The sequence below is a fragment of the Xyrauchen texanus genome, chromosome 18, assembly GCF_025860055.1.
Source record: "Xyrauchen texanus isolate HMW12.3.18 chromosome 18, RBS_HiC_50CHRs, whole genome shotgun sequence".
Classification (NCBI taxonomy): domain Eukaryota; kingdom Metazoa; phylum Chordata; class Actinopteri; order Cypriniformes; family Catostomidae; genus Xyrauchen; species Xyrauchen texanus.
This window is the reverse complement of record NC_068293.1, coordinates 3,690,198-3,834,376: the sequence shown is the minus strand read 5'-3', so window position 1 is coordinate 3,834,376 and position 144,179 is coordinate 3,690,198. Positions and strand designations below refer to the sequence as shown.

Here is a 144,179-nt window from a genome sequence, read left to right as displayed (position 1 = left end):
CAACTTTTTTGGAGTATATTACAATCCTTTGATTTGAAATTACTGTACATTAAAAAATACACATGGACACACAAACACACACACAAACACACACTTGCGAGAAACAGAGCCCTCATGGCAGCGCACCCCTGGTGGTGTTGTAAACGGTTGCAACCTAAAAGCTATATAGTTAATGGCGACATAACCACACTGCTGAGAAGTATACTGTAATGAGGAGGAGGTGTGGCCGGGCATGGCCGGTGCTGAACCAGCTGATCAGTGGTAAAGCGAGATAAGGGGCAGATGGAGACACCAATTGGAGAGAGAGAGAGAGAGAGATGCACATGGCCAAACCCTCTTCCTCGTCACACTCCTCCCCCGCCTGATTCAGGCCGGGGTGCCACCGTCTGACTAACTACCCCATCTCTGGAGGGGAGACGCTGCACTCCCGGCCATTCTGTCAGCCGGTGGTCCACTCCACCTCCTGCAAACCTGGGGGAGAGAAGAGGAGGGGTGTGGGGAGAGGGAAAGGGTAAGGGTAAGCGGAGACACACAGGGAGAGAGGAGAGAGAGAGAAGAATTTGCTTGCTGTCTCATGGACACGCTGTTGCATGGTCTTCAACTGCTCCTCCGTTGGCGGACATCAATTCGATCCTCCACTGGTGGACAGCAGCGAATACTCCGGCCCCTGGTGGATGGAACCACTCCTTCCCCTCTCGGCAGATGGACGCTGTTCCTCTAGCTCTCGGCGGCAGGCAGTGACCCCTCCATCCCCAGGCAGATGGCCGCGACTGCTCCCCAGGCGGATGGCAGCGGTGAGGACTCCACAACAGCGCATCCCGGATTTCGGCACCACTGTAACAGGTAAAGGATGGGCAAGGAGGAGGAAGGAACCGGCTGAACAGTAAACATAAGTTTAATGTAAAACTCAACTTAAAACAACATAAAACCTAAGACAAACAGACACACACAATGTGGCCACGCGCATCACTATCTCAGTGTAATTCAGCTGATTACTGATTCAGCTGATCAGCTGATTCAGCATTGGCTGTGCTACATCACGTCCTGGCCACACCCTCCTACTTGTCACATATGCTTAAACTTACATCTTGGCAATTTGAAGAAATGTTACTGCTGACCACAGCCAATGCAAACAAAGTTAATCCCACGTGCCATCTCTCTCAGTTTCTCTCTTCCGCTATGCACACCGGCTGTGCGTCTTGGCCTCATTACACCTGTGTGCATTATTTTTCTCGCATTATCCATTCTTCAATTATGGAGGGTGGGGTCAGACTTTGAGTGTGCACGCCTGGGCCACAATTGGGCTAATCAGCCAAGGAGAAGGGTAAAGACGAGCCAGATTCGGGAGAGAAGAGCAACACCCAGTTGCCGTGTTTATGTTCGTGTCTTTTTGTTTAAGTTTTCATTAAATATTACTTTGATGGTTCATCCAGTTCCCACCTCCTCCTTTCCCATTTTAAACCTTTGGTGCCGAAACCTGGGAAGGAGGAGGGATGCACTGTCGTGGAGTCCTCACCACTGTCATCCTCCCAAAGGAGCAGCCATGGCTGTCTGCTGGGAGACAGAGGAGTCATTGCTGGCTGCTTGGACACGGAGGAATGGCCGCTGTCCGCAAGGGGAGGAGGGGCTTACTGCTGGCTACCTAGAGTGGTGGAGCCGCTGCCACGGGCTTGCTACCAGCTGCCAGAATGCAGAGGGGTGTTCCATCCACCAGGGGTTGGAGGACCCGCTGCTGTCCGCCTGGGGAGGAGCAGCTGTTGACTGCCAGAGGGTGGAGGAGTGGTCGAGGACCAGGTGACGCTGTGTCTGGGAACCGGCAAGCAATTGTTTTTGTCTGTCTCTCTCTCTCTCTCTCTCTCTCTCTCTCTCTCTCTCTCTCTCTCTCACTGTTGCTCTGCCTCACTCAGGCTCAGCCAGAATGGCAAATTTACTTTAAGGGCAACATTATATAACCAATCAGGTCTGAGTAAACTGGTCAACATACACCTGATTTGATTGGTGATATGAAGCAGGTAGACCACCTTCCTCCTTGCACTAGCAAAATGTTTTTGAGAGAGAAGGTCATGCCAAAAGTGCTAGCACTTGGAATAGCAGATGGAACAATTTATATGGAATTATACAAACACGTCATTTACACTTTTGCAATAGTTTATTTTTACACATACAAACTGATTGTGTTGGGTCAAATAATTTTGCTGTTCATGACACCCTTTCTTTGCTTCCATATACTGCAACTGTTTGCTGGTTTACTATATTTTTGGCCCTATTTAGGTGGGAAAAAAACTGTGTTAAAAGTGTAAGCGCAAAAGAAAATTCTGAAAAATAAAGATCACATACAGATTCACAACACATGAATTACACATTCAAATATTGCAAATAATTTTTTCCTTACTCTTACAGCTTGATTTACACCTTTACAAATCTTACTGTGTACATTCAAATCTTTCAATCATGCTTGTAGATTTGTTTACACTTTTACAAATATTACAAATCTTACTGGTCACATGCAAATCTTTATGGCACTAAAAGATTTTAGTAGTTTTTGCCTCTTGATAAATATTTCTCAGCACAACTTTGGTCAGATGTGAGCTGCAGGGGAATTTAAAGGTGGTCGCACATTGGACGCGTCTGGTTGTGATGTCAATTTGTAGGTGAACATGGAATACTAATTTATGAAGGTTAATTAGTGACTAATACTAATTTGCCATGGGTTCCCTCTGGATTGTTCTATCGGGTTTTATAATGGGAGTTTTGGATTTATGAGTAAAATAAGATTTGTGGTCAACATTACATAATGATACTTGGACATTACACCAGTTTCATACACTCACCTGCAAACTCATCAATGTCACTTTGTTCATCTTTGAAGAAGTACATAATGTATGGTGTACAACTTTATTGTATGGTGACTATATTTTGCTAGAATTAGATTTGGACTGCACCCTGCACCGCAGCAACATGCCCTGTGCAATAATTGTGCCTTGTCCTTGTTCTAGTATTAAGTACAAATATGTTGTGGACTCCCAAAGCTGTTACACCAGACAGATTACATTAAACGGAAGGCCAACTGACAGTGAATTAGAAAGCACACAAATTGGGCTTCTAATTTAAATTATTAAATTATTATGTTAATATATCGATGCCTCAAAAACATCCAGAAAATAACATTGTAACAGGTTCTTTAACTCTCTCTGAAATGAGGAAGCAGAGACCAGACGAATTTCCACCTTCTCTTGTCTTATTATTGTGCAAATCACTTTTCAGTGTCACAGCAATCTTAACACACACAGTCACTCTCCCGCCTCTGTGGCTCTCATCTTCCCTTTCCCTTGTTCCCTCAGTGCAACACATAACAGTTGTTAGTAAATTACCCACAGGTGTAACCCCTTACCGCTCTGGTCTCCCAATCTTGCTCTCCATTCACAAATCGCTGCTTGATGACGCCCCCACCTCCACATACTCCCATCACCCATCCGGCCTGCAACCCCCCTTCTAAAGAGGAAGTCCGCAACAGCCATCTGCGCCCCTGGTCTGTGGACCACTTTGAAATTAAATGGCTGAAGAGCCAGATAACAATGTGTGATCTGCGCATTGGTATCCTTCATGTGATGGAGCCATTGGAGCAGGGCATGGTCCGAACAGAGGGTGAAAGCCCATCCCAGGTGGTAGTACTGAAGGGTAAGTACCGCCTACTTGACTTTCCTTCTCAATGGTGCTGTACTTTGAATGTCTTACCGAGAGCTTCCCGCTGATATAGAGCTCCCGTAGCTGGGGTCCCAAACAAACCGAATGGAAGGGTCACAAATTTTATAATCCAAATTGAGTGGAATATGCCGTTTTTTCACGGGACATGGGAGTCAAAGGGAATCTGCCAATATCCCTTTGTCAAATCCAGTGTTAAATAAAAGTGTTTCGCACCTAGCCGATCTAGCAGTTTGTCAATACACTTCAAATTTAGACACTGTGTTGACTTTTTGAAAATCCACACAGAAGCGAACCGACCCATCGGAGCTGGACCAGTCATTGTTGGATTCCTCTATTAGTCACATATTAAGCATGGTCTTAATTTCTTCCAGTTTCTTGTGTTCGGGCAACCTACAGGGGCGAGTGTGCACTACCACCTCTGGGGTTGTTTCAATTTGGTGTTCTATGAGATTTGTACAACCAGGGAGGGGCAAAAACAAATCAGAAAAATCTGCTTGCAACTTAGCAACCTTTATGACTTGGGACGGAGAGAGGTGGCCGCCACACGGGATCAGGGTAATTTGATTGGCAATTTTACTAGTCACCTCCGGCCCCATCTTCTCCCTCTCTGGAACCACCATTGCCAACAACACAGGGACCTCCTCTTTCCAAAGTTTCAGTAGATTAAGTTGGCATATATGCCTTGCTCTATGCGTTTATATTACCTCAACATCCCCGACCTGTCGTGTTACCTCAAAGGGCCCTTGCCACTTAGCGAGTAATTTAGAGCTCATTTTGAGTAACTTATATCTCTGTGTCAATTAGCGAAGCCGAGCACCCCTATTGTACTGCCGGGATTGATGTTCTTGGGCCTGGAGGAAATTCTCCTATGTTACTCGTCTCAGTGTTTGGAGTTTTGCACTCAGGTCAAGAACATACTAGATTTTGTTTTTACTCTTTGGAGGACCATCCTCCCAGTTTTCGTCAAGGTGTCTAAGACGTCTGCGGCCGTACATTAATTCAAAAGGGGAAACACTGTGAACAATAGTGGTTTGATTTATACCAGTTTCTCACATCCTCGTGAACGAACTTATGAATCATGTTTTTAAGGGTCTGATTAAATCACTCGACCAGGCCATCCATCTTGGGATTGTAAATACTGTGAATTGATTTAATTCGTACAGTTTGTGAAGTGTACGTGACATAAATGTAGTGCCTTGGCCAATTATGATCTCTTTCGGGATCCCAACTCAGGAGATCATTTTAAAGAGTGCTTCCGCAACACTTCATGCTGAAATGTTGCGCAGGGGCGCTGCTTCAGGGTATCGCTTGCATAATCCACCAAGACTAGTACAAAGTGATGCCCCTGTGCCATCTGTTCTAATGGCATGACGAGGTCCATGGCAGTTTTTTCTAAGGGGACCTCGATCAACGGAAGAGGGCTCAATGGTGCTTTTGGAGTGGCTGGTGGATTTACCAACTGACATTCGTGACCTGCAGCACTCCACCAGTGTACATCCCTGCAAATGCCCGGCCAATAAAAATATACATCCCTGCTCGATTGGGGGAAGCCTGTGGCACATCAGGGAACTCCATCGCCGGGCATTGGTCCCAATAATGCACCACAGCGCCAGCAGACTGGCCCAGGCTTTCCCCACAATGGAGTCACCAACCTGTGAGGGAGGCTAGAGAGAGAGAGGGGAAACCAGCGGGTTAGGGAAACCCCTAGAATGGGGCAGTGGTTTTGGAAAACTGCAACCTGTTTCTGAGGTGCAGGGACAGGAAAAGGGAGAGAAGGGGGAAGGGCGAGAGGAGAGTGAAGAGAGAGTGAGAGACGGGGGCTCACTGGCCCTCAGGTACGCCGACAAATGGTCCTCAGCCAGCTGGATTGCCTCCATCAGTGATGCCATGCAGTGGCACTGGACCCACTCAGCCATTCTTTTTGGTAGCCAGCCAACGAACAACACAAGATCGATGACAGGGGTCGCAATCCTCTGCCAGCAGCCACCTCTGACAGGCTGTAGGGCAAGGGCAAACATTCGCCGTATGGCAGCATCCGAATGTCTTGAAAGTCACTTTTCAGTGTTACAGCAATCTTAACACACACACAGCACACACAGCAAGCGTGTGTCACTCTCCCCCCTCTGTGGCTCTCATTTTTCCTTTTATCTCTATGTCGCCTCTCAATGCAAATTGGCACTCGACCACGGCCCCACCTCCACAAAAATGTCTATTTCATAAAATCAATATTTTATGACATTCCTAGTGATGAGTGTGTAATGTTAATGTGATGTGTGTACTGTACATGGTGTTATTCATGTGTGTAATGTCAGCTCTGTCTCAGATAACTGGAGCTTTTACATAACACTGAGTATATGTGTGAGTGAGTGAATGCATATTAATGGTGTTTGCTAAAGCAAGCATCATTGTTACTATTGGTTATAGGGTTTGTAAAAACCACTTCAAATCACCCAAATTTTTTACCAACCATATAGCAATGCCCTGCCTGCTTAAAAATCTAGACATATGTGGCCTCTATGACCTGACATTCTCTTTTCATATCAAGTCATTTATTACACATGTATGCCTCTTTGTAGAGTATGTGATGTTGTCTGTGCTATATGTCATTTGTGATTGGAGTATTTTTGTCTTTCAGAAGTATCGTCATTGTATGACTGGATTACTGGTTCCTCCCTATGGTGTTATGGAGAGTGTACTAAACACTGATAGTAAGTAAAAATACCCTCTGCTCAATTTTTAAAAGAACGGTTAACCCAACAATAAATGAGGGGCCATTTCAATTGTTATTCACTGATAATCTTCCCCTCAAAGCTTTCATGTATTCAAACTGCAACTGCTCACATGAAACACAAGAATGACGGTCTGCATTATTGACATCAAACCATCTTCATGTGCCAAATTTCTAATATATATTCAAAATAAATTAGCATTTGAAAGCATTTGAGAATAATTTTTTTTTTTTTTTTTTTTTTTTTTTAGATCTGAAGCAACTACACTGTAAAAAATTTTTTTGTTGTAATTTCTTATGGGTGACATCAAGTAAAAATAGATCTATGAGGTATAAAGGCAGATTAGCACTTTTTTCAGTGTCATATGCTCTGAAAATATGCAGAGATGCTCTGAATTTTAAAAACTAAACAAAAAACCAAGTGTTTTACAGCCTGATGCTGTAGGGGAAATTGAAGTGCCTAGGTTCGGTAAAATACTACGGCTTCACTTTTCAATCAACAATTGATACCTAGATATATTACACTGATCTAAATTCAGTGCCACATGTTGTTTGTATTTATAGAGGGGGATGGATGTGGTGCTTTATGTGAGATAAGGGCATTCCAGGACCATAGTCTAAACAGGATGTTGTTCCTAAAGGAGAACTCTTTTGTGTAGTGGGTCGTAACCCAGGCCTGCTCCCTGCGGCCCCTCAGGACCCATTACTGAAGATTACACATGATGCCTTAAACACGCTGTATTTAATCCTCTTCCTTCAGTGTTTCTGATAATCAATAATGTCTGAAGGTTGATATGCGACAATATTTTACTCTCCTCCTGACTTGATTAAATGATTAATGTTAAAATGATTGAAAACACAAAGACATTTTTTTTACAGTATGCTCTTCACTTAATTAATTTATTTTCCTTAGGAATGCCTGACAAAGAAAATCTGAGAAACAATTCCCCAGGATCATCGTCCAAACACTTCAATAAGGTTTGTTTTTACCCACAAATACAAGCTTCCATGTTTTAAATCTTCCATTGTTCAAAATGACTTTCCAAAGCCACATGTAAACTGTTCTGTCCAGGGTCATGACATCTGATGACAGTCTCTGTGATTGTCTTCTTATATTCTGATGTCCATTCGAAGTCTAAATACAATAGTTCACTTTCCCAAAATCATTTACTCACCCTCATATCATTCCAAACTGATTTTACTTTCTTTCTTCTGTTGAATATTTGTGTGTACTACTATTATTTTCTGATGTTTTTTTGTCATTTTTGGAGCTCAAAAGCCCCAGTCCCCTTTTACTATATGGAAAAATAGCCAAAAAGAGACTTTTTGCAGAATATAATATACTCTGATAAACTTCCTTTTTGTGTTCCACTGAAGAAAGAAAGTCATACGGGGTTTGAAATAGGGATGCATCGATTCGATACATATCAGCTCTGATACTGAAGCTTTTAGATGGATCGTGTATTGGTCCGACGAGCCCGATCCGAATCTGATACTGTGTGTTAGTCATGATCGTTACTGTCAAGCTCCAAAAATGCCATAAAAGAACCATTAAAACATCATTAAAGTAGTTCATATGACTCATGTTTTTTTTCCAAAGCCACTTGAAGACGTGCGATAGCTCTGAATCACAAAAGGCTGTTTAATAAGTAAATATATAAAATACAAGTGCAGCTCCAGCGCGTCAGTGAATGGTGCTGCTCTGTTTACACACCTGCGTGGCTATTTTTAGCCTTCACGCAGTGCGCAATATTTGAGCGCTACTCACTAACAACATCTCAGATGTAGATGCTCAATAGTTCGGTTCACTTATAATATGCATTTAGAACGGCACCAGAGGTGCATTTGACCAGAATTTGAATAAGAAGCGAAGTCCTACAAACAGACACTTACAGGACTTCCTGGAGAGTTCAGAATGTCAAAATAAAAGCGTGAGGGTTTAAAAGTTAAATGTGTGTGATTGAGATATATTACAATAGATTACTATTATAATATATTATTATTATTATTATTATAATTTGTTTACAAATTATAATAATTTTCAAGTTGAATGGGTTCCAAAAAATAACTGTGAATGAAAAGTGAGCTGATATCTTACAACTTAACTGAACAAAAAAGAGATCTGAATCCTTAAAAGTCCAGATACAAGTTGAAAAAATGACTTACACAATACTGATGACATATACTTTGGAATTACTGTTACATTATCCAGTATACTAGTTAACAATAATGTGTTTCTTAATAAGCTATACATTAATATTGAAATAATGTGTAGTCAGAGGTTTGTGTTTCTTTACATATTAAAGAGCACACCCAAATTGTAACTACATTGTAAATGAATTAACAGTTAACAAAAGCCTTCATCAGCCACAACCTAAGGACAATGCATCTACAGTATGTGTAATTCCTAAGATAATATGAGATGACTTTTAACACTAAAATTATAGTTCATATAAAATAATTTTGTTTAACCATTGACCCACAACACTTACTAGTTTACTAATTTTAACCGCTAGTTTTAAATATAGATAATAGTGGCATTATATTCATTCATTTTCTGTTATAGATATATATATATATATATATATATATATATATATATATATATATATATATATATATATATATAATGAATGTACAGCTGCTTTAACACAACGCCTGTTGTGAAATGCGCTGTACAAATAAATTTGACTTGACTCTTTTGAAAAAGTAGTTAGCTACACTACAATTACTATCAAAAAGTAGATATATAGCTACATTGAAGCTACTTAATGAGGCATTTTTTTACAATGTTACTATCAAACCAATAATAAAAAAAATAATAAAAAAATTTACACTAATAACCTTTATTACAATTTTTTTCAGGTCCTCTTAGGACATGTCCGGGAAAAAGAGGACATTCTGTATGTTCACCATATAATGGATAGTCGCATAATAATACAAGTCATACTAAATTATTTATTTTACCAGTAATTTTATTTATTTAACATGAAAATAATAGTTAATTAAATATTAAGAAATTGTGAAAATTATAAATGATCAATTGTGTTAAAAAATAGTTAATGCATGACAGGAATTATTTATCTCGCTGCTCCAAATAACACACAGATAATGAGAAATGAAATAAACATATTCAGAACAGAAAATAAATCCCTCAAAAGGCAATAATAAATTAAAAGTTAAATGTCCTGTCATTTTGTCTATTAACAACAAGGTGTCCAAAACATTCTTTGTTTCATAGAATAGAATGATTTTCTTTGGTTATTTTAAGATATACCCGCCCCTGTATCAATCAATATCAATCAATATTTATTTACAAGCACATAAATAAACAAGGTTGACCTAAATACTGTACAGTCAAAAGTGTGCAAACCAAACAAGCAAACATTAAGATGCACTCACAGGGAACAGAAAAGATACAAGGAAGGATAAAAGAGTTTTAAGTCGAGTTTTAAAAATCGAAATAGAAGGGGCAGTTCTAATATGAGTCGGGAGACTGTTCCAGAGCTTGGGACCGGCTATTGCAAATGGTCTGGAACTAGGGATAGTAAGCAGGTCAAGACCACTAGATCTAAGAGACCTAGATGGTCTGTAAGGGTGCAACAACTCAGAAAGATATTGTGAGGCCAGATAGTTTAGGGATTTGAACACAAATCAATCCTATATTTGATGGGGTACCAATGCAATGAATTCATGACTGGTGTAATGTGGTCAAATGTACATTTCCCCTTTAAGAGTCTGGCAGCTGTGCTTTGGACTAATTGTAGATGGCAAAGGGAAGAATGGGAGATTCCAAAATAAAGCGGGTACACAATAATCCAGTGTGATGAAACAAAGGCAAGAATCACGGTTTCGAAATTGCTCATGGACAGAAAGGACTTAACTTTCGTCAGAAGACGAAGATAATAAAACACGATTTAACTACAACGCTTTATTGTTTTTATTGTTTATTGCTTTATAAATTTGTTTATCCAATTTTAGGATAATGTCAAACAGTACACTTAGCACGCTAAGTATTGTGTGGAACAATAGAGCCTAGGTCAAAGTCAAGATCGCTGTTTTCATTCAGTCCAAAAAACATAATTTCAAAAGTTTTTCTCTCATTAAGGTTTAAAAAATTGTGTGCAAGCCATGATTTAAGTTCTTCTAAGCAAGCTAAGAGCGGCTGTATGGCATGCTTGTCATTATGCTTTAGAGGGAAATAGATTTGGGTGTTGTTTGCATAACAATGGAAGGACACTCAGTATTTGTTGAAAATGGAGCCTAAGGGGAGCATATACTGTATAGAGAAAACAATAAAGGACCGAGAATTGAGCCCTGTGGTACGCCACAACAGAGATGCGCTACAGAAGATGAGTGAGGTCCAAGACAGACAGTGAATTTCCTATTAGTTAAGTATGAACAAAACCATTTCAGGACCTCGAATGCCCAAACATGACTCCAGGCGGGACATAAGGATGTTATGATAAATCAAATCAAAGGCTGAGCTAAGGTCTAACAAGACCAAAGCCATAGCTTTCCCAGAATCCGTAGCAAGTAAAATGTCATTAGAAACTCTTAGGAGAGCAGATTCAGTGTTATGACGTGCTTTAAAGCCTGATTGAAATTAGAGACTGGAGTTGAACTAGCACCACTCTCTCCAAGATTTCGAGACGAAAGGCAGATTGGAGGTAGGGCAAAAATTTGTCAGGGAAGTGGGGTCCAGATTAGGTTTCTTAAGATAATGCGTCACAGTGGCAAATTTAAGGCAATCAGGGACAGTACCAGTGTTTAGGCATTTGTTGATGACAGACTGAAGCCCTGGTCCAACAGTATCAATTATTAACTTAAAGAAGCGTGGAGGAATGGCATCTTGGGGACACATGGTGGGCTTTAGGTGGTCAATAATGTCTTTACATGATTGCAAAGAAATGGGCTCAAAAACAGACCATGTTGAAAAACAGGATGGACATCGGTTGAGGCATACACAGAAGGAATCATCTGAGATCTTATAGTAATAATCTTATCAGCAAAAACCTCAAGAAGCTTTCACAGAGACAGACAGATGTTTCAGGGAAAACATATACAGTCACGTTTAAAACAGAGTCAATAGTGTAAAAATAATTTTTTATGATTGTTGTATTTTGTGACAGTTTTGTGTGATTAACTCAGAAAGGTATTTGCACTTTGCAGACTTGGCAGCTTTCTGAAAAGCAGAAAGTGAGTCCCTCAGGATTTCACAAGAGACCTGTAATCTATCATTTTTCCATTTACGCTCAGCTCTTCTACAGGCCTGTTTGAGGGAGCGAGTGATATCATTATGCCAAGGCACTGGGTTAGGTTTTTTTATGTTTATACTTCATTGGTGCAATAGAATCTAAAATGCTTACGCAGGTGGATTTAAACAAACTTAGATGTTCGTCAGCATCTAAGTTGTGTAGTGAGAATTCCAAGTTCAATGAATAACAGACCTCCTGGAGCAGGACGTGAATGTACAAGTCCACCGTGCCAAGAGTGTTGTTAGTTTGTCCAGAAAGAGGCCCCGAAAACAGTACAGGCATATGATCAGAAAAATTAGAACTACTGATTTCAATATCAGAGGCAGATAACCCATATGTTAAAATCAGGTCTAGGGTATGACTCTCTGTGTGTGTGGGGCCATTCACACATTTTACAAAACAAAAGAAGTCAATAAGATTTGAAAACTCCTTGGATAGTGGCTTTGAGTTACAGCATACATGAATATTAATATCCCCCAACATTAATCCTATCAACTGTGTGGTATCAATTTCCAGCGAGCTCCAAAGAGCACAGCATACATAGACTAGCTTAAATCCCTAAAAAAAAAGGGAAAGCACACCATCCGCTCGCAATGCAGCGAAACAGTGGTGCATGTAAAAGTAAACAAACTGTGGTTGGTTGCTTTACATAACCATCGGCAGTCTCTTCTTTTTTGCCTAATTTAACAGTAGATGGCAGTAATGCACAATTTTAGTTTGTGATCTGTAATTACAAAAGAAGAAGAAAGATGCAGCCTGATTCTGAGCAGCGGCCAGAATATGTTGCTAGTTCATCAGATGTTTTGGATTCTAAGCAATAAAAAAGGCTATTAGTTATAATCTGACCAAAACATGATGCAGCATTTGGTCGCGCTACACCACTACTTGCTGGTAGTTTGCTACTGGAAAAGCTACCCTACAAACGCTTCAGCTGTTCTACTCTGCACCTGGTTAGCGAGAAGATCTACTCTTCTCCCTTGCATGCTACAGCAGAAGTAGCGTACAAAACACTTTTGTGTTTTCACAGCGGTGTATTTCTGCCTGTTTCTGGCAAGCCAGAAGCTTAAGGCACATTAAGATGGAAATGTTTTGCTAGTGTTTTCACTAATATTCCTTGTTTGCTCCAGAGGGACCGTATGAGGGAGACTTGGAATGAAGGTGATGTTGAGTGCTTATTTGAGGAGGGTTTTTGCAGGCTCAAGCCTTGTGTGCCTCTTTTCTCTGTATTAAGCAATGTGGCTGTTCAGTATGAGTGCTGTATATTGATTGGGCTGGAATCCTCGTTAAGACCTCTCCTCTTGCTAACGGTCCTCTGCAGCTCCCGAGGGACAGTCTGCCGGCAGATAGATCTGGGAGGGGACAAGGGGAGGGAAACAAAACTATAACAATAATATTTAAATAGAGAGGGAAAGGTCAACACAGAGCAATAGTGGGAGAGAGAGAGGAGAGAAAAAACAATTTTACTTGCCGTTTCTCTGATATGTCGTAGCTTGGTTCTCGGCCACACCTCCACCATCAAGTGGATGATAGCTGCTCCTCCACAGGTGGATCGGAGGTAGTCCTCCTGCCCCTGGCAGACGAAATGCCCTGTCGTGTTTTTTGGTGGATGGAAGGGGTCTCCCCCACCCCTGACTGCGGCTGTCCCACTGCAGGCGATCGGCCAGGAGCCCCTCCTCCCCTCGTGTCCCAGCGGATGGTCGCAGCTGCTCCGATTTCGGTGAACGGTAGTGGCTATGACTCTACTATGGCATATACATCCTCCTTCCCGGGCTTCGGCACCAGTGTAACAAGCGAAAAGGGAAAGGAGGAGTCGAGAACCAGCTTAACAATATAAATAATATTTAATGGTTTAATTAAACATAAACACAAACACATACAGGGCAGCTGCTTCTCTGCTAACTCTCTCTCTCTCTAGCTGCCACCTCCGGTCACCTTTATCCCTGTCTGGCTTGATCAGCTTGATTAGGAGCCAGGTGTGCAGCATCATGGCCCGGCCCCGCCCTCCACCTTCCCACATCTGCTATGCCTCAGTGTGAATGACAGACCTCGTATAGACTGCACAAGACACAAATATGTTCTAAGACAGTGGTCGGCAACCCAAAACATTGAAAGAGCCATATTGGACAAAAAAAAATAAATAAAAATCTGTCTGGAGCCGCAAAAAATTAAAAGCCTTATATAACCCTTATAATGAATGCAACACATGCTGTAAGTGTTATATTAGCTTTGTTTGCCACCTAGTATCAAAATGATAAGTAGGCTACAAATACATAATGAGCATTCATGATTAAATGTTTATGTTCCCTGCAGAGCATCCTGGAGAGAATGACGCACCAAGTGACTAATCTACTGTACGGTGGTGCTTTAAGTTTCACTTCCATTATAATTTTAATGTTTTATGTTTCCTTGCATTTATGAAATTAAAGAAATACAATAAAGAAATCAGATTTTTGATGTCATTTTTACTTTAGTATTCGAAACAACAACAAAATGTGCAACGTGCATAGGCCACCTGTAATTTCAGACCTCCCCATGGAAATAAAATGCAGTCCTCTTCAATCCTCAATAATACAATAAGCTACAATACAATCCTCTTCTCTTTCCCCTCTTATCTGGGCAACAGACAGTGCAATAAAACAGCAGCCTTTTGAAACGAACTGGAAAAGTCTTTAAAACATGCATTAAAACAGTGTAAAACGCACTAAAAACATAAAAGCAGCCCAGTCATGCCCTTGACAAAAATAATACAGTCTAACTTCGATTTCTGTGCATTGTCCCCATCTCTTTAGCAAATGCCACGGAGTTTGGAGATGCAATCCACTTCTTAAATTTATCTTTGCGCTCCTCTAATTTCTCCAGAAGTAATGCAATCGCACTTTTTCTCTCACTCCCAACTGGGTACTTGACTGCAAATGTAGCATGCTTTCCCTGGAAATGTCTTTCCACATTACTCTTTTGTTATTTGACAACTTATCATTACAAAGCAAACATGCAGGCAATCCCTCCGCATTGGCAATGAAAGCAAATGATTCGGTCCAAGAACTGTTGAATCCTCTGTTCTCCTCAGCTATCTTTCTCTTTTTTCCCTTGGGATCCATGGCCCATGACACACCCGCCGGTTTGTTTGTTTGTTTGTCACGCCGATCTGACAGAAACGTGTGTCGCAGTCTATGACGTAAATTCTTCGTTGACAGAAATGTTGAAATTAAATATTTATTACACAAATTTTTACAACGTTGAAAAACTTTAAGAATGTTTGTCATGTTTTTCCTCCTGCAGAAATTCTATTAAAACAATTTGTTTTCCATTTTCATATTTTTGAAAAAGCTCCAGGGAGCCACTAGGGCAGCGCTTAAGAGCCGCATGCGGCTCTAGAGCCGCGGGTTGCCGACCTATGTTCTAAGAGAACAGACATCCAACTGAGCAGTGTCAAACGTTCCCCCCTTGATGGGCAGTTGTGTTCTACTTCTGCCGGCCTTACAATGAGCACAGTTGAACATGGATGTGTGCTTCAGTTCGTAAGGTGACCGGCTAACCTCAGTAGCTTTGTGTTCTCCACCGTACGGTGCGGGACTTGCCAATTTTATGCTCAGAGGTACAATACCACCTCGCCAGGATGAGCAAGAGGAAGTATCAGCATACAAGGCACAGAACTGCTTCTACAGCAATTAAATTTATGGTTGTCAAGTAGAACAGAGGGCTGTGGCCCGTGCTGTACTTGAAGTGCTTTAATTGGACCAAGTTACCATTCAATGTAGTGACAGATTTGTCTCATGTCCGTCCAATGGACTGGTTGTGATTGGCAGATGCATATATGTAATTCCCCTTGCTACAGGCCATTCTTTAGATTTACCTTCAAGGGAAATACATTCCAGTTCAAGGTCCTACCTTTTGGTTTGTTTTTAGCACTTCGCACCTCTACGAAGGCTGAAGCCAAGTTACATCCATGTTACCTCAACAATTGGTTGTGATAGCTCAAATGAAAGTACAAGTATACAATTACAGAAAACCTTTTACTAGAGCATAGAGGGCATGTGAGTGCCCAGTCAGTAAGTTTCCTTCTTAGGAATGAAACTCATCTCGCCACAAGTCCGACAAATGTTTTCTGTCCATTCTCCTACACTTGACGAGGTTCAAGACTGTGTAGAACCCTTTCTTTGTGTCATTACCAGCGAGTGCTGGGCTTGATGGCCACACAGTCACCCTGCTAGGCTTGATACGGATGAGACCTCTCCAGTGCTGGTTCAGCCTGAGGGTCCCTCATCATGCTTGGCAACACGGTCACCTTCACTTCATAACGAGGATAGCTAAGTTTATTGGAAGGTGTGACACTCGCTAAGAGAGCTAGATGCATAGTTGTCACAACGTACATGTCCAGTGCAGGCTGGGGAGTACTGTGCAGTGGACGTTTGGTATTTTTACCTAGAAAGTGTGTGGCACATAATCGCCAGTATTTGTAGAAAATCATGTCTCCTACATGGGAAGCATGCCCCTGATCACCTTAACAGAATAGCAGGTTAAACAAGCTTCAGGATGCAACAAAAATTCCTTCAGCTTGCTACATTAAGTATTGTGCAAGATATGGGTAAACAAGAAAATTGTGTTTCTGGTGGCACCAACAGTTGTTGGTCCCAAATGTGGCAGAGCTGCAAGATGCTCCCCCATGGCAAATTCCTTTAAGGTATTATCTGTTCCTTGATCTGGTATCCTCTGTCAGAGCTGTGGAGACTGCATGTCTGGCCTATGAACGGGCCTTTTCTGTCACAGAGTTGTCGCAGTTGGTGTTGAACACTATGCTTTGACAGCATTTATATCATGGTCTGTTCGAATACTCGATTCTGATTGGTTGGAATGCATGCGTTAAAACGTTTCATGCACAGGTAGATCCGGTCAGTTTCACTGTTCTATATTAATCAAGAGTTTTTACTCACCCAAAGTGCTTGTGAAAAAAGTATGATTTGATATTCAGCTGTTGTGCACAGTGGAGCAGAGAAGGTAACAGAGACTCTTGAAATGTTTGTTTCGCTGTGCTGCAAGATGATTTATATTTTAATATGAAAAATTAATCTAAAATTGCTGACCTGCTCAACATGTGCCTCTAGAGCTAACAGCTACAGGGTGCCCCGCAATCACACATTGCATACTGAAGCTCTAACAATGCAGTTTCAATGCAGCCTTTTGCTGTTTTGTAATAATCTAAGGCCACATCACAATTGAAGTCTTAATTCAATCAATTGTGCAGCCTTAATGTATACCATATGAATTTTATGAATGTCAAAGTGGTCAAACTATACAGGTTTGGAGCGTTTTGGATGATTTTCTTCTCATCATTTACAGTACGTGCAACTTTTACAACTGTCCTCTCAGCAATGCCGGTTCATGGTTTCATTAATGTGAAAATGACAAAGAAGAGGATTTAGATGTAATGTATTCTGAGGAGTGACAAACCTTCGACATTATGTAGTAAATATTATTTCAGAAATGACTATTTCGATTCACAGTTTTTAAAGGGTGTTTGGTCTCCAACAAACTGTGATATTATCGCACTACTTTATCTATGTGACTGATTTAGAAAGGGCAGAACTCTAGATCAATCAACCCGTAGATAAAGGTAACCATTATTGGTATTCTTCCAAAATTTGCTGTAAAAATCAATAACAGCTGTAACTAATCAATGCTGTCAAGTGACCATGGTATAAGCTGGATAATCTATGGCTAGGTGAGGGTTAAACAATTAGAATGCACTTCATGACTGTGGTTCTTCCCCTCCATTGTGCATTAAAATGGTTTAATGCTCACCCAGCAGTGGACTGTTAGCTGCCAGGGACGGAGGAGTCCCCTACCAGCCGCTGAAACGCAGTGGGGTCTGAGACTATCCCTTACTGAGATTATCCCTTACTTGTTAATCTGTGTTCATGTTCATTTCAACGTATACTAATTCATTTTTTAATCAAAAGTTGTATATTTTAACATTAGTTAATGCACTATGAACTAACATGAACTAACACTGAACAATTGCAATTTTATTAACTAAAAAGAACAAAGATTAATAAATGCTGTTAGAAAAATGTTGTTCGTTGTTTGTTCATGTTAAGAATGGAACCTTATTTTAAAGTGTTAACGGGATACATCTACCTCTGTATATGTCTGTGCATATTCTTTTGACAACATTATAATGCGGACACATGAAAAATGTCTGAAACTGTGTTCTGAAAAGAAATAATTTTTCCTCCTAAAAAGTTTATTGTCTGTTGTGTCAGATGAACTTAGCTTACTTGATGAAGAGAGAGAGAGAGATTGATTCTTTTCTTTCCTTCTGTTTGCGTCATGTCTGATGAAACGTCATCCTTCCTTCCAAATGTCTTCTCAACAGAACACAAGAACACAACATATTTTTAAAATGTTAATATAAACTAGGGAGGTCAGGCATCCTCTCTTTTCAATTTTGGTGTGTGTGTGTGTAGCTCCTGAGTCCTGTTCCTTTTGACCTCTCAGGTCATTTCCTGTCCAGTGGTCAACAGTCTATCACACCTCCACTGTGCGTTTACGGTCTCAAGTCCTTTGTTTGTTTTTTCTTATTCTTGTTGTGCTTTGTCAGAATTCATCCAAATGTACATGCAGTATTAGATACAATAGAGTTTGTGTGCTTTGCAAGATGTTGTTGTATTTTCATTATTTTTGTTTACAGTGCATTTGTGGCTTTAGATAACACAAGGCAGAACCAGTCTTGCAGAATGTTCCATTGTTATGTAATGCAAGAACACAGTTCCTTCAAGACATACTTCATATATACAGTATAGACTGCTCCAGAGAATCTGTTGTTATAGATGTTAATGCTAGTATGGCATTAATCTTAGCTTCAGATGATACATTTAAGAACCATTCACAGTCCATTCACTTTTTCTATCTGCCATTTATTTCTTTAATCTGATAAGTAAGGACACACAGGTTTTTCTTTTTCTGTTTTAGGTTGTCATGTTTACAAGATTGAAATAATCACTGGATTTGCCATTTTAATAGCATTAAATCAGAGATTCGTTGGATACCTTGTAGGACGTAAACTAGATATTCCCAAGCATAAACTAGATATCCACAAAATTTCTTCCTGTCTAAGTGGGCGGCTCTTGGCCAGAATATGCTGTAATGTGGTCCAGACCTTTGACCGTTGGTCATGTACCGTGTTCCAGACTAGTGTAGCATGGCTGGAATGCAGAATTAAGGACATCTCATGAATGTTAGCGTTTGCCTGCATTTCCCCTGCTGTCCTCTTAAAATGTTAGTTGAGGGTTTTTTTGTGTCAATTTAGTTTTCCATGATATTTTCAACCCTGACTCTCAGTAGAATGGAATGGTCTTTTTGCTGCAGTACTATGAAAAGACTTGTATGTAAATACCCTTTGTTATGATTGATTAACCTCTTGACTTGTGAAATGAGTAGCAACGTTTATTTACAAGCTGCAGGTTTTCTGTCATGTCTAATATATTTGGCACTATGTCCCATCCATTAAATCCAGAGGCTCTTTGATTGGGGGTCATGTGCTGTTGTAGATGTACAGCCTGTGTGAGGATGCTTATGAATAATTAAAAAGGTTTGGTTTAAAATTCAGCACACTGGACTGAGCCCAGAGCTATTCCTCCAGGGTGACAGGAGGCCTGATGCACAAAGCGTGATTCTTGGGTTGTATATTACTCGTTCATAAAGATTGCAGTATGACATGAGTCCTACTTTATTATGTTTTTAGGGCAGAAATGAATAGCTGGACATTGAAATTCTGCAATGTGTTTTTGTTGCAACGTGATCATGCATGCTCATTGTAAAACAGAGCTCATGAATATTATAATGGAAACACTTTACATTAATTCTCATTTTGTAAGGGATTATAAAGGGATTCATTAATGAATAATAATTCATTTACAAATGCATTATTAATCATTGAAATTATGTGGTTATAACACAATGCGTTAAAAGGGTTACTTTCATGCAATACTTGCCAAAGATTGAGCCATATTACCTCACATGTTATAAATGCTTAATAACACTTATTCAACAGGAGTAACCTATGAAATTGTATATTAATGTAACGTGTACACATATGAAGCATTTACTAAGAGTTGCAAACTTTAGTAACTGTTGTACATAAGTTCAGTATGATTTAATGGTCATCAGGCTTTATTATATGATGTATGCCGTGAATAAGCATGATGAGCTGGAAAGTGTTTTTGCTGAGGACTTTAGGTCATTAGGACTAGTTATTATCATTATTTTGACATAAATGTGACAAGAAAAGTTAAATCACAAGTGAGACAAGACATTACAGTCATTAATATAAATACAGAATGACATAATCCCCTTTATAATATCTCTATAATAGTCTATTTTTTTGCTGCATTGTAATATAAATCATGAATTAGTGCATTTTATGCTTATATAGATGTTTAAAGTGTATTAATAAACATGTTACAACATAGTTTTTAGTAAGTTAAAATGCTCACAATTTGGTAAGTATTGGTTGAAAGTCACCATTTTTATGCATGTTGCTACAACAGCATGTGGGTGGTTTATAATGCATTTGTAACTGACATATTAATCATTAATGAACCACTTTATAAAACCTTAATAAAGAGAACATTAATGTAAAGTGTTACTATTAATGTACTATTATGATAAGATCAGAACAGTTCCAACACATTTAATTTGAATCAGACATAAACAGTGAAAGTAGTTATGTGAGAGAGTCAAGATGTTATGGATGATTTGTAAGCTCTTGTGGGAAAATGTAATGATACACTGTCAGCCAAAAACACATACAACAACACTGTCTGGGAATCTGTGAATATATATTGCTAAAGCAAAAAGACCCATCCATTCATTTTCCTTCTTGTCTGGCATTTCCATGTTGAATGTGTTTGTGTTTTGTTTTCCAGAAATCATTCACGCAAAGTCCCATCAAACTTCATCACAAATCTTTTACACAGGTATTACAGGCACCCAGTTTTTAGACTGAGAGGTGTCAGTCAAAGCGGTGAACAGTGTGATAGTATGTCTTATCTCTGTCCCTGTCTCAGGTGGCATCAGAGAAGATCTTACAGGCAGGTAAAGTGTTACGAAACACCATCCTGTCCCGTGCACCTCACATGATCAGAGACAGGAAGTACCACCTGAAAACATACAGGTGAGTAGGTCAGGGAGGCGCAGAACTCTTAAAATGTATTTGAATGTCTTCAATATTTAAATACAACAGATATAAATGGTCCATTCTATATATTTCTATTATTTAAATGAAAAATATATAGTATATATTATTTTCCACCCTTTCTCTGACCCAATTAAACAGTACTGTGCCTTTAAAAAACACCCTTTTGCATGTGAGATAAGCAACAGCACTTTGCCCCATTCTGACCTGACAGCTGTGGGTTAGCTGTCAGTTTTCCGATATAGTCCAATATAGTATTTTGTTTAACTACACCATCTTTTAATAACAGTCCCTTTGCAAAATCTGCATTATATTACATTATATTATTCTGTAACGGAGGAGGAGGAGGCGAGAACCGGCTTGGCAATATAAATAATATTTATTGATTAACTTAAACAAAATGAACCGGCCCTGCCCTCCGCCCTGCCACATTCCTCCCTCTATCTCTCAGGCTGAGGAAGCCCCCAGCATGATGTACACCCCCCTTTCCCTGGGGAGGGCCGTGCCTTTCGCCCTGTCTGCCGGCAGGTCATCCCCGTCTACCTGGATGAGGGAGGGGACAAGTGGAGGGAATAATAAAAATGGGGGCTACTTCCTGTAACAGTGTAGTACCCCCCAAAAAAATCACTGTAAAATTTAAACGAGAGGGAAAAGGCCAACGCGGAGCGGCAGTGAGAGAGAGAGAGAGAGAGAGAGAGATGAAAAAAAACACTTACTCGCCAGTTCTCTGATATGCCGTAGCTTGTTCCTTGGCCACTCCTCCACCCTCTAACGGACGACAGCCGCGCCTCTCCGGGCGGATCGGAGGCAGTCCTCCAGCCCCTGGCAGACGGAATGCCCCGCCGCGTTCTCGGGGAACAGAAGGGGTCTCCCCCTAGATCAGACTAAGATCATACTTTTTAGAGATCAGACTGTTTTAAGATCAGACTGTTTAAAGATCAGACTGTTTAAAGATCAGTCTGTTTTAAGATCAGACTGTTTAAAGATCAGACTGTTTTAAGATCAGACTGTTTAAAGATCAGTCTGTTTTAAGATCAGACTGTTTTAAGATCAGACTGTTTAAAGATCAGACTGTTTTAAGATCAGACTGTTTAAAGATCAGTCTGTTTTAAGATCAGACTGTTTTAAGATCAGTCTGTTTTAAGATCAGACTGTTTAAAGATCAGACTGCTTTAAGATCAGACTGTTTAAAGATCAGTCTGTTTTAAGATCAGACTGTTTAAAGATCAGTCTGTTTTAAGATCAGTCTGTTTTAAGATCATACTGTTTAAAGATCAGACTGTTTTAAGATCAGACTGTTTAAAGATCAGTCTGTTTTAAGATCAGACTGTTTAAAGATCAGACTGTTTTAAGATCAGACTGTTTAAAGATCAGTCTGTTTTAAGATCAGACTGTTTAAAGATCAGACTGTTTAAAGATCAGTCTGTTTTAAGATCAGACTGTTTAAAGATCAGACTGTTTTAAGATCAGACTGTTTAAAGATCAGACTGTTTTAAGATCAGACTGTTTAAAGATCAGTCTGTTTTAAGATCAGACTGTTTAAAGATCAGACTGTTTTAAGATCAGACTGTTTAAAGATCAGTCTGTTTTAAGATCAGTCTGTTTTAAGATCAGACTGTTTACAGATCAGTCTGTTTTAAGATCAGTCTGTTTTAAGATCAGACTGTTTTAAGATCAGACTGTTTTAAGATCAGTCTGTTTTAAGATCATACTGGAATGATCAGCGATCTTGTCAAAAAATAAACTTCAACCGCTGGTATTCTTCAGAAGGAACTGCAGAGCAGCAGGTGCTCCATACAACCAGGAACAGCACAAACTTTGACTGACTTTTTCTCATTTTACCCTGATACAGTGAGTTCTTCTGGTGTTTAGGAATAGTATTGTGTATATTGTGCTTTCTGCTTATTAATTTGCCATGACTGGACAAGCCAAGTTTCTTATCACCCAACAGGCTTCACCCAACAAAGTTGCGGAAGTTCAGGAGTTTTTTTTTCTCACTTAATTTCAGAGTGCTCTTTTTGCACTGAGGAAGTTTAATAATCTAAAAGTTACAGAAAGTTACACGTTTTTGAAGTACAGTGAACTGTTTATCTCAAAGGTTTATAAAAAATGTTATTAAAAAGCATTAAAGATTATTATAATAATAGTAATAATTATAATAACTATTATTAGTAGTATTATGTATAATTTATTCATCATCTCAAAAATAATATATTAATTCATCTATTGTTTTTATTATTTTCTAGAATTTATTAAATACATTTTACTTATTACTTTTTGTTTATTCTAAAAAATGTTGTTGACATTGACTAATTAATACTGATTATATACTGGTTCATTCATTGAGTAAGATACTCAAAGAAAGTAATCCACTACAAATAACAATAATATACTATACTTTGTTATTTTATACCTTAAAATTGTAATAAAGATTACTTTACTGATTACATCATCAAAAGTAATCACATTACTAATTACTTTTCTCAGGAAAGTTTTTTTTTCTGCTCTCCACGTGGACATACAGTATGAATATATTTAATGTTTAAAGGAATATTCCGCGTTCAATACAAGTTAAGCTCAATTGACAGCATTTGTGGCATAATGTAGATTACCACAAAAATTTATTTTTACAAAGATTTGTTGACATCGTTATGGTAACGATGTCTTTACACAGAAAGGGTTAATAAGTGATTTTATCACACTAAAATCATGCTTTCACACATATTGTTTATGTCTTGTGACTATACTTTTGAAACAGTGAGTATTTTAATGTTTACAGATTGGCCCCATTTACTTTACCAGATTTGTGCTTTTTTAAAGAAAAGGAGGGACGAGTCAAAATAATTTTTTTGTGGTAATCAATATTATGCCACAAGTGCTGTCGATTCAGCTTAAATTGGATTGAACCTGGAATATTCCTTTACATTTTTTAAACATAAATTATATTGTTTTAGAACTATGTGTAACCCAAGTAATGTTCTTCATAGTTATTAACTTAAGTAAAAGTCAATAACTGTAATCTGATTACAATGATTGAAAATGACTTCTTTTGATTAACAAAGTAATTAGAATAATTTTTCTTTTGACTCTGTAATCAAATTACACCCAGCATTGCATGTAATGTGTAACTTCTGTTGAGTATTCTGTATATCTGTCTCTGTGTGTTGTAGGCAGTGCTGTATAGGCACAGAGCTTGTTGATTGGCTGTTGCAGCACACGTCCTGTGTTCACTCTCGTGTTCAGGCAGTGGGCATGTGGCAGGTGCTGCTGGAGGACGGAGTGTTAAACCACGGTGAGCATTTCATTAACAAACTAAATTATGGTTACTAGTGTCACCAAATGTTACTGCAAAACATTTTTTTTCTTCAAACTGGTTTTCCGACCACTCCACCGCCCCACTGTTTTGTAATGTATCTTTATTAACTAATAAAACTTACCTGCATGTGCTCTCTAAACAAGCTGATGATGTTCTGTAGTTGACCAGGAGCTGAGTTTCCAAGATAAGTATCTCTTCTATCGCTTCCTGGAGGACGAGATGGAGGATGCTTCCCTCCCCAGTGAGGATGAGAAGAAAGAGAATGATGAAGAGCTGCAGGACACCCTTCTCCTCCTCTCTCAAATCGGACCTGATGCCCATCTGCGAATGATCCTGCGGAAACAGTATGGAACTTCTGGCACACCCAGTTGAATCTCTGTCTCATCTGAGAATCCTCTCAGAGATGGAATGCGTATTTACCTCCATTTGTCTGCTTTCCCACTTCAATGAGAGCCAGAAACTCTCCAAAGAGAGATTAGACTATAACATACACCTTAACAGTGCTTAATATTTGCACCGAATCTAAACTTTTTATTACATTTTATTTAAAATGTCAGAATAAATGTAAAAGTCATCTATATTGGATGACATAACTGTTTTGTCTGCAGGCCTGGACAGAGAACATTAGATGACCTGGAGATCATTTATGAGGAGCTGCTGCATATTAAAGCCTTATCTTATCTCTCCACCACTGTAAGTCCTCTCAAAATGAGCTTACAATTTTGAATAAACCACATTTCATAGTTCTGACATTATTTTCTTATCCACATTTCTAACCTGTAAAATATTTTGTATTCTTTTGTGAAGCATGACGGAAGACGTTTTAAAAAAGAACCAATGATGTTTGATTTCACTAGATGGATTTCATCCACATATTTTTATGTGAATTTTGGGATATTGCATAAAAATGCTGGATGGAAACATACAAGATACGATAATGCTCATTAAAAACATACATGCTCACTTTAGGTGGATACATTTGTTATTCAGTAACAAATGCAAACACATTTAATTAATATATTCCTATATAATCTTCATAGGAATGTAGATGTGAAATGCCAAAGCCTGTCATCAAAATGATTGGCTACAATTACCTCCCAGAACTGTGTGACATGCTTTCACTTCCAGACATACTGTATGGCATCTGCCGCTGACCACTAGCAAAAATGAAGTTTGTCAGAGCATTTTATCTGAGCTCTAAACCACAAGTAATTCATTACCTGTATTAAAAGCACCACAGTGGCTTCAACTTATTATTTTAGCGATAATCTTATTTTGTGCATAAATTAAATCCGTAATTTAAATGCAAACATAATTATTGACATCAAACCTGGTTTGACACTTCGTGACATGCCATATTTGCATATACACAAGCACAAATAAGAGTTGAGAGCCATGGCTGAGGGGTTACCGTTTAAGTGAATATTCATATTATCAGTGAAATATGACTTAAATTTCAATCTTGCATCATAGTACTTTATCGTATAGCTTCAGACGACATGATATATTTTATAGCTTAAGAGTCTTATTACACAGCACTCTGGAATACTTGATTCTGATTACTCAATGGCGCCATCTAGCTGTCTGATTTCTCTGAGTAACAACTGCACATCCGTGTATCAGACTGCTCATCCGGGTATTGCGATCACTGTGCAATCTGTACAAGCTAATAAAATAATTTCAATTTAAATCAATGCTTCATGTCTAGTTATTTGTTTATTTGGCAAGTAGTCTTGTAATAAGCTGGATGATGACCATTCAGATGGTCATTTTCACAAAATAAAAACAACAGAACTCTGATGCAAACTGGAGGTTGATTTCTGATATTCTTCTCACATAATTACATAATTTCAATGCAAATCAATATTTCATGTCCATTTATTTCTTAAGTAGGCCATAGCCTTGTAACTCTGCTTCGCATCGGGGTGCTAATAATCACCCTGTGGGGGTTAACTTTGCGATAAAAACTGTCTGACAGTACATTATCCCTTACTTACTTACTTTTGTTTTTGGATTGTGACAGCCCCAGTCCTCATTTACTTTCATTGGAAAAGAGCTCTCCAAACATTCTGCAAAAACTTCTACTTTTTTGTTCCATAGAAGAATGTAAATCATATGGTTTTGGAATGACTGGCATTATTAATTTAATGCAGAGTTTTTCTACGTGTTTGTTTTGTTTCAAATATCAATTGCTTTCAGATAAAGGTGATTTTTCTTTCTCATATTTACATGGTGACATTGGTTTCATTACTAATAGATTATTCTATTGTCTTTCTCCTCAGGTGAAGAGGGAATTAGCTGGCGTTCTTATATTTGAGTCTCATGCAAAAGCAGGCACAGTGTGTAAGTGTCACAGAAGCTACTGCACATTCATCAAATCAAACCCTACAGAACATGATCATTGATTTAAACGATTACTGAATTTCAGTGTGACAATCCCAGATTATCTGTCTGCTGTTGACTAATCTGCATTCTGTGTGTCTGTGGGATTATAATCAGATTATTTTTGTGTTAAATATTGATTTCTTGTGTCTCTAGTGTTTAATCAAGGAGAGGAGGGGACATCGTGGTACATCATCCTGAAGGGCTCTGTTAATGTCGTGATCTATGGGAAGGTCAGAGTAGTCATTCTTCACTTACACTTTCACATTGGAGAGACAAATTAAACTTTTCATGGGTGGGAATACAAGCCATCGCTTAAGACAATTACTGTACATGCAGAAACTCCAGGAAAGTTTGTGTGTAAATTCAATTATACTGTAAAACACTGTAAAAATATTAATCTACATTAAATTCCTGTAATACTAAGTAAACTTAAAAGTAAATCTTAAAGCCCTATTAATTCTTAATTACAAATATTTGTACATGTATTTTGTACATATAAGGCCCCTAGCATGCCAAATTAATACCCCTGATTAATGCTCAGCCTTATGAATATTTATTACATGGGTCTCTGGAATACTCAATTCTGATTAGTCAATGTCGCCATCTAGTGGTCTAAAATTTCTCAGTAACAGCCGCACCTCCATGTATCAGACAGCTCACCCGGGTATCTAAGTAATCTTTCCTGCTTCTCGGATCACTGTGTGAGCTCTACAAGTAAGCTAATAAAATAATTTCAACTCAAATCAATGTTTCATGCACATTTATTTATCTATCTGGCAAGAAGTCTTGTAATAAGATGGATAATTACAAAATAAACACCAACAGAACGCAAACCGAAGATGTATTTCAGCTGTTCAGCTATTTATTTCTTGTCACAGAGTTACATAATTTCAATGCAAATCATATTTTATGCCCAAGGATTTATTTATTTATTTGGTTAGTAACCATGTAATAAGTGAGATAATGTACAGTTAGACGATTGTGTAGCAAAACAAACCCATTCAGGGTGATACAAGATTCGTCCGCTTCGTGTCAGGGTCCTGATCAACCTGTTGGGGTCTTTTTTGCGATAACAACTGCCTAACTGTACATTAACCCTTACTTAACATCCCACAAATTACTGTTAAATCTTGTAACATTCTGGTAATATTTAACCATGTAGAGCTGGAGTAAGTTAGCCTAATTGCCTTTGCTGTTGGTGTCTCTTTGCAGGGTGTAGTATGCACACTTCATGAGGGTGATGACTTTGGAAAGCTGGCTCTGGTGAATGACGCACCACGGGCGGCATCCATTGTACTGAGAGAGGATAACTGTCACTTCCTGAGAGTGGATAAAGAAGACTTCAACAGAATCCTCAGGGTCAGGGGTCAATGTTCACAATGAAGCATGATGCATTAACATTTTATTACAGGTTTTTGAGGAGTGCATATGTGAGTGAACAGACTGCATATCAAAACAAACATCGTAGGATTGAGCCCAACAAGTTAACACAGTGGAAATAATTCAACATTTTTGGAGCACAGTGGGAAAAGCACAAACACTATAAACTATACCCATTTATACACAGCAATGAAAATATTGACTGTCCCTCACATTTGTGTAAAAAGCACTTGTACAATGTGGTAATCCTGGAGTTTGACGTAAGAGGGAAACCCCACTACTGTAGTGCAATTCAGTTGCAGGCTGCGATAGAAACAAACCCCAACAACTCTGAAATATCTTGAAATAAAGCGTTTATAAGTGTTTTCAAAAAAAAAAAATTTTTTTTTGCTGTAATATGACTGAATCAACTTGATTGATAATATCATAATACTTACCAGTCATATCCACCAGTCAAAGGTTTGGAAAAATTTTTTGATTACATTTGCTGCTCATGATCTTAAAAACTTCTGAATTATAGGCTTATGCTACATGCTTGAAATGAGTTTTGTAGACAAATATAAATGTTTTAACATAAATGCCTTTAGAAAAACTTCAATTATATTTTTTTTAAGTGGATGAGTTGAAGTGGTCAGCGGTGTTGGAGATAAAAGTAGGGATGCTGGTAACTGAACTACTTTGTTTCAGTAGTGTGACAGCAGCACCGCTATTTTCACAATAGTGTAGCTTTTCCAGTAACAAGCTACAGTACATTTTCCAGCGAGTAGCACTGAAGCGTCACAAAACACTACATTTGTTACATTGTATTGCAAATGCAGCAATGGAGCAGATGGAGAAATCCAACACTTCCCAACCTTCACAATCTTCCCAACATTTATATGGGGCCACAGCTCGGCTCGTCGGATGCTACAGCTGCTGCCCTCTGCTACTGCATTTAATACCTCTGCCAAGATCTGCCACTGACCAACTGATACATCACTGAACCATTATACTGCCACTGCTTATTTTTAAAGGGATAATTCACCCAAAAATACAAATATCTCAGCCCTATTGGGCCATACAATGCAAGACAATGGGTACCAAAATTTTGAAACACCAAAAAGCAGATAAAGGCAACATAAAAGTAATCTATATGACTCCAGTGTTTAAATCACATTTTCAGAAGTGATATAATAGGTGTGGGTGAGAAACAGATCAATATTTAATAATTTTCCTACTATAAATCTTCACTTTCACTTTCACATTCTTTATGCATATCGCCACCTACTAGTCAGGGCTGGTAAAAAGTGGAGATTTATAGTAAAAAAGGACTTAAAAATGTATCTGTTTCTCACCCACACATATAAAATCACATGGATTTAAACACTGGAGTCCTTTATCCTGCATTTTTTGTGCTTTTTGGATCTTCAAAGTTTTGGACTGTGTTGACTTGCATTGTGAGGACCTACAGAGATGAGAAATTCTTATAAAAATTTGCATTTGTGTGCTGCAGAAGACAGAAAGTCTTATCTGCATATCTGGTGCAGCATGTGGGTGAGTAAATGAAAAGAGAATTTACATTTTTGCGTGTACTATTTTTATCTTTAAGGCAAATCAAAATATTGCACTTGACCCTGATGTTCTATACAAAACAAGTGACCAAGTGTATTACCGGTATTTGTTATGTTTATGGTAAGGCTGGGACATTAATTAAAATATCAGGGGGTACTTCTAGATATTTGTTGAGATCAGAGGAGTTCAGCTGACAAAGACAGGTTGGGAACCTCTGCACTACCTCATACAAATAGGTAGAAATCTCCCTCTACTGGTGAAGATGTTGAATTACAACAATAATATCTAGTAGTTTCATTGCAGAAAAAAGTTAGACAACACCATCCTTTGTAGCTGTTTAATTCAACATATTTGAAATGATGATTTAAGATTTGTTCTGCTCTGATCACACTCTTAAGTGGTGTTTAAAATGAGGTTAGTGCATACTGCTGCTAAACTGCTGATCTCAACAGCACTAATCCAGCATGCTAAGTACACAGTTTCCCTGTGTGAGGATTTGTTTCCTGTGTGTCTACTTGATTCAGTCTCTTTAGACATTAATAGACTACACAGCAATATTTTATGATTATATACTGTATGAATACAACTAACTGTATGTTTTGTGTGTGTGTGTGTGTGTGTGTGTGCGTGCATGCGTGTTCAGGATGTGGAGGCAAACACAGTGCGTCTGAAGGAGCATGAGGAGGATGTCTTAGTTTTGCAGAGAAGTAACACTAGGAGCTCCAGTTCATCTCCTCTGAAGTACATCTTTCTTCTTCTCTCAATTTAACATCTACTAAGTATTAACAATAAACTATACATCAGTGTCATTCATACACTTTTTAGTGTTACTTAAGTATCCAAATACCATTTGGGACCACTGTATATCAACACCCTGAAACATGAAGCATCCAAACTATTCATCGCTGATATAATCAAAGTATAATATAATCTGATCGTTTGGTCTCATCTGTTCTCAAGGTACACAGTGATGTCAGGAACTCCAGAGAAGATTCTAGAACACCTCCTTGAGACAATTAAACTAGATTTCCAATTCACAGAGTCAGGTACTCTCATAATACCTCAAATCATCATCACTGCTGTTTTATTATTACATTATTACAGAACATACCTCAGCATGTATATCAACTATTTTGGTGTTTAATTTTTCTTGTATCAAAGATAAAATGGGAGTCATTACTTCCACGATGAAATATAATGAGACACTACTGGCTGTCAAACACACATTGAGCTACACATCAGTTACATATTTGTATTTTCTCAGGCACTATTTGCATCTAAATAGATGCACAAATTACATAATTTCAGCTGTGCACTCAAATTACAATAATCAGATAATTATGTTAATGTGTTGCTTGCTATAGTTTAATTTCACGTTGATTCATCTCCAAATATCAATGTCAAATGTAATTTAAGTCAATCACTGAATCATCAGTGCCACCTTGAGTAAGAAAAAGCATGGTGTGCATTAGTGTTCAATAATTCAACGGTCAGTCAAGTGTGTGTGTGTGTGTGTGAGAGAGAGAGAGAGAGCAATAGAGAAACTGAGAGAGATTACCTCTGTTTGCTGCAGTGCTCGTCAGCATTAACATCGCTTCAAATTGCCAAGATGTAAATTTAAGTATACTTCTCATCAGCAGCGAGTGTCGCCATTCTTGTGTATTGACCTGTTTCATGTGATTTATGACCCCGCTGCCATGTTTGTGACCAAAATTCCATATACCTTCAGTCTGCTGCAATGTGGGTTGCAACAAAATCCAGACAAAATGTTATTTCTGTTTATAAGTCTTGAAAAAGTGATACTGCTGTTTATTTACCTGCCAAAATGTAATTTTTCTTTCAACAAAGTTTTGTCTTTCGAGTGACATGGATTAATTTTGCCAAATTCAAGCACCGTTGAAGGGGGAGAACAGTAATTAAAACACTTGTTGGTTTTTGCTCATTTGTTCAGACATCAGTTATCTGTATACGTGTCAATTATATTTATAACAGAAACGAGTCGGATACAGTTAAAGTGGAATTGCACATAATGTTGGACAATGTTAAATTCATAACACTCAGACTGTATATAGGGACATCATAACTTTAACGCATTGTAATAACTAAAAAGCAATATAATATTAATATATAGCATATATTTTATGTGTATATACTGTTAGTCAATAACAACACATAAAAAGATTATGAAGCAGACTTTAATCAAACCACCAGACTACAATGTAAACATCATACAGTATTTACGTATACATATTTACGTCATACAGACTAAAATGTCTCAGTTGCTTTCTGTGTATCCTTCATGAGTTAATAGCACTTCTTACATTCATACAGACGGGATCATCACAGACGTTTTGTAAAATTGTGAACAAATCAGACCAGAAAACAACACAAAAATATTTGTATCTTCTGAATGAGAGATGTTTATGGTGATGAACCGCTGGGCTTGTACTCGCCGGTCACACATCAGACTCATCGCCGTATGGAGATGAATCATGGATAAAATATATTTAAATGTCAGCAGAAGTCAAATTAGGCAGAATTTGTGCTGACTTCAGACCTGTATAAACCTGGATGTTTTTCTTGTTATAGTTTTACGGGTGTTTTTCCATTCACCGCCATTGTTTCCCCCCGCTGACATCACTGAAACAGGTCAATAGTTTTCCATTGCTGAACAACTGTTTACATCCCTACTGAGTCTTAAGGGTGCACTGGCATGAAGGCTCTGTTTGTTGCTCATTTGTGTGTGTATGTCTGTGTGCGAGAGTGTGTGTGAGAGCGAAAGAGAGGCCGATAAAGAGGGAGCACGAGGGTGTTTTCCACAGATATTAAAAGTATTTTTGTTGCGGGGCTGTGTTTACATCAAGGCTCTGTTTGCTGGTCACGACTAGATGTGTGTGTGTGTGTGTGTGTGTGTGTGTGTGTGTGTGTGTGTGTGTGTGTGTGTGTGTGTGTGTGTGTGTGTGCGTATGTACTGTATGTGTGTCAGAGAGAGAGAGAGGGAGCACAAGGGCATTTTTCAACAGAAATGGAAATAAATTAGGATTTCATTGATATTGTTCATCGTTCTTGTACTAAGCCAGTGTCTTTGTTTTAATTGGTTATTTTGTTGTGGTAGCCTGTAGGGCTTTGAAATAACTTAAATAATTTGGAGAAGTGTTATGGAACCGTTATGCGGTCAAGACCTGGATCTACTTCATAGCCGTGTGGAAAGTAACTGGAAAGTAATTGCACAACTTAGAACGTCAACCATGAAAATATGTATAAAAAAAAATGCATCTGAAAATATGTACCTCACAATAAAGTACTAATTGTAAGCATGCCATGTTGTTCTTTAGAAGTATGCTTCTCACAAATAAATGTTTTGATCGGATCAGCAGCAATGTGCTGTGCTAAACATGATGGTGTATATTACTACATTAATTATAGACCTGTTGATTCAGATAATCAAATTCAACAGCGCACTGTCAAACAGTTTAATATTTGGGCTGTAACATGTCATAGAACATTGATGGATGGTATTTTACCAGTGCTAATGGATAGACAGTAATTCCCATATATCTGAAGGAATATTCTGGGGTAAGCTCAAACGTCAACATTTGTGGTTTAATAACGATGTCTACAAAACTGTATTTTACTTGTCTCTCCTTTTCTTTAAAAAAAAAAGCACAAATCTGGGTTCCAGTGAGGCACTTTTAATGGAAGTGAATGTGGAAAATCAGTAAATGTTGAATGTTTCAAAAGTACAGCCACAAGACATAAACAATATGTGAGTAAACAACATGATTTTAGTGTGATGAAATAGTGTACTTACCTTATCTGTGTAAAGTTATAGCACATTTTACAACTTCATTGCCATTGCCAAACTTTACAAATCGAATCATGCGCAAGTTTTAACAGAAGAATTAATGCAAGTACTTTTTTAAAAGTTACATTTTTTACATTTTTACTTTTAAGCCTTTAAATCCCCCAAAGATTGGCCCCATTCACTTCCAAATTTGTAAGTTCCTCACTGTAACCTCTGTTTTTGTCTTTTCTTAATGAAAAGTAATGGTAATGTGGTAATCAACATCATGATATAAATGCTGTCTATAGCTTTATATATATATATATATATATATATATATATATATATATATATATATATATATATATATATATATATAATGTTATAGACAGCATTAAACCAAAAAAAAAACTACAAGTTTTGTGAAAAAAAAATATATATACTGTCAGGTCCATAAATATTGGGACATCGACACAATTCTAATCTTTTTGGCTCTATACACCACTACAATGGATTTGAAATTAAACGAACAAGATGTGCTTTAACTGCAGAGTTTCAGCTTTAATTTGAGGGTATTTACATCCAAATCAGGTGAACGGTGTAGGAATTACAACAGTTTGTATATGTGCCTCCCACTTTTTAAGGGACCAAAAGTAATGGGACAATTGGCTGCTCAGCTGTTCCATGGCCAGGTGTGTGTTATTCCCTCATTATCCCATTTACAAGGAGCAGATTAAAGGTCCAGAGTTCATTTCATGTGTGCTATTTGCATTTGGAATCTGTTGCTGTTAACTCTCAATATGAGATCCAAAGAGCTATCACTATTAGTGAAGCAAGCCATCATTAGGCTGAAAAATCAAAACAAACCCATCAGAGAGATAGCAAAAACATTAGGTGTGGCCAAATCAACATTCTTAAAAAGAAAGAACGCAACAGTGAGCTCAGCAACACCAAAAGACCCGGAAGACCACGGAAAACAACTGTGGTGGATGACCGAAGAATTCTTTCCCTGGTGAAGAAAACACCCTTCACAACAGTTGGCCAGATCAAGAACACTCTCCAGAAGGTAGGTGTATGTGTGTCAAAGTCAACAATCAAGAGAAGACTTCACCAGAGTGAATACAGAGGGTTCACCACAAGATGTAAACCATTGGTGAGCCTCAAAAACAGGAGGGCCAGATTAGAGTTTGCCAAACAACATCTAAAAAAGCCTTCACAGTTCTGGAACAACATCCTATGGACAGATGAGACAAAGATCAACTTGTACCAGAGTGATGGGAAGAGAAGAGTATGGAGAAGGAAAGGAACTGCTCATGACCCAAAGCATACCACCTCATCAGTGAAGCATGGTGGTGGTAGTGTCATGGCGTGGGCATGTATGGCTGCCAATGGAACTGGTACTCTTGTATTTATTGTTGATGTGACTGCTGACAAAAGCAGCAGGATGAATTCTGAAGTGCTTCGGGCAATATTATCTGCTCATATTCAGCCAAATGCTTCAGAACTCATTGGACGGCGCTTCACAGTACAGATGGACAATGACCTGAAGCATACTGTGAAAGCAACCAAAGAGTTTTTTAAGGGAAAGAAGTGGAATGTTATGCAATGGCCAAGTCAATCAAATGACCTGAATCCGATTGAGCATGCATTTCACTTGCTGAAGACAAAACTGAAGGGAAAATGCCCCAAGAACAAGCAGGAACTGAAGACAGTTGTAGTAGAGGCTTGGCAGAGCATCACCAGGGATGAAACCCAGCGTCTGGTGATGTCTATGCGTTCCAGACTTCAGGCTGTAATTGACTGCAAATGATTTGCAACCAAGTATTAAAAAGTGAAAGTTTGATTTATGATTGTAATCTGTCCCATTACTTTTGGTCCCTTAAAAAGTGGGAGGCACATATACAAACTGTTGTAATTCCTACACCATTCACCTGATTTGGATGTAAATACCCTCAAATTAAAGCTGAAACTCTGCAGTTAAAGCACATCTTGTTCGTTTCATTTCAAATCCATTGTGGTGGTGTATAGAGCCAAAAAGATTAGAATTGTGTCGATGTCCCAATATTTATGGACCTGACTGTATAATGTTATAGACAGCATTAAACAAAAAAAAAAAACTACAAGTTTTGTAAAAATATATATATATATATATGTATAGTTTTTTGTTTTGTTTTGTGACAACATTTTTGTCTGCTCTATCTAAACAGACTCACATGCATTGAGTGGACAACTAAACCAGAATTAGCTAAAACTGTACTGTATTGTGTATCATGTTGCTTGTAGCTGCCTTTAACTCACTCACTCACTCACACACTCACTCACTCACTCACTCACTCACTCACTCACTCACTCACTCACTCACACACTCACTCACTCACACACTCACTCACTCACTCACTCACTCACTCACTCACTCACACACTCACTCACTCACTCACTCACTCACTCACTCACTCACTCACTCACTCACTCACACACTAACCAACTAACTAATAAACCAACTAACAACTAACTAATAAACCAACTAACGAACTAACCAGCCAATCAGCTAATGAATGAAACTAACTAACTAACTAACTAACTAACTAACTCTGTTTCTCTCTCTTTGTAGATCCTGTTCTGGATGACTTTTTGCTCATGCACTGTGTTTTTGTCCCTAACGCTCAGCTGTGTCCTCTTCTCATGGCCCAATATCCTTTAAAACACATTCACACACTGCTTATCATTAATGCAGGCTGAAGTGGACAAAGTGGATGTGCCTTTTGTACGTTTCAATTCTTTGCATTCCCAGTAGGTCTATCAGAAGATGTGCATTTGATGAGTTAAAGGAATATTCTGGGGTCGATACAAGTTAAGCTCAATCGACAGTATTTGTGGCGTAATAATGATTATCATTAAATACATTTTGACTCATCCCTCCTTTTCTTTAAAAAAAGCAGAATTCTGGGTTACAGTGAGGCACTAACAATGGAAGTGAATGGGGGCCAAATACTGTTTCAAAAGTATAGCCACAAGACGTAAACAATATGTGTTAACATGATTTTAGTGTAAAAAAAATCACAAAGTGTAAAGTTATATCCAATTTTACAACTTAACGTAAACCCTAAATTGACTGTAAAAACTACGACATAAAGAACTTTCCAGCTAAAATAATACACAATTTTAACAGATGATTGAATGTAATTGCTTTTATAAAAAGCTTCACATTTCTGCCTTTAAACCCTCTAAAAATTGGCCCATTCACTTCCATTGTAAGTGCATCACTGTAACACAGATTTGCTTTTTTTGTAAAGAAAAGGAGGGACGAGTCAACGTACATTTTTGTGGTAATCATCATTATGCCACAAATACTGGCGATTGAGCTTCACTTGTACTGAACCCGCAATATTCCTGTAAACCTACAGGGGTGCAAATGTGTCCAGCTGTTTTTTAGGAATACTGTGGCCAGTTCCAGGAATAGTGCCTGCTTTTGTGTGGGACACAACAATTTGAATAAAATTAACCCCTCATGTTGTTTCAAACCCATAGGACTTTCTTTCTTCTGTGAAACACAAAATGAGATATTATAAGGAATGTTCAGAGTGCTCTTGTCCATGTAAACAAGTGACCAGGGGGTGTCAACATTTAGAAATCTCTTTTTTGTGACACGCGGGTGAGTAAATGTTACTCAACCTACAGAATCACAAAGGTTTTGTTTCAAAGTCCTTAGCTCTGATGCACCTATCACGCTGAGGCGTCTCAGGGCAGTGAACAGGAGCGGATGGATTACAAACTCAATAACAAACGCAGGGTGATTTGTCTGGTGTTACAATGGGCTGCCATCAACACAGACCATCTTCAAGAGGAGGAGAGCTCGTACAACTTTCTGCAGGTCAGGACCTTCACTTGACTCAGGCCTGCTCTGTTCCAATTTTTGTTAGCTTAAATGAGTTATATGATGAGGAATTAAATGTTAATTGGTCTTTAGAGATAGAAGAGTTAATTGTACCATGAAAACATCCTGTAACTTTTAGAACTCAGAACTTCCACTCAGTTCAGACCATTTATTGAAACTAAGCTGCAAAGCAACTCATCAGTTCACCCAAAAATTATTTACTCACCCTCATGCCATCCAAGATTTGTATGACATTCTTTCTTCAGCAGAATACAAATGAAGATTTTTAGATGAATATTTCAGCTGTGTTGGTCCATACAATGCAAGATCACATCAAGGCCGCATGAAAGTAATCCATATGACTACATTTAAATTATGGATAAATGAATGACTTCTTAAGATATATGAACGCTTTGGGTGAGAAACAGATCAATAAAGATAATTAAAGTCCTTTTCACTATAATTGTTTACTTCCAGTTGCTCTCCAATGAGGGGAATCAGTTCATACTGCCTCTCGTGTCACGTTAACGCACTTGTATTTTCAAATGAAAGCAAAACCAATGAAGCTTGTGTTCTCTTAAACTAATGAACTGACTTTTTGGACATTCAAGGTTCTGTTCACCATATATTGTATGGACCTACAGAGCTGAGATATTCTTCAAAAAATATTCATTTGTGTTCAGCAGAAGAAAAAAAGACATATTACACATATGGGATGGCATGAGGGTGAGTAAATGATGAGAATTTTTAAAATTTTGGGTGAATTATTCCTTTAAAGTGACTTTATTTTCAATAAAATATTTCATTAATAGCTTTATAAGGCATGAGCCTCCACATGCTGTCAGTCTCCGCCGTGTCATGCACAACGAGCCACATGATAAGATGCATGCCATAACGAGGATCTACTAAGTAGTGGGATTTGGGCATTCCAAATTGGGAAGAAAAGGGGATAATTTTTAACAATATTTAATTATTAACAAATAATTTCATTAGATCCCAGTGCAGCATTTGACACCATAGATCACAATATCCTCTTAAATCGCATTGATAGTGTTGGCATCAAAGGGCTGGTGTTAAAATGCTTCGACTCCTATCTCAAAGAGAGAACTATGTCTGTCAGCATTGGTGGTTTTTTTCATCCTCTGCACCCATTACATATGGTGTTCCACAGGGTTCCATCTTGGGTCCTCTACTCTTTTCTCTGTATATGCTTCCTCTGGATTCTATGTTTCAAAAATACAATATCTCATATCACTGTTATGCTTACAATTCACAACTCTATCTTCCTGTTAGGTCTACCTTTAGCTGTTCATTAAGTTATAAATCTTCCTGTCTTGAGGATATAAAGTGTTAGATGTCACATTATTTCCTTCAACTTAATGAAAATTAAACTGAAGTGTTTACTATTGGCTCTCCGTTATGCATCTCAAGCATTGGTAACCAGTTAGGTCCTTTATCTTCTAACTTTCATAACAATTTTAAGAACCTTGGTGTCATTTTCGATTCTGCAGTGTTCTTTGATAAGCATGTTAGCGTCGTTGTTAAAGGAAGCTTCTTCCACCTTAGGTCCATTTCTAAATTAAAACCATTCTGGAAATGGTTATTCGTGCCATTATTATTATGGTTCAAAATGCAACAGCAAGATTTTTAACTGGTTCAAGAAAAAGAGACGATATCACACGTGTGCTGGCATCTTTGGACTGGTTACCAGTTCATTTTCAGTTGATTTTAAGATTTTGCTTTTGGTTTTTAAGGCCTTGCATTGCCTTGCCCCGCAATATATTTGTGATCTTCTTCATCCACGTTCTGCTCCAAGATCTCTCCAATTATTTCTCTCCATTCCACATTCTCGCTTAAAATCTTTAAAATGGGCATTTTCAGTGGCTGTCTTCCACTTCATGTTAGGACTTCTCCTTCCCTTGCTATTTTTAAATCTAGTTTAAAGACTCATTTTTACTGATTAGCTTTTGAGGTTGCCTGAGATGTTAACGCATTTGTTTACTTTAGTACTTATTTGTGTTATTATTTTTGTTTTTATTATAATTTTATTTGCTTTTTGACCTTTTACTATTGTACAGTACTTTGGCTCAATGTCAGTTGCTTTTAAATGTGCTTTATAAACTAACTAACTAACTAACTAACTAACTAACTAACTAACTAACTAACTAACTGTCAATATTTCCTTATTTAAATAGCAATAATGTATTTATTGATTTATTTTAGAAGCTACAGACTATAGTTTAGCTGCTTTGAGTTAGAAAAGCTTGTGAAGATTCAGTATCAGTGTAGCTTCCCCAACACTGAATGTATGATATGACCCCTTTAAATCTAGTCAATGCACAACGCTGGACTGCTTGTTTTTAAAAATCTGAGTTTTAGCCCAGTGTAGACATTGTTCTGTTGTCATTCAGAAAGTATGCTTTTTGATGCAGGAGTTCTACAAGGCAGTGTGTGAAGATTCCAGAATCATTCCAGCTCTGACAGATCAGCTGCCCGAACTGGAGAAGATCATCAAGCAAAAGTGAGAAAAGAGTTTTACAGATGAGAGAGATTTTAAATGAAGTGTCACAGAAAGCTATTACTATCACTCACTACCAATCGCATTGCATTTATTCACAGTTCAGATGATGGCAGGCCCTCACAGAAAAAGGTGAAAGGCAATATAACACAAATTCAGTGATTTTACCATTTGTCTTGTGATGGTACTGAATCAGCACTGAATCAATGTCATATGATTTTTTCTCATTTAAGCATAAAATTCTGCTGCGTCAGTTCAGCATGGGGAATGACAGGCTGCAGGAGCGACAGCCAATCAGGAGCACCGATGAGAGTGAGTCATCAGGGTGCACCAGTGTCTATTAAAGGGCACCTATTATGGCATTTAAAATGTTCCTAATATTGTTTTGGGAGTCCCCAACAACAGTTTTACATGCATGCAATGACAAAAAACACTTTTGTTATCTTATAATATGCATTTATGTTTACCTGATTTGCTCACCGACTCACAAATAATTCGTTCAACGACTCATTTTTCCAAACCCCTCCTTTGCGTGCCGCTAATCTGCGGTGATTGGTCAGATGACCCAGTCAGTTGTGATTGGTATACTCTGTGCAGAGATTGTCGGAAACGGAACGCCCATCACCGCTTTGTACTAAAAAATCTAAATCAGAGAAGGAATTTGAGTTGATTTATGTTAGCGATCATAGCCCAAAGTTCGGTGGTAAACACCCAATCAGTTATTGTTTGCCTTAGCCCAACGCATAAACATATTGATAAAGCACTGCATTACTACAAGTTATTGCTCTATTCTTTATGACAACTCCAATAACATCGACAAACATTTCACATATTTCCAAAAAATTGACATTGGAGACCTAGAAGCTGCGCTGAGCGTAACTTACACAACACACACAAATACTTATTAAGCATGCTAAAAAACACATAAAAGCAACAATTATTAATAATAATACTTACAGGTTGTGATTCGGAGGAGGAAGCTGATCCAAATAAACTTGGTACTGAACCTTCCTTCAGTATCAACCGGCTCGCGAATCCACACTTGAAAGCGTTCATGTTCATAAAGCAATCGTCATTAAAATGACGCGAACACAGCACAAGGTTCGGGCTATACTTGTGTGGTATAGTTGTAAATATAAACTCTAGCCACTGATTCTTCACATGCTCGTCCCTGGGCAGTGAAAAAAAGGTCGCTTTTGATATGCACTTCAGAACACAGCGTCTTGTTGTCGACATGATGTTTTCAAGTTTTCCCTGGTGTCTGTGAGTGTCTGTTTGATAATGTTTCGTTTTGACGTCACAACGAAAAGGAAAATGACTCATGGAAAAACGATTCATTACATTGACTCAGAGTCGACTCCTACTTTTGAGAGACAATAACTTTTTTTATGGTGAACTTTCATATATAAAACTTTGCAGGATGATTTTGTTCACTTAAATCTACACTCACCTAAAGGATTATTAGGAACACCATACTAATACTGTGTTTGACCCCCTTTCGCCATTCAGAACTGCCTTAATTCTACGTGGCATTGATTCAACAAGGTGCTGAAAGCATTCTTTAGAAATGTTGGCCCTTATTGATAGGATAGCGTCTTGCAGTTGATGGAGATTTGTGGGATGCACATCCAGGGCACGAAGCTCCCGTTCCACCACATCCCAAAGATGCTCTATTGGGTTGAGATCTGGTGACTGTGGGGGCCATTTTAGTACAGTGAACTCATTGTCATGTTCAAGAAACCAATTTGAAATGATTCGAGCTTTGTGACATGGTGCATTATCCTGTTGGAAGTAGCCATCAGAGGATGGGTACATGGTGGCCATAAAGGGATGGACATGGTCAGAAACAATGCTCAGGTAGGCCGTGGCATTTAAACGATGCCCAATTGGCACTAAGGGGCCTAAAGTGTGCCAAGAAAACATCCCCCACACCATTACACCACCACCACCAGCCTGCACAGTGGTAACAAGGCATGATGGATCCATGTTCTCATTCTGTTTATGCCAATTTCTGACTCTACCATCTGAATGTCTCAACAGAAATCGAGACTCATCAGACCAGGCAACATTTTTCCAGTCTTCAACTGTCCAATTTTGGTGAGCTCTTGCAAATTGTAGCCTCTTTTTCCTATTTGTAGTGGAGATGAGTGGTACCCGGTGGGGTCTTCTGCTGTTGTAGCCCATCCGCCTCAAGGTTGTGCGTGTTGTGGCTTCACAAATGCTTTGCTGCATGCCTCGGTTGTAACGAGTGGTTATTTCAGGCAAAGTTGCTCTTGAATCAGCTTGAATCAGTCGGCCCATTCTCCTCTGACCTCTAGCATCAACAAGGCATTTTCGCCCACTGGACTGCCGCATACTGGATGTTTTTCCCTTTTCACACCATTCTTTGTAAACCCTAGAAATGGTTGTGTGTGAAAATCCCAGTAACTGAGCAGATTGTGAAATACTCAGATTGGCCCGTCTGGCACCAACAACCATGCCACGCTCAAAATTGCTTAAATCACCTTTCTTTCCCATTCTGACATTCAGTTTGGAGTTCAGGAGATTGTCTTGACCAGGACCACACCCCTAAATGCATTGGAGCAACTGCCATGTGATTGGTTGATTAGATAATTGCATTAATGAGAAATTGAACAGGTGTTCCTAATAATCCTTTAGGTGAGTGTATGTTACACACTACATGAAAGGTAATTTTCAAAATTCCATAATAGGTGCCCTTTAACTATGGTTCCCTATCTGTCACTCGAAGTTGTGTCGATGAAGTGACACTAGGGGTCACTCTTGAGAGCCCAGAAACACCTCTGATCTTTGATAAAAGGCCAATGGGAATTGGCGAGTGGTATTTGCATGCCCCTCCCCCGGACATATGGGTATAAAAGGAGGGGACGTGCATTTAAAATCAGCAGTACAATCTGACAACAATGGTATTATAAATTATGCTTCTTTACCTCAGATTATGCTAAAAAAAAACGCTATTGAGTTGATTGACAGGTGATGTCTGTATCTAAAAGGCGATTGGCTCTTTTACCTTTAAGGCAGGACTTCCTTTTCTACATCCGTTGGGCATTGGGCACTAGAGCTCCTTGGTTGGGCATTCCAATTTTTTGCATTGATTTGAATAGAAGTGACCCATCTCTGCTAAATAGTCTCTGGTATTAACAGTGATTGTTTCGAGGGCTGGGGATCGTTCTCCTTTTCTACTGGTCGATTTTGTTTAAATAGTTAAATTAATTGATTGAAATACAAAAAACATAAAGGAGACCAATTATGCCCCATTTTACAAGATGTAATATAAGTCTCAGATATCCCCAGAATGTGTCTGTGAAGTTTCAGCTCAAAATACCCCACAGATCATTTATTATACCATGTTGTACCATGTTGCCTCTTTTTGGGTGGAATCAAAAACACGCTGTTTTCGTGTGTGTCTCTTTAAATGCAAATGAGCTGCTGCTCCCCGCCCCCGACATAACTCTGGTCTCTGTGAATACAATCAGAGACAATGCTAACTTTAGCTGCGTTAGCCGTGGAATCAGCTAACGAGCACATTTGGAAAGGCAATTTGCAAACATTCACAAAATATAAAGTGTGATACTTCTTCAGGATATTAAGCTGGAACATGAACAGTTGGTGCTGATTTTTGTATGTTTTGGGGCACATTTGCTTCAAAAACAAAACTTGTCCACTGCATATTCAGTGGCTCTGATGCCGGGAGTACATGAAGACTCACATTTACAGCTAACAACAGAACACGTATGACGCTTACGAAGCTGAGACGTTATTCTTCTCATTGTATCTGCTTCAGTGCCGAAACAAATGTTGGACTGTGTGTAGATCTCTCAGGGGAAGATCTATGATAATAGGGTGGAGTCTGTCACAGTTGTGGGCGAGGCCTGGTCTAACGTGAGATCACTTTAGAGCAGAAACGAAAACCATTCATCATTTTTGATTAATAGAAATATAAGAGTGAGGAGTGGGTGGACTTTTAACATTGTAGGGTGGTTGTGTACACACAGTGCCGACTCACATTTATGTACAAACACCATGGAAAATTGAATTTTGCATAATATGCCGACTTTAAACCAAAAATCCAAACATTTTAGTCTCTCCAACTTCTTTCACCAGCCCCATGTGCAGTGATTAAAAATCACTCTACGACAACAGGTGGAAAAATACCAGTACAAATTAGACCATAAATACAATTGTAAATATAAACATAATAATAATATAAAATCACATTTAGCAAAATTATTTTTCTCATTGAAAGTCATTGTTGCTGTAAAATCTGAATTTGATAGAAATTCAGACAACATATTAAATTAAAATGTATTTTATTTTCAATTAAAATCATTTAATATTTAACAGTGTAACAGAATAAGTGAACACGCAGAGATGTTGAGCAATCATTAACTTCATTGTGTCATGATTATAATATAATCAGATTATATTATTATATGTATTATTGTTCTGATTAATTGTGTGTTGTAGTCCTCTTTAAAGTGTACTGCAGTGATCACACCTACACCACTATCAGAGTGCCTGTTGCTGCATCTGTCAGAGAGGTCATCTCCGCAGTTACTGATAAACTGGGGTCAGGTGATGACCATCTGCTCATTCACATGAGCTCAGCTGGAGGTGAAAACACACATACACACACTTTCCTTTCTTATTTCTGTATTGACAGGCATTTCCTCTCTTTTCATTTGTGTTTGATTAATTGGTGGTTTGTAGTTCTCTTTGTCCTCTGGCTGACATTCTGAGCTCTGTGTCGCACCCGTCTTAGCAAACATTTCAAATTCTGCATCCCGATGCTGCTGCTGAGTTGGTGTGTGTGTGAATTCACACACATATAATGCACTGTGACCCAATGCTGACCTCACAACACACACAAACACACAGTCACATTTGTGTAGCGGCCCCTAAAAATCTGAGACCACATTCAAAATCTGTAAGTTTCCCCCATTAAACATAAACAAATATAATCAGAAAGTTTAAAGGGATTTTAAGAATTTTTTAAGAAATATATATTAGATTCTACAATTTAGATTAGTTTCTATCACATGAAGCCCATTTTTCTACACATATTTCAAGTGGCCTGTTGGGTATATGAGTGTATGTGTATGCTTGTTTGTGTGTGTGTGTATCTTTGGTATCAGCACATGGTTATTATGCAGATGTATCACTACTGTCACTCTGCATGATGAAGAGGAGGGTGAAGGTTCAGTGTTGGAATATGCACACACACTGTTATGGCAACCAGACACAATAACACACTGCATGACCTTGGTGTCAACTCCAATTGAGGGAAATGTGTGTGTGTGTGTGATGTGCTATTTAAAAGGCAAAAAATATTAGAATGGGAGTTTCAGTGACTGATCCTTTAAACTGATGTTAGTGGCTGCTGGTTAAAACTGATCTCTGAATGTGCAACTAGGTGACAATGGTTGTTTTTTTATATGTGAACGCAAAGTCTAAAGAATAGTATAAGTAATAACATGTGTAATGAGTGTGTGTGTATGCATGTTTGCCAGATAAAGTGCTTTTGAAGCCGTGTGATGTGTCCATCTTCTCTTCACTGAGCATTAATGGCCGTCTTTTCATCTGCCCAAGAGACCAGCTCAACTCTTTGGTGTGTGATAGGTGCTGTACACACACACACACACACACACACACACACACACACACACACATACATGGACCGTTTGGCTGGTTGATTGACTGATTTATTGATTGATTGTTCATGTAGTCTCCACTACCAGAGCAGGAGGGACCGTCTGCAGGATCCATGTCCACGTTTGAGCTCATGAGCTCTAAAGATCTGGCTCATCAGATGACCCTCTATGACTGGGAGCTCTTTGACTGTGTACACGAGGTACATACACACAGTTCTGCATTTTTAGGGACAATTCTGTCCTCATTTACTCATCCTCATGTTGTTCCAAACCTGTATGCCTTTCTTACTCCCAGGAACACAAAATGGAATGCTTTGCAGAATGTTCAGGCAGCTCTTTTGTAGGGCTGTCAACAGGGCTGAGAATCTAAATTCGATTTTTAACTGAAATATAACCAGTATTTCAAATTAAATTAGAATTTTAAAGACATTATTTCAGGTAGGCAAAAAATCTACTAGACAGCTGATTTTTGAATTGACATTGTCTCCGACGTCCACAAGAGGGTGCTATATTTTAATATAAACCATTATTTATTATTTATTGCAAAGAAGACATCTGGCTGTTAACGTGTGCGTAAAGTCAAAAGATTTAGCCAGTTAATTTTCTCAAATATTAAGTAAAAAGTGTTGCATAGTAATCTATACTGATGCAGTACTACTATCGCTGACTCAAGCTTTGTAATACTGCCGATACCACAGTTTCAAGACCAGACACAACCACCAAAGACCTACACCTCTGGGTGATGTTCACTTTGATCACATCTGCCTTTTTCATTATAAGCACACACACTAGACGGACATCTTTGACCATTGTGTTACGTCTCGCTGCTTTTACAATTTCTTGTGCAGTAACGCTTAATTTTGTTAGACATTCTGTCGTTTTTAAAGGAAATTCAACCTTTAAAATACATCTCGAGCAACTCACGTTCTGTTTCATTTGTTGCAATGTGTCTGTCTTAGACCAAGAATGTAAGTCATCATCAGTGCTTGGCATGCATCCAAAATTGCTTTTTCGACAGGTAATCGAATTTCAAATTTTCCAAACTGTAAAAATTTTATGGAACATGTGTTCTTCAATTCTGTTTTAGCACGAGCTGATTTATCACACGTTTGGGCGTCAGCATTTCATGAAGACCACGGCTAATCTGGACCTGTTCTTGAGGCGGTTTAATGAGGTCCAGCTGTGGGTGGTGACAGAGGTGTGTTTGTGTCCCACACTCAGCAAACGAGTCCAACTGCTCAAGAAGTTCATCAAGATCGCTGCACAGTGAGTCTGTGTCATCTCATTAAACCACATAATGTGCACGTGTGTGTAATGAATCATTTTGTTCTGCAGAGGGTTGCTTGATGTGTGTACAAATCTTATGATTTATGTGTTGTGTATTTTAAATGTGTGCTGCGGTAGAGAGTGTGAGATGTGTATTTCAATTTAATGTCATAGTTCACACAAAAACAAAGGAAAAAAAAAATACAAAAGGAGATGTTTAGCCGAATGTGCAAGCTGCTGCTTCCCATACAATGGAAGCACACCAGGGGCTGTCAAGAACCCAAATTGACAAAATAAAAGTGACATAAAATTATCCATATGACTGATTCGCTGTATTCCAAGTCTTTTGAGTATTAATTTAGCTTTGTGTGAGGAACAGGCAGACATCTTATCCTCTACGGGAGCTCTCGAATCTCATTTGCACATACGCATATTCCAGCATGTCAAGACGTGTGAGGTTTGACATCAATGACACCAAACAGCATTTGTTCTTTTGTGTCTAGTAACTAGGGTTGGCAATCGTATTCCTCTTAAATAAACAGGTTCCTTAACGATTCCAGTAAAGATTCCAGTAATTTTTTAGTCCTTTTTTTTAAAGGTTGTTCAGAAACCCTTGTTATTAATGACACCTGTGGCCATTAAGTGAACTGCAGCCAGCTACCTTTTGCTCATGCTCCCGCTCATGCACACACTCCATAGGGACTCGAGTGAGCGAGCATCGACTAAAACAATGATGTAACATACCAAGAAACTGAACGTTTTCACAATGTACCGCTCTCAGACTGCTGAAAACAGGGATTCATGAGCCCTGCGTGTGCACACAGAACAGCACATCACCTGTTCACTCTGAAGCACACACAAATCATGTATTAGTTGTCTTTTGTGGGTTTACTAATCACATATGACCATGTTATTTTGATTGATTGTGAAGCCCTGAAGAGTCGTGAACTTAGAAATAAAACGCTTTTTAATAATAATAATAAGTTTTATTTATATAGCGCCTTTCCAGAGCTCAAGGACGCTTTACAATAGACAAGCAACAATAAAGGCAGAGGACAAAGACAGCAGACAAAACAACAGCAGGTAGATAACAGTGAAGGTACAGAAAATGAGAAGGTTAGGTAGATGGGACAGCACCCAGCGGGAAAAAAAAAAAATAAAAAAACAGTACAACTTAAGAGTTATAACATTCAGCAAATAAGTGAGTTTTGAGCATGGATTTGAATTCAGAGATAGTGTTAACAGAACAGAGTGATCGGGGTAGAGAGTTCCATATTTTGGGTGCTACAACACTGAATGATCTGCCCCCATCGAAACAAGGCGATGCCGAGGGACTGACGAGAAGGCTAGAGTCGGAGGATCGTAGAGAGCGAGTCGGTGCGTAGGGGTGAAGCAGATTACAGAGATAGGAGGGAGCCAAGCCGTGCAGAGATTTAAAAGTGAGAAGGAGAATTTTGAATTTGATACGGTAAACCACAGGAAGCCAGTGAAGATCATGCAAAATTGGGGTGATATGTGCAGAACGCTTGGTGTGGGTGAGTATTCTGGCAGCAGAGTTTTGAATGTATTGCAATTTGGAAATGGAGCTAGCAGGAAGGCCAATAAAAAGTGCATTGCAATAATCGAGACGTGATGTGATAAATGCATGGATGACAGTTTCAGCGTCTGAGATACTGATGAAGGGACGGAGCTGAGCGATGCGACGTAGATGAAAGAATGCTGATTTAGTGATAGAATTAATGTGAGAATGGAAAGATAGAGAGGAGTCAAAGATTACACCAAGACTGTTCTGCAGAGGGCAACGAAGTGGCCAAATTAAATAAAGTTAAAATCAGTGTGATACAGTATACACGATAATTGCTTCATTTTATGTCACCAGCAAAGTGATCATGATTTTATCATGAATATTCAATATATTGCCCAGTCCTACAAAAAAGCACCTTTAACATTCTACAAAACACCTCTTTTTTGAGACAGAAAGTCATACTGTTTTTGAACAACATGAGTGTGAGTTAAAAATACGTGCATTTTCAAAGTATCCCTTTAAATCAACGCAGATACAACAAGTGCTTGTGTTTTAGCGCAGACTGTGTTTAACTGAGTGGTGTGCATTTGCTGTTTTTAAGCTGTAAAGAGTTTAGGAATCTGAACTCATTCTTTGCCATTATCATGGGCCTGGGAAACCCAGCCGTCTGCAGACTCAGTCAGACATGGGAGGTGAGCACTTTTCTATACTGACACATAGACAATACACACCCTTTCAGACAGACACACATACACATCATGAAAAAAATGTAGTTCCTAACCAGTAAATGGCATGGCAAATTTAATATTGATTCAGATCTCTCAATTTCAAAATATTTCAACATGTTGTTCTCTCACAGAAACTGCCCAGCAAGTTCAAGAAGTTTTATGGAGAGTTTGAAAATCTGATGGTAAGTTTAACATGACGAACAGTTTGGTTCCAGAACAAAAAATGCCATTACTTCTCTCCACAGGTAAATGTATTTTTAACGATAACTTATGAAGCTTTAAAGACAGATATACCGGAAGCTCCGAGGTAGATAATCATTCTGCTGAAGCCATCAGTCTATGTAACTTCAACTTCAGAATCATTTTATTAGTAAAATATCTTAGAAGAACTACACTACCCAAGAGAAAGATCCACCAATCAGAGAATCGGTCAACAAAGCGCACCGAAAGAGCTCTGCAGCGACAGCCTAATTTCATGATGCACTGTGAATGATGCAATCGAGTCACTCTTCCTACGCTCTCAAACTTTAAATCAATAATTTTATATTTTTCTAATTTGATTATGTCATTCGCAATTCTCCATGGGGTTGTAGTTCATTGCCTCTGATTTTCAAGTATTTTCTACTACTTTATGTCATCTGTAAAGGAAATCAAAGATCTCTTCTCTTCTCTTCTATTGTAGGATCCTTCCAGGAATCACAGAGCGTATCGACTAACAATGGCCAAGTTAGAACCACCAATCATCCCTTTCATGCCTTTATTAATTAAAGGTGAGCTTTATAATACTACAGTAAACATTGTAAGCCAAGTAAACAAAACTGTAAATCCAGCTGTTTTTACAAATTATTTTGCAGCTTTTAAGCAAAATGTAGTTGGAGTTAATGTTAACATTTGCAATATTGTCAAAGTATTTACAGTATAGTACAGAAATATAGTGTATTTCTATTAGTAAATAAAATTAAGGTGTTGTTATTGTCATGTTCATTGGTGTCTTTTGTCTTCGTGCTTTTATGTTGAAGTTCAGTTTAGTCCCTGTTTCCTGGTTCCTGTTTCCTGTTTGGTTTTTGTAGTCCTTTGTAGTTTGTTATTATGATTGGTGTTCCCTTGATTGTTTCTTCCAGGTGTCCCTCATTCTCTTGTTTGTTCCTTGCTGTATTTAAACCCTGGTTCTTTGTTCAGTCATTGTCGATCGTTGTTGATGTTTATGGATGTTTGTTCTTCGCCTTTCCACCTGTTCTCCCCGTTCGTGGTCCCTTGACATCTTCGTGCTTTTATGTTTATTTTTCCCATCGTGGATGTTTGGTTTGTTCCTGTTCAGTCTGTTTTACTTTATATAAATACATACTGCATTTAGATCCTTGCCCCTCGTCTCCTTCATCTACTCAGCGTTACAGAACGATCGACCAATTAATGGATCTAGCGGTACTTCAGGTGAGCTGTCGCTTGTTGTATCTGAGGCAAGAAAACCGTCCGGTGGAGGACCATGTCTGAGATTTTTTTTGGAGCTGGCATGTGCCACAGACTTTCCTGACTCCTCCCTGGTGGTTTTCTTCCGGGATGGCCTGACCTGTTCGCTCAGGGAGCGGTTGCCACCGGCGACGCGCGGCTGGACGCTCCGCGATTTCGTGGAGGTGACGCTGCTGGCATGCGGCTCGCCGTTCACTGTGGGTGTGGTTGAGAGGGTTCCTGCCTCTTCTCCCACAGTGGTGACCCTCCAGTCGACCTTCCAACAAGCCAACCCCCACACCTGCCCCGTTCTGCGAGCCAGAGCCCACGCCTGCCCGTTCTGCAAGCCAGAGCCCACGCCTGCCACGTTCTGCGAGCCAGAGCCCACGCCTGCCCCGGTCCTGCAAGCCTGCGCCCATGCCTGCCCCGGTCTGCGAGCCTGCGCCCACGCCTGCCCCGGTCAGCAAGCCTGCGCTCTCGTCAGCCACGGTCAGCGAGCCTGAGCCCTCGTCAGCCACGGTCAGTAAGCCAGTGCCTGAGCCCTCGTCAGCCACGGTCAGTGAGCCAGCACCTGTAGCCTCGACCGTCCCTGAGCCAGCGCCTGTAGCCTCGACCGTCCCTGAGCCAGCGCCTGTAGCCTCGACCGTCCCTGAGCCAGCGCCTGTAGCCTCGACCGTCCCTGAGCCAGCGCCTGTAGCCTCGACCGTCCCTGAGCCAGCGCCTGTAGCCTCGACCGTCCCTGAGCCAGCGCCTGTAGCCTCGACCGTCCCTGAGCCAGCGCCTGTAGCCTCGACCGTCCCTGAGCCAGCGCCTGTAGCCTCGACCGTCCCTGAGCCAGCGCCTGTAGCCTCGACCGTCCAAGAGCCACCGCCCCTCGAGCCTCCCAGGGCTCCGCCTCTCAAGTCCCTCGAGCCTTCCAGGGCTCCTCCTCTCGAGCCTCCCAGGGCTCTGCCTCTCAAGTCTCTCGAGTCTTTCAGGGCTCCGTCTCTCAAGTCTCTCGAGCCTCCTAGGGCTCCGCCTCTCCAGTCTATCGAGTCTTCCAGGGCTCCTCCTCCCGAGCCTCCCAGGGCTCTGCCTCTCGATTCTTCCAGGGCTCCTCCTCTCGAGCCTCCCAGGGCTCCACCTCTCAAGTCTCTCGAGCCTTCCAGGGCTCCGCCTCTCGAGCCTCTCGAGCCACCCAGGGCTCTGCCCCCAGGCCTTCCAGGTCTCCGCCTCTGAAGCCTCCTACGGCGCCACCTTCCTCGGCCCCGCCTCCTGAGCCTTCCTCGGCTCAGCCTCCAGAGCCTCCCACGGCTCTGCCTCCTGGGCCTCCCGAGCCATCCTCGGCTCCGCCTTCCTCAACCCTGTCTCCTAGGCCTTCCTCGGCACCGCCTCCTGAGTTACATTTAGCTGTGCCACCTGAACTTCCCTTGGCAACGCCTTCAGAGCCTTCTTCACCCTCGCCTCCCTCGGCTCCGCCTCCTGAACCTCCTTCGGTTCCACCTCCTGAGCCTCCTTCAGTTCCACCTCCCGAGCCTCTTCCGGCTCCGCCTCCTGAGCCTCCTACAGCTCTTCTCCCAGAGACTCCCGAGCCTCCTACGGCTCCGCCTCCGGAGTCTCCCGAGCCTCTCCAGTCCCCGGCTCCGCCTCCAAATCCTCCATCGGCTCCGTCTTCAGAGCCTCCTTCGCCCTCGCCACCTTCGGCTCCGCCTCCCGAACCTCCCTCGGCTCCGCCTCCTGAGCCTCCTTCAGCTCCACCTCCTGAGCCTCCCTCAGCCCTGCCTCAGAAGCCTCCCTCAGCCTCGCCTCCGACGCCTCCAAGGTCCTTCCCGGCTCAGCCTCTCCCGGCTCAGCCTCCGAAGCCTCCCTCGGCTCCGGCACCTTCCCCAGCACCGCCTCCTGAGCCACCCTTGGCCCCGCCTACCACGTCTCGCCTCCTGAGCCTCCCTCGGCTCGCCTCCTGAGCCTCCCTCGGCTCAGAGGCCAGCTCCCAGGTCTCCTGTACCGGCCCCTGCCCAGAGGTCAGCTCCCAGGCCACCCAAACCAGCTCCTGCCCCATGGCCCGCTCCCAGACCTCCTAATCTGGTGCTCGCCTCGTGGCCAGCTCCCGAGCCCCCCAGGCCTATCCCCACATTGTGGCCGCCTTCCAGGCCTCCTGAACCTGTGCCTGCCCAGTTGACGCCCCCCAGGCCACCGGACCCGGCCCCCTTGACACACCCCCTTAGACTGCTTGCCTGCCCTCTCGGCCTCCCTGGTCTGCCAGTCTACCCTCTCGACCTCCCTGGTCTGCCTGCCTCCCGTGGACTGCCTAATTGCCCCCGTGGACTGTCTCAGTGGCCCCGTTGACTGTCTCAGTGCCCCTTGTAACCCCGTGGACTGTCTCTGTGCCCCTTGTGCCCCCTTGAACTGTCTGTTTGCCCCTGGTGCCCTCATTTTGTTTTTTCTTTGTGGGTCTTTTTTGTCTTTTGTTTTTTTTTGATCGTCTGAAATCCGATCCTTTTGAGGGGAGGTTGTGTCATGTTCATTGGTGTCTTTTGTCTTCGTGCTTTTATGTTGAAGTTCAGTTTAGTCCATGTTTCCTGGTTCCTGTTTGGTTTCTGTCATGTTCATTGGTGTCTTTTGTTGTTGTGCTCTTATGTTGAAGTTATTTTAGTTCCTGTTTCCTGTTTGGTTTTTGTAGTCCTTTGTAGTTTGTTATTATGATTGGTGTTCCCTTGATTGTTTCTTCCAGGTGTCCCTCATTCTCTTGTTTGTTCCTTGCTGTATTTAAACCCTGGTTCTTTGTTCAGTCATTGTCGATCGTTGTTGATGTTTATGGATGTTTGTTCTTCGCCTTTCCACCTGTTCTCCCCGTTTGTGGTCCCTTGACGTCTTCGTGCTTTTATGTTTATTTTTCCCATCGTGGATGTTTGGTTTGTTCCTGTTCAGTCTGTTTTACTTTAAATAAATACGTACTGCATTTAGATCCTTGCCCCTCGTCTCCATCTACTCAGCGTTACAGTTATAGTAAAGGAAATTGGTTTAAAAAGAAAAAATAGGTACAAATTAGGTAATGCAAAAATAGAATACAATTTAAATTAATTAAATTACAAAATAAAGTTTAATGTAAATATTCTCTATACATTATATAAATACATACATACAGTTGTAGTCACAAGTTTATATAAACCTTATAAACTTAGTTTCTCCCAATTCCTGACATTTAATCATAGAAAACATTCCCTGTCTTAGGTCAGTTAGGATTACTACTTTATTTTAAGAATGTGAAATGTCAGAATAATAGTTTCAATAATAATTTATTTTAGCTTTTGTTTCATTCATCACATTCCCAGTGGGTCAGAAGTTTACATACACTTTGTTAGTATTTTATAGCATTGCCTTTCAATTGTTTAACGTTTTGGGTAGCCTTCCACACGCTTCTAACAATAAGTTGCTGGAATTTTGTCCCATTCCTTCATACAGAACTTATAAAATTAGTGTAAATTATTCAGGTTTGTAGGCCTCCTTGCTCGCACATGCTTTTTCAGTTCTGTCCACAAATTTTCACATCGAGGTCAGGACTTTGTGATGGCCACTCCAATACCTTGACTTTGTTGTCCTTAAGCCATTTTGCCACAACTTTGGAGGGATGCTTGGGGTCATTGTCAATCTGGAAGAAGGCAGTGGAGTTACTGGAAGAGCAGCAGTCAGAGCCGCTGTAAGAGGAGTCTCTGGGAGAGCGGACGGAGTCATGGAAGACTCTGAGGGAGAAGTCACCATAGTCAGGAGCTCTGGCAGTGACTGGGAAACAACCTCTGTGGTCATGAGCATGGGCAGTGACAGGGGAACGGTCTCCATGGTCGTGAGCACGGGCAGTGCCTGGAGAGTAGGAGCCTTATTCTCTTCCGATTCCAGATGGCCTCGAGCACAGCTATGAGAGACTCGGAAGGCGGAGCCGTGCTAGGCTTGATGAAGGAAGGCAGAGCCATGGGATGCTCGAAGGGCGGAGAGCAATTCCACTAGGGCAGAAGCTGGCCTGCCTTTGGGACTGACGAGGCTACAGATTCTTCAGATGAACATGGTGCCTTCAGGCTTTTGGAAATTGCTCCCAAGGAAGAACCAGACTTGTGGAGGTCCACGATTTTTTTTCTGAGGTCTTGGCTGATTTATTTAGATTTCCCATGATATCAAGCAAAGAGGCACTGAGTTTGAAGGTAGACCACAGCTCCACCTCCAATTCAGTACACCTTCTATCAGAAGCTAATCGGCTAATTGTCTAAAGGCTTGACATCATTTACTGGACTTTTCCAAGCTGCATAAAGGCACAGTTAACTTAAACTTCTGACCCACTGGATTTGTGATATAGTCAATTAAAAGTAAAACAAGTGTCATGCACAAAGTAGATGTCCTAAATGACTTGCCAAAACTATAGTTTGCTAATAAGAAATCTGTAAAGTGTTAAAAAAATTTGTTGTAATGACTTCAACCTAAGTGTATGTAAACTTCTGACTTCAACTGTAGATGACATGACTTGCTAAAGCTAACTGAAACAGTAAAACATTTAAGGAAAAGTATCCCCTGATTTTCTTTACAAAGTGAACCACATATAATTTGAAACAGAGGCTTCAACTGGCTAACATAATTTTGCCCTTTCAGACATGACTTTCACACATGAGGGTAACAAGACGTTTATTGAAAGATTGGTCAACTTTGAGAAAATGGTGAGTTTTCTGAGATTCTCTCTCACCATTTCTATAACTGTTTAAATAAGTTTTATATATAAAATAATTTTTTTTGTCTGTTTTCCAGAGAATGATTGCTAATACAGTCAGAATTGTGAGATACTGCAGAAGCCAGCCTTTCAGTAAGTCAGTTCATAAGTAAAAATTACTTTCTTTCATTCATTGAACACAAAAGGATACATTTTAAAGTGTGTGTTTGTTTATTTAAAGGGGTCATATAATGCCATTTTTGTACAAGTTAATATGAATCTTTAGGGTCTAAATGAAAACTTTGTAATATACTTTTATTAAAAATTCTCATTAGTATTTTAAGAAAACACTAATTTTACCTGCTCAAAAACAGCTCTGTTTTCAGCACGCCGTTTCAGTGCATATGACTTTAAATGATAATGAGCTTTGGTCACCCCGCCCCTCCGTACACAGATTTTAATAACACAATAACCATAACGCGTTGTTCATTATAAACGTGGGATTATGAATTATATTGAGAACGTCGTAACGTTATGGAAAACATGCCGTAATGTACCCTGAGTGTAAACATTAGCCACATTCATTGTGAAGCGTGCAAGCGATTTGCAAAGATTAATATAAAGGTTAATAAAACGTTACACTTACTTCTTCTGGAGGTGCAGAGGGAATATAAATAGTTGGTACCGAATCTTTTTTCAGCAGCATCTTCTTTGCAAAACCAGCTTTATACTGACCCTCGTTTATAAAGCAGTCTGATGAAAAATGATTCGCGCAAACATGAACGCATTGACGTTGCTCGTGGGGAATATTCCCATCGTAAACAAAACTCAGCCACTGCGTCTTCAGCAGTTCAGATTTAGGAACATCAAAATGACTGCTGTGTTCGTTATTTCACCGAAGAACAGAACACCACAATTAAATCCCTTAGGCGCCATTCTGCTCCAGTGTATTTACAATGATGACGGACTATGATTGACAGCTCGCTCACGAGCGAGGGCGGGTCTGTGTTGAAACACTGCTGTCAATCAACAATCCTGGGAGGGGCGTCCGACCGTGTGACGTCACACGTTCGAACGGCTCGATTTGAGGCAGGGGAAAATATATAAGGAGATTAAAACAAAAACACTGGATGGATTTTTATCATAATAGGATGGTTGTGTACAGGCACAGCCAACACACATTTCAGTACAATCAACTTGAAAAAGTGCATGTACCATTATATGACCCCTTTAAAGACGTCTGCAGTCATACAGTTGCTTTGTGTGAGGAAAAAAAGGCTGTTTCATCATTGTCAGTGATCAGACCTACCACCATCGTATCGTCAGCAAACTTATAATGATTGGCATTGGAGCTGATGTGTTGCCACACAGTCATATGTGTACAGGGAATACAGGAGTGTGCTGAGAACACAGCCCTGCGGGGCTCTAGTAATGAGGGTCAGTGATGAGATGTTGCTGCCCATTCTTACCAGGGCATAACATTATGCTCCTCCGCATTCCCGGAAATTTAAAGCGGAGGTCCGTGCATTAAGTGCCGCACGAACATCGCCATTAACCATGGTTTCTGGTTGGGGTAGATCCGTATTGGTTTGTTCGGAACAACGTCTTCTACGCACTTCCTGATGAAACACGTTATGCTATCAGCGTATGCTACGCTATGTCGTCATCAGTGGCAGACCGGAACATCTCCCAGTCCGCGTGATCAAAACAGTCTTGTAGCATAGAGTCTGATTGGTCCGACCAGCACTGGAGTGTTCTGAGGGTGGGTGCTTCCTGTTTCAGTTTCTGCCTATAAGGGGGCAGAAGCAGAACAGAAGAGTGGTCTGATTTGCCAAATGGTAGGCGGGGGAGGGATTTGTAGCCATCCCGGAAAGGAGAATAGCAATGGTCCAAAACCCGGTCCCCGCGTGTGTTGAAGCTGATGTGTTGGTGGTATTTTGGTGTGATTGTTTTAAAATTGGCTTTGTTAAATGAACGGTAACAATGAACGCGGCCTCAGGGTGCACGGTTTCCTGCTCACTTATGCTCCCGTACAGTTCCTTGAGTGCCCGGTCTGTGTCAGCTTGTGGGGGGATGTACACAGCCGTGAAAATGACCGCTGTGAATTCCCTCGGTAGCCAGAATGGTCAACACAGAAGCATGAGATATTCCAGATCAGGAGAGAAGAAAGACTTGATAAAATGTACGTTCACACCATGATTTGTTGTTCATAAAACATATAGCACCACCTCTGCTTTTACCTGAGAGGTCTTTCGCTCTGTCCGCTCGGTGCACGGAGAAACCCATGGGTTCTATGGCTGAGTCTGGAATCTCTGCAGACATCTAGGTTTCTGTAAGGCAGATAACGCAGCAATCCCTCGTCTCTCGTTGGAAAGAGATCCGAGCTCTCATCTCACATAGCTTGTTGTCCAGAGACTGAACATTTGCCAGTGCTGGTTGAATGTCTTACTCCGATGAGAACACCGGCTCTTTTTCCCCTTTTCCTTCTGCATTTCCGTGGCCGGGCAGCCCAGACAAAGGTCTCCGCTGGCGTGTTTGTAAACAGTGGGTCGGCATTGAGGAATTTGAAGTCCGGTTTTCAGTGTGTAATTGCAGAACCAATGTCCACAAGTGTTTGTCTGTCGTATACATTAAGGCAGACAACATCCAAGACAAAAAAACAAAAAACTGTAAACAAAACAAACAATAAACTGCAGTGTTGTGTCGGAGCTCGCAACGCAGCAGCCATACTCGGCGCCATCTTGAGTCAAAACCCAGTACCAGTTTCACCATGGTATTATGTTGTAAATGTACAGTAACCACAAAATGAACCATGGTTACTATATTACCACCATATTACTGTAGTAACATCATGGTTAATTGCCTCAAAACTATGGTTTCTGACAAAAAACATGGTTACTACAATATTAGTAAAACAGTGTGGCAAACACTTCTCTGCAATCCCTGACATTCACAGTGACCAAATCACTGCAATGAAATCAACATTTATATTATTTCAAGTAGCATTAAAGGAAAAATGAAGAGTGGAAACAGGAAATTGGATGGGAAAACGAGTGGGACAGTATGCATATTTGGAACACAGTTACTAGGACAGCAGTACACAGTCACACACTCTTTACACCCCATCTATTAGTTAGTTTCTTTGTCATATATTTCTGTGGTTCCACCAGACTATTGGGGTGAACATAGCTGCACTGTGTGGCAGATGCTATTTACTCTGGGGTGCAAATAGTCTCCAATAAACTTTTTGGGTATACAAGTTGATATTGTTACATTGAGACGTGCAAAAGAGCTTATTTTAAAACCACCAGTGGGAAAAGAAATGATTAAAAATTACATAGAAATTTAAGAGTAAATGTTGTAAAAAAGTACTGTAGAGTTTTGTAGATTTGTAGAAAAAAATGGTTGAAACAATTTGTGGATATTTTCTTTAGATTTTTAACATCTATATAATATAGAATAATTTGATCTCTTTACAAATATGCCTCTGGTAAAGTGGGACACCATATTTAAAGAAGATTTATGAGTTTATTGTTAACTTACATATAAATAATAATGAAAAAAATGGCAGCACAGTGCATAATGCAGTGTATTTACATCAGTGCCTGTCCTACCTTCTTCATCATTGGCAAACGATTAAATACAGATGCAGGTTTTTTTCAATGAGTTGGTAAATATTCACTTCATTCAGTGTTGTTTTTTCTCTGTATTTTAAAGCATCCCGTTACTGTTTTACTTTGTGACAAAGAGCTTCAAACGATTCAGCCTGCACATTAGACAAATTGTGTTCAAATTGTTGATCTGGTCGAATTCAGATCGACCAGATCAACAACTTCCACGGTGCCGCGGGTTCCCCCCGCCAGCAACCATCTCCGGCAGACGTCACGGAGCTGCTGGGCAAATGCAAACGGGCGGTCGTCCTTCCCAAAGCTTAAAGAGTGGAAAAGCTGCCTACTCTGCTCCGGGGTCTGACCGACCCGTTGCTGGATGGCCTTCCTCAGTTGTTTATAATCCAGAAGGCTGGCGGTGGGGAGTTGTTGTGCCGCCAGCTGCACCTCCTCGGAGAGCAGGGGCAACAGACGGGCTGCCCACTGATCAGGAGGCCACCTCCAAACCTAAGAGGTGAGGAAGGCCTCCAGATCGTTATTCGGCCCCATTTTGGTAAGGGCGACCGGTGGATCTCCAAGGAGGTCGCAGCACCGGCCCCCTCTCCGGCGATCAGGCTCCGTAGCATCTGCCGGTCCTCCGCTTGTGCCTGGAGCAGGATTTGGAAATGTTGTTCCTGCTCCCGGTGTATCTCCATGAGGGACTGATGTTAGGACTACTGGATGCTGGTGAGGGTCTTGAAGACTTTGCCTAGCGGTGAAGACTCCATGACAGCATTTCTCAGTAACTGTAACAAAGTCTTTAGTTCGGGCAATGGTGGAGTCAGGAGACAACGAAGCAAGTTCAAGGTCAGTATTCTGGTTTCTTTTCCTCTGCTAGAAAATTATAAATAAACATCAATACAACAAAGACTAGCCCACTCTTGCTGCGGTGCTCTCGGTTCTCTCCCCTTTGATGCTGTGGCGTGGCTCTTAAGTCTCCCTCCGCCATCACTATAATGAGAGACAGGTGTTAAAGATCATTGTGAACCAGGAGACGAGCCTTATCACTCTCTCTCTACCCTAGACCGACACATTACCACGCCCCCATTCCACATATACTTTTAACTATTGGGCCTCATGTGCTCAGTTAGTAGAAAAAGGCAGGTCTTCACAGTCAAAAAGCCTGACTGAAGCCTGTAGGAACACACAAAGCCAAACAGCACCAAAATCAAACAGACATTTTACAGATACAGACTACAGATCCCATCAAACCTTGCTCACTTTCAGTACCGCCGCTCACTATAAGCAGACTATGCAGTCTGAGTAGGGCACCAACTCACTGTGGGGGGAGGGGGCACAATCTTACTCTAGGAGTGCACCATAAAGTCTACCGGCTGCTCTTACTCGCACATTCTACGTTATTCAAGGACCCGGAAGCAGGTGCGGAACACAGACGATTGCTGCGTGCTTCGCTAAATTCTAAAAGATCGATTCGCTCAACTCCTTTTGGAGGAAATGCACGACAGAGCACATCCCTCAACCATGATGTCATCGAGAGTATATATCCTAAGAGATTCCTCCAAAGCCTTGCTACCAGCGGCAGGATTCGCCGCGTCTAGTTGCAGCCCTGCTGTTCCCAGGTATAGCCTCGCTGCCCAAGGAAATAATATACGTACCTGAACTTTGGCCATACAATCTCCATCTTGCTGGACAAGAAAAGATTCTCAGTGTTCCACTGAGGACACTAACGGATATGAAGGAGACCGCTGAGCAATCCATGTCTCACCCCTTTTGCCTGATTTGCTAGATTTTTCTTCCTTCTTCATCCGAGTCGACTTTGCTTATATCTCCACCAACCCACCAAGAATCAGCCGCCGTACCGCCCGCCGACAGAGCGAGGAAATGGCCTCCCGTCATCATCCGAGCTTCAAGGAACCAAGTCTGAGTCAAACGATGGACGAACACACATTCTACCCCGTCCTCATGAGACTCAAGTAAGATGTTTACATCTGGGCAGAGATAGATTATTATAGTGTTATTCTTGTGTATCAAGGTTATTGCTTGTACAGTTTACGGACCGCAGAGCCCGCTCATTGCTGCTAATAATACTCAAGGTATTTAATGTAAATTACTGTTATCATGAATGAGATTTGCCGTGTCGTCGTCCAACCACGTTGGGCTGTTTGTGCATTTCTGCCATCGTGGGTGAGACTGGTGTTGTGTTCATTTACTTATATATTTTAAGAATACTCAAAGTCTTAATGAACATCTTGACTTTTGTTTAATCAGCCACCAGCCATGTCTCATGCTACATTGTACCCTTGCTGTCTTCTTCTGTCGCTTTTATACTTAATATAGAAGCATCAACATTGACATCTAGTGGTAAAAATTGGTACTTATAATAATCTCATATCATTACAACTGGCACACTGAGTTTATCCATTAAAAAAACATTCACCATTGGTTTACGAACTGTTCACCACATCTCTGAGTGATAAAACTAATGGTTGCCGTCTCTCCCTTGATCACTAAACCGACTTCGGTGCCATCACCCTGTTCTCTCTCGTACTAACCGCACACACACAAACAACCTCTCACAAACATATCCGCACACACATTTGGTGAACAGATAACTTGGCAATAGAGCCTAGCTCTGTCCCCAAGTTATCGTACCAGCAGAGACACGTGTTAAATGGACAGACGCCATTAACCAGTCTCTCCGGCCACATTCGTGGCAACATTCTCTGGCCAGAATCTTTGCACGACACACACACACACACACACACACACACACTCTACCTTCCTCTCATGTATCATAGGCTTATCTGTAACCATATCTAATCATGTTACTGTTTAGTTTGTAGTTGGAAGTCGTAAGTTTATCAACTGCATTTTATTAAATATTAATTGATATTACTGTATCAATAAACTTTGTTATACTTTAAAGATAAGTGTTTTGGTATTATTCTACATGCACATCTGCCAAGGGCTGGCAGGGGATATCAGTGCTCGAATTCAAGCCTTCATTGTTTTCCTTTTGAATGTCGATGTTCTCCAGACGTCGACTTTCCTAAGAGAGCAGTCCTATATTGAGACTGCAATACTGTCTGGTTATTAGTCCCTGATTTCAGGGTGGTGCCCACCCGGCAATATTAATCCTTATTAATATACTATTGATTTTGATAATTGATAATTATCTTTGATGATTGTTGATTTGAAGTATTAATAAGCTAATGTTGATTCTAATCAATGCTCTATTGATTTTAATTATTAATAATTATCTTTGCTATTTGAAGCCCCAACATGACAAAGTTATACTGTAAGGCAGTGGTTCCCAACCCTGTTCCTGGAGGCCCCCCAGCACTGCACATTTTGTATATATCCCTTTTCTGACACACCCAATTCAGGTCTTGGAGTCTACACTAACAAGCAGATGAGTTGTTTCAGGTGTGTTTGATTAGGGAGGAACAGGGTTGGGAACCACTGTAAGGTAAGCTTTCTAAATGTATGTCAGGTTACATGGCATTTAGATCTTAATATAAATTGCCAGGAGAAATACAATTTCCAAAATTGTCCCACTTTGCCACTATTCACCATCTACAATTTATAGAATAAAAACAGCTAATCATTAAACTGATTCAGCTGATTCTCAATAAATATATCTCTCTTTTGTCATTACAGATCAAGAAGCACCTCAGGTGACTGGTAAGAACCATCAGGACGTGCGGAGTTATGTGCGTCACATAAGTGTGATTGACAACCAGCGCACCCTATCACAGCTCTCTCATCGGCTGGAGCCGCGCCGGACCTGAGCCGCATTCACATCACTAACTGAACTACACGATTAATGCTGCTTTACCTCTGCCAGTCAATAAGTTATAACCTCCTCCCCTGCAGCGTTTTCACACTACAGACAGATATGCCTAGGCACAAGGTCTTTCCATTGTTTTGGGCTATCAATTGAAGGTGTTGCTTTACAAGCCGATCATTCTCTAGGACAGGGGTTTTAAAATTGGGTGAATGTGAGCCTCCCCCTAAAAAAACTTGGAGACAGCCGTGCCTCCACCCAAAAAAAACCTCCACAACCACTAATTAGGCTATTAATATTGGTACTACTAGGCTACAACTATTAGTAGTAGTAATACTATTTTTAGTTTTACTTAAGGTTATGATCTACTCTAATTGAGTTTCATCAATATACATAATTTTTTTTATTAAGATGAACTTTTTTATTAAGCTATCAACATTCCATTTTAAATGTTATTTTATTTTGAAATACATTATATTTTTCAAAACATTTCAAACACGTTTGTCTTTCTTTTTTAAAACACATTTTTACCACATTTAAGCAATTGGGAAACTGTTAAAATTAGCCTTATGAACAGATTTCTCAGTCAAAAAACGAAACGAGGTATTCTCAACAGCCCTATAACCAAAGAGCCAACAAAGTCAGACATAGAACGAAATCAGCACGATGGACAGCTCTATTTTCTGATCACTGAACGGATAAACCTCGATGGTCAAATAACTGGAAACATGTTCATTAACAGCCACAGGCTACTAACGTTAACGGACAGCACTGTTTTGTCGCAGTATCAAATATAGACCTTCATTAAGCAAAAAAAAAGAAAAGAAAAAAATCTGATTGCCGATTTTGACTCTTCATTTTCATCGGCCCTACATCAGTGGGAACATTTTGATGCACACAGGTGATCGATGCAGGGCTGCACGGTAGAAAGGAATAAACGTAAATCAACCTCCACCTGCAGCCTTGATGGGTAATTGCTTTTAAGCAGGGTCAAAACGGAAAACCCACACACTGTATAAGTAAGTGGAGGTGAAGGGGATTAGGACTTTCATAGCCTTTCAAGAGAGGTGGGGAAAGAGTTTGACTAGGGCCTCTTCCTCTTGCAAGGTCAGTCCATCACGGGGTGTCACAGGGAAAGAGAATGGATTTCTCATCCACTGATTTGCTAAAGTCTCCTCTCCAAAATACTCCACAAATTGCTCACGCAACCCATTCAGTTGTGCAATGATCACCTGTTGTACAGACTCCAATCGCAAACCTGCCTCCTCCATAACATCTTCAAAGGTAGGAAACATTTCCACTGAGCCCCGTCCAACACGACCACACCACAGGTTTAACATTTTCCTGAACCCAGATCGTGTGACAAAAAGACATGGCAGTCTTTGCCCTGCAGAGAAGTGTTCAGTGTGTTTACGCGGTCAAAGATATCAGAAAGATAGGCCAACATCGCAACCCACTTCATGTCAACCATGTGTTTCACCAGAGGGGAGTCGATTTCAACAACGAAGAGGAGGACTTCCTCATGCAAATCACATAACCGGGTGAAGACCTTTCTCCGAGAGAGCCATCGGACCTCGGAGTGCAGGAGCAGCTGTTGGAAGTGAGCGCCCATCTCGTTGCAAAGGATGGAGCAGTGCATTCAATGCCTGTGATTTAATTAAGTTTACAATTTTTACAGCCTCATCCAGAACTGCATGTAACTCGATTGGCATCTTTTTGGTCGCCAAGGCATGGAGATGAATGATGCAGTGCTTCCAGACAGCGACAGGGGCAACTGCCTGAACCTGTTTAACCAGACCGCTGTAACGGCCTGTCATTGCTCTTGCCCCATCAGTCCATACTCCACAACAGCGGCCCCAGTCTATGTGGTTTGCAAGAATAAAATAATTAAAATCCTTGAAAAAATCTTCTGGTGTAGTGCGAGCTGGCAAAGAGTGGCAAAACAAAAACTCCTCCTGGACAGAGAACTCTTTAATATAGCGGACGTAGACCATTAACTGAGCGCAGTTAGCAACGTCAGTAGACTCATCCAGCTGAATTGAGAAAAATGGGCTCTCACAAATACCATCCAGCACCTGTTCTTTTACATCAGATGCCATGTCTGAGATTCGATGCTGAATGGTATTGTCAGACATTGGGATCGCGTTTAGCTGCTTCTCCCATCATTACGGAACACATGTCTTTAGCAGCAGGGAGGACGTTTCATCGATGTTGTTGGGTTTACCTGCCTTCGCTATATGTAAAGCAACACGATATGATGCTTCAGTCGCCTTAGTATTAAGAGAGCTAAAAGTCTGGATTACTCTCTTGTGTGTTTGCAATTCTTTCAGCTTTCTGTCAAAAAATTCCAGTAGCTTGGTCACCAGACTAGAGCCGCTGGAGTTAACAGGGTCTCATACTATCATTTGCTGGCATCTCTTTGCAAATAACACAATGTGGCAGCAGCACATCATCAGGACCGGTCCATGAAAATTCCAACTTTAAATATTCCTGATCATACTTTCTCTGTTTTTGGCTTGGCACAGAATCTGCCTCCTCTCCTGTAGACTTTTGTATTGTAGACAGTACACTACAAAGCGATAATTTTTACAACACGTATATGCATAACACGCACATTAACATGCAAGCTAGCAGGACAGATGTGTACAGACGTGAACCATTATGTTTTTATTCCCCCGCTCTGCACCTTGCCTGGGGTTCTCTGGCACACTACCCCACCCCCCCAGGGGAGGCGTGTCTCACCAATTAAAAACCTCTGCTGTAGGATGTTCAGACCTGTTTGTGACATTTGTTATATTACTATGCCATGGTTAATATGTTGCCCCTTATTTCCAAATTTTATATTTAAACAGTTTTTAGCTTCAAACTCTTAAAAAGTGTTTTTGTTAAATCATACAGTTTTGGAATGATATGAGGGTGAGTAAATGATGACAGAATTGACCTTTTTGTCAAACTATTCTTTGCAGAAGGACTTTCTGAACATGTTGAGTAAATGTTGATGTGAGATCAGTCATCACAAAGCATTTTGTTTTTAAATGACATTTTTATTATTTTTTGTAATCTTGATTTGTGGAAATTATGAACTGGATGTAAATTATTTATATCATTATAAGCATGAATAAGATAAATATTGACATGAGGACATATGAGCACATTTCAAAAGCCTCTTGGTGGCTTGTCTGCTAAGTTTATACCTATGTGTGTATTGTGTAAATAAACCTGTCAAAAGATGCATATTTACTGACATCGTCAGTCTTTTTTTATCCTTTAATAAGTAGGGCCTTGGTTCCACTCAAGTATCAAATGCTTAAAGAATGCACATACTGCCCATATTATATTATTATATTATATCATATTATATTACATTATATTTGTTACATAATTATAAATAAACTTTATATTTTTAAGAATTCTATTTTTTTATTATTTAAAGATTCAGTTATAATTATATTATAATTTTAATTAGTAACATTTTATAATAAAATTAATAATAATAATAATAGTGATAATAACAAATAATGATTGTTTTGTTAATCAAAAACAATAATTTTAAATGTTTATAAATTAAATAAATTTGTTGTATAACTTAATATAATTAAATATATAACTGAAATATATATATATATATTTAACTTTAATCTGATACATTTTAATGTAATACACAATTATAATGCAATATAATAATATTAAAATAATAATAACAACAACAACAATTGTTGTTGTTTATACAAAACTATAATAATATTGATAATTATTATTCTTAAGTTATATCACTATAACATTCTAACATAGTACAACTATGTAATGTAATATGTAATATATAGTTGATATAATTAAGCTATATATGTATATATAATGTAATAAGTTATGTTTTTAACTTTTTTCTTTGTGTAACACAATATACATTTTTTGACTGAAGCTTAATCGTGTGCATTAATTAAATATTATATTATATTGTATTATATTGTATTGCATTACATTATAGTTATATATTTGTTGTTACAAACATAATTATATATTCTATATATTTAAAAATGATTATTAATTGTAATGAGATTTAAATATTTTATTAAAATAATAAAATGTATTACCGGTATTATTATTATTATTACTTTGTTGTTTTTGTAATGCAAAATAAATAATAACAGTTTTGGTTACTTTTGACAGGCTGCTAGTTATAATAATATCTATTTATAATTTAATATAACTTTATATATAACTTAATGTATGAAATCATTTGTTTTCTATACCAAATTTTTGGTCTGAAGTTTAACTGTGTGAAATGCATGAATCTTTTTTAAATCAGTGCATTGGGTGTCGCAACACGTTGAACGCTGTGACCGCCAGGCGACGCTGTTTCTCTCTGCGGTTTGTGTGGTTATGTGTGTTTACAGCTCTGATCAGGAAGAAGTTGTTGAGCAACACGTGAATTGAGCGTACTAAAGAAACATCCGACACTGAGTCACAAGCTCACCGCAAGATCTTCATGATTGCCGTCCTTTTGTCCCTTGAAAACTGACAGCGGAACACAGGAGAACGGGTATGTGTGCTGCTGTACTAATAACACTCATACTGTATCCATGATGACATTGTGTCACTGCTTGTGTATCTGTGGATTTGTGGATATGATGGGATCTTCCTGGACCTGTTCCCGGTCATCTCATGTTAAAAACAGGGAACGTTTGGATTACGTACTACGGAAATGGTCACTTATTATAGAATTGATGCAGCATTGCATTTTGAAAGCTTTAAAATCTGCCAAATGAAAGCACAGCCAGGGCTATATTTACACGTGATATGCTCGCTGTAGTATAACAAACTGTTTATATCTTACACTATACATAATTGTCATCGTTTGCATGACGTCCTGTTTTAACTTGGTCTGTCTGATTTGGTCCTGTCTAACTTATTATGTGATAAATCCTGTATAACAAGTCCATACCACAGTGCACACTATACTAGCGTGATACTTTGACATATTGGAACTGTGTCATTGCTGTTACTTTCCATTGTTTTCACATGATAATACAAAGAATACAATGGCAATACAATGGTACATTTCCAGAATACCTTTTTTTTTTAACTATTGTACTTTTGCTAAAACATGAGATTCCTCTAGAGCTTTCAGTTCATATAAAGTGTAGGCTATCTTTGATGATGATGATAGTCCTAATAATGTGTACTTAAATTGTAGTTATAATGTAATAATACCTTAATATGTACAGTATAACCAAGCAAATAGGGCACCAGAAATAAAGTTTGAATGATTTCATGTAAATGAGGTTTGAGTTGATGAGTTGTTTTTGTCATAAAGAGCTAAATCTCGTCCTTTTGTCTACAGCATGCTGCTTTATGTATGGGACGTGTGAATACACATGCATTACTCACAGGCATCCCAACCTGCAAAAAGTCATTTCAGGGAGGCAACTTTAAAGAGGTCTAAGGAGTTTATTGTTTTCATGTAGCCTAGGTAACTAGCCGGCCTGAATAATATGCACATGAAATGAAACTTGTTTAACTCACCTCAACATGTATTTTACAATCATTTAACCCGCCATGGGCAATGCTGAAGTCACTGTTACAAACTGTACAGCGTGCAAGACTGTCATTATGTTTCACTCTTATTAGACAGGGGTACACTTTCGTGTAGTCTGGCGTAAAATTTGTCTTATATTTTCGCTTTTTGGGGCACTCTCCCTCTGCCATGGCGCTCCTGTGTCTAGATACACTGTCCTGATTAATTAGGTTCGGGAGAAGAGATAAAAGCCCGCCCACACTGACAATTGATTGGTTGACTTACCGAAACAGGCCAATCAGGATGCTCTCTGTCTTCACTTCTTGATGCACACATGCACACACACACGCAAGGTCTCTCGCTCTCTCCCTCTCTGCCGTGCGCGCTAGACAGTTTGGAGCACAGTCTAACCGCTCTTGCTCGCTCTTGATTCCGGGAGATTTTAACTAATTTGCGGGCATCAGGGAGACGCTATCAATACGCGGGAGACTCCCGGAACTTCCGGGAGACTTGGGATGTCTGCTTGTTATTCAGCTGGTTTTGCTTTCTGTTCCATTGTAAAGGCCATGAGTTGAGATATGAATGGAGAAAAGCTGCTGTCATCCTATTGGTTTAAGAATTAGAGGAAATAATTTGAAAAGCTCAAGAACACAGTGGCCAAAGTCACACTTTTATATGAGTGTAGGTATATATCATGTACAGTATCGTTGCATTGGATCACAAAATATCCAAGCAACTGTAATTTATTTTGTAGAAAGATTGCACTAACACACTTTTCATCCACAACAAGCTATGTGAAGCACAAATCGTCCTGGAAAGTGCATGAGCCGCGACATCTATCTGTGAGAATGGAGCGAAAATCTGCTGAGCACTACAGCTGACCAGCACAGTCCTGTGTCATGTGCAACAATTTCCTATAATGCAGACTGCATTATATGTGTACAAGGCTGGGTATCATTCCAAACATATCAATACGATACCTTGACTTCGATACCGGTTCCTAAACGCTATTTTTTTTCAATACCAATTTTATGAAATCCGATTTAACAAGATTACAAACATTACACATTACCTCAAATTACATTAATTACATTACTTTCAGTTTGTTGACTTTTTTTTACAGACTCAAAGACTCATCTCCTGAGCCTTCTGGTTTCCTCATGCCAGGGTCGGCAGGGGAGGAGGCTATAACATTAATGTGAAGAGGGGAAAAAAACTAAACAAGAAAGCTAAACTGTTAATTCAGCCAACCCTAAGGATAAGTAAGATAACTTAACAAGATAACTAATTTAACGTGAGTTAAACTTGATCAGTTACTGTCAACCTTAAAGCATTTTTAGCATTGATTTATCTAGCTATCTATAGCTGTACATCCAAACAATATCTAAAATTACGTATGTCCCAGTTTATAGGACTATGTCACCTCGCACTTGTTAATTTAACAAGTACACAAGCATGTTCCACTACAAGTTAGCCGATTTTGTTTTTTGGTTGAGCCTGGTGAAATGTAGCCACACTTTTGATCTTTTCCACATCTTTCACATGTATGGGGGTTGAGATGCACACACACACTACAGCCTCACGTGTGAGCCGCATCTCTGGGAATAACCAGCGTAAACTACGTAGTGTTTTTCTTTGATGCCTAAACACAGCCAATCACCAGCACTTTTTGATTTGGGCACATCTAGCATGCTACATGCTTATCACTGACGTTGACGAGATTAACCCCTTAGGTATCAAAATTTGGGACCGAACGACAAGACATTTTTTGATACTCGATTGTTTAGAGGGAATTCGGTCGGTGCCTAAAGTGTATCGAACTCGATACCCAGCACTACATGTGTATGTTTTAACCAGACTGATCACACAGTGAAATCAGAACAGAACAGTAGGTTGACTTTTCTTTAGCTTAATTTGGTCTGTGCTAAATGAAATGTGAAACACTGCCCGCAGTGGCCAAAGCGGTACGTGTTGTTGGGTGTATGGGCATGTGTGAGCCATTTTCGAGGCGAAATGTCCACAGAGGGGCACCAAAAGCAGGTGTCGACACGAGTTGTTTTCAGCTGTACATGATGTTTTACAGTGAAGAATTCTTATTTTTTGAACGGTAACCCCAAACCTAATCCTATCGTTCAGTGGAATACAAATGTAATGTATTGTTGAGGGGAAAATGCTACCTAAAAATCACACTTGTCACAATGAGATCGCAAATGGTTTCTGGTTTCAATGCGAGATTCGAACCCTGGTCTCCTATTGCTGATGCAACATGCTTCACCACAGGTGAAGGTAAACACACTGAAGCCGATGCAAAGATGTCTGATAGGAGATACCGCTTGTCCATGTTTCAGCATTATGTGGCCGATCTCAGAGTAACAACATGGGAAACAACATGCCGACCTGCCGCGTGATCATGTTTTTTAAGAAGAGGCATTTAGAGGATCTCAAACTAAGGGTGATGTTCTGTGATGTTTGTCTATAAACTGAAGTCTTGATTTATTGTAAGAACCCTTTCATGATATAAACTAGAATATTACAGTACTGGAATTATAATATGTGTTCTGCAATTGATATTTATTTACATGAATTGAAAGTGACAACATGTGCACCTTTATGCCATTACACATGAATTATGAAGGCTGCTTTTTAAAATATGTATTAATATTTCAACCTACCACTACTAATGTATATATATATATATATATATATATATATATATATATATATATATATATATATATATATATTCATACGAGCAGACAGAGAAGTAAGTCGATTGGTACACAGTGAGGAAAATAAGTATTTGAACACCCTGCTATTTTGCAAGTTCTCCCACTTAGAAATCATGGAGGGGTCTGAAATTGTCATCGTGAGGTGCATGTCCACTGTGAGAGACATAATCTAAAAAAAATCCAGAAATCACAATGTATGATTTTTTAACTATTTATTTGTATGATACAGCTGCAAATAAGTATTTGAACACCTGAGAAAATCAATGTTAATATTTGGTACAGTAGCCTTTGTTTGCAATTACAGAGGTCAAACGTTTCCTGTAGTTTTTCACCAGGTTTGCACACACTGCAGGAGGGATTTTGGCCCACTCCTCCACACAGATCTTCTCTAGATCAGTCAGGTTTCTGGGCTGTCGCTGAGAAACACGGAGTTTGAGCTCCCTCCAAAGATTCTCTATTGGGTTTAGGTCTCGAGACTGGCTAGGCCACGCCAGAACCTTGATATGCTTCTTACAGAGCCACTCCTTGGTTATCCTGGCTGTGTGCTTCGGGTCATTGTCATGTTGGAAGACCCACCCTCGACCCATCTTCAATGCTCTAACTGAGGGAAGGAGGTTGTTCCCCAAAATCTCGCAATACATAGCCCCGGTCATCCTCTCCTTAATACAGTGCAGTCAGCCCTGTCCCATGTGCAGAAAAACACCCCCAAAGCATGATGCTACCACCCCCATGCTTCACAGTAGGGATGGTGTTCTTGGGATGGTACTCATCATTCTTCTTCCTCCAAACACGGTTAGTGGAATTATGACCAAAAAGTTCTATTTTGGTCTCATCTGACCACATGACTTTCTCCCATGTCTCCTCTGGATCATCCAAATGGTCATTGGCAAACTTAAGACGGGCCTTGACATGTGCTGGTTTAAGCAGGGGAACCTTCTGTGCCATGCATGATTTCAAACCATGACGTCTTAGTGTATTACCAACAGTAACCTTGGAAACGGTGGTCCCAGCTCTTTTCAGGTCATTGACCAGCTCCTCCCGTGTAGTTCTGGGCTGATTTCTCACCTTTCTTAGGATCATTGAGACCCCACGAGGTGAGATCTTGCATGGAGCCCCAGTCCGAGGGAGATTGACAGTCATGTTTAGCTTCTTCCATTTTCTAATGATTGCTCCAACAGTGGACCTTTTTTCACCAAGCTGCTTGGCAATTTCCCCGTAGCCCTTTCCAGCCTTGTGGAGGTGTACAATTTTGTCTCTAGTGTCTTTGGACAGCTCTTTGGTCTTGGCCATGTTAGTAGTTGGATTCTTACTGATTGTATGGGGTGGACAGGTGTCTTTATGCACCTAACGACCTCAAATAGGTGCATCTAATTTAGGATAATAAATGGAGTGGAGGTGGACATTTTAAAGGCAGACTAACAGGTCTTTGAGGGTCAGAATTCTAGCTGATAGACAGGTGTTCAAATACTTATTTGCAGCTGTATCATACAAATAAATAGTTAAAAAATCATACATTGTGATTTCTGGATTTTTTTTTAGATTATGTCTCTCACAGTGGACATGCACCTACGATGACAATTTCAGACCCCTCCATTATTTCTAAGTGGGAGAACTTGCAAAATAGCAGGGTGTTCAAATACTTATTTTCCTCACTGTATATACATACTGTATATAGTATATAAATGTATAACATATAATAATTTAAATATTGAAAAATAAATGACTGAGCCAATGAAATGCAGTTGTTTTCACATATCAAAGCTAAGCTGGGGTCAGAGTGCAGGGTCAGCCATGAAACAGCACCCCTGGAGCAGATAGGGTCAAGGGCCTTGCTCAAGGGCCCAACAGTGGTATCTTGACAGTGCAGGGGCTTGAACCCCCGACCTTGCGGACAGTAACCCAGAGCCTTAACCGCTGAGCCACCACTTATACAATGGCATAACACCTGTTTCCCAAACCATCACATATATCTTTCATTATCATGTACAACTGAAGTCCTTCATCACGGAAGCTATAATTAAAGCTAAAACGTTTGCCAGTGTAGCCTATAGTTTTTGCTCTTTTGTCTTGAAACTTTACAGATGCACACAGAACAGGATTAAAATGATGGGCATCATCACTGTATTGAACCTCTCCATAGGCCTACACTATATCTCGATCTAGAGAGACACTTGGTGCATTCGTAGATCATCTGGTCATAGAGCAGTCAGTGAATTGTGCTGTGAGCTGATCACAGATGTATGTGTTTGTGTGTGTGTAGTTGTCATACAATCAGAGATTTGAGGAATTCCCTGTCATTGAACAGTGATATCATTCACATCTACACACATTGAGCCAAACATCATATTCACACTAGTCTGTGACACTTCAGTGAACCTTATTAGTGTCAGTGAGTCCATTCTGTGTGACAGCTAGCGGTGTGTGTGTGTGTGTGTGTGTGTGTGTGTGTGTGTGTTGATTGCATTAGAAATGAACAGATCTCTCATTGGCTTATCAAATCACAGCATCTGTCCTCTGAGGAGCCTCATCCCTCATTCCCCTCTCATCCTCTTCTCTTCGTTCTTCAGGACAGAAGTGTGTTTGAAAGTGGCAGTATGTCATGGCATCTCTGGGCACCACCTTTGTGCAAATCAAATTCGATGACATCCTCTTCTACGAGAACTGCGGCGGCGGGAGTTTCGGGAGCGTGTATCGCGCCTTTTGGCTCTCCCAGGACAAAGAGGTGGCGGTGAAAAAGCTTCTGAAGATTGAGAAAGAGGTGGGAGACAGCCATACACATGCTTTAATTGTCAGTGTGATAATCATTTTAATTGCCTCTCTGTGTGTCGACTCAGATTGCGCCCCCTCCATCTAAACTCACACAGGGTCTTTTGTGAAGTGAAATTCAGAGACTGTGTCTTTATGAGAAAATTGTCTCACAATTAAGTCATATTAGTCGCATCTGAGGGCAGTGTTTGTCTTTGGGGTGAAGTGTATTTACTTTTAAGGGTTCTTTACAATGTGATTTTTAGTGCATAATAGATTTAGCCGTGTTGGGTTTGTACTGTTTGAATTGGTTTAATAAGCTTTCTTTAAATATAAAAGTTGGATGGAGGCGTTAACTGATTCAGTGCAAGTCCATATACTTCACTTCACATTATAGGAACTCGTCCTTGTTCTTATTTTCATTCCACTATGTTTTAGGAAGTATGCATATTTCTTAATTATCCTTATCATAAATAGTTTTTGATAATTGCTTTGTTTTGGTCTTTGTGTTTGGCCTATATTTTCAGGCAGAGATTTTGAGTGTTCTCAGTCATCGAAATGTCATCCAGTTTTATGGAGTGATTCTGGAAGCACCCAACTATGGAATTGTTACAGGTCAGTACAACACGTATCTCTCTCTAGCTTTTCACTCATCTCTGAATCACAATCATTTATTAATTCTGTCACTGGCTCATTGACGGCAGAAGAGATCTTTCCTATTCCTCGTATCACTCTGCGATCTCTAGTAAGATAAGAAAATGATTTCAACTCATATCAATATTTCATCTCCATGTATTGATTTATTTGGCAAGTAGTTTTGTAATAAGCAGGATAATGCAATAAACACCAACAGAACTCCAATGTGAACTGGAGCTGGAATTCAGCTTTTTTTGAGACTCTGTGGTCTGTAATTTTGCTCGCATAAATGATGGGATTTCAACTCAAATCAATATTTCATTTTCATATAGATATTTGTAGTAAGTAGGATAACATATAGGGATGGGACAATATATGAAATATCGTGAACCTAAATAAATGATGAACCTTATCAAGTAAAAATTTGATTATTCAGAATTTTCAAAGTAGTTTTTCGTCCATTTGGTCATAAATCAAATAACCCATCAAACATCTAAATCTCTCTGTGGCTTTTTCTGCTCTATTTACAAGGTCCTTTAAAGTGCTCGAATTTAGCATTTCGAAATGTAACCCTATAATGCTGTGCATATGTAATACATGATTTTAGATAGCCTCTACATCATCAATATAATAAAACTTTGCTATACAATGTACTAGGGTTGCGCGGTAAACTGGTACTAATGAAGTATCACGTTAAATAAAAAAAATGTACCGAAACGATATCATCTTGTTGCTAATTTCGGTGCCATATAACACAGGGCTGCAACTGACGATTATTATGATAAACTATTAATCAACTATATAGCGATTATTGCAATGATTAATCATTAGCTCTTAACTGATTATTAAGCTTGTGCCCTGACATAAAAGGTCATTTTAAATGTGCTTACTAACAATACAGAGGACAAAATCATCTTTTAAAAATATCTCTAAATGGCATTCACTGAATTAAAGGGGGAAAAAATACTTTTTCTAAGTTTAATTCAGTAAAATATTCACTGCAAAAAAATTTCTATCAAGTGTTTTTGTCTTGTTTCACATTTAAAAGAATCTAAAAATCCTTAAAAAAAAAAGATGTATTCACCTGAGAAGCAGCATATAAGATATTTAGACTTGCTTTTAGAGAATAGATCTTGAATATACAGTAAGTGTATTGTGTATTTAAGTGTACTTTTTCACTTGGTTATACTTATAAAATATACTTCTATTCAAGATCTATTCTCTAAAAGCAAGTCTAAATATCTTATATGCTGCTTCTCAGGTGAATGCATCTTTTTTTAAGGATTTTACTTTTAAATGTGAAACAAGACAAAAACTCTTGATAACAATGGGATTTTTGCAGTTCATTTCTTTACTGAATTAAACTTAATAAAAAGTATTTTTTCAGGATTTTTATATATTTTTTTATATTTATAGTTTTAATATTATATTCAACATTCTCAGATAACACTTTTTATTCTGCAGTATAGCTGCTAAAGAAAATGTACGTTGTTTTAAAGGAGTTTTAGATATTTAGTTTGAAAAACAAGCCAAAACAAAATTAAAAACATATTTTGTTGCAGTGTATAATGGGGCGAAGACTACACCTCTCTCAACTTTCTGTTCATCTTTTACTCACTAAAAACCTCTCATCCTCGCCGATGAAGTAATATGAGTGATTCGAATCAAAGACATACAAAACATCTATTAATGAAACCATCTATTACATCAGTGGAATATTTAACATCTGAAGTTTATCTAGGATGATAAAGATTTCCACACTCCATGTGGTGACACATTTATGGAATATTCCTCCCCTTTCATTTAATGAACTATTTAGAAAAAGCTTTTCTCCATCTTCTGTTGTTATTCTGTGACAGGTCTGGGATGAGCTATCTTCAGTGTGTTAATTCTCACAAAATGAAATGAGATGAATGAGATTTTATAAAATAGTCATGATGATTTTTTTCATCATAAATATTTTCACACCGTAGCACACAGCAAGTTGGGATAAAGTTATATTCTATTTACACGTTTTCTATTAAAGAAATGTTTAAAGGATTAAAACATTCTCTGTAATGATTTTCCTCACATTTTATATGAACTCTCTGCTCTGCTCTGAGTGAAAGTGACTCAGCACAGGAAGTTGTAGTAATTGTAAAAGTGTTGTGTAAATGTGTTTGCTCAGCTGCACTGAGAGATAGTATTTATAAAAAGTAAATGTAATTAAGAGCAGGTATCGGAGAGAGATTATTATGAACAGGTTATTAATTTCCCCTGTATGTGTATCTCTGTTTGAACCTGATAAACTGATCATTATATGATGTGTACTCACAGTGACCTGAAATAAATCTAAACAAAACAATATTCAGCATTATTAGGCACTTTCCTTGAGTGGGGTCTGAAACTTCAAATAATACAAAATCGAATTTAAAAATAGGTCAGTTAAAGAAGGTGCTTAACCTTCAGAAAATGTCAGAAAGATCATCTAAATATATTATGAGCTGTTTTATTTTCTGTTTTTGTATATGAAGTTTACCATTTAAGTAACCCTACCAAAATTGATAGATTTTGAAATTCAATTTAAAATCCTGATTTGTGTGATTTTGTAATTTTTTTGGAAAAAGGTTAACATTAAATTGACAAAATTGATCAAATTAAAAACTTACCCTACATCAGAATGGGTAACAGGGTTGCAAGTAACAGTTATTCATATTAAGCATAAACTAAGTTATCACTCAAATGTTGTTTTTTAGTTATTGATAAACCATAAATTAAAGCAATATATATATTTGTAACTTATTCTTTAAAATAATTCTCCAAATGATGTTTAATAAATAATTTGTTATTACTTCATAGCCATTAATACTGTAGTTCCAAATAAAGATAACATTTCTAACAGCTATTCTAGCTAACATACAGTATTAGTTCTAATAATTAATACAAAAATAAAAAACACCAAAGTGTACTACATTTGATCAGGAAATGCTTTTAGGAAGTAAATATGTCCTACAATGTGACATTGTATACTCATCTAAAGCTAAAAATATTTTAAACAGCATTTTGCTCATTCATTTATTACAGTATTTCACTAAAGCTTTTTTGACCTCATGTTAATTTATAGACTACATGAAATATTTGTGCTTTCAAAAATGCTTTTTTGTTTGAAATGATTAAAAACAGTAAAAAACTGGTGACCAATAACATCTAAAATATAGTTTTGTATGATACGTTTTAGGCATCCATATACATTTTATATACATCCATATACTTTTCTTTTTGTCAGTCATTAGACACGTGTCAACACATACAGTATCAGTAGGGTCATGTGGGGCACATGTAAAGATGAAATAATTATGATTTAAGGTGTGTCTAGAAACAAGAACAAAGTCCAGAGCTTTCAGAGTGCTCGTATATTTGTTTCAATACAGATAATTAAATCAAAGTGGATTCAGAGTATTAAATGATGCTGTTTTGGCTGTGAATTGTGTGAGCCAGTTATAAGTGTTTATATGTGTGTGTGTGTGTGTGTGTGTGTAGAGTTATTTATGTATGTGTTAGTGACTGTAGGTGTTACGCAATGTGTGGACTTTCCACTTTCTGAATTTTAAACTCGATTTCCAGTGTACTGACTGCTTTTCATGGGCACTAACAGCACAATGTTCATTTCAGTCAGCAAATAGTGCTGAGTTTTGTGAATAAGGCGTAATCTATAATAAGCTTAATTTACATACAAATGAGGCTTGTTTGCATGTAAAAGAATAGCAATAATAAAGCAAAATCACACAAGCAAGAGTGTTGTATGGCCCTACATTAGCATGTGCTGATTTAGGGCCAAACAGCATGACTGTGAGTGTGAAATTGCTTTTATACAACAGTTCAACGAAAAAGTAAATACAAAAAATGAGGAAAAACTAAGGACTGTCATAAAAAAACTTGGAACTACTTTCTTACGCCATGGATCAGGATTTGCAAAGGTGTGCACAAGCCTCCATTACTAAATCAAAAATGATGAATTGGGCTATTTCTAACAAGTCATTGGAGTAACAAGGATCTGTGTGAGTTTGAGAGAGAGAGAGCGAGAGAGCGAATGAGCATGTGTGATTACCTGCGTCTGTCGTGACTCCCAAGCAGTGATGAACAGTAAAGCTATAGCTGTTTAACTCTATTCCTCAGCTGTAGTGTAGTGTTAGTCAGCTTGCTGATGATAATGGAATTCTGGTCAAATACATCCCATTTTCTCTGTGTAAAAATAGCTGTTCAAGCCGTGGCTCCCCCCTGAGTACTTTGCAGTAGCCAGTGCATACTCTCCTCCGCCATGTTGAATGTTTACATTTCCCAACATTTGACACTCCGGTATCCAATAATTTAAAGCCTTTGTGTGATTGCTCAGTAATTTGTGTGTCTCAGCTCTGATATGCCTTAATGCTGAAGCTGTTTGTTCAACTTTGTTTCCCAGCTGTTATGTAGTAGTGTAGTAATCCGAGCGATAATGGAGTGAGAGACTATGCAGATGACTTCAAAGTAACTGCTCGCTGACTGGCCTGAGCTGACTCAAACTGAACTGGCTCATACCATATAAAATGGTGTTTTGTTGCCACCTGCTGGCTCAAATCTTTTATGTCACAGGGAAAAATGCAAAGACAAACATACTGTAGCTATTTGGCACATCTGTGCTCCTCTTACACTTAGTTCAGAATGACACTAACACACGTGGAGTGATACAAACAGTGAAGCGCCCGAGAGCTGATGTTCTGAAACATCAATACTCACGGAACGTGTCTCATCCAATCAGATTCATAGACCGAAACTAAATGCTGTATAACATAATTTAAATACTAGGGATGTCCCTTTTTTTTGAGAACGAGTACTAGTACCGATAATTAATTTTTGGTACTCGCCGATACCGAGTCCGATACCTGTTTTTTTTTTTTACAGTTTATTTCAATTGTATTTTCAAAATGGTGTTTAAATAAATGAATTCATTAAAACTTTAATCAAATTAAAATATAGAAATTAATTTTCATTATAATATTGTATTATTTTTTTTATCAAAAAAAGTGCTTATATACAGAACCTCACAGCACAATCCAAAATTCAACATTGGATTTATACAGTATTTTGTCCAATAAAGTGCTGCATATCAGAGCATCACAGATGTGAGATACTGCTTATGTATAATACAATTACTACTGATTTATTCTTATTATTATTAGTAGTAGTAGTAGTATTACAGTGAATATTATATAAATTTACAGTTGCAATATACTTCTGTCATACTTCTTTCCTATAAATTTGATGGTGAAGTGTTTCTGTGTTGTTTTTAATTTGTGTGTGAATACCACGCGCAACTGTTCAGTGAACACACCCTAATATGTTAAACAAAAGCTTTTATGAGATTTTCTAGATTTGTTTGTATTTTAATTTTCATTATTATTCTGTGTTTGTGTCTTATGGTAGAGTACGCCAGTTGTGGATCTCTGTTTGACTATCTGTCCAGTGCCGAGAGTGAGGACATCAGCATGAAACAGATCATGACCTGGGCCGTGGACATTGCTAAAGGTATTACACACTCATACTCAAACACCATATCATTATAAATACATATCATATTTACTGATCTAAATGAATGAAAAAAGCACAGTAATCTACTCAAATATACAAACAATGAAAAGTGCATTTTTGTTAAACATCCTGGCCTTTCTTTTCTATATAATGAAAGTAAATGTGGACTGGGGCTGTTAAGCTCCAAAAGTATCAAGCATAAAAGTGGTCCATACATCTCTTCAGAATATGAAAGCATAAAACAGACAAATTTGTAAGGAACAGACCAAAGTCAATATGTATTGTACTTTCAGTGTTATAAAAGTGTTTTTTTAAGTGTAATCAGTATTTTCACTAGATCCATTAATGCAGTGTTTTGCTTTCCATAGGCATGCATTATCTGCACGCTGACGCCCCTGTCAAAGTTATCCACAGAGACCTCAAATCCCGCAATGGTTTGTTACTCAGTCAATTCATGTATTTAATCTTGCTTCAAATAGTTTTTCATAGAAAAAGCTTTTTTATTTGGTTTTTGTTCAGTTTAGATAGAAACACAGTAGAAGTCCAGTTACAGTGGGCACATCATGAATGCTGTTTTTGAATTTTCATGTGTTTATTTCCAGTTGTCTTGACAGCAGAGAATGTTCTCAAGGTATTTGACCCTATATGTTCTCACAAGCACACACAATGAAGATTATATTCGTTTTATGAATATAGCATGATAATGAGGATAATCCCGACTCTCCATTCCTTCAGATCTGTGATTTTGGGGCATCTAAGTTTCATTCTCACACCACCCACATGTCTCTGGTTGGCACATTTCCCTGGATGGCCCCTGAAGTCATCCAGAGCCTTCCTGTGTCTGAGACCTGTGACACATACTCGTATGGAGTGGTGAGTGTGTGTATATCTGTATATGTGTGTGTTGGACTGCGGTACATATGTATGTGCTGTGTTTGAGAGCAGGGTTTGGGGATCAGAACCAAAAAGTAAAAAGAGAACGTAGAACAACAGAACACACAGGGGGGAATTCACTAAGAATAAATTGAGCTGGTAGAAGTGCTGGTTATTTGCATGTGCTGTCTGCACTGGTTTAGCACCCGATTAACTTTAGGAATAATTCAGATCAGCTGGTCATTAGTTTCGTCAAGTCCAACTCAAAGTGAACCACAAATTGAGTTTTGTGCATAAGGCTTGTGAGATTAATTCGAGAGAGTAATTACTGGATGGTTCTTCATATGACAATGTGTATTTAAAGATAAACATTATGAATTTTGTTGTAATTAGTGGTATAAAAATAAACGATTAACACCTTTACAAAAACGTTGTGTTCATTAACACTAAATTCGCTTGAAACAACAATGAACAATACTTTTACAGTACTTATTCATTTTAGTTAATGCTAATTTCCACATATACTCATATATTTGTTACATTTTAAGTTGAACATATTAACATCATTTTGAACTAACATGAACAGTGAACTATTTTATTTTCATAAGTTATCATTAACAAAGATTAATATATGCTGTAAAACAAACCTTGTTTAATGAAATGTATTATATGTAAGGGATAATGCACAGTCAGCCGGTTAAACTGACTGTACATTTGTGTAAATAAACTGGACAGGGTGATCAGGAACCAACACTATTGGCCAATCAGAATGGATTATTCCAGAGTAATCCCATGTATTAAGCAATGTTAACAAATAGAACCTTATTGTAAGTGTTACAAATGAATGAATTACATATCTTAATGAAGAAGTCCATCTGTCTTGTTTATTAACTGTTTATTAAAAAAAAAAAAAAAGCACCACAAGTATTGATAGTGGAATTGTTAAGGAACCGGAATTATTTAGAGGAATCGGAACTCGAAACGTTCAATTTCTTACGATTCCCAGAAATAATACAGAAAACGTGAAATTTCACTGCTCTCAATACCAATTTCAATACTACAGCAAACTAATATGCTATTGAGCATAGGCCTTTCAAGTTTAAACAGTTAAAGGGATAGTTCACCCAAAAATGAAAATTGTCTCATTATTTACTCACCCTCATGATATCCCTGGTGTGTATGACTTTCTTTCTTCAGCAGAACACATTTGAAGAAAATAGAAAATATCTATGCTCAGTAGGTCCCCTGATGATTTCCCCACCTGTTTACATTCACTTAAGACAAAACCAAATTTTTTAGCATTTTTACTCAATGAGTAATCAATACGATTGATACTGTTGAATAACAAGAATCTTTACTTTTGTATTTAATTGATAGACATACAATTCTCTTGAAGCAGCTCTAGACCAGTGATGCTGAGGTGGAGGAGGGTTTCAGAGAGAAAACTCTTGTAGCATGCTGCAGTGAAACTGGCTTTCCTGCAAAGAACTGAACAGTTTAAATGTTAGACAAAGAGAGAGTACGCAAGTTGATTTGCCAACAGATAAAACTTGTGCCATGTAGAGTTTCATGAATGAATTTAGAGTCATTACTTTTGACATCCTTAGTGAGGACTTTCAGACTGTGTGACTGACACACACACATCCTTAAAGCTTTGTTTTTGATGATGTTTCATTCTGTCAGTCATGTCTCATTCAGACTATCCTGCTTTTGCATGTCTCTACATTACTGTTAGTTCCTTGTCATATGGTGGTGGTGTTCTTTCAGGTCCTGTGGGAAATGCTGACGCGTGAAATCCCCTTCAAAGGTCTGGAGGGGCTGCAGGTGGCCTGGCTGGTGGTGGAGAAGAACGAGGTAACGGAATGATCTGATTGGCACCCAGCAGAGAGCATGACACTGATTTATTTTTTACAGTAGTTTTCGTGTTTTATTTGTGTTATTTATGTTTTGCAGAGGTTGACTATTCCAAGTTGCTGTCCAGCCAGTTTTGCCTGTCTGATGAGAAGCTGCTGGGTCACAGAACCGAAAGTAAGCACACACACGTTTACTAAGCTATCTACATAGATGTTGTTGTTTTTTTATATAAAGCTTATAGAAATTGCTACAGAAAAACCTGATTAAAATTAACTTAGATATTGTTTTTGGTAAACACACACACAGTTATTATATCCTTATTCTATGTGATCAGCATTAGCAAATATCTGAATTGTTATGGCTTTGATTTTGCATAGCAACCACAGCAACACATAATAAACTTAGGATAATTACATACATTGCAAAGCATTAGAAAAGTGTAGCAAGACTCTAGTAATTATGCAGTGCTAAACTAGATTGGTATTTACTGTGTTAAAAGTGAACACTATTAAGGCATGAATAATAGATAAGTCATGCTGTTTGGTCAGGACAGAAATAACAGCTGTCTTTATTAATATATGACTGTCTCTCTTCCTGTTTGACATTTTTAATCAACCCAATCAGAGTTCATTGAATTCCTGCTTCATGTCAGGGCTTGTCTTTTACTCTCATTTGCACTCTGTCAGGTCACACTTCTCTCCCAAATGCTCGCACTCATTCCAGTAAGCTTCATAAATTCATATGTGTTGGCACTGAGATGCGCCTGTCACTCACAGAGTGCTGGGCATGCCAGAGATGAATATTGAAATGCTCAAAAACATCATTCAGAACGCGAGTTCAGTCGATATACTGTACATCAGGCTGCTTTTTAAACAGTGTTTTACAAACTCACATTTTTCTTCGATGTGCTGATGTATAAACATTTATTTTTAACATCCGCACAGGTGGCCTCCAAGCTAACAGACCAATAAGGGCTAAAATATGTCAGTTATAAGCTAGCTTTTCCATTTATCTCAATAGCAGTTGTTCGGCTGGTGCATTCAGCCATGGATTTACATTGTATGGATGTTTGCAATTTATATCTTGCAAAACAAATTGTTTTGTCAGAATACATGGCTACATTTGAACAGGTTTCAGTGGATAACGATGTGGTTTACACACGTAATGGTGTAGTGACAGCATCTACAAGCAGGGGTTAGCTGGCTATGCTAACCAGCCAAACCCTCAGTATGTTATATTGGAGCTACAGTGGTTTTTTTGTGTTGTCAAGCTACGACTTAATTTTTTTGTGTGTATCCATGGCACAACGCGTTATCGAACATTTAAAGGAAGGATGAAAAAAACAAAATTTGCATTTGCATTTAGTATATGACTAATAATGTGTTGCATTTATCTAAAAATGCTACTGTCTTAGTAGAGAAAACACGTTGTTATTTTAGTTAGCTTTACGTCACAATAGTGTATTTCCTCTCAGTCGTTGTTTTGGCAGTAAATTATGTTTATCGCAAGTGAAATGTTAAAAATGAAAAGCTAAGCTGTTTAGGCTTGTGACACTACGATTTCAGGACAAACTGCTTTCCATATGGATTTAATTCAGAATGCTATTCTGGCCCCTAAAATAACCCCAATGGCCCCAGTTTCCATATTATACTGGGGTGCGTTTCCCAAAAGCATTGTTAGCCAAATATGGTCACAAGTTCTATCTTTTCCAACATAGTTCATTGATTTGGAGTTTTATTCTCGATGAATGAATGTTACATTCTCAAACAGCATCGTAAAGTTGTGCGTTTTTTACTACAGCTCTTAACCTGTGTTTAGAAGCAAATTTCCCTGTTAGTTTGCTGTGTGGACATTATTTGTCCATTAGTTCACTGATATAAATGGAATCGTTCATTTCATATATATCTTTCATTCTGTAAACACTTTGACCATGTTTACAAGCATTTAAGAGAACTACTTATTCCAGTGTTTTGCAGAAAGCAGCGTTCTGAAACGTCACGTAAACACGAGTGCAGCCGTTTAAGAGATTATATGCTGTTAAGAGAATGTGCTTTATCACACATGGTTTCTGTAAGTTTATATGTTTCTAAAGAATAAGCATGTGCATATGCTCGAGTGTCGGTAACACCTACTATTGAAGGGCAATTACAAAGTGCAAGGTTAAAAAAGCTCTATATAAGTGCAGACCATTTAGAATATAAACACAACAAAGTATGCAAAAGTGAAAGGTGCCGGGCTAGCACACGTTGATGAAATGGAGAGCTGAGACTGGAGGGGGGCAGGGGGAGGAAACTAACTCGGGTTTGGTCCCAGCAAATCAAACCAAGTGTGAAAGCACCCTTAAATTGCACGTAAACATTCTGATTGACTCCAGTTTGTTCTTTAATACTGCAATATAAATGAATAAAAATAAGTTAGAGAAAGAGAAATGTGCATCATTTTATAAATGCATAAATCTTTATGTAGTCTTTCACTGTTTAAGAAAGTGATTTGATGCCTGTGATTGTGTTGTAGGACAGACCGATCTTCAAACAGATCTTGTCCACACTGGAGTCGATGTGGAACGACACTCAGTTACCTGATGAGTGCAACACTTTCCTGCACAATAAAGCAGAGTGGAGGTACATTTACACTCTTATGATTACATACTGGAGATGAATCTGCATCATAGAACTGCCAACTGAATTATGATAGTGTGTTGGGTGTGTGTGCATGTCATTTTTTTTCATCAAGACATTACACACTGTAAAAAATGTCTCTTAAGAGGAGAAATAAATGTATAAACGAGTCAAGAGATACGTTTTATTTAATTGTATTTATTCATATCACTAAAATCCACATTCAGTCATGTGATCATCTTAAAAGATCTGAAGTGAACTGTTTGTCCTTTCACACACTTTGGAGAAGGGTGGTCCAGAAAGTTCTGGGTTTTTGATGCTATATTAAGACCATCTTGAAGTCAGACAGGAAACCAGAACTTTCCTTTGCAATCTAAAGCTAAACACAGAGAGAGAGAGAGAGAGAGAGAGAGAAAGAGAGAGAGAGAAAGAGAAAGAATGAACGAGCAGAGGAGATGTGAGGTGATGTATTAAAAAGGTGTAATTGAGATCACATGTAAATGAGAAATTGTACAATGTTTGTCAGGAAAAAGACAAAAAGTTATTTATAAATGGACAGGAGACCACATGTTTGTCAGGAAAAAGAAGTGGGAGTGGACGAGCGGTGTATGTGGGGTGGAGCTAAAAGAGGAGGTGGTCCTAACTGAAAACATGTGGTCTCCTGTCCATTTATAAATAACTATATAACTGAATAAGAGTGTGTAGCTCCCTCTGCTGGTTCAGTCAAATATCACACATTAACAATCTCTAGACAAACAAACAAAACATTTACACTGTTACACTAATTGTAATGGTAAATTTGACAGCATCTGATTTCAGATTTTTCTGTGGTGTAAATGTGTCAGGTGAAAATATCAAAGAATCAAAATTATCATCACTAAAAACACAAAAAATTAAATAGTCAATATTAGTAGATAATTTGAATAAGAAATCTATTTCGATGTTCTTACAGAATTTTAGATATTTTTTATATATATATATATATATATATATATATATATATATATATATACAGTAAAAAAACAATTGTGCTATTCTGGCCCTAAAGCCCTGTGGAGTTTACATTTTTGCAGTTATTTTGTCAAAATGCTTCAAAATTGTGACATTTTTTCAAGATCATTTAATATACAACATTTGGGCTTATTTTTGCTGCATACTTCTATTCAAGATCTATTCTCTAAAAGCAAGTATACATATCTTATATGCTGCTTCTCAGGTGAATGCATCTTTTTTTTAAGGATTTTTAGACAATTTTAAAATATTTGTATTTTTTATTTGATTTTTTATCCCCTTTTCTCCCAATTTTGTAATGCCTAATTCCCACTACTTACTAGGTCCTCGTGGTGGCGCGGTTACTCTTCTCAATCCGGGTGGCAGAGGACAAGTCTCAGTTGCCTCCGTTTCTGAAACTGTCAATCCGCGCATCTTATCACGTGACTCGTTGAGCATGACACCGCAGAGACTCGCAGCATGTGGAGGCTCATGCTACTCTCCACGATCCACACACAACTCACCACACGCCCCACTGAGAGCGAGAACCACTAATCACCACCACAAGGAGGTTACCCCATGTGACTCTACCTTCCCTAGCAACCGGGCCAATTTGGCAAAATGTGATAAACTCTCTCTTATTAATAAAGCTGTGAATTGCCAGTTTTCTTCACGATAAGAAATGCACAGTGACATATATATATATTATGATTCAATAAGCCATTATTTTATAATCTAACTGCAGCAAGTGTGCGCTTGTGGGATGAGCGTCCCTGTGACAGAGTGTGCATCAGCCGTTGCAGTTTCAATCTCTCCCCCTTAGCGGCACTGACCACTAGTTTTGGGTTCAAGTCCACCTTAGTCGAGTCCGAGTCAAGTCCGAGTCTTTAAACAATTGAGTCCAAGTTGAGTCCGAATGAATCTGCTCATGAATCTGAAGTAAAACTGTAATCGTAAATTCAACATCAATATTTTAAACTTATTTTAAACTTCTTAACTAAGAAAAACTCTTTTGTCAATAGAAATGTAACAAAAACACCTCTGTTGTCTTTCATATATATATTTTATGATAAGTATCCTGCTGAACAAACTTCAAAATGGTTTCAGAATGGAAGCATAAGCTTTCGGGGAATGAAAACATTTCTTATTGTGTTCTGTTGACATTTCAATTATTTGTTGCTTTCCCCTCCACTCAAACATAGAGAAAAGAAAGTGAAAGCTGCATTAGTCATTACAACTATGGTTATTATTGTTTTGAATGTTCATTTAGTAATTAGCACAAGCTGAGAAGTTACATCTCACGATTTCACTGCAAATGCCACATCCAAAAACACTGGAACAGCCCACTGATAATATTTGGGCCATGTCGTCACGGACATGATTTTCTAGTTAATTAGCAGGAAACCGCACAATTCAGGGCAGTTCTGTGTATTTCTTGTGTATTTAAATCCCTGATACATCCGTGTACATCTCGCAGCAGCTGCCGCAGAAGATATCAAAATTATAATAATTGATATTTGCTTGAGCGGCAGTCGTGTTGGTCTGCATTCAGTCTGAAACCTTTAAATACCAACCACAGAAAATGTAATAACCGAAAAACTATTATTATTTTGAGTCATAAATTTAACAGAATTGTCCTTCAGAACTGTCAGGGATGTTGACTAAAAGACGTGCATAAATGAACTGGTGGTTTACAATAAAAATAAACATTTAAAATGAAAATGTCATAACCAAATAAATTCATCTCGTAACATGAAGTTTAGATACATACACACAATTTGTCATTGAATAATACGTTTATTTTATAGTCTATAATTAAATTATAAACAAAACATTTCACTGTCCAAAATGTCCTAATATTTTATTGTGCATGGTTGAATGTTGTGAATGGTGGACAAATGTAGATACCTACATTATACTTAAAAAGACTTCATATCCAATATTAATACTATTTTTATGTATCTGGGTAGTCAGTGTTATACATTACCGTGTACTGTAGTCACATTCAAGAGCATAGGTTGACTGATGTGTGTGCACGTGCGTATGTGTGTGTGTGTGTGTGTTTACTTAAACACAGTGAAACAACTCTGGCTACATCTACGACTTCAGGGGCTAATACAGCTGCATGCAGACAGAGATGTGTTTATTCATTTCTGTTTTGTTATTTATTTATTTCATTTTTCATTGCATCACAAATGTCATGGACTCTGAAAAAAATCCAGAGACCCAAATGCTTGAGTCCGAGTCAAGTCCGAGTAAAAATGCCAAGTCAACTAAAATTGGACTTGTGACTGGGACTTGAGTCAGAGTCCAAACTCGAGTACCCCAACTCTTACTGACCACACAGAGAAATGTAGTTATTTACATGATCAGCTTCCATATTATTTTAACTTTAATAAAGCTATAACGCATTAAATAAAACTGCATTTACAGTTTTTTTGGATTGCTTAAGCACGATTTTCAAAACAGGGCCCGTGTTTTCAAAACACTACACACAATTAGCACAACCACACACCCAATTAGCAAAACACTACAGATCCTTTGCATAATTAAACACTCTTGTAAAAACTATACACTTCTGTTTAAAAACCACACTTTGTTACCATATGAAACACACACGTTTCACATTACTATACTCTGTTTGCACGAGTTACACTCTGCTGTGATAAACCTAAAACACTTTTAGCACATCTACTTCCCTATGATTAGAGTAGGCTACCATCAACAAAGTACAAATATAATGTAAATTCACCAAACACTACACAAGACCAATGTTGCAGACTGAAGAAACTCATTTATTTCTCAACACGCCCAAAATGTTGACATGGAGATTCATAATACTGTAACAAAATGTCACTTTACGTATTGTACTGTAAGTTTACTGTAAAAAAAAAATAAATAAAAAAATAGACATTGTCTCTTTGCCTAGCTGGATCTGGCCAGAGAATTTCATCAACATCGCAGGCAATGTTGTCATTAGCAAGACACCTTGGAAAGAAACGTCTTGAATGACGAATCCATCCTTGCATTGCTGCTACCTCCATCTGGTCACAGGCCTCCTCCATGGCTTGGATAAGGGGTACCTCAGCCTGGAGTCGGAGATCATATACCTTCCACCGCCATGCCGAGAAAAACTCTTCTATAGGGTTGAGGAATGGAGAGTAGCCTATGGTGAAAGATATAGGACGGTGAAATGTGGATGTTGCTGAAACCAGTTCTCAACCAGAGCAGAGCGGTGGAAAGACACATTGTCCCAGACAACAATGTATTGCATATGATCGATTTGATTTGCTGCTGTTATGTTGTGCAATTGGTCCAAGAATGTAAGTATGAGTGCTGTGTTGTAAGGGCCCATATGGGCATGGCGGTGGAGGACCCCATTCTGTGTAATGGCTGCACAGAGTGTTATATTACCCCCACGTTGCCCTGGGACATTGACTATAGCCCTGTGGCCAATGATGTTTCTTCCCCTCCTTCGTGTTCTCGTCAGGTTGAACCCAGCCTTATCAACATAAATGAACTCATGCTGGATCTCCTCTCCATCCATTCGTAAAACTCTCTGAAGAACAGTGTCAGCCAAATTGTGTAGTTCAGTGTAGATCTAGTATACATATTACAGTACAGTAAAAGATTATGAGACAGTATGCAAGATCACACTGCTAAAGTGAATACATACCTCTGCATTATCATGCCGCAGTCGTTTCACCCTTTCGGAATTGCGCTCGAAAGGCACTCGATAAATTTGCTTCATTTGAATATGTTTTTTTTTTTTAGGATGCGTGCCAGTGTTGATGTTGATACCTGATGGATATCGTTGAAACTGGCGTGGTTATTGACAATGTTAGCTTGGAGCTGATTGTGTTATAGCATTGTTGGCCAAAACCATGTTTACTATCTCCCTCTCTTGCTGTTCTGTGAACATAGGAGGCCTTCCCCCTTGTCGTTCCTGACCCTCAATCCTATGTAGAAAAAAAAAAAAACAGTATACAATAGTACAGTAATTTCACAGGAAAAGGTAACAGAAGTGCTGATAGTGCATAGAATACAGTACTGTAAGCAGTTACTGAAACCGTGCAGATGTTTTTGATATGATGATATTTTTACAATACCTATTTTCCAGTCGAAATGTTCTTATCACACTTGCCACTGTGTATCGGCTTAGATTTGGCTGTACTCGCAGTCCAGCCTCCCTCAGCGTCAGGCTGTGGTTGACAACGTGGTCAACCAGTGTTGCGCGGATCTCATTTCTCAGATTCGGTCCTCTTTGAGCACCTTCTTGTCTTCCTCTTCCTCTACCTCTACCTCTACCTCTACCTCTACCTCTACCTCCAGCATGGCCTCCATCTCTTCCTCTTCCTCTGTTGATTCCTCCTCTGTTGATTCCTCTTCCTCCCCTTCCTCCTCCTCCTTGTCCTCCTCCTCGTTCTCCTCCTCGTCTTACTCTTTCTCTGACTCTTTCCATTGTGCTTGAAGACCGATGAACTCACCTGCTGCTTTTTATAGTGCTTATGCACCTGATTGGTGTGTCTACAATTAAGCAAACAAGTGTTTGCACACCTGATGACTGTGTTGAACCAATTGGTTGGACGGTGCGGTAATTTGACAGTCAGTGCTTTGGTATTGCAAGGAAGTGACTTCATGATAGATTTTTGTGTGTAATGTATGTTAAGTGTGTTTAGTGTTTTGCAAATCACTGTGTGTAGAGTTTTGCAACAAGTGTGACACAATGTGCTTATCGTTGTGCAAATATGGGCTGATGTTTAGCTTCTTGAGTGTAAGGTTTTGCTAATAGTGTACTACTTTTAATTTTAGTGTGTAAGCAATCCCAAAAAACTGTAAGATGTAACACAAAATACATTTTGTAAAAGTTTTGAAATGCCACCATGCAGCCCCCTTAGAGCCCCTGATCCCAGTTTGAAAACCCCTACACGGCAGTGTGAGGCAAAAGTGTGTTTCAGGATGTTGTAATTGGTGTTAAATTTCTTAATTAGATGTTGACAGTAAGAATTGTTTATGGCTATTGTTATGTTTTGTTGTTGAATCTGATGGTGTGTGTTGTTGTGTGTGTAGATGTGAGATCGAGGCGACCCTAGAGCGTCTGAAGCGGCTGGAGAGAGATCTGAGCACTAAAGAACAAGAGCTGAAAGAGAGAGAGAGACGACTGAAGATGTGGGAGAGGAAACTCATCGAGCAGTCTAACACACCCGTGAGTCTCTCTTCCTCAACAGGTCAATGTAGACACTGAAGCCTGCACAAAAACACATCATAGCAGAATCATTCATTGTGTGTGTTCTTCTGCCTATTACACACTTTACAACGAGCCATTCACAAATGAAGCGCCCACACTCATATTTGTGTAGGTCACGTGTCACCTGCTGCTCACCTGTGTTTTACATGTGAGGCTCATGCAGATCACAGGTGGAGCAGACCATCGATCAGCAGAAATATTACTAGATAATTTTTTAAAGTTACATGTTTGCCATTTTTCACCTTTAATCGATGCCAAAGTGGAGAAGGAAGCGGGAAATGACAAGGGAAAAGAGGGGAAATGGGATCTGGAAAGGAGATTGCGTCACCCGTGATTTTACCACACCGTTTGTCAGAACACCACCAGTGTGTGTATGTGTGTGTGTGTTTTACCTCAGCTGTACATATGGGACAAAATTTTCCCTAGAAGTGAGCTAAAGCTGACAAAAACTCTATTTAGTGATGTCATCAAAAATAAAAATATATGAAATAAATACTATTACATTTACGAAAAGGCCTTAAATGTTTTTCTTAAATTTATGAAGAAATATGGACACAAAGACATGGAATGACTCAACTATCTTAATGTAAAACCAATAGAAGTCTTATTTAGGTAAACGTGTGTGTCCATTGGCCGCTCGTCTACACCTGCTCCCATTCTCTTTACATTCAGACCTTTCCTTCTGAAATCATTCTTTTTTCAAATTTAGATTTTGTCTGTCTACTTAGAGCTATATGAACTATACTAATTTCCTTTCTTTCATTTCTTCTTTGTCTGTGTTTGTCCTTTTGTTTGTCCTCTTGTTTTTGTTTTCTCTCTTTCTATATTTCATGCTATTCTCTCTCTAATATCCCATCCCTTCCTCGTGCTCTCCTTCCTCTCAGTTCTTTCTTCCTGTAGCCGCAGCGATCAGCTCAGGGTTGTTGTTTGAGTCGAGGGTGGAGGAATCCAGTTCAGAGGTGTCGTGTGAGATCAGCGGCTGTGCTGATGGAGAGATTGGTGGTCTGACGCTGCAGGCCGTCATGAGGGGGTTTGGTGAAATGTTTCCCCTGGAGTTCCCCTCGGTTCCTCTGCAGCAGTCGGGCGAAGAGGTCCATATGAGGACCACAGAGAGCTCTTCCAAGACCTGCTCGCTTAGACAGGGATACAAGATCACTATGCCTTTGGGCATGGCTGCGTTCGACTGGTCTGATGATAGCGATTAGGAGCCCGACAAACTGTGTTTGGGCATCCATTTATTTTGCCTGTCTCAATAGAGCACAACAGTCAGTCCCCAAAAGTAAAAACTCATTCAAATTTATTTTATTCTTAGAGAAATACATTTAAATGATAATGTAAATAAATGTAAAACAAACAAACAAGACCTATTATAGGCTTTGATACTGTAACAACGATGTAAGGGTGTTTCTTCAACTCCGGACACTTTCATGACCCAATGCTTGATTTTTATTGTATTTATTTATTACTTGTTGTTATATGAAGGTCTTATTAAAACTTAAACTTTTTCCAAAGCCTTCATCATTCATTTTTACAAATGTACATTCATTTTTGTCCCAAACATAGACTTTAAATATTAAACAAATTATTACACATCTAAAACTGATTATCTAAACAAAGAAATTTAAATATATATAAACCAATTCTATATATACAGTCTGAAAAATATTTGTATAAATAAAAAAAATACAACTGTCCCACATTTGTGGCATCATTTCCACCACACCAAACAATTTAGCTCCTGATAACGTTTTATTTTTCTTTCAAACATTAGTGTACTTGTTAACTAAGTTGATATAAGTGCCAGTGAAGTGCATACTTGAGATGAAATATAAGGCAAAATAAAGAGAAATCAAGGTAAATCTCACATATGAGATATATTTTTTATTGGGCATAATTTCCAATCAAGCTGTCATTTTGCCACAAATAAAAAATAAAAATAAAAATTTGGAAAATATGTGTGTTTTTAGGATACATTAAATGTTATCTATGAAAATAGCCTTAGCAAGACATAGAAGTTTCCTGAGCGCTTTCCCAGTTTTCGTTCCAGCGCAAAGCGCAAGTTGGCATGGGTGGGAGTGTTTGCGCTATCTGTGGGTGTATGTGCGCAAACTATGAGTGTGTTCTGTGTTAATGAAGTGTTCCAAAGTTTAAACTCAGTTCCTGCATTTGCAGTTTGTAGATTCCACCAGCAGATGGTTATAAAATGAATGTCCAAACTCTGAAATTATAGAAGAACAACAAATTATGTTGTAGACGTCTTCTGTGAAACAAAGATTTTTGAGATTTGTGTTAAACTATCTATTGGTCATGGTTTATTTTTAGTTATTATTATTATGTTTATATTTACAATTGTATTTATGGTCTAGTTTGTAGGCCTTAAGGTTGTAAGGAAGAAGTTGGAGAGAAGAAAATGTTTGGAATTGGTATGATTTTTGTTTCGTTTTAAGTTTAATTTTAATGAAGAAATATTGTTGTTTGAATTTGTTCATGACTTTGCACTTATAACTTATGGCATAGCACTGTGCTTAACGCTAACGCTCTTAAAATAGGGTCATTTCCATTTCCATCAGCGTCATTTCCAGCATAGAATTCTATTAAACACAATACAGAATTAGCTGGAAATCACACTGTGGTGGGAATTATCATGGCTTGTATACAGTACACTGTTGGACATTGTTAGTAGACTCGTAAAAATGAGTGCGTGTGAATAATGTTTTAGTGATACTCTCTGGAAGTACACAGTGATAAAAGTTCCCAAAGTTGAAGAAACACCCATAAACTTCTGTAGTGATTTCAACTACATCTTTGATAAAGAAAAAGTTGCTTAAGACACAAAAGTATGCATGGTGTAATTGCCGTTCCTAATACCTGTGGCTTGGTAAGTTTCCCCTCTTACATCATACTCTGGGATTCTCCCGGAACATTTGAGCAGATACGAAAATGCACACTCGACAAACATCTAGGGATAAAAGATGCTAAAATAGTTGTCACTGTAGCGCTCTAATGGGATGGTTATAATAATTTTTTATGCAATCCACTGAAGGCAATAACAGAATATGCAAAATATATTTGCATTTGATGTGATGGTGCTCTTAATATGCAAGGGTCTTTATGTAGTGCTTCTACAAGTTTTCTTCAACTAGAACAGTATTTATTTGCAAGAGAATTCAAATTTTTTTAAAGAAGAGTTTAAGTGGAAATAAGCCATCTGTCGGCACTGTAGAGGTTACAGCAGTTACTTCTCTTGATTCTCTGTAAAAGCTGTATTAGGTGAGGCAGCCCGACACCCACCGGATCCTTATGGATGTTATTTATAGCAAATGAAGTGGATGTATAGCCACATGCTGAAGAGAACTGGAGAGAACAGCGTGTCAGCGTGGCGAGGACAGCACACACTTACCAACAACTGACATTTCACTGACATTAAGATTGGCCAATTTAAGCAGTGTGAAGACTGTGAAGAACTCTCTCTCACAGCCACAAGAAGAAAGAGAGAGACAGAGAGAGAGGAGAGAATGAAAAAAGAGAAAGAAAGAATATTTCAATATTTCATCCAGGAGATCTGAAATGTGTATCTTGTTCCTCTGTTTCACTATTCACACTTTCCCATTTAAGAAAGTTTTAAAAGTAAAAAAAGGAGTTGTACTTTTAAAAAGGTTTTAAATGATGCACACTTACATAAGATTAAGACTCAAGTCAAGTCAGAATCCTATTAAAGAGGTCACATGATCAGCCCATTAGTTTTAGCTTTATCTCGATAACCCCCCTGATATTGGACACTTTTACTTGTTGAAAAAATTATTAATGGTTGACTGCAAACAACCCATTTTTACAGGAGGTAGACCGATATATCGGTTTTACCAATTAATCTGTGTCGATAGTTGCTTTTTGGAGTGTTATCAGCAAAACAATATGCCGATAGTTTATATAGCTTATATATATATATATATATATATATATATATATATATATATATATATATATATATATATACAAAAAAAATGATTCCTCCTTGTTCCTTTATGGCTGGTACTGGAGGATTCTACAGTTAGAACGAGTTATTCAACTGTATAACCCCTGTATGGCCTTTAGAGGTGAAATAAAAACATTCACAGACTGACCATATTCATCCTCATTTTTATCCTCACTTCATTGCAAATTTTGATTAGATTAATCATGTGGTCTGAAGTGAGGGCATGCAAAGAAAAATGTGACTTTATGGAAACGTGCCCCGTCAGCACATACATTGAGTCTCCAACTTCTTATTTTGTGAATAATAATAAAAACCTCATCTGGTGAAAATATAGGCTATAAAAAGCTTAATTTGTTGACTACTTACATACACACCAATCAGCCACAACATTAAAACCACCTGCCTAATATTGTGTAGGTTCCCCCTTGTGCCACCAAAACAGCTCTGACCCGTCGAGGCATGGACACCACAAGACCTCTGAAAGTGTCCTGTGTATCCGGCTCCTAAACGTTAGCAGTAGATCCTTTAAGTCCTGTAAGTTGTGAGGTGAGACCTCCATGGATCGGACTTGTTGGTGCAGCACATCTCATAGATACTCAATCGGATTCAGATCTGGGGAATTCGGAGGCCAAGTCAACACCTTGAGCTCTTTGTCATGTTCCTCAAACCATTCCTGAACAATTTTGCCAGTGTGGCTGGGCGCATTATCCTGCTGAAAGAGGCCACTGCCATCAGGGAATACCATTGCCATGAAGGGGTGTATGTGGTCTGCAACAATCTATAGGTAGGTGGTACGTTTCAGTCACATCCACATGAATTCCAGGACCCAAGGTTTCCCAGCAGAACATCTCTTCCTACACACACACACCCGGCCATCCACATGATCTAAAAGAAAACGGGATTGATCAGACCACGCCACTTTCATCCATTACTCAATGGTCCGGTTCTGATGCTCACGTGCCCATTGTAGGCACTTACGGCGGTGGACAGGGGTCAGCATGGGCACTGTGACCGGTATGCAGCTACGCAGCAAGCTGTGATGCACTGTGTGTTCTGGCACCTTTCTATCATGGCCAGCATTACGTTTTTCAGCAATTTGTGCTATAGTAGCTCTTCTATGGGACCGGACCCGACGAGCTAGCCTTCGCTCCCCACACGCATCAATGAGACTTTGGCACATATGACACTGTCACCAGTTGTCCTTCCTTGGACCACTTTTAGTAGGTACTAAACACTGCATACCTGGAACACCCCACAAGATCTTTCATTTTGGAGATGCTCTGACCCAGTCTAGCCATCACAATTTGGCCCATGCCAAAGTCGCTCAGATACTTACGCTTGCCCATTTTTCCTGCTTCCAACACATGAAATTCAAGAACTGACTGTTCATTGCTGCCTAATATATCCCACCCCTTGTCAGGTGCCATTGTAACGAGATAATACATGTTATTCACTTGTTATACACCGGTCAGAGTTTTAAATCTTGTGGCTGATCAGTGTAAAGCATTGTTGGAGCCAAGTCTCTGTCATTTCAAAATCCTAAGTCCCAAGAAAAGTCAGTGGGCTTGTTCCTAGTCCTGTGTTATGCTCCAAATCTTCCTGATTTTATGGTTATTATTGTGATATTGGTGGCACAATGCACTGCTTCTAAGACTTTATTATTATTTTTTATATATCTTCTTTAAATCTATTTTAAACTGTTGGCTGATTAATCAGTTAGTGACCTTTTTCACCACCTTAGTTATCGGTATTGGCAAAATCCACTATCGGCCGTCCTCCAATTTCTACAATGACACCAGAACCAAATACTTTTGCTTTTGTGTGATGCTACATTTACCCCACTAGGTCCAAGACGACTGCCATATGGGCAAAAAAACACTGAGTGCATCTTTAACAGAATTTGGCTCTTATTAAACTTCTCTTTAAAAGGAAAGTACTGCCATTTATTTGTCTGAAGAGATTGTACTGATACAGTGTTGGAGAGATAAAATCTTCTGACTTATGTGACTCAGTAAAATGTCATCCATATAATTATACATTAAGGTTTGTTTTTTCATTCATTTTGTCTGTATTTGCTGTCTGAACTGTAAAACACATAGTCTTTTCATTCTGGGATGCATTTCATCTGCAGTATATGAACGGTTTGCTATTTCCCAAAACAGCATTATTTAGTTTAGGCTTTAAACATTGTTCGATAACATTAATGATTAGATTAAACATTTTGAAGTGTTAATACAGGAGTTTTAGCGTTGATAGCATGGAAATGTTAAATATATTTTTGATTTAAATGTGTCAGATAGGTGTGTTTGGTGCCTCAGGGATGAAAACACTGAAGTCTCTGCTAGAATATCTTTATGAATGTTCAAAAAAGCACTTCTGTTGCTGACATCTAAAAGCATTCAGCACATGCAAAACTATTATGATGACTGAAAAACTGTAGTTCAGTCGACCACTCTGTTTGATTGGAATTGATTTGTACAAGCTCTTGACATTAGTTTTGACTGAACGGCTCCACTCGGAGGGGTTCCATGCTAAGCACATTGTATACTTTGCTGAGGTTCGAACCCCCAAACATAACGATAGAAAACATTTAGTTCTAAGATTAGTCGGGGAACGCTCCCTAACGGGACAAGCAAAAGGCAGCGCACCATAATACTCGAGAAGCACGGATCCTTCAACCAAGCTGAGGAAGCGTACCACTTTTACGACTGCAGTAAGGCTCCCTGACGATACAAGGCAAAAGGCAGTGTGCCATGAGACTCGAAGGAGTGGACAGTGGGTTGCCTCTGAAAAGCTGGTGAGGGAAGCAGTTTCCTGAGAAACCATGAGGGATGTAGAGATTGACAATGGGAGATGTGATTGATAAATGCTGTATTAAAGTTGGAAACTAGTCAAGTCAATTCAATTTTATTTGTATAGCGCCTTTCACAACACACATCGTTTCAAAGCAGCTTTACAGAAGGTCAGGCATTAAAAGAAAATTAAAATGTAATATTTATAATGTCGACGAGTCATCATTGTATAGTTTGATTAAAATACGATTGTGAATTGTGTTTAAAAATAAGTAATTAAATAATAATTGTATTTATAACCCCAGAGAGCAAGCCGAAGGTGACTGTGGCAAGGAACACAAAACTCCATAAGATGTTGGTTAATGGAGAAAAATAACCTTGGGAGAAACCAGACTCACTGTGGGGGCCAGTTCCACTCTGACTAACATCATGAATATAATGCCAATATTACTTATGCATAGTTAAAGTCATGGTTTAAAATTATTAAACTAAGTAAGTGTTAAGGTTTAGTGTTTAAAGAAAGATTTTGTATGAACTGTAAAATTAATGATTAATGTCTTTGAAATCCATCCTGGATTAACTGCAGAAGTTCATATAGATGTATTGTCCTTGTAAGTGGCTGATGAATTGTTTTGTTGGCAGTTAATTGATTGTCTATATACTCCATTTCAAGAGTGTAGTCCATCATTAGACCGATGTGATGCTGGCCGAGATCAATGAGGTGCATCGCAGTTCAACCGGCCTGTAATTTTGGTGAGGTCTATCCTAAATTCAAGGCTCAGGCAATGGCATATGAAGTATCCCATGTCGTATACTTAGAGTTGGCATCGGTTCATCCTCTGAAGTCCATCATAATAGACTGAAGTGATGTTTGGCTGACACCGGCTGCTATTAGTCATCATCACACAGTGACACGTATCAGTGGAGTCCAACACAAAGAAGGAATGGAGCTGGTTCTGGTTGGACTCATTGCTATGTAAAACTAGAATGGAAGGGACTTGAAATTAGTCCAAAACATCCTCATAAAGGAGGCACGAAGGATTTCTGATGTGTGTCGCAATGACATGCTCTCTGACAGGCTTTCTGCAATTAAAATGTCCTTGTTCCTGTGGATATAGTGTGTATAGGCAGATGGTGACAGTCGTCCCACAGTCTTTAATGTTGAAGTGGGGATGGTTGAAGCTGCTGTAGGAGCTGCTCTGATGCAGATGTAATGAGCTGTATAGAGGTTAGAGGCCAGTCCACAATGCTGACAGAAGTGGCGGCAATGGTAGACATGACGTTCCCATCCTCAGTAGCGGACAGGGGCTCGCCGGGACTTGCATCAACTAGGGGACCATATCATGGAAGAGAAAGGACAGAAATCAGTAATAGTTTGTGAGAAAATTACTGAAACACATTTCTTACTTGTCTTAAAAGTTTAGGATGAATAGAAATGGTTGGCTTTCGACAAAAGACAGCTAGTGTAATGTCTAGGGTTGAAAGCCTTAGTGCATGCAGTAAATTCCCCACACATTAGGAACCTGTAGAATGCTGTGGAAAACTTCTTCCTGCGGCGAAGGATATGGACAGCAGTAATGGCGCTTTGGTGAGATAAAAGGACTCACTACCGCTTTATGCGAATTAGTTAAATAAAGCTTGTATTACTTTTGTGAAGAAGTGATAGAGAATCTGCAGACACACTTGTCAGGAACGTGAGAAGTCCACAGACACTTCGTATGGAATGGTAAAGGTCCCAATGTCAAGTCAAGTCATTTTTATTTGTATAACACTTTTCACAACATACATCGTTTTAAAGCAGCTTTACAGAAAAGCATGCATTAACAAATAATTCAACTGTAATATCTATAAAGTCTCAGATTCATCATTGTGTAATGTGTTCCTAAGAGGTGGGTGGGGGTGAAAGGAGCCTGCAGATATACAGTGTCAGGAAGGGTGTGGAAATGTGCTTTTCCACTTCTAGAACTGATTTTATAACATTACGGAGAATATAGCAGTAAAATATAAATCTTGCTCTTGCGCCTCTCAATTGCATTAAACAACTCCAGCAATTAGGGATGTTGATGAATAACTGGTCATCTAACCCAGACCTAAAAATAAAATGGGAAGCTTTAGATCGAGACTATACTGAGGATCTTATTTCAGTGAGAGCACCTCACATATAAAGAGGTATTAGGACCTTGGCCTGGGGCAGCAGACTTCCTTCTTGCCATTACAACGCAATCATTATATTGAACTCCATGTATTGCACATTGGGCTCATCGAACCAGAGCATCTGCTCTAATAAATCATCAGGTTTTTGTAATAAAACTTCTGTCATCATCTGTGAAACACAATACAGTTTTTCTAATAGAATGTCTAGGCTGCTCATTCCATTCAATAATATTTGGTGGTAATCCAAACTCTTAATGGTTGTTCAAACATACAGCGATTAAACTACTTGACTGCAGAATCCAGCTTTATCAGATGTGAACTCTGCTCAACTTTGTTCCATTGCCAACGATCGTTGTTGATGTCAGAAATTGCCAACTCCCATTGAAAATGAATGATTTCCAGTCCATGTATTTGTGAATGCCTCTTTGAGCTCAAAACAGGACAAGCACCATAAACGTAGTCCAAACGACTTGTGTGTTATATTCCAAGTCTTCTGAAGCCTTATGTTAGCTTTATGTTAGAAACTGACCAAAATGTTAGTCTCTCTCTTCTTCTGGGTTTCAGCTTCTCCCAAACCTGGCGATACACTCCTGGACAGAAGAGCATGTGGTTGGTGGAACATTTTCTCTCATTTACAGCAGTAGTGAGGATTATACTGTATCAGAGTTAACGTTCAGATATGCATTTTAACTTTTGCATTTTACAATTATAGCATTTCTGGATGCAGCAGATCTTTGGGGGTGAGAGATTTTGTTTTTTCATTTCTTTTATTGATTCATTATTGTTTATTAATATCCCAAGATTTTATAGGCTCCTAAATAAGACTTTTTACACGTGTGTGTGTGTGTGTGTGTGTATGTGTGAGCATGTATTTATCACTTTGTGGGGACCAAATGTCCCCATAAGGATAGTAAGACCCGAAATTTTTGACCTTGTGAGGACATTTTGTCGGTCCCCATGAGGAAAACAGCTTATAAATCATACTAAATGATGTTTTTTGAAAAGGTAAAAATGCAGAAAGTTTTCTGTGAGGGTTAGGTTTAGGGGTAGGGTTAGGTTTAGGGGATAGAATATAAAGTTTGTACAGTATAAAAACCATTATGTCTATGGAAAGTCCCCATAAAACATGGAAACCAAACATGTGTGTGTGTGTGTGTGTGTGTGTGTGTGTGTGTGTGTGTGTGTGAGTGTGTGTGTGTGTGTGTGTGTGTGTGTGTGTGTGTGTGTGTGTGTGTGTGTGTGTGTGTGTGTGAGTGGGCAGGTTTAAGTGGTTTACGAGGACTTTATTTTGAGGTTACAAACTGGTAATTACAAGGGTATTATGCTATAAATGTGGTTTATGAGGACATGTCTAGTGTGCAAATCACTTAAAAAACATACTAAACAATATTTTATTGAAAATGTTAATTGAAAAAGGTTTAGGGTTAGAGTTAGTGGATTGAATCTATAGCTTGCACAGTATAAAAATCATTATGTCTATGAAGAGAGACCTCATAATGATTGCTGCACCAACACGTGTGTGTGTGTGTGTGTGTGTGTGTGTGTGTGTGTGTGTGTGTGCAGGTGATGGTGAACTGCAGCAGTATGCTGATGTGTTTAAGCAGAATAACATCACTGGACAGAGACTGCTGCTGCTATCAGAGAGTGACATGAGAGATCTGGGTGTGACATCTAAAGGACACATAATACACCTGAAGGTAGTGCACTAACCTTATTGTTAGATGGGACACAATTTAGATTGATTCTAACTTTTATAACTCTTTATGTACTGTATGTCAACAATTGTCTCATTTGGGTTTATTATTATTTTTCTCTCCTAAGGAATTTTTGCAGAAACATAAGAGACAAAGTTGATAATTACATGAAACATTACTGAGAACCCCTTTAAAGGGGTCAGGGCGTGAGAAAGAATATTTTCCTGTGCCCATTGTAGGCACTGACCTTTTAACATATAAGAGTTCATTGTACTATAAAAACATACTGTAAGTTTCAGAACTCAAAACTTCCTCCTCACTGCAAAAAGAGCATTTGTTGAAACAGAGCGTCCAAAAAGACTCAATCTCTACTCCTCCACATTGTGATGTCACACTGTGGTAGACATTTATATCTGACCACATCCACAACAACACATCAACGCCAACTTTACCTCATCACTTCCAGTAGTGGTGAGCAGTTAGAAAGCAGGTCAGTCAAGAGCAGAGAGCCAATCAGAACAGTGGGCGTTTACTTTCAAATCTTAAAGGAGAATCAGCACCAAAACTGAGAGTTGTGTGCAAAAAACTTATTAATATTATAAATGAACCTCAATGAAAATATAAAAATAGTAAAAGTGGCATGTCATGGCCCCTTTAAGTCTCTTGATATATGAAAGAATAACTGTTGGGAATTACATTTCCCCCAGGAAAATGCTAGTTACCGACAGCACACATCTGAACCTTTAAGGCATTAGTATGTGAGCTCCTTAGAGAACGTGATTCCTTGAATGAATTAAACTCTATGTATATGACATATCCCAGAGCATGAATTACATGTTCATAAGTGATACACAATGGTACTAATTGTTGTTTTGCTGCTGTAAGTCCATTAACAGGTAATAATTATGTTACATTCACACACAGCTGGTCATTGGCTGATTGTGAGTGCGCTGCATAACCTCTGCATAAAGCCATCTCCGAATTTTTTAAACATCATGCCAAATTTTTCTTTTGCAGACCGAAATTGAGAAACTTACCCATGACTACCTGAGTCTGTTCCACTTTCCCCCATTGATCAAGGTATGTAGTCTCCATGGTTGTATCTACCTATCTATCTATCTATCTATCTATCTATCTATCTATCTATCTATCTATCTATCTATCTATCTATCTATATATCTACATTTATTCGAGTGTTCTTTATGGCCACTTTCAGGATGGTTTGGCCTCTGAGGAAGAGGAGGACTCAAGAAAAACAGTAAACCTGGAGTTGGTGTTTGGATATCACTGGAAAGCAGGCACAGGCCCTATGGTAAATTTATCTTCCATTTCTTACTACTTTATTATGTGTAGGATCTGTTTATGGTTATTAATTAGCCAATGATGTATAAATAAATCCACATGATCTGTAGTATTGGCCTTATATTATTCCATCACTCACAAGACAGATTTCACAATTTTTAAATGGTAATAGGTAATATTGTTGGCATTATACAAAAGGTGGTTCTTAGTAGGGATGGACCGATATGGAATTTCTGTGCCAATACGATACAACTTATTATAGGTGATGCTTTTAACATTAATTCATAGCTCATTGTGGCTGATACGATACGATAACCAATAATTCACAGCTCAATTGGCTGGTAGGATACGATAACCGATAATTCACAGCCCAATTGGCTGATACGATACAACAACCAATAATTCACAGCTCAATTGGCTGATACGATACGATAACCGATAATTCACAGCTCAATTGGCTGATACGATACAATAACCGATAATTCACAGCTCAATTGGCTGATAAGATACAATAACCGATAATTCACAGCTCAAATGGCTGATAAGATACAATAACCGATAATTCACAGCTCAAATGGCTGATACGATACGATAACCGATAATTCACAGCTCAACTGGCTGATAAGATACAATAACCGATAATTCACAGCTCAATTGGCTGATAAGATACTATAACCGATAATTCACAGCTCAATTGGCTGATACAATACGATAACCGATAATTCACAGCTCAATTGGCTGATTAGATACAATAACCGATAATTCACAGCTCCTTTGGCTGATACAATACGATAACCGATAATTCACAGCTCATTGTGGCCATTACGATAACAATACTTCACAGCTCATTGTGGCTGGTACGCTTACCAATAATTCACAACTTATTGTGGCTGATACACTAACCGATAATTTACTGTTCATCATGGCCGATACACTAACTGATAATTCGCAGCTCATTGTGGCTGATATGATAAACAGCAATTCACAGCTCATTGGGGCTGATACCAATACCATAACCAATAATTCACAGCTTAGTGTGTCCGTTACGCTAACCGACAATTTGGCTTTCACAATTGGACCAACTATTTGGCTGATACTGATACGATAGCTGATAATTCACAGCTCAGTTGGCTGATAAGATACAATAACCGATAATTCACAGCTCAGTTGGCTGATAAGATACAATAACCGATAATTCACAGCTCAGTTGGCTGATAAGATACAATAACCGATAATTCACAGCTCAATTGGCTGATAAGATACAATAACCGATAATTCACAGCTCAATTGGCTGATAAGATACAATAACCGATAATTCACAGCTCAATTGGCTGATATAGTACGATAACCGATAATTCACAGCTCAATTGGCTGATAAGATACAATAACCGATTATTCACAGCTCAATTGGCTGATACGATACGATAACCGATAATTCACAGCTCAATTGGCTGATAAGATACAATAACCGATTATTCACAGCTCAATTGGCTGATACGATACGATAACCGATAATTCACAGCTCAATTGGCTGAAAAGATTCAATAACTGATAATTCACAGCTCAATTGGCTGAAAAGATTCAATAACTGATAATTCACAGCTCAATTGGCTGATACTGATATGATAACCGATAATTCACAGCTCAATTGGCTGATAAGATTCAATAACCGATGGTTCACAGCTCAATTGTCTGATAAGATTCAATAACCGATAATTCACAGCTCAATTGGCTGATACCGATACGATAACTGATAATTCACAGCTCAATTGGCTGATAAGATTCAATAACCGATAATTCACAGCTCAATTGGCTGATACCGATACGATAACTGATAATTCACAGCTCAATTGGCTGATAAGATTCAATAACTGATAATTCACAGCTCAATTGTCTGATAAGATACAATAACCGATAATTCACAGCTCAATTGGCTGATAAGATTCAATAACCGATAATTCACAGCTCAATTGGCTGATACCGATACGATAACCGATAATTCACAGCTCAATTGGCTGATAAGATTCAATAACCGATAATTCACAGCTCAATTGTCTGATAAGATTCAATAACCGATAATTCACAGCTCAATTGGCTGATACCGATACGATGACCGATAATTCACAGCTCAATTGGCTGATAAGATTCAATAACCGATAATTCACAGCTTAATTGTCTAATAAGATACAATAACCGATAATTCACAGCTCAATTGTCTGATAAGATACAATAACCGATAATTCACAGCTCCTTTGGCTGATACAATACGATAACCGATAATTCACAGCTCATTGTGGCTGGTACGCTTATCGATAATTCACAGCTTATTGTGGCTGATACGCTAACCGATAATTTACGGTTCATCGTGGCCGATATGATAAACAACAATTCACAGCTCATTGGGGCTGATACCGATACCTTAACCAATAATTCACAGCTTACTGTGTCCGTTACGCTAACCGACAATTTGGCTTTCACAATTGGACCAACTATTACGTTTTGGCGAATGTAATGTGAACCAGAAGTGAGATTATGTGACCAATGTATGCTGGTTTGAATAAGAAAAAGTGATATTACACTTAGTTTGCTAGGTTGTGCTACATTGTGTTTGGGTGTTTGCTATGACATTGCTAGGTGGTTACTAGACTGTTCTAGGTGGTTGCTTACTAGACCAAGTCCAAAACGTCCTGAATAGTGAGTGGGACTTACACCCCTGAATGTCTATGATGGTCTTATTGACAATTTATTTATTTTATGCATGCAAGCTCGTAAATTTGTTTGTTATTTGCTGTTGTTCTGTTTGTATTGCTGTCTGGGCATCACTTCCTGTGTTAACAGGGGCTTTTGTTGAAGATGTGATGTCTTTTCCGAACTGAGATTTTTTGTCACGATTGCAGCGATTTGAACTTGTTTTCCTTGAGTAAAGATGTTATTGCCCGCATTGAAGACTGACCACGTTAAATGCTAAATACGCTACACGCTAAATGCATTTTGGCTTCCGAAGCCTTTCATTGTAATACCTTACTTTCTTTCACTTAAAAAAGGCAGAAAAAGATAAATATATATAAATATTGTTTTATCTAAATTGAGGCACAGCATCCACCCCCTCTTGTCGGCGAGCCTTTGTTCGGGCCCCTGACGCTGGAGAACGACTGCATCTTCACTTGCCTTTTGAATTTAATCAAAAGTTTAGCCAGAAGTCATTTTCTTTTCAAAAGGCAAATGTTATTTAATCTTTCAGCTGTTCATTGTCCCATCATAAATAGTCCCCTTTCAATGCGTGTGGTGGGGCTGAAGCGGGCCGATAATTGCCTCCTATTTCTCCTGACATGTGGTGGTTTGGCTCGGAGGAAGCTCAGCAGGGAGAAGGAAACAGGAGCCTGAGAAAATGAGAGCTAATTATTTTCCCCTGCCTGGTGTCAGCCTTCGTGTCAGCCTTGTTTTTACAAACTGCAAGTTTTTTTGCACTAAATAAAACAAACCCGCTATGCTCTGGTTGCTTTTTTCGCTTGCTCCCTCTCTTTCTCTCGTTCTGGCGGTGTCGTGATACCAGCTGCATTCTCAAAGCCTAAATGAGGCTCTGCGATTGTGCTTTGCCCATCTGACAGCAAAGAGTGTTGCTGTTAATGAGGATATCAGGGTTTAGTCACCAGAAAGGTGCTGAATTATGGATGAGGTGTCATTAGAAGCTTACCACGCTGGCCATCATTACCACACATTGTTTCTGCTGCCGTTATTATACAGGGATAACATTTGGCAAATGCTTGGTCAGCACTCGGATAACCTGTTAGTGTGCGCATGCGTTAGTCTTGCCAAAAACAAACAAACAAACAAACACATTGTAACGTAGTTCAAGGGAAAGGAGGAGGCGAGAACCGGCTTGACAATGTAAATAATATTTTAATTAACAACTTAAACAAAAGACAAACACACACATATGACGGACATGTCTGTAAACGATCTCTCTCTCCCGCACGATCCTCTGCAGTCGACCTTTATCCCTCTCGGAGGCTTGATTAGCCTAATGTGGGACCGGGTGTGTAGGATCACGACCCGGCCCCGCCCTCCGCCCTGCCACATTCCTCCCATGTTCTCTCAGGCTTGGGAGCCCCCAGCATGTACACCCCCTTTCCCTGGAGAAGGGCGTGCCCTAAGCCCCGTCTGCCGGCAGGTCATCCCCATCTACCTGGATGAGGGAGGGGACAAGGGGAGGGAAACAGAAATAATTAAACTGGGGGTACTTCCTGTAACGGTGTAGTACCCCCCCCCAAAAAAAAACACCGTAAAATTTAAAAGAGAGGGAAAAGGCCAATGCAGAGCGGCAGTGAGAGAGAGAGAGGAGAGAGGGATGAAAAAACAAAAACTCTTACTCGCCAGTTCTCCGATACGCCGCAGCTTGTTCCTCGGCCACTCCTCCACCCTATATCGGACGGCAGCCGTGCCTCTCTGGGCGGATCAGCGGCAGACCTCTAGCCCCTGGCAGACGGAATGCCCCGCCACGTTCTCGGGGAACAGAAGGGGTCTCCCCCGCCCCTGGCAGCGGTTCTCCCGCTCCAGACGGTCGGCAGCGAGCCACTCCCCGCTCGCGGTCAGCGGTCTCAAACCCCGCCACGTTTCAGCGGCTGGTAGGGGACTCCTCCGCCCCTGGCAGCGGCACTGACCGCTACAGGCAGTCGGTTAGGAGCCCCTTCTCCCCTCGCGGTCGGCGGCCGTCGCCCGCTTCCAGGCGGCTGCACTCCTCGTCCCCCGGCAGCTCCGTTGGGGTGGACGGTGGACGGTAGTGGCGAGAACTCTACTACGCCGTATCCCTCCTCCTTCCCGGATTTAGGCACCAGTGTAACGTAGTTCAAGGGAAAGGAGGAGGTGAGAACCGGCTTGACAATGTAAATAATATTTTAATTAACAACTTAAACAAAAGACAAACACACACATATGACGGACATGTCCGTAAATGATCTGTCTCTCCCACACGATACTCTACAGTCAACCTTTATCCCTCTCGGAGGCTTGATTAGCCTAATACGGGACCGGGTGTGTAGGATCACGACCCAGCCCCGCCCTCCGCCCTCCGCCCTGCCACACACATACTTACGATTCTCAGTTGACCCTACATCGCAAGCTTGAGCGAGACGTGAGCATAGCATCAGCTTAACTGTAGCGTAACTGCAGCTGCAGACTCCGCAGGGCTTTCACACTGGAAGCGTTTTTATAGCGTCACAGCAGTTTCTCTATACAGAAAAATACTGTGATTTCTATGTTACTATGGTGAGTATTTATTTTAATAAAGACCATAACTTATAAAACGGTTTTCAGGAGCGGGTCTCCTAAAAGAATTACAAACTTGATCATCGTGAATGTTATTTACATGAGGAGGACGACCACATTTGCATCTAAAAGGTATACAATAGAGCACTTGGTGCTTGTGTTTACAAGTGAAAGCAAACTCTGCTATGATTGGGTATTGCTGGTTGGGTAAGCCTATAGACCTGTTCTATGATTAATAGTACATAAAGTAAATGTTTTCCCCCTATTTTCAGGCTCATAAATTGTTTACTGTAGTTTTAAATGATAAACCGTACTTCTGATTAAGATCTATATGTAAAATATTTCTCTCTAAATTAAAAATTTAAAAGCCTTTATTATGTCATGGCTAATAAAAACATTCCACAAACTGATGTCAGCAAGACATAATATTGTACATAATTTGGCTTCTCAAGTAAATATAGCTTGTTTTAAGAATGTTTCGATATTTTTCATTGAAAACAAGACATACTGCATTTGTATTTATTTATTCATTTTTGCTGTGAGACACTGTGTGCAGTCACTGCAGTGTGAACTGGATGCACTCTGAGGTTACCTTTAACCTGAGTGGCGGGCTGGCAGATTGGACAAATCATTATCGCTCTGTCTGCGTGTTGCACTCGGCCCAGCATGCCCGGCTCAGACGTTTATAGCAAGGCCTTGTGGAAAGGGGCCTCATTTCCATTGCTAATGTAAATGAGAATGGATGTTAGGGTCTCTGGCTCTTGTCATTCCTGAGAAATGAACATGCTCAGTTCTCTGCACTCTGATCTTGCATAGCCTCAAGTCCTCACATCACGCTTTCTTTTTTAACTAAAAAAAAACTTGAAACAAATTATTTTTGTATTAATATATTAAGAACGTTTGTCCATCTAATCAAAGTCAGGTGGTGTAGCCAACACGGACGTAGCCTTAAATTTAACAAAAAATTAAGAAATAAAGAAATTAATTAATAAAACCATAAATCACAGAAAGCCTCTTAAGACTCTCATGACTATGTGAAGTTTTAAAAAAAGCTGATTTTTGTTTTTTACATTATAAAAATTATTACATGTACATTTTGTTAAGGTCAAAAGGAGTAACCTTAAGAAATCTTCTTGATATTCGGGACTCAAAAATTCATTATAATTGTCAAAAATAAAACAATACCTTGAGAAATGTGTTTTAAAATGTGTTTTTTTTTGGAAATTACTTATTAAGTTGTGTACACTCACGTGTATTTTACTTGTTTTATATTTTAGGCAAATCAATTGTTTTGTAGAAAATGCTGAATTTTTATTTTTTTAATGAAACCTACATGGAAACAAATATTACACATATTGTTTACATCTTGTGGCTATACTTTTGAAATAGTATTTTAACAGTCACGGATTGGCCAAATTCACTTCCACTGTAAGTGCCTCACTGTAACAAAGATATTTAATGTATTTTTATTTTTTTAAGAAAAGGAGGGACGAATCTGAATTATTTTTTGTAATAACCAACATTAAGTCCCAAATGCTATCGATTGAGCTGAACTTGTGTTGAACCCGGAATATTCCTTTAAGGGAACACTCAGAAAGCCAGTATTGTATTTTTATAGTATTATTAGTAGTGTTTGCTAAGTCAAGCATCACCAGGGATTTGAATAAACCTTGAACATGAATGATACCTCCTAAAAAACACTGAAAATACCTTAGCAACCCCATAGCAAAGCCTGCACAACCACCGACAACACGCTAGTATCGTTGCTGCAACTTTTGCACAGCAAATAGTGTGCTATTACTTAAGTTAGAAAACAGGAGTAATAACCCCTTATATCTACATTTAAGGAGGGACTTGAGCTATAAGTTGAATATCATAGAGACTTTGGGGTGGGCTCTTTTGACTTGAGCTAGTCAGCAACGACTTATCGAAGCTCTAGCAACATGCTCAAAAACTCTCATAATACATTAGCAACCACCCACAACACCCTGGCATTGTGCCGATGAGTTTTGCACAGGTAAGCGCCACTCAAAAATGTACATAATACCCAATGTTGCCTCTAGGTTGTGCTGTTGGGTTATATTACACTCACACAGCTAATAATGTAAATGTACAGGACTTTACATCTGTTTGTTGAAAACAAGCCTCACATGTTTGCCCACTTTTATCTGCACAAGATGCTACACTTTAACCTCATACTATCTGTTGTTGTCTCATTTGTGTCTCACTCTATCTCTGTGACCTCTGCAGGACTGTAAATGGAAAATGTACATGGAGCGTGATGGAGATGAGGTGGCAATAGCATATATCAAAGACGTGACCTTTAATGCCAACAGATCAGATGTAGATGTATTAAAGATGACCAAGGTGAGAGATTATATATATATATTAGTGTCAATTATGTTTCCATTATACAGGTGAAACTCGAAAAATTAGAATATCGTGCAAAAGTTCATTAATTTCAGTAATTCAACTTAAAAGGTGAAACTAATATATTATATAGACTCATTACAAGCAAAGTAAGATATTTCAAGCCTTTATTTGATATAATTTTGATGATTATGGCTTACAGCTTATGAAAACCCCAAATTCAGAATCTCAGAAAATTAGAATATTACATGAAATCAATAAAAAAAAGGATTTTAAATACAGAAATGTCGGCCCTCTGAAAAGTATAATCATGCATATGTACTCAGTACTTGGTTTGGGCCCCTTTTGCATTAATTACTGCCTCAATGCGTGTGTGGCATGGATGCTATCAGCCTGTGGCACTGCTGAGGTGTTATGGAAGACCAAGATGCTTCAATAGCGGCCTTCAGCTCTTCTGCATTGTTTGGTCTCATGTCTCTCATCTTTCTCTTGGCAATGCCCCATAGATTCTCTATGGGGTTCAAGTCAGGCGAGTTTGCTGGCCAATCAAGCGCAGTAATACCATGGTCATTGAACCAGGTTTTGGTACTTTTGGCAGTGTGGGCAGGTGCCAAGTCCTGCTGGAAAATGAAGTCAGCATCTCCATAAAGCTTGTCTGCTGAAGGAAGCATGAAGTGCTCTAAAATGTCCCGTTAGACGGCTGCGTTGACTCTGGACTTAATAAAGCACAGTGGACCAACACCAGCCGATGACATGGCTCCCCAAACCAACACAGACTGTGGAAACTTCACACTGGACTTCAAGCATCTTGGATTGTGTGCCTCTCCATTCTTCCTCCAGACTCTGCGACCTTGGTTTCCAAATGAGATGCAAAATTTGCTCTCATCAGAAAAGAGGACTTTGGACCACTGAGCAACAGACCAGTTCTTTTTTTCTTTAGCCCAGGTAAGACGTTTGACATTTGAAGCCCATGTCCAGGACCCGTCTGTGTGTGGTGGCTCTTGATGCAGTAACTCCAGCCTCAGTCCACTCCTTGTGAAGCTCCCCACACATTTGAATGGCCTTTTCCTGACAATCCTCTCCAGGCTACGGTCATCCCTACTGCTTGTGCACCTTTTTCTTCCACACTTTTCCCTTCCACTTAACTTTCTATTAATGTGCTTTGATACAGCACTTTGAGAACATCCAACTTCTTTTGCAATTACCTTTTGAGGCTTTCCCTCCTTGTGGAGGGTGTCAATGATGGTTTTCTGCACAACTGTCAGGTCAGCAGTCTTCCCCATGATTGTGAATTCAACTGAACCAGACTGAGAGACCATTTAAAGGCTCAGGAACCCTTTGCAGGTGTTTAGCTGATTAGAGTGTGACACTTTGAGCCTACAATACTGAACCTTTTCACAATATTCTAATTTTCTGAGATTCTGAATTTGGGGTTTTCATAAGCTGTAAGCCATAATCATCAAAATTATATCAAATAAAGGCTTGAAATATCTTACTTTGCTTGTAATGAGTCTATATAATATATTAGTTTCACCTTTTAAGTTGAATTACTGAAATTAATGAACTTTTGCACGATATTCTAATTTTTCGAGTTTCACCTGTATTTGAAGAATGCAGGAGATGAGACATTAATTCAGTTAATGTTGTTTAGCTGATATGATTGTGTCATAAAGCTGTTTATGCCTCACAACCCCAGTGGAAAACCAGTTTAAGCTGGAACATGGCAGCTGGATTAAGCTGGTCATTAGCTGGTCATAAGCTGGTTGACCAGCTACCATCTTCCAAAAACCAGCTTGAGCAGCTTGGTCTCCCAGCTTGGACCAGCTAATGACATGCTTAGACCAGCTCATGACCAGCTTCAACTAGTTTATTATAATCCAGCTACCATGTTCCAAAACACAGCTACCAACTTAAGCTGTTTTTACACCAGGGTTAACTGATGTTTACTCCACCAATACAAGTTTTAAAAGTGTCATGAGTAGAGAGAACTTTGAGTATGTTGTAGTACTGATGTGCTTTACTGTTTTTATCAGCCTCCGTTTGTGATGGATAAATGGATAGTCGGAATATCAGGCACACAAACCGTTGACTGCATAGTGAACTATGAGGTATGTACCTGTTTTTTTGTTTGTTTGTATGTTTTTATGAATTCTTGTTGACTTAAAGTCACCATTAGATACAAATCTTTAAATATGACCTATTTACTTTCTTAAAAAAACATAAACAATTCATGAGTTAAGTCAAGTCATTTTTTGCATAGCGTTTTCACAACACACGTTTCTAAACAGCTTTACAGAAAATCATGCATTAACAGAAAATGAAACTGTAATATCTATTAAATATTAGTCATCATTGTGTAGTTTGATTAAATATCAATATAAAGTGCTTAGATTAAATATTAGCTGCATCTGGGAGAAAACTTTCCGTGCTTTCTTTGTCTTTTCTGACTTTTGTGCTTTAATGTCATGCATGTCGTAATGAAATCAGAGACCCTCCCCTCCAAATCTGAGTGCAAGTGGTCACAAGAGACACATTTAAGCGACCAGGTGTAAACAGCGATGTGTCTCGTCTTAACACTTGTGATTGGATTACCCAAGACGCATCTGTTGTTTATTGCAAAATAATCCGATATGTGCCAATAAATTTGTAGTTTATGGGTGAAGTGACTTGAGAGTGGGCGGTCACTCTGAGGAAAATTTTATGGGCTTCGTTGGCCATGGTTCTCTGATTGGTGAACCACTCTCTGCTGGATCATGGGTAATGTAGTTGTTTGGCAGTAATTCCGCTATCAAACACGCTATTTAAACAACAAAGTTGAAATAATGCAGACGGATGACTTTAACTGAAGCAAATACTATCGATGAAAAACCTCTGAGCTCACGGTATGTTATCATTGAAAATCAAATTGTCTATTTAAAAATTGAATGGGATTTTTACTTCCTGAACCAGACTGTTGCGCTCTATTCACTTCCTGAGTAGAAATCCTTCAAAACCTTTTTATGATATATGTCAATATAACTTTGTAAATTCGACTGTTTATGATTTAAATCAAGATACACGTAATGGTATATAACTAAAGCTATAGATCATGACATATTTTTTTTTTTCATTCTGTGTTCAGTTAGCGTACATTTTGCAAGATATCGGCTACAGAACAGAGAACATTATGAGGGAACAGCTGCCAATGACATTTCTGTGCAGTCTAAGTACATATACAGTGTTTATATACAGTATAAATTGATGACGACACCAGAATGCCGTGGTGAGATGCTGGAACACTGTTCCGGACAGTTCCACCCCAATTTAACCCCCGCCTACATTCCTCAAGAGTAAGATCCACCAATCAGAGAATCGCAAACAAATAGCACATAATGAGCCCGGCAGCAACCGGCCACTCCCATGACACACAGTTAATGACGTAATCGAGTCGGTCTCCCTACGCTCTCAAACTACGTATCTATATATTTGCATTAATATGAATATTTTGCTATAAAATAAAACATATGTTGTTTCTATACCTCTAATCATCAACTGTAAATCAATAGATTTTTTTCCCTTAGTTTATAATTATAATTACGTCATTTGCAATGCTTCTTTTTCTTTTTGTCCAATATTTAAATACTTTTTTGCTTTAAATGTTGTGATTCACCTCAGAGCTATTTGGTTTGTTCATGGCTTTTATGAAGGATTTTATGAAATCGCTTTGGAAAATGTACCAAATGGACTTTTGCGCTCCATATAAAGTCTACTTTTCATGATCTAATCAATTTGATGGATGGAATCTAGTCCCAGCCTAATTTTTGTTTCATTTAGAAATATCAATGTGGTATATGTTCTAGCCAATTAGAAAACATAATTTTGAAACCTGCCATGGACGATGAAGGGAAGGTTTTGTGCTGTAATACATGAGGCATTTACATCACTGTTTTCACCATCTTCTTGGTTTCCTGACAGAGTAATGTGAGATCACCTAAGTGCACGAGGCATGTGCACACACTGCAGTGGAGTCCAGACAGTGGGAGGGATGTGATCAAACCTGTAGAGTTGGCCATTGAGACGGCACTGACTATCAGAGAAGCTTACAACAGAAGCAGGTCCAACTCAGGTAAAACTCTGATGATTAGGGATTGTTTGGAGACAGACTGAAATGTGATTTATTGTAGGGTTTTCTTATTTTATTTGAATTTTTTTGTAGTTAATGAAATGTTATGGAATAGGGCTGGGCGTTATGGCGATATATGTTATGGCGACAGTTTAAAGTGTCAACCGGCTCAGTTACAACTGGATTGCTGAAATGCCACAGGCCGACTGTATGTAAAACACAAAATCATTGGCCTATATAAAACATAACATCAAAACTAAACGAAGCAGAAGAATCAAACAAACATATCGGCAACAACACCCATTAAAACAAATGGAGCATGCACGCTAGTATTTTTGACTATATATTACATATTACATTTAGGCTGCTTCAAAATTACAAATATTTAAAAAGAAGGATTAGAGTGATCTGTAAGTAATATACAGTAATTCCAGAGTTTGGAGAAGTATGTTGATAGCACCTGCTGGTGGAATCCCCAAACTGCAAATACTGTACACAGACTGATTATAGACATGTTTCTTAAACACAATTACTTACAGTATTTCTGACAAAAACAGCAAATTAGGCCTTGCGCCATATTATTTACATGGACCTCTCATATATTTTTGTGAATACATACTGTTTGGGCACTTACTTTTGTGAAAATTGGATCAAATTAAGGACACGGCCGTAGATGCCCTGCATCTAAACATGAGAATGAAAGTAGGGCCCTATATGTATCATTGGTTTGCCCTCTTTTTCATGCTTATATTATTTGTGTTTCTCTAACAGGTGTTGATCCCAGATGGATTTACAGTCTGAGAATGAAGCAGATGATAGAGCAGGCCACCCAGGAGCCCGCAAGTCGGCCTGAAAACATGACCCTCCCCCAGTTTCTGTCTGTCCTTGGGAGCCAATCATCTTACGCCGCTGCTGTGAGGAGATCACCCAATCGCAGCCCTCTCTCTCCATGGACAGACTCACGGAGCTCCTCCCCCACGCTCTCAGTCAAACTCTCCACAATACATCTGGGGTCAAAGGGCAGCAGCCCATCCAGCACAACATCAGAGAGCACCTCAGAGCGCGAGCGCCCACCTAGTGCAGGAGCTAAACATAACTACAACAGTAAAAGCTACTATGACCACACATTTATAATCACTGGAGGAAGAAGAGGAGAAGCCAGGAGATTTAATCAGATGACGCAGAAAGGGTCCAGAGGCTTTCAACAAACCGGACGACCACGTAACAGCCAGTCATATGTAACGCCATCTTACCACCAGCGGCCAATACCAGGAATGTCAATGGTGACTGAAGGGCCAAAGCAGAAAGGGGCATCTGAAGAGGGTGGAGCCAGTGATGGGGAGTGGATTAAAGTAGAAAAAAAGAAATCTAATAAACAGGATCATAAACACCATGAAGTGAGGCCGGCCAGAGGTCGTCCAAGGAGAGGAGGGAGAGGTGGTGGGCGTGGCCGAAGTTGAACATTTACAAAGTGTGTTCATTTGTAGGGGGTTGAAAGTGATGCAAGGCTGTGGTAGGAATAGCTTGGAGAGTTACCAAGAGGACCTTGTCAATATTATGTTCTTTAGGCATAAAAACCCTAGTTTTTCCAAAGTGATTGTAAAGGGCTTTTCACACTGCGCTTAACCCAGGGTTATCTGCATTCTAAACCACGCTTTTAACCCCAGGTAAAGCAAAGTTTCGCAATTTTGAAAGGGGGTTAGCACCGCTTTTTACCCAGGGTTATGAAATCCTGCTCTGGAGCATGGTTATCCCCTTATTTGCGGAGTTAACCTCCCGTTGCGGTGCCAAAGGTATACAGTGTTAAATAGACAACCAATCAAATAAAGCCAAAATACTTACCTTCTTAAATATTCATGTACTTTGTACCATTGCTGAAACGTTCACGTGCTCTTTACACATTCTCTGTCACAGTGGTGGCAAGTGCGATAACTGACATGATGACATGAGACAGTATTCTGTGTTTTTGTGGCATATTTCAGAAGACGAAATACAAACAGAACTGATTTGCCTTGCAACTTTCCAATAGAAGAGAGCACCTGTCGCAAGGTGTACTCGTCCAATCATTGTTATCGACACCACAAATATGCAAATAAGAACATTAAACTGGGGTTTACGAATGAACAGTGTGAAACATTGGAACATGAATATCCAGGATTAATTATTAAACCAGGGTAAAGTATGAACAGTGTGAAACATGAAACAGGATAACCCAGGATTCAATTTACCTGGTGTTTAGAATAACTCAGGGGTAACGATTTCAGGTGTGAAAAGCCCTAAAATATACTGTAAAGACACTTTAATGAAAGCATCTTCTAATATGACAAGAATGTCCGTAAGAACAGTTAAAAGTTTAACATGAAATTGGATACACTAATCTAAAATGTAATACATTTTTTAGAAAAAAGGCTTCAATATTCTCATATTGAAATATCTACAAGTGTATACTACTCTCAGGGCTTAAATTTAATTTGCTTTTTGATAATTTATTAATCATTTTATGAGATTGGTTTTCAAAATATGCTGAATGTTTTATGATAATTATAATCATCATGGGCCGTTTCTAGCTGTGTCATTAATGTCTGCCTGCAAACAAATGTGGTTATATCAGAGGGGATTGTTTCATTTATATGCTATTCTTTCAGATGTATTTATTATTATATTGGATACATTTTGTCGATTCATAAAATGTTAATAAAAGTTAACTTTGAAGAAACACGTGTCTGTTTTATCAAAGGAGTTCAATCATAAAAGTATTTCGCGCTGTTTATGCGTCCTTTTGTAAACAAGCTCAGAGGTTTGGCGCCACTGCTAAACATCCTGAAAGCTAATGCAATGTCAAATAAACAATTTCATTCGCCCTCATACATAAATTTTCTATTAGCATTAGCATTAGAGCTCTATTAGCATTATATCACCAAGTACACATTTAACTAATAATATATCGGATAACACCGTCCCAGAATCTTTAATCTAATAGACTGTGTTAATTTATTAACTTTACACAACTTTCAGGACTCGGCTTTGGCGCTGAAGAGAGCCACGCCTCTTTAAAAATTACCCGCGAACTTTCTGACGAAACTTCCCGCGCGTTGCTGGACGGAGACAGACAGAGACACACTCAGTCATACACGCTTTATCTCAACACACGTTCAACTTCAAGTAAACTACAAACAACGCAATGCGTTCTAAGGTAAAGTGCAATATATATACTTATATCCCACGCAAGCTGTATTGTTTAAGGGTTGTCTTGTATTTTGGATTGAATTAATGGATTCTGTGTGAATCATTAATCAGTGTAAAGAGCTGTAAGATGTAGTTTCATTACTCTTTAGGTTCTCGTCGTATGTCCGTGTTTTTTTTTTTTTTTTTTTTGTTTGTTTTGTTTTTTGGACAGGTTATGGGTTTTTCTGTGTATCGAGGGCATAGTTGTTTTCAAGAGTTGTTTGTTGTAGAGTTTAAAGGTGTAAATCGCGGGTGGGGCAGGGACAATCACAACTTCAAGAAAACAAACAAACTGAAAGAAGAGAAATTCTCTACCGGCAATGTGTAATACAACTTAACTGAAATATAATATTGCATGTATTCTGAAAATAGATTTGCATTTAACACGGTAACACTTTTTAAAGTGTTTAATTTTTCAGTCAGCATCGTTGCATATAAAGTAAACTGGTTTTGTGTCATGTTGACCAGCAGATATGATTCTGATTTTAACTGTGTTCAGAAAAGAGACTATAGCTGTATTCACACCCACCAGACATACCAAGTGCAAACAGAGTCTTGCCTGCACTGGCAAGCAAGTCGAAACCGCAGATCTGGACTTGCTGATCTCTGCTTGAAGGCAAAACTGATCTAAGCTGGTTTTGGGGTCATTTCTGGACCATTAATACCATTGTCTTTTATAGTGACTCATAATCTTGTCCTCTTCTCCTACAGAGGCAGCAGGCATCTCCCACCTCCACCAGAATGAACTTGCGCAGTTACAGGAGCACTGCTGTGGTTCCTATGGAAACCTCTTCTTCAGATGACAGCTGTGACAGTTTTGGATCAGATGGTTTTGGGAACTTGGTACGATATGCACTTTCTTTTGTGCAGTTTTGCTTTTGTTACCCAAAAGATAAAGGCTAAGTCAATTTTCTGTACCTTTTACCTTTGGTACACGTGTGTTTGTGTGAAGCATCCATCCAATCAATATTCTCATCCATGTATACATACTTGCATATATGCACATCAGCCTGCCATTTCCATCCATCAATCCATAAATTGGTGGTGTTTCTTTTTTTATGTAGAAGAGACCACTGAGACCGACAAGAAGATCTGCTCCAAGTGAGAAAGTGTTTAGCATCCCACCTGTGACTGAGGAGGCGTGCAGCGGATTTGTCAATAACCTGAATGATGACTTGACTGACATGGTTTGTAACCACAGTGAATACACCAGGAAGTCTCTGCACGTGTATCGTAATGGCTTATTAACGGTGGCATTCATTCAAATAATCGTGTCTCTTCTTTCAGAATATGGACTCTGACACGGAGACCTGTTCACCTCCCAGGAAAACTCGCAGATCGTTCACGCTTCGGGTAGCCATGAAGTTCCCGAACAAACGAGCCAGTCCGTCAAAGCCTGCAGCACCCAAGCCCAAGGAGCCAGAGTCTGACTCTGAGAGCGAGAACTTCATGCTGAAGAGAGCACTGAATATTAAAGAGAACAAGGCTATGGTGAGGATGTGCACTTCCAACATGTATTAGTAGGGGTGAGCGGTTTGACCAAATTTGAGTAATGAGTAATTTTATATTTTATTATTAAACTCTGAAGGATGTAACCAAAATTCCATTTGAATTCTATATTAAAGGTGCACTCAGTAAATGTGTCATCTTGTACTTGCACTGACACCTAGTGGTTTGGATGCAGCATAATTTAAAATTAAAAGTTTTCAGATGTCATTGTAGAAATTTACTATTCACAGTCAGCCATGATTAATTTAATCCAAGAGTGAAGTGTCCAATAACAAGTCTGTTACTGAGATTTAAGCAAGCAGTATTCAGCTGGTCATGTGATTCTAAAATGGTAGCCCCCATGAAGGCACACCTCCCCCATGTAGAATAAAACATTAGTTATAATGTTACTGATATGACTACAGTCCTCCTCATTTGAGTGCTCATGATTTTATAAATGTTTCAAAATTACAGTTAATTTCTTTGAGTAAAACTTTTTTTAATGTGGAAAATATTACTGGTTACACTTTTAAAGCAGCAAGATGAGCCGTGTCTCAGCAACCGTAAACTAAGAACTACATGCCAAAAGAAACAAACACCCCATTCAGTTCTTTTGTGTGATTTTGATTCTGATTAATTTGGGTACATTTTTTATTTATATATATATATATATATATATATATTAGTAACATGCTATAGTTCTTATTCTATTAGTAGTTATACATATTACGGCATACATTATTAATTTTTTTAGCATAAATTCTCAATCTTGAGAATATATTTATGCTTATCATTCTGTATTTATGAATAGATTAAATTGAAGTATTTGACATAAATGGATGAGGCACAGTTTGTTTTAAATGGTTAGAGAAAAGGAAAAATCCACCTCAAAATCAAATGCAGGGGGCAAATATTAGCCCCTTGATGTAAGTTAATTTCTTACACTTATGAAAGCAATTTGACGCTTTTCAATACCAATTTCATTACTGCAAAAAAAATACTAATTTGATTTAAGCGTTTTGAGTTATCAAGAAATAATTCAAGATGAGTAAATGGTCAATAAAGAACAAAGAAACAAATTGCAAGTGACAAGCAAAAGAAAAAACATACATCAAGGATACAAATGAAGGAAACTGTCTCTTTCTGAATGTTTAGTTGAATATTAGATATGGCTTTTAAAAACTAAATGCACAAAGTAATGTAAGAAAGCTACTTAAATTATTGGTCATTACTGTATGATTATAAATTAATACTTTTTTTTTTTTTAAGCTACTTAAGTTTTCCAGTCAAGAGCAGCATCCAATTGTCTTGTTTTCTTTTTTTATATTTATTATTTTAACATAATTCTAGACCGCAGGTCTATTAGGATACATTTACTCTGATATTTTGATACAAATCTGCTTTTTTGGCTGTTTATGTTCACTTTAGACATCGATGACATTTAACTTTCAGTAACTCACCATTGGCATTTTCACAATTTTGATATCCGCTTTATCGCAACTCCGTAAGTGCTCTTGAGCACACATTTTAACAGTCGCAAGGTATGTACCTTCATAGGCCCGGTCCACATTTTGTATTTACTAATAATAATCAAATGCAATTTGAATTAAAGTCTGTCAGTTTTGCTAGGGGATTGAATTTAGTTCCAGTTTTATTAACCGGTGTTCTTCATTTCCTTTTAGCTTGCTAAACTAATGGCTGAGCTAGATAAAGTTCCTGGACTCATTCCGAGGAGGGCATCTTTGTCTCAGGGCAACACGGTAAGGTTTCAGGACTGGTCTTTTCCGCTATGTTTTCCTCTTTCTTTTAACCCTCAGAATATAATCATGTATTGTGTGTGTGTACAGCCTCGTCGTGCTCCACGCCAATCAATGGAACCCAGTGCAACTCGCCGAAGAAACCCAGAAAGGACATCTCGCCCTCACACGCGTTCGCGCTCACTGGTGGATGGCCCACCATCCCCCACTCCTGAGGAGGAACTCGAAGACAAGTTCAGCCTGGTCCGCAGACCTGATGATGATGACGAAGAGGAGGTGAGGGAAAAACATGCTAATTAAAGGGATATTTCCGAGTTCAATACAAGTGAAACTTAATCGACAGCATGTGTGGCAAAATGTCCTTTGCATTAAAGTGAATTTGTCCGTATTGAGTGTTTCTTTGGTGTGTTTAAGCAGAGAGAGCCACGTCGCCGCAGCTACCACAGCTCTCTGACGATTCCTCATGTTGTGCGGCCTGTGGAGGAGATCACTCAGGCTGAGCTGGACAATGTTTGTGTCAACGTCAGAGAGAAGGTTTACAACCGTGCCACTGTGAGTCTCCTTTAGATGCATCAAATCACTTAACCAATTCATTTTGTGACCTTGTGATTGGGTCACCTGAGCTATATTTTAATACACTTGCCTAGACATCCACTGCTGCATGTAGAGTTACAGAAGGCGATGAAATGGGCCTTTTTCATTTCGCAGCTTGTTTTAGAACATGTAAACTCTATATGACAATGTGGGATTTGCTTTTTTTCATCAGGGTTCCACTTGCCATCAGTGTCGTCAGAAGACCGTTGATACGAAGACTAACTGCCGTAACCCTGAATGTGTGGGTGTGCGAGGACAGTTCTGCGGGCCTTGTCTCCGAAATCGCTATGGAGAAGAGGTCCATGATGCCCTCTTGAACCCGGTCAGTCATGTTCAGCATTGGTTTCTTCAGTACCACTGACTGTAAAAAGTTTAAGCCTTTTAAAATTACTTTCAATATGGTGGAACATTGGCTGGTCTTAAAAAGCCCTCAAGTCTTAGCAATTTCTTTGTACCAAACAGTATTGTATTTCTATAAACTGTTAAAGACTTTTAAGCCATGATGAAGCTTGTTGCTGAGTATTTTTTCCCTCCCTCTCTTCTGTCTACAAGGAGTGGTATTGCCCACCATGCAGGGGTATCTGTAACTGCAGCTTCTGTCGTGCCAGAGAGGGGCGCTGTGCTACAGGCGTGCTCGTGTATCTGGCCAAGTACCACGGCTATGACAATGTGCACTCTTATCTGAAAAGGTACGTTTATTTTTAGCAGTTATTATTGCTCAGTTTTATTGTAACATTCGAATGAGCTGCCTACTTAAATGCACCGTCCACACTCGATGACGAAAAACCCTTTGAGCATGCATGTGCCTGTCTAGCTACAACTCTCCCCTTGCAGTTACATTCTCTCTTCCTTCTCACGCCACAAAAATCCTGTAACTAATTGAGCCATTACAGCTGCCCGAGTCTTACTCAGTTTTTATGCGATTGGAGAAAGGTGCCATACGTTGTTCCTGGTAGGGTACTCCACCTTACAGGCTCCATAAAGTTAAGATTAGGGTGGAGGTGGGGTTAGTGCATAAAAATAAATAAATAAAAACTTGCTTAGCTGGCCCTTTGGTAGCTTAGGGGCATTTACCGGCCGCTTATACTGCTTATAGCTAGAAACAATCCTCATGCGAGTTCTTTTTGGGTTAATCTGCTAAAATGCTGAATTTTAACTTCTGTTCTCTTTCTCCATAGTTTGAAGAAAGAACTGGAGGAAAGTGAATAAAATGGATGACTGTTTTCAACCTGAATACAACCATAACTGATGATGTTCTTAAGTCTCTTTTTTTAAATGTTTTGAATGGTTCATAGAGCTTCTAAAACCCCCTATGTTTTTCATTTGAGAAGACAGTTGGGAATTGTCTACATGTGTCTTTACATTTTGCATTGTTTTAAATGTATAAGCTGATTGTTTTTAAAGGGAAGAGTGTTTTTATCTCTACTGTATTGGTTACTTGTTAAATTTTTTTGGCTGCAGTACTTGTTCTTTACTGCTTTTCCATGAGTTTTCCAAGCTTTGATGCGGTTTAATTGCCCAGTGTACTGCTCTTGTACTTGAATAAAACTTGTGCCTTTTTAAAATGATGTTCTTATGTGTCAGTGATGAAAAAGGATTTCCAATATAAATTATGAATACATTGGAAAAAAATAGCTTTAGCATGTGCAAAGTTCTTGTTGGTTTCATATCTTTTAGAACAAATTTAACAAGTCTTGATTATTGAAGTGTCAAATGGTGTACTATTTCACAGTGGTTCTCAATCAGTTCTCAAGTTGGGGGGTCTTTGGCAAACCACCAAGGGCTGCTCAAGATAACTTTAAAATAATATAAAACAAGTTAATAACAGGGTTTCTGCAGGTCTGAATAGACTCTAAATTGACCTTTTATCAAATTAAGGCCTTAAAAAGGTTGAAACAAGTCTTACATTTATACAGTCATGCTAATAAATGTTGCATGAGGAATTGGTTTCTTGTAGCATTAAAATTGTTTTGACGTAAAGATTATTTTCAGGTCGTAACTAGCCTTCGAATGTGTTTGGGGTTTCTTGGACACTCTAGTGCCACCACCAGTTAAAAAAAAAATCACTTTTCTTTTACACATATATTTTGAGCTTTGTTTTTGAAAAAATGTTTTTGCGTGGAATTACGATAATTCTTTTGATACAAATGGACCGCTTAAACTAAAACTCTGCCAATTACAGTGGCAGCCATCTTGGGATTATGATGTTTATAGCTTATTCACTACTATTCCTTCAAACTTTGCCCGATTTGCCTAAACAGTGGTTCAAAATAATCTCTCCAGGCTCATCTGCATGGAATGAATGACACCAAATTTTTATTTTGTTGAATTGTCAACAGAAATGTAACTGCTGACAAAACAGGAACAGGAAAGTGAGTTTGGTGTCTATGGATTCTGTAGATCATGGGGATTTCATGGACATGTATCTTCATCAGTAGACATGGAACTATAAAGATCAAGATTAAAGCGCCAACTATATAATTTATTTTTCTCCATATGTGGCAACACCTCTAAACTCACCAGGGCATGATCTGAGACTAAAATGTTTCAGATTAAGCAATCAACAACAGATGAAATGAGGGACATTTTTGCTTCACTATGATCAAGGACTGAATCCATCAATAGATTAAAACCTTCTCCCAATGTTATATATCAAGATGTATAAAAAAAGCCCTGATTATCAACGTTAGATGCATACATATTAGTCAATATCAACCATTGCCCCTGAATTTCTGCTAAAACAATAATGACTCTTCCTAATTTATCTTTAACCTGTTTGAGACATTTGAATTGTAGATTCTTACTTGTCGATGTAATGACTCCCTTGCTCTTACTCGAGCCAACACTAAAGAAAACATGTCCACCCCATATCTTCCCAAATTTTTCAGCTTCCTGCAGGGAAATATAGTGTTACTTCAAGAAACGCATATCATATTTCTTAAGTTTAAGAAAATAAATAATCTTCCTTCTGTTTATGGGGTGCCCCAACCCATTCACATTCCACATGGAGAGAGATAATCCACAAATTTTAATATTTGGCATTTTGAAATATTAGAAAAAATAATTATTAAGACTGGATTCCAACATTAGTGTAACAGTCAAACCCAGAACCAAACAAACAGAAAAAAGAAAAACCTGCACATTAACCCCGTGCATGACAGCGCCAACTGGCGTTCATCCCTCTAAACTCAAACAGTCCATGCATGCCTACATGAGTCCCCGTGACAACCTTGCTGTCGGATTGCTCAAGTCCAGTGATTTTATAAAAATGTTGTGTGGAATAACAGAAATTACATAACAGAAAATAATCTGTAAAACAAACTCCAGCCTCTAGGCGGAACCAGCACACACAAAGAAGAGAAAAAAAAGTTCAGTTTCCTCGGACAGTCAAACAAATGCTCAGTGAGCCAGCCGTTCATGAGTGCATCTGATGACCTAATCCTTCCAATGACCAGCAAAAAATACTCCACAAAACAAATGCCAGCCAATAGGAGGCATTAGCACAAAGAATGAGCAGATTCATCCACAACTGTCCCGAAGGAGTGTTATTCTACAAAACAAGCTCCAGCCACTAGGCGGAACTAGCAAAAAAAGAAACAAGGAAGGTTCCCAGCTTCCTCGGAGGGTCAAGTGTATGTTCAGTGAGACAAGCTCACTTGGGGGCAATGTGAGAAACACACCATGACACTATCCTTAGTCCATTGATTTTAAGAAAGATGTCACTTAATGTATTTTAAATAATAAATATTTTACAGCCAACCTTAGTATCTATTCTCAATTTGGCCAGAAACATCAGTGCAAAAATCAATCCTCAGTCGATGCAAGAGTTTCTTGAAGGAGTGTTACTACACAAAACATGAACAAAATGGTGCCCAGCTTCCTCAGGCAGTCAAGTGTATGTTCAGCAAGTCAAGCTCACTTAGGGTCCACGTGAGGAACACCAAATAGCTTGCTCATCCCATTGTCTCTATGAAAGACAATGCATGTTGTGGGCATGTAAATATTTTGCGGCCATCCTTAGTATCTATTCTCAATTTGGCCGTAAACATCAGTGCAAAAGCGATCTTCAGTTGATGTAAGAGTTTCTTGTATTCGATCATGTTTCTCTCTTGTCGAATTTGCAAAGTCTGGGAACAAGAAAATGCTGTGGTTCTTACAACAAAGCTTTCCTTTGCTCCTCGCCTCACGCAACACAAGATCTTTATTGGATAATCTAGAAATTTGGCCAGAATAGCTCGGGGTCTGTCTCCCTCAGACGATCTGCTGTGAGCTTACTCGATTTCCAGCTTATGACATGTTATGTTGAGCAGAAGAGCTTGTATAGGAATTTCACCATATCTCTGCCTTCCTCATGCTCAGCAATTCCAACAATTCGGACGTTGTTTCTTCAATTACGATTCTCAAGGTCTTCCAGCTTTCCCGAAATGCTTTCCAAGTCTATATTGGTCACTAGCGCATTAGCAGCTAATTTCCTCTCCGATGACTCAAGATAATCAATCTGTTTCTCAATATCCGACATTCTTGTAACCAACCCAGAGAATGTCACCAAGTGATCAGTCGACATATTACCACAAGATCCTCCAAGTCCGCCACAACTTTCACCAGCATCACAGACATGAATCCAAACCGAGTCCCAGGTCTGCGATTTTTTGCAACTTTGTAGTGTTACCATACAGAATATATGACTGTTCTTAAGCATCCTTTCCTTTTTTTGGTCTTAAAAAGGTCTTTAAAAAGACTTTAGTGTCATAAACCTGCAGAAACCCTGAATAAGCTCTTCCATATTTTACATATTTCTAACTTACATATTTCTTATTTTATTTCAGCAACTTCCTAAACTGTTTTTATTGAACACAATTCTTGAATCTTTAGGAATCACAGTCTCATTATTTTAATCTATTGACATTCCTAGTTTTTGTTAATAGTATCTGATAAGCAGTTATTATTGAGGAACTTCATGAGAGTCTACAGGGGTCCTTAACATCATTTCCTGGGTTCTGGTTTGCTCGTCACTTGACAACAAAATGGCTTCCTGCATGTTGGTTACAGCACATTTTGATTTGGCAACAAAATTCAACAACTGATTCACACTTACTGTGTAAGATCATGCTGAACAACTTAAAAGGTTCCATTTCAAGAATTTTTGCATGTTTTAAAATCAGGGTGTGATGCCGTTCACTCGTACGTTGAAAACACCACATCATGAGCATCACGCACGCTGTGTGTGTGTGTATGTGTGTTGTAAATGACAGTGAGCAGAGTGTTCTGAAGCATGCTATATTTATTTTAATGAATTAATAGCTTTCTGGGGTTTAATAATCAAACTGGGCTGTGTGAAACTACAGTCAGAATCACACAGAAATGGCAAAGTAAAAGCATAATGCAAATAATCCAATATAATGCTGAAAACCTTTATGAAAATTATTTTATTTTCATTTGATTTTTTTTCTCCCCTTTTTCACCCCAATTTGGAATGCCCAATTCCCAATGTGCTCCAAGTCCTCGAGGTGGCGTAGTGACTCGCCTCAATCTGGGTGGCGGAGGACGAATCTCAGTTGCCTCAGCATCTGAAACGTCAATTCACACATCATATCACGTGGCTTGTTGAGCAGCGTTACCATGGAGACATAGCGGCTGTCTCGTTTGGAAGGATACATCCTCCGGTGGTTGCATTTGTTGGCTGCATATGTCATCGAGGCTCGTTTCAGAAAAGCAAGTAGAACACTTAGAGTGCAGCCTTCCAATGCAACCTTCTTTCACGGGAATTCAGACGATGCATGTGGTGTATCCTTCGTGGGCACTCACAACCCACAATTCTTTGCTTCAACGGAAATATCTAAAATAAATTATGCCAATTTGCCCGAAAATATGATGTTCAAATGCAATGAATGTTAATTCCCAAGTTGAAGTACCTCAGTAAACAGATGCAGAGTATATAATATGTATAAATATATTAATATATAATTAAAATAAAGTATTAGACTAAAAGTATACCTTTAAAATCTATTTTCTTTTCTCTTTACATCATTATAACTCTCCTAAATTTGACCTCATACATTCCCTTCAAGAGGGACTTTGTTCCCTTCTCACTCAAAGCGCTCGCGCTTGTTATAGAGTGGTGTGCTGTCATAGCAACCATGTTACTTTATGTTTCCGTTTGTCCTACGAAGGCCATCTTGTTTAAACAAGACTTGATTAAAGCAGGACACTCGGTATACTGCAGCCTTCAAAGGATGCATCCTACCTAGCATGCAGCCTTCCAAACGAGACATAGCCAGCATGTGTGGAGGCTTCACGCTATTCTCTGTGGCATCCACGCACAACTCACCACACACCCCACCGAGTGCGGACCACATTATAGCGACCCACGAGGAGGTTACCCCATGTGACTCTACCCTCCCTAGCAACCGAGCCAATTTGGTTGCTTAGAAGATTCGAACTCGCAAATCCAGGGGTGGTAGTCAGTGTCAATACTCGCTGAGCAAACCAGACCCCATTTTCCTTTGATTAAAGTTTTAACAAATGTATATGTTTAGACATCATTTTAATGATGAAATTTAATTAAACTGTAGAATACAGTTTTTTTTTTTAAATAACCCTCCAATAACCACAATTTGATTGGCCTCTCGTGTGTTTTTGCTTAAATATTGTTGCACATTAAATATCCTGTAAATGTCATGGAAAACTGTGCCTAGAATAGAGTGGGATACCCAGTATCAGTGTAATAGTGTGCATATAAATGTACTAATTGAACTGTATGAATTTGAACATTGTAATGTATCTTTTAATAATATATATATATATATATATATATATATATATATATATATATATATATATATATATATATATTCTTTTTTTTTGAGATCCTCCTATCAGATCAAAACAGCCCATGCCAACACTTCATATTCCTTCAGTGAATCCACCTCAACTTCTAGTAGAAATCCATCAGAATGGAATATTGCCATTATTTGAACATGCCCTTAGCTCTTGCCCCTCTGTGCCCCTGTGGGTTAGGAGGGCAAAAGGAGGGGGATGGGGTGGGGGCTATTACCACAGTCCCTCAACCGGATCCCTGCAGAGGAGAGCGAAAGCGTTGTGATATACTGCAGTCTGCCCTTATCCCTCATTAGAGAGCAGCCACTAATGGTGTGGAAATAATTAGCAGACTCTAATGGGAAATCTTATACCTGTGAATCATTTTTCACTGTTAAAGCTCTTTCAGTTCCCTCAGCACACTTTTTCTTTCATTTTTCCATTCCTCTCATTCAGATGACAATGGACTTGCTGATTTCTGACAGAAAACCCCATTTTACATGATAAATTACATGGTGTACTACAGTTTTTGGACATGGCATTATGGTATGCTTTGAGTCAAATATCCATAGTCTGTTACAGTACTTTTTGGTTCGGTCCCCATTTAGCATCCTGAAGATAAGTATCTAAACCTTAAATGTTTGCCGACTTCCTCAGCACTAAGCTTCACTATCATTTAACTAGTGTAAGTCATGTGTAATGTTTTTCTGCTTGGGTCAATCTATGCTAATACTGTAAATGTCATGGTCCCTTACAACAACCCAGCAAACACAGAATGTTCCCCTAACGTTAGCATATGTTTTTTATTTATTTATTTCTAAGATTATATAACATTCTAGGATCTATTTTTTTAGAACCCAGAAAGTTGCAGGGAGGGTTGTGTGTCAACCTTAATATATAACTTCTACAGAGCATTCTTTAATGGTTATTTTTAGGTTTTATTTTTTATGACCATAAATTAACTTTCCCAGAAAGTTGCAGGGAGAATAAATGTTAAAATAATATTCTGCAGGGCTGTTTCTGAGCATGTGGGGGCCCTAAGCGAAATAGTACTTTTCTTTTTTCTTTGCTCCCGGCTTGTAGGTGTGCTTCATGATGACAAATAAATGCTTTGAACGTGCACGTGCCTCTTACATCTAGCAACAACTCTATCCTTAAAGTTACATTCTCCCTTCCATCTCTGGCCACAAGGCAGGGGCGGATCTAAGGGTGCCCAGGGGTGGCCGTGGCCACCATGGACCGAATTGTTTTTGTAAATTTTTTTTTTAAGTGGAACGTGTCTGTAGAACCGCAACTCACAGGAGGCTTAACATGAGTGCAAACCAAGGCTACCACACCTCTCCGTCCCGGGTGTCACTGTATCCACTCTCCTCCTTTTTGTATCCACTTTCGATGCGCACTCCCCCCTAAAAGTTGTTCTTTAACCCTAAAATATGTCAGTTATTAGCCAATGGCGAGTAAATATTCAGATTTCACTTGGCAGTTTTTGAGAATTATCTTTGGAGGGTGGGTTTTGTATTGAGGGGGCATGGCTAATTCAACGGCTCAGTCACGTGAAAGCTTCAGAACGCTAAAATCGCTTACAGCGGCCCTGTCCCAATACCCACACTTGTGGTCTTGGCCACTTAAAGTGTGTGTGCACACATCAGGAAGTGTTCAAGACTGTCCCATGTCTAAAACATGCCAAAGCTCAGTATTTTCTACAGCACAATACACTTCCAACAACCAGTAGTGTATTAATAAATGAAAAGATGGGTAAAATTTCCAGTTATTTATTATTTAATTAGGTTATAACAGTCACCGCTACAAACAATCATTTTTCAGCAGAGTTAAAATACAAAAACAGCCATTGCAACCAGCACCAACATCGTTAAGTCTACGAGTGTCCTAATGTACAATCAAAACTCATCCACACACACTCGGAAGTCTTCATGTCTACTTGCACACTAGTGGCCAAACACCGGAAATACGTAAGACAAGTGGGTAAGTAGACAAGATCAAAACCGCAAGCGGGGCTGTTGGGACAGGACCAGCATGTGCACTGTGCTCATTCAACCCTGGACACTTGCATGGAGCAGCCTTTGTATTAAAGCGACAGTACCAATTTAGTGCTTGTTATTCATGTCAATGTAAACTCAATGTTAATCACACAAGAGCATGTAAAACATTTAACAAAATGTAGTAATGTAGTAAGTGTAATACATTTGTAAATACATAGATATTTGTAAACACATCAAGGCACAATCATACATTATATAATACGTAAATCATACATAAATATTAAAGAATTGATCAAATAGGCTTATGCTGCATCTATGAAGGGCTTGGTTTAAAACAATTATGCATAGGGAGTGGCAGTAATACTACACTGAATATGAATAATACCAAGAAACTGACCATGTATTCAGATGATCCCATACCACATCCTTCACAATTTTAGCAATAAATGCTTTTTGATTTAATATTAATAAAAACTGTATATCCTTTCTTATATGCCGAGAACTTTCCAGACCCATGACTAATAAAAAATATAATTATTCGTATTGTTTTCCCCTGATTATTTATCTTTTTTATCTTATTTATGTATATGCCTGTGTTGGTTTATATGTATTTTACTTTATTTTAATTGGTTATAATTTTTTTATTCAGCTGTACTTGTCTTTATGACTCATTGATTGTATTCATACATTGTTAATGCTGTGTCATTTGTACATTTATATTGAACCTTCTGTTTTTCAATAAAAAATCCACAGATTTAGCACATTTCAGACTGTCCCTTTCCACACTCTCCACAGTATTAGCACATTTCAGCACAATGTGTGGACTTTCAGATCACCCCTTACCCACCATATGAAAATTTTCCATCTTATATCAATGTTAAATTAATGTTCTGGAACGATATACCAAATGGAGTGTTGCCAAAGGAAAAGGACAACTGGCTCTAACAAGGACAGAAAGAGATGTGGAAGGCCAGATGTACAACTAAACAAGAGGATAAGTACATCAGAGTCTCTAGTTTGAGAAATAGATGCCTCACATGTCCTCAGCTGACAGCTTCATTGAATTCTACCTGCTCAACACCAGTTTCATGTGCAACAGTAAAGAGAAGACTCAGGGGTGCATTATGGGAAGAATTGGCACTTTTTAAACAGAAAAAAATAAAAGATTAGAGTGGGAAAAGAAACACAGACATTGCACAACAGATAATTGGAAAAGAGTGTTATGGATCTTAACCCGATTGAGCATTTGTGGGATCAGCTAGACTGTAAGGTGTGTGAGATGTGACCGACAAGACAGCCACATCTATGGCAAGTGTTACAGGAAGTGTGGGGTGAAATGTCACCTGAGTATCTGGACAAACTGACAGCTAGAATGTCAAGGATCTGCAAAGCTGTGATTGCTGCACGTGGAGGATTTTTTGATGAGAAATCTTTAAAGTAGTTTAAGAAAAAAAGTTTTTCAAATTATAATAGTAATTTTTCACATTATTAATGTTCTGACTATACATTGTGATCAGTTGAATGCCACTTTGGTGAATACAAGTACCAATTTCTTTCCATAAGAGCAAAATTTGTACATTGTTCCAAACTTTTGGCCACCTGTGTATATTATACTTGTACTTATTGAGACACATTAAATAGTGTGGGTGTTTACAGATATTCAGTTACATATGTGAGGCATCAACTCATCAGCTAGGTTATGTTAATATTTAGCGATGAAAGAAGTGGAGTGAAGATTTGATTACATTTATATGACCAATTTTTAACTGTAGATATATATTTCTCCTTAATGACATGATCTCTTAAAAGAAGTAGCCATTGTGTACTTGAGATTTGGTCTTTACTTTCCAATTGAGTAATATTGTTTTCTTTGCGATAGCTAGAGATAGAAGCAGAGGTGTTGGATGTTTAGGAGGAGGGTTCACTTGAGATGTATCACCTAAAATGCATAATGATGGAAGCCTAGGGATATCTTATTGGTAACATCTTTCCAGAAGTGATCAACAGGTGGTCATGACCAGAGTGCATGAAGGTAAACGTCTGGTGTGTTGAGGCTGCAGTAGGTGCATCTATTTGAAGTTACTATAGTACCATTTTAAACATCTTGTGTTGTGTAATATGTGTTCTGTGTAGAGTTTTATACTGGATTAATTGGATGTTTATATTTGTACTTATGGTGAAGGTATCTCTATAGACAGAATTCCTTATCTGTAATGATGCTGAGATCTTTTTCCCATTGTTTAACAGGTGCTGACATCTTAGTCTCTATGAATGATATAATAGTGTAGAATTTAGCAAGTAACTTTGCAGAAATACTGATTGTGTTGATGTGTCCTTTAAGTGATGGTGGTTGTTCTATTCTCTTGTTTCCAATTATGGTTTTAATAGAGTTTCTAATTTGTAGGTAGAAATAATATTGTTCTTTTCCTAAGTCATATTTCTGTCTTAATTCTGTAAATGTAGTGAAGTTGTTACCAGTAAACAAATGAGGATGTGTGTGATACCTTTTCCTTTCCATTTTATATTATTAAGAGTTGTTTTGTTGATTGTAAAACCAGGGTTATGCCATATGGGTGAGGTGATGTGTGGTGTGAGCTCATGTGTTGTTAATGTATTCATTTGCTACCAAGCAGTGAGTGTTGTTCTAATCAAGGTATTGTTAAAAATGTTATGCTGCTTGATGTTTTTGTGAACGAATGGAGATCAGATATGATTATTTCTTTACATTTTGCCTGTTCTAACTCTAGCCATGGGTTATGGAAACTGCCACATTTGATCAATTAGCAAAGATATTGTAATTGAGATGTTAAGTAGTGTTGGAAATTGGGTGCTTTATTATTTTTGTTATTTTTAAGTAGAATTTGCTTATTGTACTATTTAATGATGTAAACCACTTCTTAGTTGGTTGTACTGGGGTCATGGTGAATTAATAATTTATTTTTGGCAGTATACCCATTTTAACTGTTGCTAAACAACCTATGATGGAGAGTGGTGTGTTCATCCAGTGATTTAAATCTTCTTCTATTGTTTTTAATAGTGGAATAAAGTTGAGGTTGAATAAGTCAGAGAGGTTCAGGGCTATGTGTATTCCTAGGTATGCAATATCATTTATTGTAAATGGTGTGTTCTGTATGCTAGTATCATGCGGTTTCATATTCAGTGGTAAGATTGTTGATTTGTTCCAATTAGTCAGTTATTTTGGAATAGTCGTTGAGGAGTTTAAATGTTTCTGTAAGTGATGTCTTTGAGTTTGTAAAAAAGTAATATTTCATCAGCGTATAAAGAGATTATATGGTCGATGTTCCATAGATATTTTCATTCTGTCTTATTGCAGCAGCTAGAGGTTCTATGAATAGAGCAAAGAGTAATGGGGATAGGGGCATCCTTGTCTAGTCCCCCGCTGTAGCTGGAATGGTGTTGATATGATGCCATTTGTTATGACAGATGCCAATGGTGTTCCACTGTATATAATGCTCTGATCCAGTGAATAAAAGAGTCCCCAAAACCACATTTTTCAAGTGTTGTATGAAGGAAGAGCCAATTAAATTTATCAAATGCTTTTAACCGGTAAATAATGTTTTCACCCTGGAACAACTGAAAATCACTTTGTTACGTTTGTTTTCGGTTACACTCTGCTAAAAATTTCAGTCGGTTTTCGTTCAATTAACTATTTTTAGTCCCTGTGTTATAGTAGAACTTAAATTATAATTATTATAATGTAATTATAAATTGTAATTGCCTAATTGTGTGTAATTCTATGTTAATTATTAGGTTCCAACCTTGTAAATATGTAAAAAAAAATGTGTTTAAAATTTCAAATTGAGGCAACAGCTTGTATTATTATTAAAAAATACAATTTCATGACATCATATGAATTGACAGAATGTGACATTTTATAATTTAGAAAAAAAGCTCAAATGTGATTAAAATGATGAAATGTGAGTTCTTTCGACTTGTCCCTCCTCTCCTTTAAAAAAAAAAGTGGAACTGAATGGGGCCATTTTTTGGAGGTTTTAAAGCATAGGTGGAGGGTGAATGAAAGGTATGCATGATTTGTTTTATTGGCATTACAGCAAATTAAATAGGTAATAAGCACTCTTTGCTAATGCAGCAGAATAAAAAAACAGAACCGTTTGGACCTGCATATGCCATTAAAAGTGGTCCCGCACCTATAGGCTTGTTGATTAAAAGTTTTGTAAATTAAAATAAAATCCAGTGGAGGGAGTGTTCTTCAAAAGCTCAAGATGATAAATGATGATAAAAATATATCAGTCATCTCCATGATGGATCATTTAGAGTTTGAGTGGATGCTTATTGATTTAAATTGGAAAGGATGCAATTAAAAAGGAATGATACAAATGCAGATACACTCGTTCCAATGCAACTATAATCTAATAAATATACATTAATGAATAAACTGACTCATGCAATTTACGTTTTAAGATGAATTTGGCCACGGCCACTGATCTAGAGTCAGCTTTCCCTTCCTGCTAGTAATTAAAGTTTGTTAATGAGGTGGGGAAACTGATCCTAAACAGTTTACTGGTGCATCTACGAGCAGTGTCATCCCAGAGTGGTAATATGGATTTCTGATTAATACATAATAAGCATTAATATGAATATCATGCCCATGGTGAAGCCTTGCCCAGCCTTACACACGCTACGTCTATGGTTTAAAGGCAGAAATTAGAAGCTTACAAATTTGACATTAATTCTTCTGTTTAAACTCGAGTGTTTTTAGAGCTTTAAATTTGTTTAAATTGCTGATTTTATAGTGATTTGTTTTACAGCGTTACATCGTCATGGTTACGAAGTTATAAAACTGGATATACCTTCACACAGAAAAGGTTAGTAAGCAATGTTATTACAATAAAATAATGTTAACACAACATTTGCATCTTGTGTCTTTACTTCTGAAACAGTGAGTATTTGAACATTTATGGATTGGCTCCATTCACTTACATTGTAAGTGTCTCACTAACCCAGATTTCTTCTTTTTTTAAGTAAAGGATGGACAAGTCGAAATACATTTTTGTGGTAATCAATATATTGCCACAAATGTTGTCGAGTGAGTTTAACTTGTATTGAACGCGGAATAATCCTTAAATGTAATCATCCATATTATGTGAGATGATGTGTTTCTTATTGTAATGATTGTTAAATGGTCAGAACAAGATTTGGATTGTATATTGATTATTCATGAATAGCAGGGTTGTTGAAAGGCTATCGAAAAACAGAGGTTAGAAGAATGTTAGGGGAACGTTCTACAAACCTAATTACCTGAATAATTATTTTGGGAGAAACTATGGTTACCATGTTAAATAATTCTAAGAGGAGTATAGTTTCCCTGGTGTAGCCAATGAATCATGACTTCCCTCTCAGATTCAATGCTCCGTTTTTAATTCTGAGAGTGAATCGTTTCGGATCTGCAGGAAACAAACGCTTTAAAAGTATTTATAGCATAATAAAGATGCACTCGAAAATACTGGTATTAAATACCAATGATCATCCACTTTAGGGTGATGAATATTTAGGGAAATAATTGTTTACGAGGCTCGAGCGTCGAGCTGATCTGGTAATCAGGCTATGAAATACAATATTTATTCATTAGAGCGAACTTAATGAGGCCTCGCGGCGCTAATTATGAAAGGCAGCGTAGCGCTAAATGAGCGCGGGAGAGACATGACGCATGCAGGCGCGCGCTTTACCTTACCTGTTTCCCGCGCTGCAGGGTCAGCGGGCATCATGAAGTTCTGGATTATTATGTGTGATGACCCCATAAACACTGCAGCATTGCTGCACAGACTGACAGAGGCAGCAGTGATTGTGACTGCTGTTTTATTGTGATTAATAATTCTGTAGAATACTGAGTATTAATTATGGGGTCCTTTTCATTGTGCATTGTTCAGATGTGTGCTTCTGTTTGCCCGTTGAGAAGAGAGACCATTTGAACAAAATGCTCACTCAATCTCCCGCAGTTAAACATTGATTGAAAGAGAGCAGGAGGAGAGGGGGTGAAATTAGATTTCTTGGCACTGTATAGGATTATAGGAGAATGCAGTGCAAAATAATGTGTAGTTTCCCTTATTAAAGAGATCAGATTACTTTAAAACACAAATCAAAATTCATATTCATGGTTGCTGCAAAGTTTCTAAACTCAAATGTAAGACTTTTTAAGACCCTCTTTAAAGACCTGAACAAATAAAATGAACGCTGTATCCCCATACCAGACCAGACCAAAACAAAACAACACAATCTCAAAATAAATAGTGTATCACAGACTTTTAAACAGGCAGGGGCACACATTCAACATGGCCATCAGTAAAACAGGGATATATGCAAGTTTAAAATCCTCAAGACATGTTTTCCACAAATATATCACATTCAAATTGGTTTATGAACAGTGTCATTATATTAATAAACACAAATTAAAGGTTGACCAATATAGAATTTTTAGTTATTTATTTTTAATAAATAAATAAAACATATTTGATTCAAAGTGTGGAACTTCTACGTTTAAAAGCTGAAATACACAGGGGACTCTTATTTTGAAATGTTTGCGCTTCACTGCTTCCAGCTGCTCATTCAAACAGATAATGGAAATAAAATATGCACTCCTACAATAATTTACAACATATTACAATATAAACAATTAAAAGTAAACATTGTTATATTTCAAGCTTGATTATTGCATTAGGTCATATCACAATTCCTGTTTTTCTGCCTCCAAATTTAAGACCTCTTTAAATGATTATTAAGACTTTTGTTGTATCATTTAAAGATATTTAAGACTTTTTAGGACTTTACATTTTGGAAAACTGAATTTAAGACTTTTTAAGGATCCACGAGAACCCTGTATTAAGGCCCCTGTCTCACTGACCTGACTGTTCCAAATGGAACACTAGTGTGCATACTGTGCACTTGACATATGGGATGAGGGCAATGTGTTTCACTGTCCCCTTCTGTATATTGTGACCCCTTTAGCTTATCGCGGCCCACGTTGGTATATCGCGGCCTGTTTTGCAGTGGCCCATCGGGAAAAATCCTGGTTCTCCTGATGGCCAGTCCGCCTCTGGTCACAGGGATTCCCTGCTTTGATCGCCCGGATTTAATACACATCCTGTGTCAGGAAATAAGTGATGTTCGCAGACTGGGGAATCACCCTTGAATGATTCCCTGCTTAAATATAGGTAAATGGCATTAATTTCAGTCAAAATGTGGGACATTGTGGTTATAACAACAAATATGACAAAGCAGTAGCCTTACTATTATACACCATTGGGTTTTTTCCATTGCGCTCCGTGCTCCGTGCCATATTTAAATAATTTAATCAATATTTCTTGAAAAATTATGTATTTCTTTGGTAATTTACCATATAATTAGCAAAAAGGGGGGAACACAACAATATCTTAAGACCTAATGTAACTCTTTTCATTGGTTAAAATCAAATTACAATACCACTTTCAGTGCTGCAGTATCCCAGCCGCTTTCTCTCTCTGTAAACTCACCGGCCACGACGATCTACGTATGTTGTGGAGGCGGGGACTATGCAAATGACATTACACTGTGACATCACAATGTAGCCGATTTCAAAACAAGTTGTTTTTGCAGAGTGGATACAATAAATGCTCTTTTTGGACTGGAGAGGAAGATTTCTAAAATTACAAGTACAGTATGTTTTATAGTACAATGACCTTTTAAATGTCAAAATATCAAGCCAAATGTTATTCCTCATCTCATGACCCCTTTAAAACTTCAGTTCAAAAGCTTGACAAACTTTGATGATCTAATTACTTATGGCATTGTACATTATTTAAAAAAGGGGGAGTTATGAAAGCAACAGGGTTGACATGTAACCTGGGGACACAACGTTAAGTCTTTAAAAATGTGTTATGCCCACTAAAACATACAAATATATACAGAGAATGAATACTACATACTAGCTTTTATTTCCATGCATTTTATTTATTTATATCAAAATGGGTATATTTGCCAATAGTACCCAAGGAGAAGTTGAAGACAGGGCTGGGACAAGCCAAAAAGCATTCTCATAAAGAAAGACAATGAAAAGACTTAACATTGAAATATAAAATAAAGAAAATTGATATTTTAAGAAAATTGTCTATAATAACATGTCAGAACAGTTGGCATCAGCTATTCGTTAAAGTCGTTGTTTACACATATGAGGGACACAAATGCACAGATTTTGGTGGAATGAATGTAAAAGATAGAGTATATACTGTATAGTATTCTGTAAGTAGTTAGTATTCCATTCTGAACATATAGTGCGTCAATAAAAATTTGTTAAATATTACTTCTGGCTAAATCTTCAGATTGGTAACAGAAGGTCAAGTCGAGCACACTACATTGTGGGATACAGTATTTCACGTGGTGTTCTACTGCACACTTTGGCTAATGTATATACTGTATAACATATTATTATTCCATGCATACAGAAAAGTTTTCAAACTGCAGAAATAGTATATAAGTAATATGGAAGTATGCTTTTCTCAACACTGAATCAGAAGGTTCATGACTTTCTAGACTGGACAGTGTGTAGTAAATGTGTAGTAAGTGTGTGAGGTTGGTGGGAGTAGGTATCAGTGCAACCAGCTCTGCTAACAGCAGTGTCCGAGACATTATCTGGGAAGAGAAGTCAGACTGAACTGGTTCTATCTTGCAGGAAATCGCCAACTCACCCTCACAAAAGAAAGCACAAGTGCACTCACAGTAAACCAGATAAGATGACATTATAAATAGAGAATTTCAGGAGGAGGAGGAAGAGAAATGGGTCTGCATCGGGCAGCTTCTGAACACCCCCCCCCACCCCCCACCCCAGTACAGGGTTACTCCTGAAGGGGGCGCTCTGATACAGGAGGACACTCGCTTAACTGCACAACGGAAACCAGTCAGAAAGAGACTAAACGATAGCTGGACAAAGTGGACATTTATAGTGTATATCTTTATTTGTCTTTGTTGTTTAATCAGTAGCTATGTTAGATTATTTAACACTATCTGATTTTATAGGACACAAGCTTTGCAATGCTTCCATGCTTATCACTCTTTGACATCGGACATTTCTGTTAAATCACATGCAATGAGTCTCTGTTTCACAAACATAACAAGACTATACCTTTTAAGATAAAGCAAACTTATGTTGAGCTTTGCATGCAAGATGCCCAGTTTTATGGAATACACACACACACACATACAGTGAAGCACTTATAATGGTAGTGAATGATCAATTTTTAGAGGGTTTAAAGGCAGAAATTTGAAGCTTAGCATTTTATAAAAGCACTTACATTAATTCGTCAAAACACATATAATATTTGAGCTGTAAAGTTGTGGACATTGTCATTTGTACAGCCATTTTAGCATTTTAGGGTTTGTTGGCATTACATCGTCATGGCAGTGAAGTTGTAAAATTGGCTATAACTTTTCAGAGAAAAGGTTATTAAGCGAATACTAAAATCATGTTAAAATTCATATTGTTTATGTCTTCTGGCTATAATTTTGAAACAGTGAGTATTTTAATGTTTACAGATTATAAGTGCCTAAGATTTTATTTTTATTTTTTAAAGAGAATGATGGACGAGTCAAAATAATTTTTTTGTGGTAATCAATATTATACCACAAATGCTGTTCGTTGAGTTTAACTTTTGTTGAAGAATATTCTTTTAACCCTTTAAAGTGTTTTTATGCAACACTGCATGGCTGAATGATTCTTACAAATGATAAATAACATTTGTGTTTCATCTGTGCATATCTGTGTATTTCTGTGTCAGGATCAGGAAAAATGGACAGTACTGGCTCTGTGACCTGGGCAGTGTGGAGGTGGGTAATTATACAAGAGAAAGGTGCTGATCAACCATAATGTGTGCATTTATTCTGGCCGTAAGTGAGCGAGTGGAATGGACTGGTTTTATTGAGATCATCCGTTACGAGTGCAGCAGAGAAAGTCTCTGAGCTGTGATGTACAGGCTCTGATAAGCTTCATTAGTTTTTACCTCATTAATCTGCTCTCTCATAACCTGTAAAACACAATTCACCTCACTTCATTACACTACACAGCCCGTGTGAGAGGCCTTCATTCACACACATATATTTTATTTGATTAGGATACTTTGAAAACAAACAAGTAAATATTTCATTCATTCAGTTACTCAATTGTCATGGGTGTTTAATGAGATATTGTACAAATTGAATCATTTTAAATGATTAAATAAAATTCTTCATAGAACAATATGAAGTTTTGGAGTGTACTTTAAATGTTATATTATGTATTACACATACCCAGATAGAATTATAAATAGATAAATACAAATTTATTCCATATAAATATATTATTCTTACTCCAATTTCTTGGCCATTTTACCAGTCAATTAAAACCTGAGATCTAAAACCCGAGTGTTATTGATTTCTTCCCACCCACTGCTCACCAATTTGTGGTCGTTTAGCAGAACACTGACATTAAAACTTCTGCTTCTTTTCTTCTTTTAGGAGAGTTGCTGGCAGTTTTTAAAGTCACAGAATTCATTTAATTAGCATCCTCATGGAACCACAGGAAGTATGGAAATAGATGATATCCAAGAAATACAATTGACAAAATAAACCAAAATGCACTCTTTTTACTATATATATATATAAACTACCGGTCAAAAGTACAAGTTTGAAACACTTTACTGAATTGTTTCTCATGATCTTAAAAATCTGAATATGTATGCTTAAATGTTAAATATATTTGTGCCTCCATATTAATTTATTTCATTATAAAACTAAAATATAATTCAAATAATTGCCCAACATATATGGGAACTCCTGTAATACTGTTTAAAAAGCATCTCAGGGTGATACTTCAAGAAGTTGCTTGAGAAAATGTCAAGAGTTCATGTCTGCAAATTCTAGGGAAAGGGTGACTACTTTGAAAATACTCAAATATAAAACAGTTTTGATTTATTTTGGATTTTGTTTGGTCACAACATAATTCCCATAGTTCCATTTATGTTATTCCATAGTTTTGATGACTTTACTATTATTCTAAAATGTGAAATGTATACATATGTAATAAATAATGTGTGTATCAAAACTTTTGACCAGTAGTGTGTATATATATATATATATATATATATATATATATATATATATATATATATATATATATATATATATACTGTATATTGTTGTAAAAAGAGTGGATTTTTGTTTATTAGCTAGATAGATAGATAGATAGATAGATAGATAGATAGATAGATAGATAGATAGATAGATCAGACAGACAGACAGATAGATAGATAGATAGATAGATAGACAGACAGACAGATAGATAGATAGATAGATAGAGAGAGAGATAGATAGATAGATAGATAGATAGATAGATAGAGAGATAGATAGATAGATATACAGACAGACAGACAAGACAGACAGACAGACAGACAGACAGATAGATAGATAGATAGATAGATAGATAGATAGATAGATAGATAGACAGATAGATAGATAGATAGATAGATAGATAGATAGATAAATATATTGAATTTTATTTGTAGATTTATTTGTCCTAATAATGTATGTACATTTGTGATTTCACTTTTATCAGAAGGGAACAGTTCAAATAGTTCTGTTGGGTCTTGAAATAGATATCAGCCTCCTCCTCTGTCATGGACTTTCGTTTAATACCAAACAAACTCCAAAATATCAATCTGTTATTAAACTCTTGAAGATGTTCTCTGTCCTCATTAACCCCTGCAGTGCTGTGGCACTCTTTATAAGAACATCTACCTTTAGATAGAGTGAATATGTCTGTCACAGCTCTTCTGGACAATGCTTGTCTCCTCCTGTAGTTTTTTTTTTTGTGTAATTATAAAGATTCTGACACCATGTGGCCTATGGACCTTTATTCACAGCAGTGCTATCCTTGATTTTTGACGGGATTGAAAACAAGGTTGTGAGGGATAGACGTTCAGTCTCTTCTGTACTGCAGTTTAAAGTGTTTTCCCATTGTTCGGCTAATGAAACATTGAAACCATATTTTTCCCAAGAAATTTCAATTTCCAAGAAAATTAGATGTGATATATGAGTTTCATAACGCTTTAAACAGTGCATGCCATTGAAGGACTGTGTCTGTCCCTCACTTATTTTCATTCACGTCTAAATTCAAAGATCTCTCTCTCTTTTTTTTCTCTCTCTCTCTCTCTCTGCCTGACTGTATATTTCTCTTTCTTTTCTATAGTATATCTAGCTAGCTAGCTATCTGTCTGTATATCTATCTATTCATCCATCCATCCATTCATCTTGTCTGTCTGTCTATTTTAGTTACATGTATATAAATGCTATAATTATGAACTAATGCCAGAACTGATGACAACTTTTACAGAATATGATATAATATAAATATGGTAAATATAAAACAAATATTATGATGATTCTAATTGAATGTAACTTTAACCGCTTCCAAAACAAATGTTCATTTCTAAGAAACAGGGCCTCAGTATGTTGACGGTATATCTGAACTGCATTCTCTTAAAATCCCAAAAGTAGCGCATTGTTAAAAAATCCTAATATATCCCAGAGCTAAAATAATTTAAATAATACATTAGAAATTGTCACAGGGAAAAAAAAAATAATTGCAAAATATGAAATTACACCCTGGAGCTTGATCCTTTAAGCAAACATGCCGTGGCTGGTTAGGTTCTGTCACAGAGGACTAGACTGCCACACACACAATTTCTCCCGCTCTCAGAGGCAAGAAAACAATTAATTGTCTGGAAACACATTTCATCTGCAGACACTTGACACAGTTTTGGACCCATCACAGGGGCAAATGACTGCAGAAGTCATTAAACCCAGACTTCTAAAAGCTCTTAATTTCAAAACATTTCAATTAGAAGTGATATGAGGATGCTAAACATAATAGTGTTTCAGCTGAATGTACTTTTATGTTCCAGGGGCTGATTTGTATTAAAACTGATTTGAACTTTTTTCCCCCTCAAGAAGGTCACGTTAAAGGTCACATCTTGGGAACTTTTTACCAGCCTTCATAATAATTTTCTTTGACTTTCTACATGCCTTTTTATGTATAGATTGTATTGTTTTAGTCTTGTCCCAGACATTCAATATTAAATGATGAAAAATATGAATAAAAATATGAATTATATATATATATATTTTACATATAAACAAAGAGTGATTGTTCCTCATTTGTGGCGTTATTTCCTCCACAACCAACATTTTTGTGGAAACACTGCAATAAGGTTCCATTGGTTAATATTAGTTAGTGCACTAGATATCATGAACAAACAATGAACAATATATTTTTTACAGCATTTATTAATCTTCATAGTACATTAACTAATACAGTTAATGCTGTATAAGTATAGTTCATTGTTAACTCTGTGTCAAATTATTATTTTTGTGGCTCAGATGGTAGAGCGGGTTGGCCACTAATCGCAGGGTTGGCGGTTCGATTCCCAGCCCACACGACTCCACATGCTGAAGTGTCCTTGGGC

The 144,179-nt window shown here is 38.5% G+C and overlaps 3 protein-coding genes across 5 annotated transcripts in view; all 3 read left to right on the top strand.

Annotated features, from left to right (window-relative positions):
- Positions 1-62,603, top strand: part of LOC127658882 (rap guanine nucleotide exchange factor 4-like) — a 79,261-nt gene extending 16,658 nt beyond the window's left edge. The window contains exons 2-27 of the mRNA XM_052148422.1: positions 6,341-6,413; positions 7,347-7,411; positions 20,757-20,863; positions 24,055-24,176; positions 24,361-24,544; positions 24,809-24,893; positions 26,483-26,543; positions 26,739-26,815; positions 27,798-27,944; positions 30,160-30,257; positions 30,477-30,562; positions 35,912-35,990; positions 37,021-37,171; positions 39,607-39,695; positions 39,794-39,824; positions 39,926-40,004; positions 44,178-44,324; positions 45,221-45,318; positions 45,436-45,561; positions 46,449-46,627; positions 48,754-48,844; positions 49,012-49,062; positions 49,563-49,650; positions 54,941-55,005; positions 55,094-55,148; positions 62,264-62,603. Of these exons, the coding sequence (XP_052004382.1) occupies positions 6,356-6,413; positions 7,347-7,411; positions 20,757-20,863; positions 24,055-24,176; positions 24,361-24,544; positions 24,809-24,893; positions 26,483-26,543; positions 26,739-26,815; positions 27,798-27,944; positions 30,160-30,257; positions 30,477-30,562; positions 35,912-35,990; positions 37,021-37,171; positions 39,607-39,695; positions 39,794-39,824; positions 39,926-40,004; positions 44,178-44,324; positions 45,221-45,318; positions 45,436-45,561; positions 46,449-46,627; positions 48,754-48,844; positions 49,012-49,062; positions 49,563-49,650; positions 54,941-55,005; positions 55,094-55,148; positions 62,264-62,394 (2,550 nt within the window). The 5' untranslated portion in view covers positions 6,341-6,355 and the 3' untranslated portion in view covers positions 62,395-62,603. The remainder of the gene's footprint in view (positions 1-6,340; positions 6,414-7,346; positions 7,412-20,756; positions 20,864-24,054; positions 24,177-24,360; positions 24,545-24,808; positions 24,894-26,482; positions 26,544-26,738; positions 26,816-27,797; positions 27,945-30,159; positions 30,258-30,476; positions 30,563-35,911; positions 35,991-37,020; positions 37,172-39,606; positions 39,696-39,793; positions 39,825-39,925; positions 40,005-44,177; positions 44,325-45,220; positions 45,319-45,435; positions 45,562-46,448; positions 46,628-48,753; positions 48,845-49,011; positions 49,063-49,562; positions 49,651-54,940; positions 55,006-55,093; positions 55,149-62,263) is intronic.
- Positions 62,604-66,802: 4,199 nt separating this feature from the next.
- Positions 66,803-117,504, top strand: LOC127658711 (mitogen-activated protein kinase kinase kinase 20-like). 3 transcript variants are annotated; one of them, XM_052148150.1, is made up of 20 exons: positions 66,803-66,930; positions 73,202-73,392; positions 73,907-73,994; positions 79,455-79,556; positions 79,928-79,993; positions 80,162-80,190; positions 80,295-80,432; positions 82,200-82,286; positions 82,386-82,460; positions 84,801-84,907; positions 90,965-91,100; positions 100,626-100,670; positions 100,774-100,801; positions 101,625-101,758; positions 102,773-102,835; positions 102,972-103,067; positions 110,573-110,689; positions 112,726-112,800; positions 114,647-114,797; positions 115,566-117,504. In XM_052148150.1, the coding sequence occupies exons 2-20, from the start codon at positions 73,234-73,236 to the stop codon at positions 116,252-116,254; spliced, it is 2,385 nt and encodes a 794-aa protein (XP_052004110.1). In that variant the 5' UTR covers positions 66,803-66,930; positions 73,202-73,233; the 3' UTR covers positions 116,255-117,504. The 3 variants fall into 3 exon arrangements, with proteins under 3 accessions (XP_052004110.1, XP_052004111.1, XP_052004112.1); XM_052148151.1 differs by lacking the exons at positions 100,626-100,670; positions 100,774-100,801; positions 101,625-101,758; ... (4 more) ...; positions 114,647-114,797; positions 115,566-117,504 and adding an exon at positions 92,027-92,754; XM_052148152.1 differs by lacking the exons at positions 66,803-66,930; positions 73,202-73,392; positions 73,907-73,994; ... (8 more) ...; positions 100,626-100,670; positions 100,774-100,801 and adding an exon at positions 100,817-101,066.
- A 385-nt stretch (positions 117,505-117,889) lies between these two features.
- On the top strand, positions 117,890-123,408 carry LOC127658721 (cell division cycle-associated protein 7-like). The gene is made up of 10 exons (XM_052148174.1): positions 117,890-117,987; positions 118,731-118,862; positions 119,084-119,206; positions 119,307-119,510; positions 121,190-121,267; positions 121,355-121,540; positions 121,682-121,816; positions 122,031-122,180; positions 122,411-122,547; positions 123,037-123,408. Exons 1-10 carry the CDS (start codon positions 117,976-117,978, stop codon positions 123,065-123,067), a joined length of 1,188 nt encoding a protein of 395 aa, XP_052004134.1. The 5' UTR covers positions 117,890-117,975; the 3' UTR covers positions 123,068-123,408.
- The last annotated feature ends 20,771 nt before the right edge of the window (positions 123,409-144,179 follow it).

Bases quoted from the DNA above. Each gene is read 5' to 3' on its own strand.
- LOC127658721 (XM_052148174.1), top strand. The intron at 119,511-121,189 runs GTGAGGATGTGC...ATTTCCTTTTAG, and splicing joins TTAAAGAGAACAAGGCTATG to CTTGCTAAACTAATGGCTGA. The intron at 122,181-122,410 runs GTCAGTCATGTT...TCTGTCTACAAG, and splicing joins ATGATGCCCTCTTGAACCCG to GAGTGGTATTGCCCACCATG.
- LOC127658711 (XM_052148150.1), top strand. From the start codon at position 73,234: ATGGCATCTCTGGGCACCACCTTTGTGCAAATCAAATTCGATGACATC. The intron at 100,802-101,624 runs GTGAGAGATTTT...GTGTGTGTGCAG, and splicing joins GATGCAGCAGATCTTTGGGG to GTGATGGTGAACTGCAGCAG. The intron at 110,690-112,725 runs GTGAGAGATTAT...TGTTTTTATCAG, and splicing joins ATGTATTAAAGATGACCAAG to CCTCCGTTTGTGATGGATAA.